Raw genomic sequence first — 128,130 nt, forward strand, 5'->3', positions numbered from 1 at the left:
CCCCCCCCCATCGCGAGGAGAAGTGCGGATTGGTGGGTTGTGATAAGCCCATGGCGGCTAGAAAGGCGCCTATGTACTGTGAAGGAGGGGGGGCACTACAACCCGTCACACGCCAACCAGGCGGCCCGCACAACGAATCCTGGTCCATTCCTGAGCATGAGGGAATGATCAAAGCCACGAAGAACAGTGCGTTGTTGACGATGAATTTTCGCAAATCGAGTGCATCGACGTGGTCACTGCTGCTGCGCCTGTGCTGATCCTGCGACGTGAGAAGCGTACAGTTGGGTGAGGATGCAAGTCATTAGCAACTGTGCCGCATTCTTGCATCGACAAGCCAACTCCATGCCGCGGCCCCGAGATCCCTGTCCCGAGTTCATTCTGATTACTGTCTTCCTGGTGGAGCCTCAATACTTGTCAGCCACGATAACTAAAAGAGATTGACGTCCGATATTGGAATGGTTAAGCGAAGAGTGTGAAGAAATTGCGCCCCGGCCCGTTACCTAGGCAAACAATGGCTGGATAAAGATCGTGCGTTCAGCCTCCTCGGAACGGACACAGACAACCTTTGGGTGCCAACAACTTTATGGGGCGCGCGGTTTGAGCGCAACGATGTTTCGTCGGTGTAAGCCACAATGCGCCAAAGGCTTTATGCAACAGAGGAGGTCGGGTGGAATCCTAAGACTCCTACGCCTTACCGATGATCGCAACGGTCCGCTGTGCTGCGCAGTAGAGCGTTTGGGTAGTATCCGTATTTGGTCGATGGTAGATTCTGAGCATGTTGGTGGTGATCTCACGAGATTGGCTTTTGAAGAACGTCAAGGTAGAACGTGGTGACGCCAACCGGCAATACACGGTCCGCAGCCTCTACCATACTTAGGCATTACCTACGCGCCAATTCGCAGCGGCGCCGTACACGCGCAAGACCTGGAGCAAAACGTGGGTCGTAGGCCCCTTCTCCGAATCAAGGTGACGGCATTTGCTTACCCCACATTCCGGAATACCGTATGCAGGATGGCGCCAATGTCATCCGAGGTCGAGCTGCGATGCAGGTATGGCATCGTGAAATGCCATGCTGTCTACATCTTCTTCCCGAAGAGTAACCGGAAAGCCCAGACAGCCATCGTTGGATGTTTGGTAGTGATAAAGAACTTGACAGTCATATCAGTTGACGGGTACAATTGGTCTTCTCGCGAACCTCGCGCGTATCCCCGCGCTTCTCCAGACAACCGATCAGCGAAACAGTAGCCCACTCACACCATGGTGATTTCAACAGCAATTCGCATAGCGCCTTCGAGGGCAGCACGCGCACTCAATCTCCTTCGTACTGTACAATATACGCATCCTCCGTCATGTCCCTGCCATTCGAATCCCAACTACCACCAATCGCCAGCTACCGTTCAGCAAGCACGGCGACATCTCGCAACGCCCCTCGATCAATTCCAGCAGAAAGAATATGCTTTCGAGATGGCAGCATCCAGCATACGATTTGGGCCCGGATGTACAAAGGAAGTGGGTATGGACTTCAAGAATATGGGAAGCAAGCGTGTCATGGTCGTCACAGACCCCAACGTACGGAAACTAGATGCCATGAAGCAGGTCATCGAAGGTCTGGAGAGGGAGGGTGTAACATATGAGATCTTCGACAAGGTCAGGGTTGAGCCAAAGGACCATAGCATAAAAGAGGCGATCGACTTTGCGAAGCCGTGGAAACCAGATGCATACTTGGCTGTTGGTGGTGGCAGTGTTATTGACACTGCCAAGTTGATGAACCTGTACACCACATTCCCCGAGGCAGACTTCCTGGACTTTGTCAACGCCCCACTCGGCAAGGGAATGCCTATTCCATCGAAGCTTTTCCCACTCATTGCTGTGCCAACAACAGCAGGAACTGGATCTGAGACTACCGGTACAGCCATCTTCGATCTGGTCTCCAAGCGCGCGAAGACGGGTATCGCTCACCGCAACTTGAAGCCTACGCTGGGCATAGTTGATCCATTGAACACACGTACCATGCCCTCTGCGGTCCACGCCTCTTCAGGTCTTGACGTACTTTGCCACTCTCTTGAATCATGGACTGCGATACCGTACTATGAGCGTACTCCGCGACCTACCAACCCCATCAATCGTCCGGCCTACCAAGGCGCGAATCCAATTTCCGACATCTTCTCTCTCAAGGCTTTGAAGGACACAGTCAAGTACCTACCTCGCGCAGTCAAAGACCCTGATGATCATGAGGCGCAATCCCAGATGTTGCTAGCTGCAACACTCGCTGGTGTTGGTTTCGGCAATGCAGGTGTGCATCTCTGCCACGGCATGTCCTACCCTATCTCAGGGCAAAATCCGGGATACAAGCATGCTGGCTATGATGTTGATCACACCATCATCCCGCATGGTGTTAGTGTTGCAGTAACTGCACCAGCAGTATTCAAGTTCACTGGCGCATCGAACCCGGAGAGACATCTGGCCGCTGCCGAGGCATTCGGTGTGGATATCTCGAATGTCAAGGCAGAGAGTGCGGGAGAGGTGTTGGGCGAGGCGCTAGCAGAATTCTTGATCAAACTCGGTGATCAACCACGCGGTCTAAAGGCGCTTGGCTTCGGAAAAGAGCATTTGGACCAGTTGGTTGAGGGCACAATTCCCCAGGCGAGAGTACTGATGTTAGCACCCAGCTTAGAGATGCAGAACGTTGATGCCGAGAGGGAGCAGTTACGGGGTTTGTTCGAGGATGCTATGGAGTACTGATCGTAGCCACGGTGACTCTGTGTCGCATACAGGGGACGTTGGCGATGTTTGAATCTGGATGCCGAGGTTTGGACGAAGACGTGAATGCATATGCAGTTGCATGACTGTAGAAAGTTTTACAGAATTCAAAATATGACGTGTCTCTGTTACATCACAGTGTTGTTCGCCATGTTGAGCTGAAACTATCTTTGAACATCCTGTACTTGAAGGCATGACAAATATTTGCTCCACAAGCCACGGGAAAGTCGACAGGGGTTCCTGTTAACCTTGGAAGTTCCATAGCTTGGGATCCAAACACCAGGCTACTTGTCTATTGCAAGTTAATCGGTATCAGGTGGCATGTTGATGGGGCTCCTCGGTGCTACTGTGGGGTTACCCATGCGCTGTGGAGGCCATGACAATCTTCTCGCTTTGGCGCAATACGATGGAGCCACGATACGTCAACGACGCTGAATGAAACCTCCTGAAGGGAGCATCTCCCGCGATCTCCCCTGGGATCGTGGCGCAGCCCGTCAAATGTCATTTCCTAGTGCAGATCGCGCTCACAACTGGAAGAGGCGCTCCCAATGTTGACGTCATGGGTCCAGCCAGACCTCTACGATGCCCTGCTTCTCTAGGATGGATGCATGTCGATCTAGATTCACACTCGGAGCTTAAATCAAACTTAAACCCCCTCCCTGGACCCTGATTTTACCCTGCAAAATAGTTTCTACCTACTACTCTAGTAGTCATCTTTGTCCCTCTCTTGCATTACAACTGGACGGGCTCATTTCCGAAATAACGCGAACCCCGCCTTCAACCAACCAAATATCGCTAGCCGCGTCGGTCGAGCTCCATAACAACACCGTTCCTCTATATACGTGCGAAGACACGTTCCACAACCTCACCTTAATTACTGAGTATCGTTACACACCTACAATATGTCTGCGCCTACCTCTGCTACGAGTGAGATGCCCACGCGCAGTCTCACAAACCGATCTGCCGACGAAGATGCCATTCCAGGAGAGGATACCTCAGAGGTGAGCAGTCTAAAGCCCGATAGAAGGAATTGAACCTGACATGTCCCAGGTCACGAAGCTCTTTGCAGAGCGATTGCAAGCTTGGAAACACGCCGTTGCGTACCTCGAAGACTACGTTACCGCAACAGAGAAGACGAACCACGCACACGGCAAGGAGTATGAGCGAGTCTTGAAGGTTGGTGTAATTCACGCGATGGTGATTCTATTGCTGACGTTCGAAAGACGGTCAAGGATCCCCTGAAAGAGGGCCACCACTTCGACCAGTCGCTCGGCGGTGTTGCGGGCATGTTCGAGAACATCAGGTCCAACACCCAGGTATGCCATCTTTCCACTCAAGAACCCGATGACTCTTCTAACCATGTCAGGGTATCTCCAACCAACACTACGAGACTGCGAAGCAGCTGAAAGGCGCCGTTCTCCCCATCTTCGACCGCCTGCACACCGAGATCAAGAACAAGAGCAAGGAGCTCACAAAGGGAGCCGGCAAGGGCAGTAAGGCTGTCGACAAGGCTCGCCAGCACACCCAGAAGCACATTGAGCTTCTTGGTCAGCACACCGCAGTCTTCGACTCCCACAGCGGCAACATGAAGGCTACCGACGACCCCTACATTCTCCAACGCGGAGTTAACCACCGTCTGCACAAGCAAGTGCAGGAGGAGAACAACAACCGCCAGGACCTGATTAGTGTGCAGAACTCGTTCGCGCAATTCGAAGCCCACATCATCCAAACAATCCAGCATGGAATGGGCCAGTTCCTGCAGGTCGTCAACACCCAAGCCGAGCACACCAAGGCTGCATACTCCGACATGGTCGGCACATCCCAGCGCATCCCTCTCGACTTCGAGTGGAACGGCTTTATCCAGCGCAACAACACCGTCCTGATCGACCCTTCAGCTCCGGCCCGCAATGTCTCTGACATTAGCTTCCCCAACCAAAACCACCGCTCCACCCAGCCACTCATATCTGGCTCTCTCGAAAAGAAGGGCAAGATCATGCGCTCCTACGACACAAACTACTATGTCGTTACTCCCTCCAAGTTCCTTCACGAGTTCAAGACAGACGACGACTTCGCTAAGGACCCAGTCCCCGAACTGTCTCTCTACATCCCCGACTGCGTCATCGGTGCTGTCAACGGTCAGAAGTTCAACGTCAAGGGCAAGGACGTGTCCAAGGGCAAGATTGGTGGTGCTTTCTCCATGACACACGAGTTCGCATTCAAGGCACACACTCCACAAGCTGCAGAACAATGGTGGGACGTTATCCGCCAGGCAGCCGGTAAGGTGACCAACGAGGCACCGTCCAGCGTACCTACCAGCCCCGTCTCCGGAGATACCAGCCCTCAGAATATGTTCCCTGAAGAGAAGACGCAACCCGCTCCTATCCAAACCCAGGGTCTAGAGAAGACTGGTACTAACGTCACCGACCACGCTAGTGCGCCAGGCTCCGCTGTGCCAGGAAGTGCGACTACGGCGCCCTCTAGTGCTGTCCCAGGCGAGCCAGGAAAATACTAGTGGAACAGTCTCATGATTGCTACTTGTACATCTGAGGAAGAGGAGGTCGAAATGGAGGAAGTTGCATATTGAGTATCGCGGCTTGTTGAACATATACACATACCCCTTTGCTGTTGAATAGTACTAATACATTCTAATGCTTTTGAAGCTCTTTTCGTGCCGTCGTGCCTTTCTGCCTGAGGTTATAAGCTTTTACTTGTTGAGACTGTACTTCTCATTGTGTTTCTCTTGTGGTCATGCTAGATGATCAATCCCACATCTGCCGTACATTCAAGTTGACCCGTTTATTCCGCATCCACCCTCTCCACTCCTCATACAGCGAGGTTTGTCCATCTGTCCTTGCAGGCCAATCTATTAAGTACTCAGGACACGTGCCCCCCACTATCTGCGGAACACCATGCCATGCAAACCTCGACTCTCCACTCATATATACTGCGCTTCCTGATCTCAACCTCAGCGTAACGATCTTTTCCTCGCTGCCTTCTTCTTTCTCCTTCCCCTCCTCTCCCTTTTTCGGTACTGAAGTTCCAAGAACGAAGATGGCATCACATCCCAAACTCACGCTAACCAAACCCGTCCCACTGCTTTCAGCAACATCTCTATGCACACTCAGCGTATCGCCTGGTGAGTAGAGATTTACAATCGCGGCTTCAGCTTTCGTAGACGTAAATAGAGACTCTAAAAGCTTCTTTGTATCTGAAGGGAAAGCTGGAGGTGCGGTGGTGGGGTAGCGTTTCGCAGTCCAATCATACTGGCCGCCCAGAGTCGTCCATCGTAGTTTCTTGTTGAGAAGTTGTGGGATAGATAGAGGCTTGTGAACTGTGGGGTCAAGGGGATGGGCGATGGGTGTGGGGCAAGTAGGAGGGATAGAGAAGAAGGATGACTGGGAGGATGGATACGCCAACTTGTAGTGGGTATGGATGTTTGTGAGATGAGAGGGATTAGAGAGATCGCGGTGGAGAAGGTGGGATAGCAGTGTGGATTGGACGGATGGGGGTAGGAGTGAGGGGATGATGTGGAGGCCTACTTACCTGTTACTACGAAACATGGATGGGAAACCAAAACAGAACAAGACCAAAGTAACATTTACGAAAGTGAATCTCAAAGTCTCCTACCTGGCATGTCTTCGTGTTCGTATACCGGTATCGATCTTGGTATATCCGTGTCTTGAAGTTCTACCCCATCTTCACCGGCGAACGCCTGGAAAATAGCGGTCAAGTCTTCTGCGGTGTATTCTCTGACAACGCGCACTCGGCCACTTGATGACGCGGAGGCGTCGCTCGATAGATCAATGATGTCCCCATCTAGATCCAAGTCGTTCAATTTCATCTTTTGATACTTCTTGTAGACATTGCGTATGCTGTCTGGAGGGCGTTCATGAGGATCCAAGTGATGCATTTTGGGTGAAGCCTTTCCAGTAGCAGTCTCAGGAAACCGATTGCATATGCCAAGATGATTGCCGGGCAGCGCAAGCGTTCGGTAGTAGAGGTGTAGGGATGTTTGAGAATTGTGCCAGCAGGCGTTGACTAAGCTCGCGTTTTGTGGCTGACGGGTGCGCGTTGCCCGATGCGTCAAGGGTGTTTACATCTCGAATTTCCTAACATCGACACCCTCGTTCCCTGATCCCCGCCGCACCTTCGTCCTTACCCGCACTTACTAACCACAGGTACACTTGAGCTTGCTAGAGAGGCATCCGACCATCTTCGCCTCCACTCGCTATCTTTTGATCTCGCTGCGAAACAGCGCCCCTGCGATCTAGCTAAACACGCTTGACCGCCTGTCTCTCGTCTGAAGCATTCGCAGTCCATAACCGCTTACAATGGAGAACTACCAGAAGCTGGAAAAGGTCGGAGAGGGTATGACATTCCCCATGAAATCTTCTTTCATCACGCGCCCTTACTCACGTCAAACCAGGAACTTACGGAGTTGTCTACAAGGCGCGCGACCTCACCACCAAAGACCAACGCATCGTCGCTCTCAAGAAGATCCGTCTCGAAGCCGAAGATGAAGGCGTCCCGTCAACCGCCATCCGTGAGATCTCCCTTCTCAAGGAGATGAACGACCCGAACATTGTCCGCCTCCTCAACATCGTACACGCCGACGGACACAAGCTATACCTCGTCTTTGAGTTCCTTGATCTGGATCTGAAGAAGTACATGGAAGCGCTACCAGTGAGCCAGGGTGGACGAGGCAAGGCGCTGCCAGAGGGCTCTGGTCTGGCGGGTCAGGCTCTGAGCATGGACGACAAGATGGTGAAGAAGTTCATGATGCAGCTGTGTCAGGGTGTGCGGTATTGCCATGCTCATCGCGTGCTGCATCGCGATCTTAAGCCCCAGAACTTGCTCATCGACAAGGACTGTAATCTCAAATTGGCTGATTTCGGTCTGGCTCGCGCATTCGGTGTCCCGCTGCGAACATACACACACGAGGTATGGATATGAAATTTTTGAACGTTTTGAGATGCTTTCTAACACAAAATAGGTCGTCACGCTATGGTACCGCTCTCCAGAGATTCTGCTCGGTGGTCGTCAATACTCTACTGGTGTTGACATGTGGTCTGTGGGATGCATCTTCGCTGAGATGTGCACGCGCAAGCCCTTGTTCCCTGGTGATTCGGAGATCGACGAGATCTTCAAGATCTTCCGGTATGCAAACTCAACTCACACATTCTATTTCAGATGCTAATCGTGTCTAGTATCCTCGGCACCCCCAACGAACAAGACTGGCCCGGCGTTACCTCGTTCCCCGATTTCAAGCCCTCGTTCCCCAAGTGGGGTCGGACGGACGTCGCGAACATTGTCACCAACCTCGACGAAGTTGGTCTTGACCTCCTCGATGCACTGCTCGTATACGACCCCGCTGGTCGCATTTCAGCAAAGCAGACGGTCATCCACCCGTACTTTGGCGGTATGAATGGTGATACACGACACGAATACAGCAATGGCTACCACTAGGCTGTCCCAAGGGGACGCTACGACTGTTACGCATTTGGTGGCTGCATGATTGGTGAGCAACACGAGACGTTAGTGTCTACATGAGATTTCCCGCTTTGTTCTGGATACAAGGATTAGGGCTGTACCCCATCGGACAGCAAGCGGCGTTCCGGTCAGGATATGTTACAAAGTGCATACATGCAATACTACATACAACCACACCAAGCTGCTTCAATTTTTGCATAGTGTTGTGCTCAACACCTGACTCGCGATCATGTCTTTGGTGTTGCGAAATGACGTAGCGCGACATGCCCCACCTCAGCCCTACGGGACCCGTGTTGAATGCAGGGACGCGTCCACGTACCACATGTGCAGGTCCCTGACTTTACGGTCTCCTCACCACACTTGCTTTCTAGTTACTCAGCATAATGACTTCTGCCACCCCGAAATTGCTTCCCGTATCTACAGGCCCACGGCTTATCGTTTACCACCAGACTTACCACGACTCCAACGACAACTACCACTCGCTGCTTCCGCTGCTCACCAACAACACCGGTATTACGCATGTGATTATTGCGGCTATCCACCTCAACGACGGCGTGGGAAACATAACGCTGAACGACCACCGCCCTGATGACAAGAGGTACGACCAGCTATGGGGCGAAGTGAATTGGCTACAAGGTAGCGGGGTCAAGGTGCTGGGTATGCTGGGAGGAGCAGCAAAGGGCAGCTTCGAGAAGCTTAGTGGAGAGGAAGAGAATGTACGACACAACACCTGCGAACCCATATCATGCTACAGTACATGGATGCTAACGAAGGTATCAGTTCGAAGCATACTACTCGCCCCTCCGCGACCTGATACGCCGTTACTCCCTCTCAGGCCTTGACCTCGACGTCGAAGAAGAAACCACCTTATCCACCATCACGCGCCTTATATCCCGCCTGCGCACCGACTTCGGTCCCGAGTTCGTCATAACTCTAGCTCCCGTGGCCACGGCCCTTATTCCCGACCCCAACGTCCCCGCGCACCTTCGCCCTCCCCGCCCCATGCTCGCATCGGGACCGAGCCCCAATCCTCTACACCCCACTTTACCGCACCTTAGCGGGTTCAGCTATCCAGAGCTGGAGTGCAGTGTTTTTGGTAAAGAGATCAGTTGGTATAACACACAGTTTTATTGTGGCTGGGGCGATGCAGGAAGGACAGAGTGGTACGATGCAATCGTAGCGGCGGGCTGGAAGCCAGAAAAGGTGGTTCTGGGTGTTGTCACAAATCCTGGGAATGGGGCTGGACACGTGAATATACAGAAACTAGCAGATAATTGCAAGAAGTTACGGCAAAAGTACGGGAATACTGGCAAAGGCTTTGGGGGTGTAATGGGATGGGAGTACTTTAATGCTGGAGATTGCGAGGAAGATCTTGTTCACGTTTCGAGTCTGGAACTGGATAACGATACCGTGCAGGCTGGATGGGTCAAGGCGCTGGGCAGGGTGTTGCGCACAGAAGAAGAAAACAACACAGGGCAAAGACCATTGCAAGGTGTCACAGCTGATCAGATCCGCAGCATGGTGAGTAACCTTCCTACTGCCAGAGCAGCTTGGCCAGACGAAGAGATAGGCAAATTGGTGGTGTTGGGGTTCTCGCGTCAAGAGGCTATTGCAGCATTGAATGCTACAGATGGAAACACAGAGATGGCAGCGGGGTTCTTGTTTGAACATTACCCGAGTTAGTTGGTGAAGGGAACATAGGATTCGTGTTGGGGGTATAGTGCATAGATACATGGAGATGTTGTAATGAATGATGGTTTTGGTGGTGCGATGTGTGATAGAGTAAATGTTCTTGTGATGCTAGGCAACCAACCCCCACGCCCTGGCGTCCTACTCAGACGGGATAAGTTACCATGTCAATCCGCAGGACCTTACGCCGATCGCAAGTGGCAGTTTATTCCATCGTTCGCAGGGCGAGACTATGTGGTTAGTTAGGCCTCAGTACGGTACAAAGCCCCTGCATAAACCACGCATAGTCGATACATCTGGTACCCTAATACGGGATACGGACAAAACGAACCGAAAGATCTGTATCAAACCCGACTCAGGTCAGACTACGCGTTCTAGAAGGACTTATTGGCGGGGTCATTGGGTGAAGATGCGGATGCTCTGCCAAATCAAGGTTAGTCTACAGACATGGATATCTTCCGGCCATCTGCCCGATTATCCCGGTGTTTTACCGATATCCGCCGTTTACGGAGGCTTGTAGCTTAGGACCTAAGAGGTGGAGAAACTACAGTAGTCTGCGCGTGATCATCATGTTATTCATTCAATTGAGGTATACAGAAGACACGATGGATGTCGCACGGAGATTCCCTGCATGTAAGGCATGAGTCAGGCTCAGTCAAGGTCACTTGCAAAACAAATTCTAGGTGACACATGCAGATGCAGATGCAGCAAGGGTAGTTTGAACACAATGACGATAGTTTGGTATTAAGCTACCAGTAATGACAACTATGCGCGTGGGGTATTGCTTCCTCTATCCTGATATCCGCCTAACCTAATCCAACCATGAGTGGTGAAGCCAAAGAAATGTCTATATCTATATCTATACAATGTCGAAAGAAAGAAAATGCACCAATGCTATCGTGATAACCATGATCGTGACCATGAGTCTAGAAAATAAAAAGAGTAGAGCAGAAGGACAACCCCCTCAACGAGCTTCAGAGATGTTCGTCGCTGACAACGTCTCTGTTCTTAGTGGAGAACGCTCCCGTATCTTCACTGGCTTTGGAACTTGCAAAAGCCCGTTTTTGCTGTTCCTCTTACAGCGACTTCGTGATGCCGAAGTTGGAGACAGGAATCTCGACGGACTTGTCGCTGATGGCGAGGTACGGGGTATATGTAGCGAACCGTTTGACGACGATGACGACGAAGCGGGGGTTGTTGGTGTGAGTGGAGTAGTGGATCGACTGCTACACAGCGAACCGGGTATTAAATCATGTTCCTCAAACTGAACCATGAAGACAACATAGAAATGGTGAAGAAGTCTGCAACAAGATGGAAGAGTATGTTACCTTCCATCATCGCTAGTCCTGATGGGGCTCCCATCCCTGGGACTCTGCCTCCTGCTGTTCATCTGTGTATTGCGATAGGTCTCCTCGTTCAGCGTATCCAGACTTCTTGCCGGACTAGGCGTCGTACCTCTACTACCACGACTCCTGGACGGAGAGCTAGGCCTTGAGGTAGCAATCTCGTAGCTCGGCAGATCCATGTCCATGCCGCCAGGGGTCCTGGAACCAGCAGGCGTACGCACAGCCGTGTTGTAGCTGGGAGTGCGGGCCAGAGCGTCCATATCGTAGTTCGATGGCGGGAGGTCGAAGTAAGCCTGCTCGCTGTCGTGTGCTGGTGTACTATCGCCAGACGAGTGTTGACGAGTAGGCTGGAAGCGATTGGGGCGGTCGCTGTGATCCATGCTAAGGTTTGCGAGGCGGTGTTGCAGAGCTGCTGCTGATGCGCCGCCACCAGGTTGGTGGAGGGCTGCATCCAGAGATGTGAGATTCTCAGATGAGCCGCGGCGACTTTGCGCATAAAAGGGTGTGTTGGCGCCACTGTTCATCATGCTGTGCATCCCACCAGGGGTCATGAAGCCGGATGGATCAATGTCGTTGTATAGAGAATCCAGTTGATGCAGGCCATATGTAGGAGGCGCATTCTGGTTGACCTCGTCCTGTATCGCTTGCTGGTTCAGGAGAGCCTGGTCAACTATCACACTCTGGTCTTCGTTCGGAGGCAGATTCGGGGAAATGAAGAGGTGCACATGGTTCTTGACCAGCAGTTGACTAGTGTGACCTTCTGGGTTCTTGAGGTTCACGTATAACCGCAGCTTGTGCGTTAGCCGTATGTTCTCGGTGTCCACTGATTGCCGGCAGTTCTTGAGCGATTTTGGCAGATCGAGAGTCATGGAGAAGCGATGCGATTCGTCAAATAGCGCATCTGTGTCTTCTGTTCCGTCTGGGACCCTGCGCGCCGAGTTCTCTGGCATATCGCCTTCGGTCACCGCAACTTGCATGTCGTTCTGGTGACTTATCCGGCGACCAGCGTAGTCGGCAAATAATTGCCGTGACTCTATCAGCTCCATCTTGATTGTTGAGATCTCCACACCCTTGCGCAGGGGAATCAACACGAAATCAGCCGTTATGGACGTTCCGACAATGTAGTTCTTCTGTGGAACAGTAATCTTGTATGCCAATTTGTTGGCCCAGATATCCTCGTTGATTTGCTCCATGGGCATGGATTCGAGCATGTCGCGTCCGAGCGTGCGTATGACGCGGATGTGCGCCGTAGCATTGAGCTGCTTGCTCATGTACCCTCTATCCACGTGGGCCTTTAGGCTGTAAACCACCCAGTTTGTCGGTAGACCCTCAACGCTCTGGTCGAGGTTGGCAGGCATCTTGAACTTGAAATCCCACTCATGGTATCCAGCATTGAGTTTGTGCGCTTTGGTCTTGCTGCCGATGTCGACGGGAAATAGATGGAGTTCTTCGACGAGGAAGTTGGTCTTTTGGGTGATAGGCTGCGGGCTTACGGTGTTGGTCAAATGCCATCTGTTTGCAGAGAATTAGCATGCGATCGTGCAAAGGGCGTTCGTCTTCAGAAGTTGCACACAAAACCGAAGCCCACCCAAGGTACGCTATCATCAGTCTTAAGCCTTCGCAAGCAAAACACCTAACGAATACCTTCCGGGCGGTCTTTGGTATTTGGTGGTATAATTCATAAAAGCGATCCTGTTCGTAGAAAGGGGTGTTACCGTACGAGACTTTGCGGGTGCCTGTGAGTGTGATTCGCAAGCTCCTCACTGACATGGACTCTGGGTTGTTCAGAACCAGCTTTCCCCTCAACTCCGTCTCATGCGACTCGGAAGACTCTCCATAGAAGACAACGAAAGGCGACTCAGGCCTGAGAAATTGTTAATTTTCGCCATGGTGGGGTTGGACAGTAGGTAGAGCGTACTTGATCTCGAGGGTAGGCGCGGCGTTTCTGCCGAATACCCCGACACCTGGGCGAGGCATGATGTAACGAGGGTCAAGTTGGAAAATTACAAGAGAAACACAACCAGCATAACACTCTTCGAGTCGAAAAAGCGGAAGGCCAGCAGATAAGTATCAGCTGGGTCTAGTCGCAGGCTGACGTAAGGATGGGTAACAATTGGTAGGGGCAGCTCGTATGGTATGCGAATGTGAGCAAGCTGGATTGGGGCTGAGAAGAAGCGTGGGTGGGAAGTAGGGTTTAAAGTAGGTGTAGGACTTGTGTCATTCGACGGAAGGAACACCCGTCAAGGATATGCAGAGTAAGGTAAGGGCTTTGCTCAGCGCGGCCGCGTGTTGGAACCGCGTTAGATATACCAGAAAGCGTGGGATATGCGGGCAAGGGCGGCCTGCCTGCCCAAGCAGCTGCACCCTGATGAGCTCATGGGCATAAGTGGAGACGGCCTGTAGCTGCTCGCATCATTGTCTCTAGTTTAGCGCGCTTCTCTCACTTGTCTTAGAATTTTCTGGCGGCGATTAGGCGTCGCATTGGCACAGCAGGGGGCGTCAAAGAAGGTGTTCCGATAAGCCTCCCGCGAACGGCGGCGATAGCAACGCAAGCCTCTTTTCGATCGATGCGAGTAACCTTCAGAGGGGTTGCGCGCTCTCTGGGGATCATTCGGCGCAGAACTCGGACATGTTGTACAGCCCGCTCAGCAACCCAACGCCTACTGCATGTGCTACAAGGGAGGAGTCATGGAGACGTATCCAGTGTTTTGCTTGCGGCTCTCCCGAAGATCTGTGGTACCGCCAGGGCTTCTAGGGTTTCTATGTTAGCGATTGCGCCACACATGGAATGGCCGCCGCCATCTTGCATCGGCCAACCTGCAAGGGAAATTTCGAAACGATGGTGAGCTGCGATGCACCTCGCCGGTTGCACGTCAAAATGTCCATCGTCAACCAGTCCAAACTGCTCGAACCAACGTGGCCTGACACGGAAGCATTAGGGCTGTACATGTGAGAGCGTTGCGTGTCGTTGGTGAGGGGTTTCACTATCAAAGTTTGCTATGCTATCAACGCTTGCACAATCTTCCTGCAGCCTTCACATGTCACGCTGACTTCATCTCAACACAATGACTGTCCGGTCACGCCGTCACCGTTTTACCGCCACGATGAAACCGGCACCAGCCTCTCCAACGACTTCTAACAAGCCCGCGATATGCACTCACTCTATACCTTAATCTCGGTCCGAGCGGGCACGGTCAGGAAAATCTGCGGCTAGACCTGCATTGCCGCAACTGTGGGTATCAGCAGAGCCTCATCAGAGCTACGTACACTGTACAGGCCCACAGTTGAGAGAAGCGATGCGGCTACCGCTACAAATTCCCGCACGCGCGCCGTGAGTATCCACTGACCTAGGAAGTCGTGGTCGTAAGAGACATGTTAGTTACCGGCCGGAAACACTGTCGCACTGTCGTGATTTTCACACCATGTTGCATGGTGGAGATAAGGAAACTTGATTTTGCAACGTTGTAACAATGGAGTACTGCTGTACCCGTGGTTCTAGAACAAGAGGCTCCTTCGCGCGCATGCACGTAAACGTGCATATTCCATAGGGCTGAACGTCTTGCACATGTCAGACATCGGAACATATCGGAGGTCAATCGCTCTGCTCCTAAACCAAGAGCACCTACCAAGACCTCCGATCCAACCATCACCACCATTGTCCAACTCAATCGTGCGACGACGTCTTACGCTGATCCGAATACCTCGTCCTAAGCATGGTTTCCGTTTGCGCTCGCAGACGTACTGCTGTCGTCATTCCCAGCGCCTTCTTTCGGTCGGTCCCAAGTCCTGATGTGGCCTGCAATTCAAACTGTCAGCGGTCCACTTCCTTATCTCTCATTTTTTGCCCATCGAGAACTCAACAAATGCGTGGGCGGATCCCTGGGTGGCACTAGACAAGACGGGTGTTCCTGCGCACGGCCACAGCGGCGCAGTAAAAGCCGCCCTTATCGCAGATCACATCGTTCTAAGGTACAACGTGCGCGTAACGGGTGGATATGAGGTGATTTAGACGAAAACTTTGCTGATGCCACTCACCGTTTTTACATGATGTTAGGATGCAGTCCTCTTCGAAGCCTAGCCAGCACAGTGGGTGCTCATGGACGGATTTTGCCTACGGGTAATGGCGATTAGAATTTTGATGTTGAGGTTTCAGACAAGAGGTACTTACCAGCACTGGAGGTAGCATGGCCGTGCGTGCCCGAGGCTCCACGGGATGCACTACTTCTTCTTCATCCAACATGCTGCCCGATGTAAGGTTAGAATTCGATCTCAGTCTATTGACCGAGCTTCCTGTCTGGGTGCGCTGCATCTTGAGGTTCGACGACGCGATACTACCACGCTGTCGCACAGATGCCTAAGTCAACGTCAGCCGCGACTTCTTTCGCATTCAAGAATTTGGACTCACGGCGCGCGGCCTGTGCAGCATGCCGACACTGAAGTCCCACAGCAGCAAGCGACAGTCCTCTCCTACACTGCCAATTCGGTAGTTGCGCTCGTCGCATCGCCATGGATCGAATTGCACTGCAGTCACCCATGAGTTGTGACCTTGGCAGCGTGCTACCAACATGCTGTCCTCTAGAGACCATATGGAGACGAGGTCATCCTGCCCTCCTGTGACGACATAGCGGCCGTCGGGCGACCAGCAGACGCACATCATGCCACCATAATAGCTCATGTAGTGGTGGAGCAGCTTCTCGCGAAGGAAATCCATAATTCTGAAGGACCCATCCTCGGACACAACAGCCAGATGACGTCGGTCGGGCGAGAACTCGAAAGCATTGACCTTGGACCTTGAGACTTGCCAGTAGGACACAGGGTTTGTTCTTTGGTTCTTAGAGTTGACAGACTTCTTGATGGTCAAAAGAGCTTTCAGTTTCTTCTCCCCATCAGTCAGTCCGTTCTCACTAGGCGATGTGATTTCCTCAGGCACGAACACAGCGTCCTCTTTTTCCTTGTCGTACACTACCAGGCTTCCATCCATATGCGCTGCTAGGAACAGGTTCTCGCTATTGGGTAACCACCGTATGTCCGAAACAGCTGTCGCGTTGATGACGCCGTTCTTGTTGATGCGCGCGTATTTTTGCGACATTGGCTCGTACCATATTATGTCGCCTGTTGAGAAACCCATGATGATGTCAAGATGATTTGGCCCTTTTGTGATCTGGTTTATGTCATGACACAGTGCATGCGCCTTGGTGAAGAGGATTTTGGTCATGTGCTCTTCCTTTGTAGGCGATGTCAAGTCCAGCCACTGGAATGCGCGATTGATGTTTGCGAAAGCGTACAGACCGTTGGGGTTGTGCTCTTGTAATCGCTTTGTCAGAGCCTCGTGCGGGATAACTCTGGATACGAAGGATGAATTGCTCTTAACAATATTGCTCTTCGGTTTCCGCCTCTTGGTAGGATCCTTGGAGTCCTTGCCATTGATCACCGTCAGCGCCGTATTGCCCTCTCCGAATACTGGTGTGTTCAGACCATCCAGCGGCGAGGATGCGATGCCATTAGCGCCATATGAACCAACATCGCTTGTTTGGCTGTTCGTTTCGTGCGGCGACTCCTGTATGCTTGGAGGAACTTGCGATCGGGTGCTCGTGCGCGTGCCGAATCTATAGAGCTGGGATTGCGAGGGTTGGCGGGGCGCAAGGGCAACCAGCGAAAGCTTGGTACCACATGTCGGCGGAGATATCGTGGTCGCAAGGGGGTTTGGGTTGTGAATGGGGGCCTCTGAAGGATGCGGCGGGGGCGTGGCTAGGTGGAGGTCGTCGCGCAGCACATAGGTACCTTTCATAGCGTTAGTGAAGACAGTGAGGACAGGGCTAGGGGCTCATGAATTACCTTCTCCCACGACGAGCTGATATTCAGGCCCGGTGGGATGGGTGATGCTGTTGTTGGTCTCGATAAGCTGGCCCGGCTGCGCGCCCGGGTAGCCTCCGACGGGATAGCGTGGTGGAGGAGGGAGGACGCTGTACACTGATCAGTCAAGCTTCACATGCGGGTGGTGGAGCATGATAGGGCTGCGATTGGTGGGCGACTGGCGGTCAGCACGTAGATAGGACAGGTACTCACAACATAGCTGCTGCAGTGTAATCGGTCGCGAGCTAACGGCTGTGAATCGGTGAATCGGATTGATCCGGGCTGGTGGAGTCCCTGGAGTGGTGCCTGGCTAGAGACGACAGGGTAGATTAAGACATTAGTACTGGCCGGGAGAGGCAGGATACGTCAATTTGAGCGCGCGGAGAAGGAAGCTTGTGGCCGCGGCAGTAGCTGGGTGCTGGGATGGAAGCGCGGGCCATGGAACCAGCGGGAGGGAACTGGGGAAGTGGAAAGCGGAGACGGACGCCTTACGGCTCCGTGCACAGGTCAAGAATGTTCAAAGTGGCAGCTTTCATCCCGTTGTTCGTTGGTGGAGATGCTTCGACATGGGTTCGGTCCATCTGCAGGGCCGCCTTCCAACGGTCGAGCAGGCATCGCACCTTCCCAGCGACCAATCTTGCGGGGCCCGCTGGCGGGGAAGCTGCGATCGTCTCCCACGTGTGCCAAGCCTTTTGACAGCACTGGAACCACTGGTGCATTGCTCTGACCACCGGAGCAATTGGATTGAGATGCACAACGTTCCACAATTCTAGACGACAGCCAGAGCCGAGTCTAGAGAGTCTCCCCTGCATCACCTCCCTCACAGCCACCAGTCCGCCTCACGATGCAATAACACGCGGCAGGGAAATGGCGACCGGTATGTGGAGTTCCCCTCCCGATTACACGTCTACGCCCACTAACACGCACAGTACGGATATGTCTTTGCGGCGACGATGGCGTCGGCAAGAGCTCCATCATCACGTCTCTCGTCAAGGATGTCTTCGTCACAGCCAAGATCCAACCCGTCCTACCACAGGTCACCCTACCGCCCACGCTCGGAACGCCTGACAATGTCACCACCACCATCGTCGATACTTCCGCCCTCCCCCACGAACGACACACTCTCCGTACAGAACTCCGAAAATCCAACGTAATCCTCCTTGTATACTCGGACCATTACAGCTATGAGAGGGTTGCCTTGTTTTGGATGCCCTACTTCCGCTCGCTGGGCGTCAACGTGCCAGTGGTGCTATGCGCGAACAAATCCGATATCGCTTCAAACGGCACGACGTCGCAAGTAGTGTCGGAGGAGATGCTGCCAGTCATGAACGAATTCAAGGAAATCGACTCCTGCATACGGACGAGCGCCAAGGACCACCACAACATCAACGAGGTCTTCTTCCTCTGCCAAAAGGCCGTCACCCACCCGATAGCACCCCTGTACGACTCCAAAGAGAATATACTGAAGCCGGCGGCTATCTCTGCATTACAGCGCGTCTTCCATCTATGCGACACAGACAAGGACGGATATTGGAACGACCAGGAGATACACGATTTTCAGATCAAATGCTTCGAGAAGCCACTGGGCGACGATGACCTGGCAAACATAAAGAGGTCGATGGAGCGGTTTGCTCCTGGTCTGACCGGCGAATATGGCATGGACGAGAAAGGCTTCCTGCTGTTGAACAAAATCTTTGCGGAGAAGGGTCGGCACGAAACCATCTGGATTATACTGAGGAAGTTCCACTACACTGATAGTCTCAGTCTCCAGGACACGTTCCTCCACCCCAAGTTTGATGTTCCTCAATTCTCATCGGCCGAGTTGAGCCCCGCTGGCTACCGCTTCTTTGTGGACCTATTTTTGAAGTTCGATATGGATAATGACGGAGGACTCAATGATAGAGAGCTTGCCAATCTGTTCGCACCCACCCCAGGCATGCCAACATCATGGGTAGACTCTGCATTCCCGTCGTGTACAGTGCGCAACGAAGCAGGGTACATCACGCTACAAGGTTGGCTCGCGCAGTGGAGCATGACTACTTTTGAAGAACCCAAAACGACTCTCGCGTACCTAGCATATCTCGGATTTGAAAGCGGCGAACGTGGGGGGACGACCAGCGCACTTAAAGTGACCAAAGCGAGGAAACGAAGGAAGAAGCCTGGACGAGTCGAACGTAACGTCTTCTTGTGTTACGTGCTTGGGTCGAGTGGGAGTGGAAAGAGCTCATTGCTGTCTGCTTTCCTTCAACGACCGTTCAGCCACACGTACCATCCCACCATAAAACCGCGCTCAGCTGTCAATAGCGTTGAACTCAAAGGTGGTAAACAATGCTATTTGATTCTAGAGGAGCTCGGCGAACTCGAACCCGCGATTCTAGAAAACCAGGCCAAGCTAGATGCGTGTGATTTGTTGTGCTACACATACGATTCGAGCGATCCCACTAGCTTTGCGCATATCGTCGAGTTGCGGAAAAAGTATCCTCACCTTGATCAACTACCAGCGGTATATACAGCCCTGAAGGCAGATCGGGACAAGACGATGCAGCGGTGCGAGCAACAGCCCGACGAATACACCAGCGCTCTGAGGATGGCGCCGCCTCTACACGTCAGCACGACGTGGAACAGTATCTCGGAGCTGTTCGTCCACGTAAGTACTACTCCCGTAAGTTTACCTCGCTGAGCTAACGTCGTATAGCTAGCCGAAAGCGCTACCTATCCATCGACGGCTTTTCCCAAACAGGAAGAAGACGAATATGACTATCTCAACCTTTACTTAGCGCTCGGTGCCGTTACCTGTGCAGTAGGTTGCGCCATGTTCGTCTGGAGACGCAGCAGCGCGTCCTCCTGAGGCTAGGGGCCAAGGCATGAATTTGAATTGTTTGCTTCTTGTATATACCATGGCAGCACACCACTTCTACCCCTAACTAGACTTGTCGCAATTCAAAAACACACCCTTCTCGGAAATGATGGCAATGCGATATTCACGATAATGGCGGAGGGTCAGCGCTTAAGCATGACATCACCTTGGCGTGCGGCGGCTGCGTTGTACAGCAGACAAGTCTCAGTGGCACGAGCGAATGAATAGACGCAGGGACATTTACCCCTGGCGCTACGGCCTGGCGGGTTAGGCGGCCATATGTGGATAGATGATATCGGTGAATTAGCATAGGATCACGATGGTGGGTAAGTAGTGTCGGAGGCGATGTGTATAGTGACAGCTCGCTTGACAATGGTGTGGGCTAGGAGCTCTCTGCTACAAGTTACATAGGCTGGTAGCCTGACAATACCCCGGGGATCTGCGAGTAGTCTGAGACGGCTATTATTGTCTGTCGCCACGCATGGTATCGCGGGTAGTTGCAACCTGGGCATTTGCTTGCCTGCTTGCTTGCCTGCCTGCCTGCTTGCTTACTTGCTGCAAGAAGCCTGAGGAAGCTGGTGTAGGGATTGTTTTTGTCGTAGAACGTTGAAACGGTCCATTCTTCTTTTTTGACCAGACCCTGATGTACATGTTCCCAACTCAACAGGGCGGGTTAAAGTGGCATGGTGGTCCAAGCAGTTTGGATGAGGGCGGCTGCTGGGCTCAGAAACACATGTTCCAATGGTGATGCTCCCTTTTTGTGGCGGAGTGCTGGTCGCGCCCGACTCGTGCGTCCTCTCGGGCTGACTTGAGGCTAGTGAGGTTCCGCGTTAGTCCCTAGACACGGTGCTTGCAGTTGTCAAGCAGCACCTCTACGCATTCTCTCTTCCTGTTGTAATGGTCGCTTTCATTGTTAATCCTACGCTGCATGTCAAAGCCCTCTCGCCCGCCAGCCGCCCGCCCTTGGATGATCCACGAGCCTCGGCGCCCTAAGCAAGCCGTGGCAATTGTGCCAACCCGCACCTCCGCATTCCTCGCAAATGGTGAGTTGGCCTCGCGCATGTCCTGAAGCCCGCGTGCAGGCGCATACTGGGTGGGAATAGGAAGACTGCCAGGGAACCACCATTGTTTGGTTTCTCTGCGGCATTCTCCCGGCAAACGCCCGCGGCGCCAACCCAACCTCCAAGGAGCCCCCAAGCTGACCAAGTCTCGTACCCCACAGGCAACCGACCGAGCACGAGAGCTAGACCGGCTATATCAGATGCGAAACCCTCCCCGTCGGGGGCATGCGCCGCAGATATCCATCAGCGATGACAGCCACCACGTCACAGAGGCCATAGGCGACATGTACGGCGGAGATAGCGACACCGAGTCGAACCGACGCAGCCTGCGACCCCTAAGCTTCATTCCCAGCCCCAACGGCGACTCGATCCAGTCCTTTGGCGCCTTCGAGGCCTTTGACCCCTTCCCCAGCGCTCCGCCCGCAAGATCCCCGCTGCGTCCCCAGCTGTCCTTCGAGAAGCCAGCAACGCCGACGAGCCCAAATGGCAGCACCAACATGCCCCAGAAGCGGGCTTCTATCGGCCGAAACCCCTCAAACGGCGGCGAGATATCCCCTCCGCTGTCTCGCTCAAACTCCAACACGGCGTCGCACCAGTTCCCGCTCAACAACCTCGACTACGAAAACAGCCCTGCGGGTCTTGCCCAGGAATTGAGCAACCTGCAGGCCATACGGAGGATGTCAATGGGCGTTAACAATGCCGATCCCGATCTACCTTCGTTCCAATCCGCCAACTCACCGCCCTCTCCTCCCGCCGTGTCTGAGGAGGATGAATCAAAACTCTTCTGGGTGCCCGCACGCTTGCACCCCGAACTCGCCCCTATGGAATTCAAGACTTTTATCGAGGACAAGATTGACAGGACGAGACGACGTTCAGGAGACTCGGATTCACTATCGCCCGACGGTGCCATGGGACGTCAGGGCTCAGGTGGAGGTTTACGGCGCAAGAAGTCTATGCTTTCCAGGCAAATCGATACCGGTAGCGGCTACAAAGATGGTGCTGAGAGACTGGAACGGAAACGCTCCGGTACGCAGTCCAGCGGCGGCCTGTCCAATCTTCAAGAGCTCGAGCACATACAGGAGGACCCGGTGGCCTTGATAAGACGTATGAGTATCGACCACAAGGCTATTGCTGGAGAAGGGGAAGAGGGTGTAGATGGGATGCCAATCGTACCAGGCAGTAAAATGCGTGGTTTGGGGACGCTAAAGAGGTCAACACATACTACTTATAGGCGAGGCAGTCTACGCAAAGGTGGTCCGGCCCTCTCACGTCGGCTTGTCTCTGGCCGACAGGCAGAAACTGATACAGAAGACTCGCCGTCTACCTCCCCTGTACATTCTACCGAAAGCATACCTGAAGTCCCGCCTCTCCCAGGACTTGCGCGCGTTCAGTCTGAACCCGTCAATGGCGCATTCGAGGGATCGTCCAACAACTTCTCGCGGCCACAAGCAAATCGAGCATCTCCCAACTATGGTGGAGAAAGACCAGGCTCATCGGAGGAACATCCCAGGTCAGCTTCTACTGAGCCTATGACACAGGACCGAACTTCGCCTCAGCCTCGGCAGTTCCATTCGAGAATCGCCTCGAACGGTCGAACGACAGCACCTTTGCCCGGCTATACCCCTCCACCACAGCAAGTACCCCAAATCATCGAGACACCACCGCCACAGGAGCAGAACAGGACACCTCAGTTTACGCTACCGGAACGTCACTCTTCCCGCCAACCACCGCCTCAATCCCAGCAACAGCCTGCTGGTCCCCGTCATTATCCCCAGCCTCAGCAGCAGCCTCCGCAACAACAGCGCCAGCCTCAGCCTCAAGCAGGTCGCCCAAATCGCCATGCACAAGCCGCCCAGAACTCCCCGATCAAGCCCGCGCAATCTTTTGATGATTTAGTAGCCCAGCCTTCCGCGATGCCTGGCCAGAACAACAGAGTGGACTCGTTGTCCATTATTCCAAATGCGCCAGAAGACAAGAAGTCCGACGGGAAGTCCAAAGACAAGAAGGACGGTTCAGAAGGCGGCCCAAGGAAGACTAGTTGGGGTTGGTTTGGCGGTGATAAAGAAAAGGAAAAAGACAAAAAGGGTGGAAAAGACGCAGAGAAAGAAAAAGACAAGAAGGTCAAAAACAAGCTCAGCAAGCCTCAGGAAAAGGGTCACGATGATACAAGACTAGACCTCCTGCAAACGTCGATACAAGGTGGTGGTCGTGGTCGTGAAAGCGTTGTGTTGGATCGAGAAAGTATCAAGCTAGAAGAGGAGCGGAAGAAGGAGAGCGCCAGAAAGACGTCTAGCGAAGGCAAGAAAGAGAAGGAGCCTGGACTACTGTCCTCTATCTTCGGAGGAGGAAAGAAGAAGGGCGAGAAAGAGTCATCTCACAAGAAGAACGCCTCGCGCGGATTATCGCCTGAGCCCCCGCCACGCATCTTGAAGCCCGATATCGACTACAACTGGACCCGATTCTCAATCCTCGAAGAACGTGCGATCTACCGCATGGCTCACATCAAGCTCGCGAACCCTCGTCGTGAACTCTACTCTCAGGTCTTGTTGAGCAACTTCATGTACTCATACCTCGCCAAAGTCCAACAAATGCACCCGCAGATCTCCATTGGTAACTCCAAACAAGCGAAGCAAGCTCAACAGGCTCAGCAACAGCAACAAGCCGCGCAGCAGAAGAAGGAGCAGCAACAGCAGCAAGCCGCTCAACAAGCTCAACAACAGCAATCGCAGCCTGAGGAGTTTGCTCAGTATCAGCGATACCAGCAGGTAAATCCTTGTCGAAACCAAGTTTGTTTGGGAGAGATGCTAACAAAGATACCAGCAACAGCAGCAGCAGCAACATGAGCAACAATCAGAAAAATCCAATGAATGGCCAAGCGTACATCAACAACAAGCGAACGGGGCGCTACAACATCAGCAACAAAATGGACAGCACCAGCAACAACAGCACCAACAGCATCAAAGAGGCGCGTCGCAGGGTAATCAATATAACCAGAATCCTCGCGATTCTCATCATTCTAATTATAGTGCGAATGGAGGCAGCGGTGGATATAGCGTTGCAAACACACAGAATTATCTGGGTCAGTCGGGCAAAGGAGGAGGGGGCTATGCTAATCATTCGGATTCTGATCAGAGTCAGAGGGCTGATGATGATATGTGGTAGAATTGGTAGTGTCATCGAAAGCTGCAGGGCGAGCATGGTTATCAAGCCCCGGCTTTTCCACTATCCGAACTACGCTTCTTTCTATTCCATCTTCCCTGTTTAGCTCCTGGACCGTTTTTCTCTTATCTTCCAAATGTATATTTACTGCTGGTACGTTTTATTGTCTAATCTCGCTCCGGATTATTTGGGGCGTCTGGGGAATTTGGCTGAGAATAGATAGATGGCAGTGACGAGATGGGATGGGACAACGTCTGACGGTCGTAAGATGCCAAGATGTAGATAGGGAATCACATCTGATGTAGTTTGTTCAAAACTGAAGCCAACACTACCACTGCACGGGACTGACATACATGTGTATGTGTTGATCAGTTCATTATCCGATTCGAGCCAGAGGCTGAAGGTAGCTGGGAATGTCTACGGCGTTTCAGAGAATGGTGCAATTCAGAAGGAAACCCAAGGCGCGGACAACACAGCTTCGCAAGACGCGAGGCTTCGGCGTAGTTTGTGTCATATAGTAGATAAACAGTCATACCCATGGAGCTTCATAGACATGGCGATACCTAAGAAGACACAGGCTAGGTTTTGACTTGGGGTTTATGATAAGATAGGTAAACATCCCTCAGTATCGATAACAGCATTGATAGGACGTTGATCGTAGATGCCACAACTTGATTTGTACAAATCTTAAGTATACGAGCATCTTTGTAACTTGAAATCCGGACTTGGAAAGGAAAAGAGTATCCAGAATAGCCGCTCACCTGTGAAATTGCCAACATGTGGCTTCTGGAAAACTTGATTGTCCCCTAGCACCAACGGAAGATCATTCTGAAGGTCACCAGAATTGAACTTGAACTACAAAGAGCGTTGTTTGTACTTCGTGCAAATTGTCAAGGGAGTGGAGCTGTGGTTGAGCATATTTAAGTACTCAGCCCGCAGTTTTGGGTTTGTCCGTTCACTTCATCACTGAGCTCCCAGCAACACAGTGGAATAGCCAGGATATCAGTCTCAGAATGGCGAGAATCAAGGATGTTCAGCCCTCGCTACCAAAAGGGGTACGTCAAAAAGATGGTGACAACAAGCGTGATAGTCAGGGCGATGCGACGGTGGCACGAGGTATGAGCACGAGTAAGAATTCGCGCTCAAAACCCAGCCTGAACAACGATACATCTTCGGAAGCCGACGAAGAAATTCTAGAAGAGTACGATAACGACGAGGCAGATATAGAAAAGGGTGGTGCGGAAGAAATGTCCGATGAGGAATCGCTTGAAGAATCTCAAGAGGAACGCAAGAGAGCGAACCAGATTCGAGAGCAAGAGAAAGACCAAGCCGACCGCAATACGAGCATCGATGAAGAGGAGACTGCACCTACAGACATCGATGATGATTCTGCTGACCCCTCCGATGTATCCAAGAAAGGCCTGCTCGATGAGATCTACGCGAACTGGAAGATCCACAAGTTGGGGGAAATACTGCGGGACGGGACAAGACGGACTTGGCTTTCTGGTACCACAAACATCGACGACCATGAGTGGAACAAAGAGACCTTACACGGCTTTCGAAAGTTATCTAGTCTGACGAAGGACAATCGTGAAGGTGCAAAAGCGGATATTGCTAGGAGACTGCAATGGAGAAGGCATAGAGCAAACAGCGAAGGAACTGGTAAGGACCGGGACGTCAAGGAGCCCAGATTGTGCGCAGATTTAAAGGCGATTTGCGCGGACTTGAAGGAAAAGCGGAAAGCAGAAGATGATGATGAGGGCGATGAAGAGCTGGCAGGACCCAAGAAGAAGAAGCCAAAAACGAAGGGCTCTTCATCTAAAGATGATGAGAACGATGTTGACAGCAGTCTCGATGACTTCCTTATTGGCACTGAGATACAGAACAGAGAGGACAGAGATGTTGCACTCATACGCATCTGCGAGAATTTGGGAACCACTTCGATCCTTGAATTTCTTCCAGCAGGCTTACGTCCAATTGGTGTAAACAGCGATGGAGACCTAGATTGGAGAATTGTTGGCCAAATGCTTGACTTCTCCAACACTGTTAGAACAGAAGCGCAACGCAACATGTTGAGACAAGAATTGGTAGACCAAGTGGCAGAAAGAACAGGCCTCGATTCCGATATGGTTTGTGCGGATATTGCACTAGCTGGCGAGCAATTCTATCGTGAAGTAAGACATGCAGAGCCGCCGACTCCGAACAGGACATTGCGAAGTCACGCTCGACCAAACCCACCACTGGCTGCAAGTAGATCAGCTGAAACATTTCAGGAGCCTCCTATGACGCCCACATCTGGATCATATAGGTCTTCAAGTAGGCGATCCCAGTCCAGATTTCTGGGCCCAATTCAGAAGCAAGGTGCCACTGATCAAACACGACCCGTCACAAAAGCCAACAGCAAAAGCGGAAGTACATCTCATCAACAGCCAACCCAAAGGACTCAACAACAGGGGCGCACCTCCTTCACTTCAGATCTTCCAGAGCAACAAAGCTACCAAACAGGACGGCAAGCCTTCTCACAAGCCCCAGTACGGCCCGCAAATGAATCGCTCCCTCAGGCTCTTGATCTTATCTACAGGAATTGGAACATCGCTTCACTTCGCGACATCATACCATTACGCTTGATCCCGGCGGGTGTGAGGAGCGATGCTGATTTCGACAGCACGATCGTCGCGGGTCTTGTTGTTCTATCCAACCTTACAAACACACAAGAGCGCCGTACTGCAGCTAGGCAAGAGTTTGAAAACGCGATCGGCTGGTCGTCAAGGCCCAGTGTAGATAATGTGCTCTCTCTCATTGCAAGAATTATTGCGCGATTCCATCCAACAGAACAACCAGAGAGCAACATCCATGGAAGAACACTAGTTCAGAGTCCAATCAATCAGACACTGGGAGAGGTAGCCGCACCGAATCTCGGAGCGCAGGCAAGGGTAGAAGCTGCTCAAGAGACGCATCGACAACGACCACTTCTTCCAGCTCACCCACGTCCCAACACCGTCGCTGAGCCTCTTGCCACCGAATCGGGGCTGCGAAGAGCCCTGGACGAGCTAGACACTAGTGATGCTGAAATTTTGGTCCGACAGTGCAGACGCAGGCTCGCGTATTTCCGTAGTATTGGTGCATCTACAGAAGAAGACGAGGTGCAGCTGGAAGTCGCGATAAGTCTGCGGGATCACGCTACATACTCGGCAAGGACTGACTACTTGCTAAGACGTTTACAAGAACAACGAAGAGGAGCGCGGAATGGCGAGCTGGCTACTACTGGGCAGTGTGAACAGGATATGCGAGGAAGGGGTGCAGAACAAGAGGGAAGAGACAGTGATGGTAAAGAGAACGGAGAGGATGATGGGGGTGACGTGGATGGCAATGCTGAAGGTAATGGAGACAAATAGGTTTGTGGAAAGTAGAATAGCAGAAGCACATACGCTTGTTGCAACGCCGAAGAGATATCTTAGCTGCAAAACAGCTAGAGTTGGCAAAATAGCAAAAGTTTCACAACTAGAATGCACGTCAGGAGTTAGCAAATCAGGATGACGTGAAAATTAAGTTGACATTCATATCATTTCTCTTAGGAAGCAGTAAGCTTTACAGCTAATTCATGACCGACATTTGCATACTCAAGTGCAGCTGTCGTAATAGCGCTATGCAACTACGCTTCGCTTGTAACAATTCCTGCGTATAGTCATAAAACGAACAACTCTTTCCACATGCTATACCCGGTCCTCACCAGCCTCGCAAGAAGCGCGTTTCGTATTCTGATCAAAGCGTAGTCCCTCTATCAGCGGCGCGGAAACCCAGTCATATCGCAATCATCCATCTCTTCAGACAGCGGAGTATTCATGCCGCCGCCCAAGGAAGCACTCGAGTAGCAAGTGCTAGAGCCGGCGTTGGAAACGGAGGTGGTGGAGGAGGTGTTGTCGCCAGCGTACTTCTGTTGTAGGTCTCGGAGGATCTTTTGACCTTGTAGAAGCGAGTCTCGCTGACCGACTAGTTCCTTGCGTTGGTTGTAGCGCTGGGGTGACTCAGCAAGGAGGCGAACTGCGTTATTATAACCTGAATTGCGATGTTAGTAAGATGCTTAGTGGGACAGGGAGCAGGATCTTACCTTCGCTGCCGTCATTGAGACCCAGTCCGTTCTCAAGCTCATCACGGAGCTGCGTACGTAGTTGCTTGAAGAATTTGGACTCAATGCGCATGCAGACGGCATCGTGGAAACGGCGCGCTGCTAGCATATAGTAGGTTGTGACTTGCGCCACAACACTGAGCTCTACCACGTATGGCTCATGGTTTAATACCTCCATTACCCTAGCGTCCTTCTTCAACTTCTCTTCCTCTTGCGCAGTGACTGGTCTACCTATCTGCTGGTGCCTTTCACGCTTGTAGATGTTGAGGCGCGCCTTGAATCGATGTTGGCGGTAACAATCTAGAATAGCTTCCTTTTCCTGTTCGAAGATCTCGTCATGAAAGATGTAAGGTCCCTCCCTCTCGTCATTGAGACTCTCGTCGGCCATTGTAGTGCGCTGCTGGTTGAAGTTAAGGCTTACCATCTGGTCAACAATCTGCCAGGCAGTTCGGTAGAAAGTCGATCCCTCATATTTAGAGAAGTGCTTGTGGAACAATGCTTTGATCTGATTAGCAATCTGACCTTCAAGCATGTTGAAGAAGTTATTGAGCGGCTTCTCCCAATGTTTAAGTGTTTTGAGCATCATATTGTCAACAACACGAGGCTCAATCTGACCTGGTACCTTGCTTTGCGAGTTTTCTGCGAGGTGTTGTGTGACCTGGTCGAGAGGAAAGTTCTTTCTGAATTCACTGAGGTCTGAGCCTGGAGCCGCTGAATTTGGTAGACGTCGACGGCTGGGTGTCTTCGCTGGTAAGGGACCTGGACTCTCGAGCTTTCGCTTCTTCGTGGGCGTTTCGGGGTTACTGCTCATTGGTGTGATGAGATGAGCATCGTCTTCATCTTCCCCTTCTTCTTCATCGTCATCAACAGCAATGGCCTTGCTGGCAGAGCTTCCAGGTTGGGCTCCAAGCACGTCCATGTAGACGGTCGCATCTCGATCTCCGCGCGTGGACATGGTAGGCTTCAAACTTGCCAGAGCGTCGAAAAATGACTTCTGTAGCGCCTTCCAATTGTTGCGCCATGCCTTACAAGGAAACTCAGCCTCTAGCTCCCTACGTACATCTTGGGAGAAATCGAGCACGACGTCCGAGATCATCCGAGCAGCATTGTGAGTTGGTGGGTCTGGAAATTGCTGAAGATCAGCGAGTACCTGTTCAAGCCTGGCATTGATCTCTTGGTCGATTATAGGGAGTTTCTTAGTAATTTGCTCCGCGAGCTTTCCAGAAAGAAAGCGTTGTAGGTTCAAAGTACCAAAGCGATGGCCGTAGTCTACAAAGTCTGTCGCCCAAGGCTCTCCTTCGGCGAAGAACTCCTGCTCTCGAATACGAGCCTGCTGATGGGTGAGACCTTGGTTAATTTCGTCTTGGTCCAGGTTTTTGACGACGAAGTATCCATGTCCCAGTGCGAAGCGCTGTTGGTCAAACACTGCCTTCAGCTTTTCGTAGCGGGATCCTGCTGGTAAGCGGTCCGGTTTGGTAAGCACACCTAGAGATATTAGCGACGAACACAACAGAGGGCATTATACTTACCAATACACCGATCTGTGGCGTTGAGCTTCCGCGCAATTCCACCAGCAGTCGAGTTCGCGATGTCGTTCTCTAATGAGCAAGTCACTAGGATAAGGGCCTCTGGATCCTTGACATAGTCTGTCACTAGATCGTGAACAAAGTCAACTAGATACCCTGTCTCTGGAGACTCTGCCTGACCAATAATGCCTGGCAAGTCATAGAAGCTTAGTGCAGGAAGATCCGGATGTGAGATTGCGATGAAGACGACGTTTGGGCTAAATTCACAGCTGTGATAGTCTCCGAGCGCGCCGATGGGTGCTTTAAGGAACTCCTTATAGTCCATCATAGGATTTGTAATCGCCGTTTGAGCGCGTGCGATTAGCTCTTCGAGTTGGCGGGGGTCTTCTGTAGATGCGAAGTGTGTATCGGTAGGCTTGGGCATTTGCACCCATCCTGGAAATCGTCCTTCATGTCCTCGACCCTTTTTACTGTCATAGCCAAAGCTTCGGCGTAGACTGATTGTTGCGCTCCACCCGGCGCAAGTGTTCTCTGAAGGTTCTAGCTTGATGAAGAGTGGGCATCTAGTGCATGTATCGGTCGAGCGAGGGGTCTTGATGCCTGATATTGCTTCAATTACCGAAGATTTCCCGGTGGATTGCTCGCCTGGAAAGTTATGTTAGTTAGGTAAAGGTTGAAGTCGTGCGACACAACTTACCCAAAACAATGCACTTCGGCAAAGGGATCTCTAACATCTGCAGGCCCAGTCCCTCTAGCCGACTGATGGTTGATATGGCATCTTTCACGTGTATACCAAGCGGGTCAATTCCACCAGAGGCGGGTGCATTAGGAGTTTGCGGTGTATCTGATCTTTTGTTAGTTACTTAGCTACAATTCTTCAACACGAAGCTTACCGTCCTGACCAACTAAATGCAGCGGTTCCAGACCCTCACTCAGACGCGATACGTCGTCGCGGTCAGACAGACGCTCTGGTTCTCGCGAAGGTATGTGAGGGTTTCCTTCCATGAGCGCGGCTGCAAGTGTATCATCCTCGCTGGACGAGAGCGGCTGTTTGGTTGCACCATTGCGCGTACGACCCCGAGTGGCGCCTGCCATACTTTCGAGCTTGTGTGATTGATTCTGGTAGTACAGGTGGACGGGTGAGTAGAGGTACAATCAAAGTTGATGGCGACGACAACACGCGCGCCAAGACTCCGCGTGAGCTAAACAATTCGCGGTGACACAGATGCCTAAAGCGGGGTAGGAAATCAAAACGCAGAAACGATTAGGTGAGCGTAGAAGCTTGTGGACGAGAAATAAGACAGGTGAACGCAGGTCAGGTACCCCAATTGGGACGGTGAACGCGGATTGTGTGACACATTCCAGCGCAGCGGTGAGAGAAATGGCAGGAATGTAAAAGATAATGGCGACTTGTACACTGATGATATGATAAAGAAAACGGATGATAGAGATATAGTGAGAGTAAGGTTGCTTAGACTTGTTGGACAGGCTGATGGACGTATTGCACAAGAGAGAAGTAGAAAAGAGAGAGGCTCTTCAGCCGCATCTTATGCCGTGATTACCAGCACTGGACACTCATAAAATGGCCATCCAATATCCAGAACAACTTAAGTCAGTCTTGAGGCGTCTTGTAGTTGGGATCGTTATTCATTCCGGATATAACAGCCGCGTGCGATGCCCATCGCTCCAACGGGTAAGTTATAGCTGCATTATTCGACATTTCTGCTACAGATAGGTAGTAATATATAAGACAGTATACAGACACAAGTCGACAAAGACTGGGCGTTGCACGGTGATTCGGATGGTGAAGGATGAGGCATGCCAGGAGGTTTGATGGCAGACGATGGTTGCAGCGGCCCCGAAGATTCGCCGCTAGCGCCAAAGGAGCAAGGGTCCTCAAGAAATTCCATCGAAGCGCATCGTCACCGGTGGCTATCGTCCGACCACAAGCTCGCCCACACCCTCCCGTCGCCCTCGGAACCGCCCAAAATACGTCTCTCACCTTAATAATACATAATGGATCATTCGCGCGATCCTTGTCCCTGGGTCATTCTCAATGACTTTGGTGGTGCCTTTGCCATGGGCGTATGTCCCCTCAGGCGCAGTGTCTTCAACCCATTACTAACTGTGGGCTAGGCTGTTGGAGGAGCAGTATGGCACGGCGTAAAAGGCGTAAGTACGGTCTCGGTGTCTTGAAGAAGTGCGCTTACAAGCCTGCAGTTCCGTAACTCACCCTACGGCGAGCGACGCATCGGTGCCATCACAGCCATCAAGGCCCGCGCCCCCGTTCTCGGCGGCAACTTCGGTGTTTGGGGAGGACTTTTCAACACATACGACTGCGCAGTCAAGGGAATACGGAAGAAGGAAGACCCATGGAATGCCATCATCGCAGGATTCTTCACCGGCGGATCGCTCGCAGTACGAGGAGGCTACAGGTCGATGCGAAACGGAGCGATATCCTGTGCTATCTTGCTGGCTGTTATTGAGGGCGTATCAATTGGCTTCAACCGCATGATGGCCGACAACACAAGGCTCGATGCACCCCCACCACCACCGAGCGATGTCGGTGCAGGATCTGGCGGCGGCGGCATGGCTGTGGCCGCGTAAAACACTTTCGATTCACGACTTATACCTGTTCGGAGCGAACCGCTATAACGCCAGGGATGGGCAGCAACATGTCTGGGCAAGCGGTGTTTTTGGGATGTTTGGCATATACCGCAGGCAGGTTTCGGCAGCGGGCGGCGTTCACACTCTCCTCAGCTTTGTGCTATATCTGTATCATACACGCGACACGACTTGTACAACATCTGGAGGCGTCTCTAGAAGAAAACATGAGTGTGCGGAATTCAGAAGATACGACACATCTCAATGTTCATCAGCTATTGCGCATCTACTCTATTGAATCCGAGCTTACCGCAATAGTTCAAACTCAGATCCAGACTAAAATAACTCAATGACATCATCAGGCCCACCCATCAGCAAACAAAATCTCGAGTTTCCCCAGGCTGGCGGCATTCTGCGGCTCTTGAGACATTTCCAATGCCTCAAGCGCTAGGGCATACGCGTGGAGAAGCCGCTCAAGGTAGTCAGATATAGCTGCAGATTGAGCCTAGCCCATACTAGTCAGAGTGGCTGACGAGAACGCATTGACCGCCCTTCTACCTCGAATTACTGCAACTTGCCGTCCTTTCTGCTATTGTGACACAAGACCACGATGCTGCTTCTACGCGCCCTATCATCGCAAAACCCATCTCATTCATCTCACATTTCCCGGGCCCGCTACTCGTTAATTCGATAACACCGACCACATCTCCAAAGGCTTCCGCTTTTGAACGCAATAATGGCACCACGAAGAAGGAAGCAACTCTACGAGGACGTTCAAACCATCATGCTTAATTGGGAAATTACATCTTTCGATAAATGTTTACCGAAGACTCTATGTCCCAACCACAACCAGGAATGGAGGGAATGGAGTAATGAATTCATGGGACTCTTGAGTTCAATTGCATCAACGCCCAACACTACCCATCCGGACTTTAAGAAGAGATTAAGGAAAACCATACAGATACGCAAAGAGAAGGATAGCTCTGCTATTGGCAGCAATGAAGTGGATTTGAAAACCGTTTTGGAAGAATATAAAAGTGAGGCTGAGAAGACAAGCGCTGATACGGCGCACCCTGGACCGAGTTCACAAGAGAAGCCTGCCAACCGCACTACTCGCCAAGCAAGCATTCAGATTCCAAAAACACCAATGAATCAGGAAGATGACGACGAGGATGAAGAAGAAGGATCTTCCGAGCCCCTCGCCGGCGGAAAATACCAATACCTTAACGGCGTTAAACCCGTCAAAGTAGATTTGAATCCTGAAGCATCTGCTGCAAAAAAGCCTACGCGGCCAAAACCGGCAACGAGAGGTAAACGACGAAAAGCAGATGAGGAATCAGTGTCAGATCCTCTTGCAGCAGAACTCCCAAGTCAGATCCAACAAGATCCAGATCCCCGGGCACCAGATGACACTGGTTTTCTTTCGGATCTTGATGGTGATGAGATGGATTTGGGAGGAAGAAAAAGGAAGAAGCGGTTATCGAGACTCCAACAACAAAGAGTCAGGGAGCCGCATTGGCAGATGGAGATGGATAACACTGCTGTTGATATCCCGGACCTAGACGATGGTCTTGACACTCCAACCGTTCGTAGAGAGGTCAAAGCTCCTTCGAATCATGGTGGAGGAGACGTAGAGGATTCGTTTACGGGCAACAAGGAAGACGTGGCCATGAAGAACACAGAGGACATGCCTGTTTCGGGTGCGGAAGACTCACCTACTCATACCGGACAGGATGTCATTATGAACGACGGAGAGGACGTGGAATTGGAATTGGAGAATTTACCTGAAATACCGGAGAATGCGACGGTCGCGGAGAAAAGGGAAATGGAAGAGTTGAGATTGAAGATGGAGCAGCGGGTGTGGAGAATCAAGGTACTAAGGATCAAAGAAAGGGAGCGTGGTGGTAGCGAGATGACTGAGCAAGATGGAAATAGTACGAGTGCGGAGAATGATGTGGCGAGCAACGGTAGAGTGTTAAGAAAACGAAGGGGGAAGTAGAAGTTGAACACCTCGAAGACCTTAGTGAGCGAAATCATGTTGCATGTGAGTGTAACACACACAGCCTCCGAGCAACGTTCAGATGATCTGCTATCAAGACTATTATTCACGGTGAAAGGAGCTTTGAGCTCGCCAATGGTTTAGCTAAAAAAGCACAAGGACCAAGTCTGTAGTGGGACGAAGGAACGGCTCAACCGAACGATCCAACGACTGTTTTCGACATCTACATCTACTGACGAGTCTCATCATGGTCTGACAAAGACGATCATCATATATCTCATGATCATGCAAATTGCATGCTCAAGTCGTTTTCCCTTACAACATCGCGATCTCTCTCTTCAGGATAGGGTCAACCCACTTCTCCCACCCCTCCTGTACCCCACTATTCTGCCACGCCTTCTGATTGATAGGAAGCTGGTCGACCCAGCGCATGATGTTCTCGTACACGTTGCCGTCGTACATACCCAATGCGCTGCAAAGACTTGCGTCAGAGAAGTCCCATGCGTCGGTCAATGCAATTGCCTCAGGCAGTAGCTGACCGAGCAAGCCGTTGACCAGTGAGCGGATGAGATCGAGTTGCGTTGTTGTGAGATATGGAGAATCCGCATAGACTGTCTCTACGAAAGACAGGGCGTCGACTGTTCGTGGATTTATAATGGTGGAGAGGGCGAAGAGCGAGCGCGTTCGGTTCAGTACAGTGCGAAGGCTGGACGACGTGGTATCAGGAAGACTTGAGATAGTGTCAATGAAGGACCTAAGAATGAAGTATTCAATGTGAGTTCATGAGGCGGAGATCGGCAGCATCATATGCTCATTCCATGCATCCGTAGGCAACTTGCTGGAAGCTCGGATAGCTGAATGTGCTTTGACGACCAGACGATGTGCGCGGTCGCGGTAGATCGTAAGCTGTATTTCCGGATCGAGAAACTGCGTTCCGAATGCGCTGCATGCAATGTTGGAATCTTCAACATCAGCCAGGTACTGCACCTGCGGCTCGGTTGGCTCGCCATCTTGTAGACGGTCGAGTTGCTTCAGTAGGTGCCGTCCAACCTGCTGCCAGAGAACATAGTTCTCGCCCTCAAATGTCGCACCGCCTGTGAGAGCACCGACAATATCCGGGAGGCCGGATATAGACATATATCCATGGCCACCACATAGTTTGCGCGCGTCTTCAGCACCGCCAGCGGCCTCTGATGTGACGTATGCCTTCATACCCGCAGTCAGTGCATGAACAGATGGCAAGAGAGAATGGTCGTTTTTGCTCTGCATCTCACGGAGTTCGTTGTACTGGTCATCGCAGACCCGCGAACCGAAGAACATTGCATACGTCTTAGCTATCATGCTCATAAGACGGAAATGTTGGTGTTTATACTGGAAAATGCTCGCTTCAGTGTTCAGTGCATCGGCAGGACCAAGGCCCTGTTGTCGCACAACGGAATACCGTGTCGCAATTGTCAATGCTTGCGCTAGTTGTACGGTAAAGATACCAGGCATCCGGCCGCGAACAAGCAGCATGACCGAGTATGAGAGCTTGGCGCGGAGGGGATCTTTGGTAAATGTGCCGTCGCGTGCGAGCTGACTGTGCGCCATGAGCATCTGCGATTGAGGTATGCGAACTTGGTCGAAAGAGGCGAAGCCATTATCTGCTTCGTTATAGCTGGTATGTTGTTAGATTCGCAGCGCTTTTTATCTCATACGATCAGGTTACTTACCCGAGCTTCAAGCCAACGTCGCCCATCTTGATACCAGGCATTGGCTTGCCATCCTCCAGCGATCGAAGTTGCACAAGGAAGATATGCGGACCCTGGTCTTGACCACCGGCGATAAGTCTTGCCATGACTGCGCCGTGGGTGGTCGAGAAGCCCAATCCAGCAGGCCAAAAGTTCGTTGATGAGATTGTTGGTGAATGAATGACGAACTCATCGCTATCAGGGTCGAACGTCGCAGTGGTTTCGATGCCTCGCACGAAAGAACCATGGCCAAGTTCAGTTTGCGCATATGTACCGAGTATCTTGCCGGATCGAGCGAGCGGAAGCCACTGTGCCTTTTGTTCCTCTGTGCCGTTGTGTTCCATTGCAGGCTCAAACAGAACAGCTTTGTGACCGAAGGGGCTATCAGCCGTTAGTTCGACAACCTGTTACTTTTCCTGATTTGACCTACCTTGCGTTTACGAGGTTGTATCGAGGAGTGACCCATACAAAGTGTTCGTGGTTATGCTCGAGCATATCATCAAGACATGCTTTTCCCATCTCGAGACCTTGCTCAAACAGATCCTCGCGTGAGGTTTCTGAGTAGCATCGCGGAAGTTTCGTACTATCGTAAGTGCCGAGTGCTTTCTCAACACGCTTGAAAGCAGCTCGCCGCTCCTTAACAATACGTTCCCTGGCAAGAGGATTAGTAAAGAGACAGCAAAGACCTTGTGTACCGAACATACTTTCCCCAGAGTAAACATGTCAGCTCGAACGTATCAATGGAGCCTGACGCTCTTGCTTTCTGCATCAGCGTAGTCTGCGTGTTCTTCGCCATGTCGACTGTTATCACTTAGGAAGAATCTGTAGAACAACAAGAGAGTGATGTGATTGTTCTATGTGAGAGAGAGGAAACCCTAAGCTATATAGTAAGAGGGTTGACGGTATTGAATGATCGTGAAAGGAACATGTGATAGGTATCTAAACCAACAGAGTCTGGACCTTCAAAGGCAGATAGACGGGAGTCGATTGCTGGACTGGCCAAAGCAACACCTCCTATAATCAGAAGTACACGACGGGCTTTCCATATCCATGATGATCTGCTTTCCATGAATCTGCCGCGGATCCTTTGCTGTCCATCCGCCATCGAGTCAGATACTATCAAAGTGCTGGTTCGTTGTTTGACGAATGTGAATCACAACCGTGCCTCCGCGACACAGGCATCCCAAACAGAAATGGCTATTGGATGCATCTCCAGGATGTTATCTCCAGAATACGTATGCATGGTCCTTATGTTCGTTCGATGCGGCATACTGACTTCCGTTTAGCGTCAAGATGATACCGATCGTTTAGTAGATCAGAGGATCCCTTGAACACCTCTTTGACAGCTCAGACCTATTCAACCCAAAATGAACAAACCCCATAAGTTCGAGCATATTCGTTGGGCTTTTTGCATCAAAAATGTAGCTAAGCATGTGAGCGATACCATGGCTGTCCTAACAGATGTGCTCGGGGTCACTATCCGTCTAGGCAATGCCGCCAGAATTCGGGATTGAAGGACACGGGCCGTATCTATACCTAAGGGCCGCCCTTGGTGGCGTTGCCGCATGGAAAACGTCTTCATATCCGAGTGTTTTGTCGAATCAGATGTCTCCGGTGCTTGGAATAGACATTTCCTGCGACAGTTTCTTGGGAGTCAACGCGATATGCGATGGTATTCGACAAGTCTGCTTCTTGAGGACGAAGGTGTGACAATCAATGGCCCTCTCGTTCTGCAGTTCTATGCCATATTCAAGCGAAGTCGTGCGGCGAAGATTGACATAGCATGGGTGGCCCATCTCTTATTCAATTGTAGAAAGAAGGTGGCGTATTGTCTAGAGTTGAGGCGGCATTAACTCCTTATCCTGTATGGATGCACTCCACTTCAACGTCTACGTTACACGCACTATTATGCGAGCTGGTACATCTCGATACTAGGCGCTATGAGATCGGAACGCGGTATCGTGAACTTATGATATGCCATTTCGGCTGCAGAAGTATGGTGAACAATGGACGTCCACGTCCAATGCCACAGTCGTGGTGTGCTGCGACGCGGAGGACCTCGGGGGGTTTGGAAGCGCCAGGTCATACGCGGTTAGCTTGCCATGCAACTCGCCGAGGCGACACGTGCGGAAACAACTGCCGCGTATTTTCACCAAACTGGCCCCTCGCACGCTCTGCAACACCAACGGTCATCGCGTTGCTTCCCGGTTTTGTCTGTTATATGCCTCATCCCTGGTTCGTTGGAAATTTCCCTCAAAACCTCCGAGGATCATCGGCGACGCGTGTAAGCCAAGGCTGTTTAGACATCTCGCATACGGCCTGCATGTAATCAGCTACTCATCACGAACAACAGCTGGTTGAGCCACGAGCGCTGAGACTTGATGGGTGCCATTGAGTGCCAACAAGCAGTCTGCTCAAGCTTTTTTGGCATCCTTAATCATCAGTTTCATGCGGGGCGTGTCGTATTCATGACTTTCTCCGGCTTTTGCCCTTTCTCGGATTTCGGACTTAACGACTATTGGTTCTAGACGCGTTGTACCCTCCAGGGTTTTCTGACAGCTCTTTGATATCCATCATGATGACGTAGTAGTGTATCTCTGCTTGTCGCTTCTGCGGAGCTTGCGGCATTTCGATTCGTGGATCTGGGTAAATCACATGCGTACAGGGGTTACCTGCAGCACGCATCGTGGTAGGGTAGTATAGCCCATGATTAAGAATCAGTCACCTTGAGGTCATGACATGTCGCACAGGTACTGGCGCTATCAACCCACAGTGCGGGATTTACCTTCATTTGTAAAGGGTCGTATCCCAAACTTCATCCTAGATCGAAATCCTCCAACTCCATACTCAAATCATGGCGCCCGCCGAACCAAACGCAAAGCCTTTTGAGCTTTTGACCACTGAAGAGCCGGATTTCCCGGAAGAGCGAGAAGGATGGAAAGGATATATCGAGTGGGAGCGATACCCAGAAAAGAAGAAGAAGGCGGCAGAAATTCTAGCGAAATATGACTTTCCTGTACCTCCCGAATTCCAGATGAAGCCGTTACCCGACACCAATCCAGTCTTAGAGGGCGTGCGATGGAAATACTACCACTACGCTTTGGGTAAAACGACCAAGGATCTTCCAGCCATTTCATGGGAGTACGTCAAGAAAGAGAAGAGCGATGACATGATTCATGTCCTGCAATTCCCTTACAACGGAGAGCCGCAACGAAAGCGCCTGGTCGAGAATGAGATTACTCCCAACAAAGACCACTTTATTCGGAACCATGGAGGTGTTCCTGAGATTGATCCAGAAAAGTACTTCTTTGAGGTCGAAGGTCTCGTCAACACGCCAAGGAAGATCACCTTGAAAGAGCTTCAAGATGAGAGCAAGTTCCCGCGTATGGATACTTGCGTTACTCTGCAGTGCAGTGGTACCCGGCGTATCGAACAAATTCACGACTACCCAGGAGACGGAGATGAACTCATCAACGCGCCTTGGGGAGAAGGCGCCATCGGAACTGCCCGTTACGTAGGCGTCAGTCTCAAGAAGGTTCTCAAGTACTGTGGGCTGAAGCCGGAAGGAAAGCACGTGGAGTTCTTTGGCGCCGATACCTACTTCAAGAAGGGTCAGGTGTACAACTACGCTGTCTCCGTGCCAACTCGCAAGGTGAAGGTCAACGAGGTTATGCTCGCTTGGGAGATGAACGGAGAGCCACTACCTGCCATCCATGGTTTCCCACTTCGTGTTGTCGTGATGGGCTACATCGGTGCTAGGAGCTGCAAATGGCTAACCCGCATCAATGTCATTGATGCTCCTTCCATGGCTCCTGTGCAGATGAAAGAGTATCTATACTACACCCCACAGAATGGCAAGCAGAACGTCACGTACAGTAACGGTTTCAGCATCCAAACTATGCCTGTTGCCAGCGCAATCATGACGCCTGTCGACAAGGACGTCATTGTTCATGATGGAAAGATCCGTATGACCGGTTGGGCATACAGCGGCAGTGGTTGGCCCGAACGAGTCGAAGTCAGTAATGACGGAGGCGGCGTGTGGTATGAAGTACCGTACGAGAACTTGAGCAAGAAGTACTACCACGCCTGGCGCACATGGTGGATCGACATCCCAGTCGATGCGGAAGGATGGCTGTAAGTCTCGCACACCTAAATGTTTGCTGAACAACACTAATGATGATTAGCGAGTTCTGCGTTCGTTGCTGGGATGATGCTTTGAACACACAACCAACCTTTGTGCGGAGCGCATGGAACTGGGATCTTCACGTAACATCGTCTTGCCAGTAAGTGTTTTCCATCTGAGTGCCTTTGCATGTTTTCAGGCATACGACGCTAACGATTCTGGCAGCCGTGTAAAGCTTTACAGTGTCAACACGACCAAGCCGGCTACTCAGAAACGCCTCAAGCAACTTGAAGATCACGGAGCTTCACTATTGCCCATCACCAGACCTTTACCGTTTGACCTCCAGTCGGATGAAGAATACCTGGAGGAGATGAAGAAGATGGGAGGTCGTGATCCGGAAGAGTAAGCTGATGTAAGACGGTTGCTTGTCTTTGGCCGCTAAGCGGGATGGGTATCGAGCTAGACTTGATATGCGAACTGGACTACAATATATAGTATGGCTAACTAACTAGCCAAGTAAGACATATTAATATAATGAAGATATTCCTCGGTCCTCGAAAGACAACCATGATGAGTGGGGGACCAATTAAGTGGATGCAGGCTAAACAGCAACATTTCGCCACTCCATACTAACAGTCTATCTGGTCCTTGTCGGTCTCAGACTGCATGCAGTCAGTGAACGGGTGAGGCCTAATCCCGCGGATCGAGTCTAGTTAGTGATGGATTGCGGCGCGGTTAAGACATGGCCCCACCACGGCCACGAGCGAGAACACCATCTTGACAGCAACTCTCACGCCGTTCTGGATCTATGACAATCTGCACTGCGATCGTTGTATGTATGGTAAGCTTACAAGGCGGTTTCTTATAATGAAGATAACAGAGTTGATGGATTCGCAACCATATCCTAGCAATACCAATACCACTGTCGAATGTGCCTCGCCACATCAATACATGTTGCATGAGAAGCGCTGCTCCTGCATTGCAGTGCAGTAGGCCTGCAGAAATCATCGGAGTTCGCGAAGAAAAGGCAGGAGCGGGTGGATGGTTCAAATATCAGTGGATTATGTGGAGTATAAACGGAACTGTCTTTGCCCATGTCAACCGTGTGACAGCCGCAAGCGCCCGGGGCCGTGAATCTTGCTTCGAACGTGGTCGCTATTGGATAGATTTGAAGGATCTATAGCATATCGATTCTTCCACCGGTAGCACACTAGGTCGAAGATTTGATAGAGCCCAGAGTACCCAGGTGAGTCGTGACTGCTTGAGCCGCTATAAGTATCGTGTAGGTAATGCGATAGACCATGGGCCAACCCCAACACTTTCACCTTCCGTTTGTTACAGCTTCTCTTTGTTCTATATACGATGCAGTTGTTCACTCGTGTCTTCGCCCTTGCTGCTGCTGTAGTCCCGTTCGTTGCTCAGGCAGCACCACTTGCAGCTCGCTCCCCCGAAGATGTAACCGCAGAACGATACATCGTTCAACTCATGCCAGGCGTCGATGTCGAATCAGTTGCTGCTCACCATGAGAAGGTTCGCAGTATCAGGCGCAGAGATGATGTCAACATAACTGCAAGCATTGACCAAGAGTACGACTTCGGAGACTTCAAAGGTTACACAGGATCGTTTGACCCTGCTGTCATCGCTGAGTTAGAGGCTTTACCTGAAGTTCTCATCGTGGAGAAAGACTCAATGATGTTTCCCTCTGCTCTCGTAACACGTACGTATCTCATATACTCTGGCAGGCAGTGAGAATGCCTCAATCTTGAGGGAACAGTGCTGATAACTCCCAGAGAACAACGCACCATGGGGTCTTGGACGAATCTCATCCAAGAGTAAAGGAGCTACCAGCTACATATACGATTCGACTGCTGGTGCAGGTACCTACTCATACGTGCTCGATAGCGGAATTCGTACGACTCATGCCGAATTCGAAGGCCGTGCCTCCTGGGGATACAACGCGATCGACACCGTCAATTCTGACATTTACGGTCATGGCACCTTCGTGGCCGGTGTGATCGGTGCGAAGACTTACGGTGTTGCTAAAAAGACAAATCTCATTGGGGTTAAGGTCTTTTCTGATGGGGGCGCACCTACATCCACTATAATGAGTGGTCTGAATTGGGCAGCGAACGATATCATCACCAAAGGCCGACAGACTTCTGCCGTGATCAACATGTCGATCGGCGGGCCAGCATCCTCAGTGTTTGACAACGCTGTAACGTCACTATATAATCAAGGTATATTGTGTGTCATCTCTGCGGGCAACGAAAACCAGCCGGCGGAGAATGTTTCGCCATGCCGCGCTTCTGGGGCTCTCTGCGTCGGAAGCGTCGAGTCGAATGATTCCCGTTCATCTTGGTCGAACTACGGCTCTGTCATAGACATCTGGGCTCCTGGTGGCAGCATTTTGTCTACATGGCACACCTCAGATACAGCCACATCAACACAGGATGGTACCTCAGCCGCTGCGCCATTTGTGGCTGGATTAGCGTCTTATATCCGTGGTCTCGAAGGATTGTCCATTGGTCCAGCGACCAGTGCGAGAATTCTGGCGTTAGCTACATACATACCTCCATTGTGCAAGTTTGATCCAGCGAGTGGACAATACATCTGTCCCGACACAACAAAGGAACCCAACCTAGTGGCATACAATGGAAATGGACGCTAAAGGTTCAACAGGAGGATTTGTTGCAAAATGAGGGTGGGTTTGCAGTGTGTAGCGACATAGTTCTATTTCGAATGAAGCTAGCGTTATAGGACAACATGCACGATACTCGCAATGTGTGAAACATATCAGCTTTGTAGATAGGAATGCGCAACAGGCCTCGTAGACTTTGTTTGAAGATTGGTCTTCCCTTAATGGGAGAATAGTGGGACCGAGCGAACGTATTAGCCCGCCTTGGCAATCAAGTGGGGCTGGCAGGGATCCGCGTCTCCGATGACGTGCACCGGCCTCTCTTTCCCTTCCACCCGCCTGCAGGTGTCATAGTTTCTTTCCGCATCCCCTAGTCCACGTCAATGCATTTACTTCTCATTCCTGGGTACGCTATGGCTCTTCCGCTTCCGACATCAGCTTCCTAGACTGGCATGCCTCGATCAATCTGCTTCTAGTAGCACACGCCTTCAAGGTTAACAATCATCGAGCATGGAACAATGAGTTCGACATTTAGAAACGATCTAATGTTTACCTGTCTTGTTAGAACTACCGTTGTACGAGATCTCAGAGCCATATCAGTATGTTGAAGTACTGCGTGGGTGAGAGAGCAATGAAGATTTGGGTAAGATAGTGATGCAGTGAACCATTAAGATGTTCTCAGTATAGCAGATTCGGCGGCTACAACTCGTACGCACCGTACCTGCTCACGCAGTTCTCTTCGACAAAGCTTCGACAAAGACGCAGCAGCAACTGCGACCTGACTGTTGATTCGGTAGTCGTGACACAACAATGTGAGCCTACGTTCAAGCTCATGTTCACAATGAGCATCTCACCACTATTTCCATCGCTACTGCACCCTACAGTCATGCGTTATGGCTATGATCATTGACGCAACTGCAAAATATGGAATACGAGGAGCCATCAGATCTCTGCTATCGCCACAGAGCACGTCGAGCGATTGCAACGAAAGATCTACTCCGCAATACGTATGCGCACGCAAGAGATACGAAAGCGGAAGAAAGGGACGAATATGTGTTTATCGGATCGGCGATGAACGTACAGACAGTGGCGGACGCAGAGTCAGGCTATACACCAATGTAGAAGGTGCCAATCTCGACGAAGACGAGCGACAAAGTTTCATTGGCATTGAGCTTACTGGTAACTACAACATGAGCCGCAGCACGAGGCACAAAAAGGGCCGAACCCCGCCAACGCCAGATAGAGGGATAAAAAGCAAAATAGAGTTACAGAGGCTAGATGTCAAACCTTGCGATCTAAGCGACGACGGTTCTGACAGACGTTCCAAGAGCGACGGTACGGCTTCGTCTCAAGCTAAGGGATTAAGCTCAAGCTCGAACAAAGAGTCCATAGTACTTCGACCTGTTGACAAACGGAGGCGTTCACATCGGAAGCCACAAAATGATCCACATGAAGGAGTGGGCGTGGTGGATCGTTGTCGGTCTCCAAATCAGACCCTTAGACGGCATAAGGCTAGTCGATTCGGGGATCGATTATCACGAGAAGGGCCCGTAGATAATGAACTAGGAGCCTATTGCTCAGGCGCGCTTCCAATTCCACAACATCAACTGGATCGACTGAGCCTGGAAGCAGCACCAACTGAACCTCCAAGAAGAACTCCTAAAACCACTATCGGCAGTACCATCAAACTCGTCAATGACTTGAGAAGTGACACATCAGGGGCTACCAAACATCGTCAAGTCAGTGGGAAGCAGACTGATTCTGTCGTCTCAGAAGCGCCTGGGAGCCCGTTCAGGCAACCAGGGTTGACTCCACAGGAGTCATCGGACCTGATCTTCGGCACAAGCTTCGAGATGGCATCGCGGAGGAAGCTACGAGCGGGTAGCATGGACGATTGCATTGCGCCAGACATGCATGAGTTCGCATCACACCTTGTACGCGATCATCCGCTAGGCGAGGCCGAACAGAAGAAGGAAGCACGTAGCTCATCTCACAAGTCAAACACTTTGAATCTCAAACATCTCCCATCCGGCGTCAGCGGAGCGCAGAAGCCGCAATATGTTGCAAAGATTGCCTTGGAACAGGTTTCTATTGATATGCTTGGAATAGTCCATGCTCAGACCAGTGCGCCATCCTATCGCTCCATACCAACGGCCACACCTGGTACCCCTCCTTACACACCAGACAAGGGCGAATTGGACCAGAATTAGGCCATCAGCATCACGTGCTACGTCTATGTTAGTCAAGCAGCATATAGGCTCAAACAGGAAGCTTGTATGGAGAATAGAATTTAGGGGTATTACTCTAACGCCTTATACCAATGGCAAAATGATAGCCAGTCCAGACTAGTCCAGGTCCTCAAATCCAGGCCGTGATACCAGTTGTTCGTCATGGTGTTTTCTCAAGCTCTCCATCCAATCGTCCGTCTAGTGGATCAATTCCGCTATGCTGACTGGTATCGTCGTCTAGGTCCTGATATTCCTACATTGTGTTAGCTTGACATTGGTGCTGACGAGGTTCATGACTCCTGTGTGACCAGGGTTACAATAATTCTTGCCCCCTTGACGGCAGAATACTCCGCGTCCTCGATGTCAGGATATAGATTACTTACCAAGAATTGTCCCATTTGCCATGACTACAGTCGGTTAGCTGATTGATCCTCGTAGGGGTAGAAGCTTCCAACATACCAAGCGTCCGCCCTCAACGTAGTACCTCCATCCCTCTGAGGACCCTAGGTATACTAAAATCTCCCATGGCAGCTCCTCAGTGTTAAACTCCCAGAACGTCATGTACTGATATCTTGATGCTTTGTCCACTTGTTTGTGTTTCTGGTCTTGGATTCTGGATACGTGCTCGAGCTTGAAGATGCGTGTGCGGAGTAGTTCGGGATTCTTGAGCATGCCAGGCGCAAATTCATCTTTAAACCATGCTAAGAATTCGTCATGAATTTCCGAGTCGGGTTGCCATAGGACTATCATCCACATTTGGATATCGCGGGAGTCTGGTTCAGGGCGTAAGTCACCATGTTATATCCTTGTGTCATGGTCTTGTGGGACACGTACCGCCCCGCCATTCTTCCCCATACCAATTGGCATACTCATTGTAAACCCGCGTCTCTATTATCGCCTCTTTCGGAAGTCGGTCCAAGGCTGGGCATAGCTGCGCATCCAACTCTTGCGCACTTTGGTGTTTGGGTAGATCATAGATGGTCATGAGGCTGCCTTCGATTGCAGCTACCTCTGCGAATGTATTGTCTTCCACCTGCTCTGCAGTGCGGGCAGTGGAGTTGATCTTTGCAAGGGCAGCGGGTACATGCGTACCCTCGTACCACTGATTCGCGCCTGCGGCATCTTCGCCTAAGTCCGCCCAGGCACAAGCGATCCTTGACATGGTTTCCCTTTACGATTTGTTGTTAATTCGTTCCCGCGGAGGTGGCCAGAAGAGACGGGCGCAGATGGGTAATCAAAATCGAGTAAACAAGGCACGAGGTAAGGTAACGCAGCGGGCAGCGCAGCAAAGAGGAGCACGCCCAGACTCCGCCCCCAAAGTTTTGTCTTGGGCCCCTAATCCCAGTGCTCTCGAGCAAGGAACTACTTCGTAGGGGCATGTTGATACCCTGTCTGCTGTAGGTGTTTCCCCAAGTGGCATGGGGTCTAGCGGCCCGTCTAGGCCTGACTTCGGACCAAAAATGACGCCGTAGTATTGGTGAGGAATTTGGCATTGCCAAAAGTTAATTTCACAGCTATGGGAGCACAGTCAGTCCAAGACTATGTAGTTTGCGAGCAGATCGCATTGAAATCGGTAAAGAACGGGACCGTGAGATCATAATGCGCTGTTATCCGTTGAAACACAAAAGTTGCCCGAGTCATTGGTTCGACCAGAGTCGGAGTGCGGCCCGGATATGGGGATCGTGCGCGGGCAAACCAATGCGCAGTCACATGTCCGAAACAGGAAGTTAAGCAAAGAGAATCAGGTACCATGGACTGCTGATCAGCATGCATCGGTTCGCTGATAGCAGAGGCATCCCTCAATTTGATATACAAAGGATCGCTCAAACAACAGGAACGCCGACCAGAAAGCCCTACAAGACATGATCGCCCAACCTCGACAAGCCACCAAAGTTTCTCGCGTATAATACCGCCTAGCGCGCCACATCGTAAATCCAGCGAGTTGGGAAAGGTGAGGTCGTTTCCGACCCACCTGCCTTATCACGTTTCCGAGACTCACTGCCTCTTGCGCTCGTCTTGTCATCACTCCTTTCACAGAAGGATGCCATCTCCGATATCAACGTGCATCTTCTTTTCGTGAATATCTCTCTTATCCTTCCTTGGAAAGCCACGAACAGCGCGTTCGCATCCGAGAGCGCGGCATTTGAATTGATGGTCCTGCAGATGAAATCCCCGGCAATGGCGGCGCAGGTCCTGCAGACGAGAGTATCTCTTGTTGCAGTTGTCGCGTGTGCATATGTAGACAGTCTTGGTCTCCGTACAGAAGGAGATATCGGTGGAGACATCTGCTGTAGACGAGTGGTGCTGCCCCTTCCTACCAACCCCTCTTAACGTATTCTGTCCCTTCCTACCAGTCCATCGAAACGTATTCGGTCCAAAATTGGCAGTCGATTTCAACGGCTCAAGGAAGCCTGTCCCGTACTCTTTCTGAACCATCGGGTAGCATGAGCCGTGGTTGAGGCAATCCTGATTGGAGGCGTAGGAATGTTCCGTTCTGCATAGGCTAGATGGGGGCACGATCATGGCAAGATATACACACCATGGCATTGATAAAAGGAAAGAGATACATGTTGTGTTCAGTACATGCTTGACAGGCGGAAAGAAGTCAAGAGATTACCTATGAGAATATCACCTTGGACTGCTCCGGACCAACAGGTTTCTGCTGGGTCGATAATACGAAAGGGAGAAACAGAACTGGAAAGCAAAGAATAAACAAAGGGAACACAAAGGAAATCGTTGCACAAAGATACACGCTTTTAGGCAAACTCCGAAACGATGGTTTGTTGAATCCAACCACCTGACTCCTGTAGAAAGGGGGAGTTTGCCAAAAGATACGCGCATCCCCTTGCAACGGAGAGGCTGGAACATCGAAGATACATGCCCCCATCCGAACATGTCAGTGAGCTGTACTATAAAACATGCGACCGAAGACAACTTACGATACTCCGAGCTCGTTACCTATATAGTTGGCGGAGTTTAACATGAACACTGTATTTGGGTCGACTGTATCTTGACTCAGCCATTCGAAAGAGACCTGATGCTGGTTCGACAGTCGTTGCTGAGCATAACACTCGCCGCTGCGGAACGATGAGGGCAGGGATAAAGAAGACATGATGTCGGAAAACACCTCAGTCTGAGAATTGGAGTGTTCATAGTCGATACGATCATCGGGGTGCAATTCGAAAGCCATGCTCATATACTTTGTTCTATATGGTATAAGATTTGTAGGAATAGTGGATAGTGGAGAGATCGTGTTCAAGATACGGACACTGTTAAGTACGGCCGTCGCAGCGTCTCAGGCTATGGTGCCCCTCCATGCACACGCCCCTTGGGCTGAGGGGCACTTCGCCACGTGGCTCTCGTTACGTCCTGATCTTACAGCCATCTCACCATCTGGTGGCCTCGCGAGGTTTCACAGAGCTCGAGGAGCGTAAAATCAATCGCAATCAACACATTTATCGCGATCGTTTCGTTTCATGCGCTATACATAAGTCGTAAGCTTTGACAACGACAGGTTGCGATGATGTAGGTGCGGATGCATCTTGCGCGTGGTGAGGGCGTTGCCAGGCTGACTGGCGCGGAAGAAACACACCTGGGTAGCGATGGCGGAAAATTGGGGCCAGCGGAACGAAAGTTATCCCTTCCGCTTATGGCCAACCCAGGCAGTCTTACGTGTTGTTCAACACACTTCCAGATCTCGTCAAACTTCATCGGCAAATCGTATTCGTCTTCAACAATATATGTAGACGAAAGGTCGAGTTGCCTAGCTGGCCCCGAGCCCTTTCCATCAGCCATCGCTCATTCACGGCGTGTCGCCCACGCTACACCGAGATGTTGAAGATGAAACAGAATTCGATGTACCACTTTTTTGAGAACATTCAGTGTCAAAATGTCTGCCTATACATACACTAAATCTTGGCTACTTGTATGACCACACGAATCTACTGTTCCCTTCGATGGCGGTGTACGAGCAACCAATCAACCAATCAACCAATCTCGCGGCTGGCCAGCTCGCTGTGCCGCTACAGACAGGACGATCCTACGTTTGCAAATTCACTCAAATTCGACATCGTTCACCTTCATGACTTCACTGGTTGTATCTAATGAGGAAGGTTTGCTCCGAAGATCCAGTCCGACGACGAATCATCACACTGCCGTACCTGCATGAGATGAAGGATGGACTTCACTAATACCCCATCGAACACACCCTTCTCCAACATCCACGCCTCATCCGTTATGTTGGAATGATGGGTTCGAGCTAAGCATATTTTCTTTGTTCCGTTGTGTTGGAGTCGGTGGAGAGGCGCGGGAAACACCAAGGGCGGCCCTTCACCTACCCCTATGGGCAAGTCGATCAGGCGTGCGATCCGCAAACTTTCACATACACGTTATCGTCTATCAAGGCACTATAAAACCAGAGCTTAATAGTATGGATTCAACTACTGCGCTTCTACTCACTCGAGTCGCCATCCAGGATGTTACACAAAGTCCAATTGGCGGCGAGCGTCCTAATGGGCTGCTTCGCTACTGCATTACCTTCTTCAAACTCATCCAATGGAGCTCTCGAAATCTTCGAGTCTTCATTGAGTGACCTCGCGGAAGTCTACTACCAAGGTTCAGAAGAATTCGCTAATGCTACTATACGATGGGGCGCCGGGCAAACTCCCCATTACGATATGATCGTGAAAGTTGCAACAGAGGAAGATGTGCAAGCGGCTGTGAGTAAATGCATACTCCGGTACACTTGTATTCTAGCTAACCAGAGAATAGATACTATACGCCAATGCGAACGACAAGCCATTCCATGCTATTTCGGGCGCTCATGCGACGACGACATACCTCAATAACATTACCAATGCTGTTGGTATCTATCTACGGGGTATGAACGACATCGTTATCGCCGATGATGGCGACACTGCTCTCATCCAAGGTGGCATCCTTAATGGCGATGTCACTGACTTTCTCTGGGCCCATGACAAGCAAACCATGACAACGGCCTGTGCTTGCGTTGGTTACATCTCACCTATCCTCGGTGGCGGTCACGGCTGGAACCAAGGAAGGTACGGCCTGGCATCTGATCAGCTCGTATTCGCGCGTATGGTGCTCGCCAATGGTACCGCTATCACTGTCGACGAGAATAACCCGGATCTGTTCTGGGCGATACGTGGTGCTGGTCATAATTTCGGCATCGTGACTGAGGCTGAGATCAAGATCTATGACAAAAAGCCAGATGTGGACCAATGGGCAGTCAGCGGCTACTTCTATACACACGACAAGATGGAGGATGTTGTATCAGTCGCGAACAGCTGGATGGTGATGGCAAACAGGTCAGTGAGCCTTGAACACTACGTTGTGTTCTCTTTCGATCCTGAAGTGGATCCGGTAAATGTAAGTCTACATCCATTGCTATGCTCATACACCACAACTAACGTCACTAGCCCATTGTAATCATCTGGGTCATCTACCAAGGCGCCAGCACCGTTCCGACGCAGTACACCGACCCTCTCGTCGCACTCTCGCCCATTTCTACCGACTCCGGCGTGACCGACCTCGCTGGTGTGAGTAAGTACACAGGCGCCGACCGCAACGGCCCATCGTGCACCAAAGGCTTCACTCGTTCTCTAGTCCCCGTATCAGCAGACACATACGACAATCCCTCTCTCCGTAAAGTTCTCGACATTATGGCAACCTTCCCCCCAGAGTTCCGCAGCTCAGCCGTCCTACTTGAAAGCTACTCTACCAATCGCGTTGGCGAGATACCTAGTGATAGCACAGCATACCCGGACCGAGACGGCCAGCTGCTGTTCTCGCCGTTCATGACGTACGAGAAGGATGCTAGTCTGGATGCAGCAGCGTGGGGTTTTGCGGGCGAGATACGCGATACTTTGATTGAAGGGACAAACAAGACCTACGAGGCTTACATCAATTACGCGAGGGGAGACGAGACGACTGAGGAGCTCTATGGGTATGAAGCGTGGAGACTGGAGAAGTTGAGAAGGCTGAAAAAGGAGTACGACCCTTTTGGCAAGTTCAACTTCTTTGCTCCAATTCTGTGAGCAGTTTTGTTTGAGGACGAAAGGAAGAATGCTTGGGCGGATGGCAGGTGGTACAGTCGCCGGATTCAACCACCGGTGCCTGAGTTGGTCACAAACGTAGTATAGCCTGCTCCCAACAAGATGTTACACGTAGACAGTAAATTGCGCGTACCTAACCCGTAGTTCACGCTTATTCAGGCGCTTACTGATAGCTCGTTCCGCCACATCCGCACACTACAGCCTATCTAGTCACATCGCTTCCATGCTTCCGTATGACTCCGCACCCATCTAGTGCTCAACTATCGGTTCGTGCTGCACTTGTGAATCGATAGTGGCTGAATCAAATGGCTCGTGGTGGCTGATGCATCCGCAACGCGGGACGCGTACATACGTTGCGAGTAGATATAGAGAGGCATGTAATGGTATGCTGCGATAGCATGCCATCCTTTTGAATTAACTTATGCAATTGCAAAGATGTTCAGACAGTCGCTTGGATCTACACTATTGGGCGAAGACGACCGGATTCAACTTGTGGACCCTTCGTTCACTCTCAAGGCGTTTGCAGATGAACAGAACCCGTTCGACGCAATGACTGGAGCAATCACGAATAGTGAAGAGGCGTTTTCGGACGGAGCTACATCTCCCTCTAGCATGTGGTCAGAATTGAGTCGTCCAAGCAGCAGCCCATCCTCGACATCAAGGACGCAGCTGCCGAACACCAACATACTGGCTCGTCGCCCACTGGTATCTTCGCACACATTCCCGAAATATAAACGTGAACGGAGTTCGGTAGGCCAAGAGCCGCACGAAGCGAAGGAAGCAATACTTCAGCTTTCGCCGATAGAAGATCCAACGAAGGCGTTCAGACTGGAGGCGCCTTTGATATACGCCACCAAGACGCGCAATATTCCACGATACCAATTGCAGCGACAGTTCGATCGTAGCGAGTCTGTGCCCAAGTTGCACATTCGCGCAGTCCCTCTACGCGAGACTCGATCTCTCTCAGTACCGGCTGCCCACGTACTACGAGATCGGCAAATCTCTTATAATGAAGAAGAAACGCTTTACAGCATGGATCTCTTTGAGATGCGCGGTCGAAAAGCCGGAACGCTCCCTGGTAGTATCCAAATGACTTCTGGGAAGTCTCTCTGGGGCGGCGAGTGGACGCGATTCTGGCATGTTACAAAATGTAAGGCTAAACACCATATCTGTGATTACAGAGGGGTGTGTGAGCCAGAAAAACATGTTCTTTATTGTGTCAAGAAAGGTGTGTGGGAGGATGCTGAGGGTGTAGTCGTTGCGCGTGAAGAGACGGAGGGGCTGGGAGCATGGTGTGCCAATGGACTGCTTGTGGAAACAAGACGTCCATCAAATGAAGCAGGGCGTGTTTTGGAGATGACGGAGGAAACTGAGAGAGATGGAAAGAAACGCGATTTGGTGATGGCGTGCTGGGTAATGAAGCTGTGGATAGTGGAAGAACTCCGGTGGGAGGGAAATTGAGAGCTGTAGTGAGGCGCCAAAAATAACGCAAGATCTGTAGGTTCGGACGAAACAACCATTCTTAACCTCTGTAGACTATCTCTGCTGTTCGGCGCAACCTCGTAATCGCATCATAAGCGTGGAGTGTTGCCGATGAAGACGGAGGGAACATCTGCACTGTGCGGTACCTACCTAGGTAGGCATGGAATGCTGCGTGGACCCTGGCCACGTGTTTGAGCCTGTCGATGCCCTGCGTGTCGCGATTCTTGCAACGTGAAATCTCTTCGTCTTGTTTCTTCCAAAAGCAATCACCTGCGACAGCAATCAAGATGGAAAATGGAGTTGCGCAGATCAAGCGTGCAGATAGCGTCTACTTCGGCGCGCCTGCTAGACCGAGCGCCACAGGCCAAGGGGCGAAGAGCCACCGCCTCAGTCCGCCCATGATTCCTGGGATCATCGCTCAGAGGGGCATTTGCGACTTGGGCGATTCTGAGCACCATGACCCGATTATTCTTATCTTGATGCTACTGTCTATTTCAATGCTCTGAACCACCCTCCATCATCTTCCCAGCTGTACCTTGGGCGTTCGAAGCCCTGTCGCCGCTATGCCGCTCATCACTCCCTCACGCCTCGCCATCATCATCGTCTCCTTTTCGCTCATAACTTTCTTCTGGACTTTCGGCCTGCCGCACCAAACCCCCCAACCTTCGATACCTGCCATCGACCACTACGACCACAAGAATGTGCACACCGACCCGATAATACCGCCCCCCGTCATCGAGACACCGCTCGCGACAACACCAAGCCCGGTAGCACATGAAGACCGGCCTACTGAAACAGACGACCACAGATGGGATGACAAGGGAGCACAAGGTGGCAAGGGACAGGCGAAACCACCTGCGCCTACCAAGACGGGCATTGTAGATTACGAGAAGGATGGCGGACGATGGGAGGACAAGGAAAAGTCCAAGGGCGGTAACAAGTCCCAGGACAAGGCAGACGCAAGCGCAATCACGGTTCCTACAACACTAGCCACCGAGGCTATACCCGCTTCCAAGAGTGCGGATGCAGCCAGTGCGAGTGTTGCGCCTGCGAAGCCTGCCGAAGCAGTTCCTACACAAGTCGTCGAGAAGTTCTGCAGCGATGCCGACGGAGCCAAAGACGTCATGGTCGTTCTCAAGACGTCCAAAGCTGAGATCGAAAAGCTCAGCGGCCATCTCAGCAACCTCCTGTCCTGCGTCCCTACCTTCGCCATCTTCAGCGACCACGCCGGAGAGTTCCAAGGACACAAAGTATACGATGCGCTCGATTCTATCAGCCACGACGTCAAGTTCAAGAACAACGAGTTCCAGGAATACCAGCTTATGCATGCTGACGCAGAGCACAAGCCGGACGCGAAGAAGACGGCAGACTTGGATAAGTGGAAGTTCTTGCCCATGGTCTACAAGGCATACCACATGAACCCCAGCGCCAAGTTCTTCGTCTTCCTCGAAGCCGACACGAGCTTGAGCTGGACGAACGTACTGCAGTGGTTTAACAGGCTGGACTACCGGATACCCTACTACAGCGGAGCTCCTTACTTTATTGCCGGCACACAAGTAGCGCAACGCGGAGCAGGCATCTTCTTGTCACAGGGCGCTATACGACGATACGCCAAATCCTACGACGAAATTTACCAGACCAAATGGGAAAAGGACACAGGCACAGAATGCTGCGGCGACCTGATGCTGGCGAAGGCCCTTGGAGACGCACACGTCGAGTTCTACGCTTCTTGGCCTCTCCTCCAGAGCGAGCAGCCAAGTACACTGGACTACACCAGGAAGCACTGGTGTGCTCCTGCAGTCTCGTGGCATCATATCGATGGTAATGACCTTACCAGGCAATGGGATATTGAGAAGAAATGGACCACCGCCAATGGCTGGAAGAAGCCATATCTGTACCGTGACGCTTACCACGACTCTGTCGAACCGCACATCGAAACGCAGAAAGTGGGTTGGGACAACTTGAGCCAGGACACGAAGATCGTTGCGCCAGAAGGACGGCAGAAACAGATGAAAGAGGATGCCGAGAAGAAGAAAAAGGAGGGCCAAGAGCACGATCTAGGAGAACCAGAGGACAAACCCAAGGAAGAAGCTAAACCTCAAGGAGAGGAAAAGAAAGAACCCAAACCTCAAGGAGAAGAGAAGAAAGAACCCAAACCTCAAGCAGAGGAGAAGAAGGAGCCCGAGAAAATCAAGGTCGACAACACACCACCACCAGACTCCCGGATCTACCAAGAAGCTGGCCCCGGCTCCAAATCTAAACGCGAAGAGAAGAAGGGCGGCAAGAAGGGTGACAAGAAAGAAGATAAAGATAAGAAACCAGAACCGCCTAACTGGGATAAGCTCGCCGAGAAACACCCTGATGCGGCGGACAGCTCTGAGCGCTGCCAGAATGTCTGCCAGCAAGTTGAGGACTGTTTACAATGGCGGTACACGACCAAAGGAGATGGAGAGTGTCATCTCAGCAAGGTGGTTAGGTTGGGTGGGAAGGTTGGTGATGACCAGTGGACGAGTGGGTGGTTAGTCGACAGGATCCAGGGACTCACCAAGGAGTGGGCATGTAAGGAGGTCAAGTGGAGGTTCTATCAGTGAGTAGAACTGAGTGTTGAGGTGGTTAGATATGGGTAAAAGGATGGTGTTCTGGTGTTTGTATGTTCGTGTTGTGGCATTGAGAAGAAGGCTTTCTGTATAGTGTTAAGCTGACCAGGCTTCTATAAGTGGTGGAAATTGTTGTATATACCCTTTTTTATTGTAATGTACATGTTGATGGTACAGGACATGTAATATTGATGTGCTGGTCCTGTTTCATCATACCTTCCTATATTATCTATGGTGCTCGTCGTTAGAGATGCGCTTGCGAATCGGTCGAGAAGAGCCATACGCGAGAAGTCGGTTCGGTCTTCTAGAGCTACGGCTCTGGTCTCTCACTACCATCTTACTCACGAGTGGGTCTTCTCTAAACAGTTGATTCACTACGTATCACTCGTAGCATACAAAAGCTTCTCCTTCCGTCCTGTCACTAGAACGCGAGTCACAACGCTTGTTTTCACTCTTGTCAAAAGACTTCTACCCATTCACGATACTATTTGTAATATCTACACTGCACTCATGGTCTTGAATTATCTGAAAAGGTACAACTCACCCACTTTAATACCTTATTGTCTACTCATTCAAATTTAGTCTGATTAGAACTCGTGGGAAAATGCCACTGGTTCGTCTCTTCAATCGATCGCTCAGGCGATGCTTCCAAGGACGGCTTCCTCCTCCTAAAGGCCCAATACTCCTTGCGATGGCATGTTGCTGGGGGCAATTCAACTTGGATATTAACCGTGTAAAGAAGAAAATAGGCAAGGGCGAGGTTTTATTGAAGAGAGTATAGGTGGACTGTTAGGCAGGAGTCCGCATAGAGTCACATTTCCAAGCCCAAGCCAAATCGGTACGGCGTTCGACCCATCACAACTTCGTAGTTGTGTTTATGGCGTATCTACACCGATTCATGCACCCCATTATTGGCACCTTCCCACGCTTGACCTGGAATGGTAGGCGCTATACGCCTTCTTGGCTACTTCCCATTTGCCGGTGGCTCGTACGACAACAAGTCCTTCTATGTACGCCTGGCATTGCCTCCAACAGCAGAAGAAGTTAGAAATTCATAGCCATAATCTACGTCTCGTCTACATTCTGAACGCCCATCTCCCACAAATCATGGAGGCTGACGCTATCTCCCAACTCAAAGCGCTACTAAGCGCAGCCCCAAATCTTCGCTCTCAACTCAGCAATGCCGAACGTCTCCAGCTCAGCGGGTTAGCTGAAGCGCTCAGAAATGAATTGGAGAGACCAGATGAAGCCGTATTCAGGGTTACCTTCAATGACGTAAGTCGATGCGTCGTGCCGCTCCTTCCAGGTTCGCGGGGTTGTATCGTCCATGACTCGTGACTAGCACTAACAGTCAAGGTAACCAGCCTGGACATTATCTGGCTATACGATTAGGCATACAATGGGGAATCTTTGAAGCACTGGGCTGCCATGGTGATGAGGGCAAGTCGAGTGTGCAGCTTGCGGAGGGTACTGGGGCGGATGTGCGATTAGTTGGTAAGTAAGCCTTCATCGCGAACATGTTGGGAAGTTCTCCAATTTAGCCTTATCATTACTCTGAGGTGATACTGATCATGTCATTCCAGCTCGCTTTCTGCGTCACCTAGCAGCGAATGGCACAATCCGTGAAGTCGGTCTCGATACCTACGCAAGCACTCGACTCTCAGCTTCTTTGAGGCAAAAGTCTTTCAAAGATGCTATACATTTCATGTAAGTCCTTGAATAGGATCCAGATATGCAAAACTAGTATTGATGAGCCTAAATACTGATACCGCACCTGCAAAAGGTATGACGACTTCTACGACGTGGGCTGGAAAGTACCCTCATTCCTTGACTCGATATCTCATCGCAATCCCGCCGATGTCAACAACGGCCCCTTCCAACATGCACATGGTTTCTCTGATAAATCACTGTACACATACTTTGATGAAGACCCAGCGATGGGAGCGCGGTTCGGCGGTATGATCCAGATGTACAATGCTGGTAAGCCGTTCTTTTGGGAGAACGGTTATTACCCTTTCGATGAACGCTTGGTTACCGGAGGTCCTCAATCTGATGACGATGTGCTACTTGTGGACATTGGAGGCGGGGATGCCGGAGATTTAGGCCTGTTGCGGAAAGCACTGGGAAAAGAAGTAAAGGGTCGGCTTGTTCTGCAAGAGTTGAAACATATCGTTGATCGGACCGTGGAAGACGGGTTTGAAGCGGAGGTAGGCGATTGGAACCAAGTTCAGCCGATTAAAGGTACACTACCAGAATTATATCGTGCTGTTACCAATACTAAGATGTGACTTGTAGGAGCGAGAGCGTATATGCTTCAACACATCCTCCACGACTTTAGCAGCGACGATGCATGCCGTCGCATACTTCGCAACATCATTCCCGCTATGGAGCCCGGTTACTCTAAGCTCCTCATCAAAGACCTTCTCATACCCGATCGAAATGCACCATGGGCATTCACGGCTTTGGATGTCAATGTTATGCAATCACTTTCTGGTCAAGAGCGGACTGAGTCACAATTTCGCGAGCTACTTGATTCTGTGGGACTGAAAATTGAGGGCATCTGGGGTCACAAGAATGCGCTGGATGTTGTCATCGAAGCCTGCCTGCCCTAGGAGGAGAGTCTTACGCTGTTTACAGGACTTCCCATTCGTGATGACATGATTCCTCACTTGGTATAACATACTTCTCCCACCCCTCCTTCGTATCTGCCTCCTTCCACGTTTCCATATCACCCACTACACCATTCTCATCTACCTTCCAAATACCCCCTTCCACCATGCCCAGCCAGTTCTCAAGTACACACGCTAGACTCTGCGATTGGAAATCTTCAAGAGACTGTCTCCCACGCGAGTACAATTGTGTGAAGCTGTCGTTCCCATGCTGTCTGCAGTCCATAAATTTCTGCCCATCACTCCTCCTCGCATACTCGTTTCCCCCGATAGCAAAAGGCAAAACGAATGAGATCTGGTCTTCTAGATTTTGGTGGTCGTATTCAGTAGGCAACAGATACAAACCAGAAGGGTAGATTCTAACATCGCGATAGTCGTAAAAGTGTGGCATTCGAGCGTCAAGACCCGGGCTCCAGGTTGGATCTTCGAAGAAGTTGAGTTCAGATCGAAAGAGTAGGATGGGTGGTATTTCATCTTTGTCTTTAGACGTGTGCGAGCGAAAAGGTTGGTCGGGAAAGTCTGATGAGGTGATGACGCGGAGACCTGGGGCTATTTTCTTGAAACGCGGGCGGCGGGCACGAAAGAGGAAGTTGTATGCAAATCGTTGCGGTAGGCTTATAGTTTCGCGCACGTTGTTTTCGAGGAGGCCGCATATGGGCTGCGCGAAGATGCTTTCCATAGGCATGCGACTTTCTATCGCCTCAACGAGCTTGTCCCAAATCTCCAGGTTTCTTTTCATCATAACCTCGTTGTACGGAACGAAGATCCAATTCGAGGGATCCCGGCTTTCCCTTAGGGCAGGCCATTCTTCCCTGAGCTTGCCTCCTCTTTCTGGTGTGGCCTGAATACTTCCTTGGCGAATCTGGGAGAGCCAGAAGCTAAGGACGGTCTCTAGCGGATACCATTTCTGTTCATCCATACCGTCCATGTCATACAGGGTTAGAGCCAAGATGCACAAATTTGTTTTCTGGTCGTATCTAAATCTCGTAAGCTCGGCGTTCTGATATACTATCGACAGCATCAAGTTCACTTACATCAGTCCACAAGTATGTCCTGTCCCAAAGTGCCCCGCCTGGTACAAAACCAAACGCCTTCTTCTAATGTCCTTTCGCTTCTCACCTGTACGGGCTTCGTAGTCCCATGGCCATAGCAAGTCCTCGAATTCGAACATATAACCTGGTCCAGAGAGACCAGATACCCAGTGAAAGAATGATAGACATGTTTCACTCTCTTGTGCATATGGATCTTGGGCTTGCTCGAGGAATTGGATGAGCTCGACTGAGAGATCAGACCGTGCGGCTTCGGCTTTTTCCCCGTGTAATTGAAACCAGCTTTTGGATTGTGAGGTTAGTGTTTCTGGAGAGCGGCCTGAGCCGACCCAGCCATGCTGCACGATTTCGTTGTGGAGCTCGATGCAACGTTCGACGTTCATGACCTGATGAGTATTTACTGTCATAAAGAGCAAGAATAAGGTACCAAGGATGAATAGCACCGGATTTCTGGGTAAGCAAGAGACTATACGACTTGAGTTAAGTACGGCACTGCGCCGCAAGGCTACAGTGCATGGACGCAAACCTAGTCTGAAAGGGAACTAGTGGCCAAGACGGTCGACTTGGAAGCAAGGCCCAGAGGAAAGTAGCAATGATACGGAAAGACTCGAAGAAACGCACTGTGTACCACCAAACCAGTAAGTGGAAATGATATCCATGCCCTCTCGTTATGTTCCAGTACTCAAATAATTTGAGAAGGTACTTTTGCTTTGGGTCTCTCTCGAAGGGAGCATAGTTCGATAGTAAGACCAGTCCAGGAGTTACTCATCTCTTTTGCTCTCTAAGCACCCATATCTGCAGACTCTCTCTTACATGAATTCATCATGTTCAGTTGCTCCGCGATCACCACCGTGTAGCTGACGTCTCTCGTGCTCTAGGGTAGTCCGCCGTAGAAATAATCTTTCGCCACCAAAGCCTTTTCACGTCGTTGATCAAGTGACAGTAAAGATTCCTTGAAGAACCTGTCCCGAAAAGTGTCCAATCTGGTAATCCTAGAGATCCAGAGTTGCAGGTCTTCCTGATCGACTACAGACGCGTCACCCCAGTTCCGAACGACCAAGTGCTCCATTGCGGTGTCCAGCTTGCTGGTCATATTTGAGATTGCGAAGACGTAATCATACAAGGCCGGCGTAAGCTGTGGCTTCTCGGACGGCCGGGTGAAAGCGGCGAAGAGGCGCGCCATAGCATAGTTCTGGAATTCGGCCACTCTCAGCTCGTCTCCTAGAAGCCAAGCCAGTATTGCAGCCTTGACTGCCCAGTCCATAGTTTTGGGTTTTTGGCGATTGACATCCATCTTCAGATCCGGGACATCGTTGGCGAGGCCTAGCGAGACAACCGAGCCAGATAGTTCGGTGTACTCTCCCGTGTAAACCCACTGTACGAACAAGTCAAGCACATCAAGACAGTGCATCTTAGAAAGCCAGATCTCTGGTACAGGTTTGCCTTCGCCCGGGCATGTCGGCAAACTCCGATTGGAGATTGATCGCAGTAACTCATAGGGTATATAGCGAAAACCGGGACTGCTGTCACGAGGAGCCAGACGCACCTTAATCGCTCGAAGATCGCCAGCGCTGTCATAAGTGGTCAGTAAGTGCTTAGAGAGGATCCACGGCGCCACTCACAAAGCAACCAGATGCTCTCTCTGTGGACAAAGACTAAGCGCAGGCGATTCATCTGCTGGAGTCGACATCTCACAGTGAGTTTTCTTGTGTATTAAGCGCGTGTTCAACCCGGAATCTTGATCGACTGTAGATATGCAGAGAATGTATGAAGTGATTCAAGGATGGGAGGCTTTAAAACTATAGAGCATGCAGAGTCTTCTCACTCACTCGTTAGTCGGGATGTGCTTTGGCTCACTTTGTGAGCGCGATAAGTTCACCTCTTACCTCCTACCTTCACCTACACGAACGCCGAAGAGTGTCTGCTCAGATCTTAACCTGCAAGCAAAATCCGCATTCTACGTTCGGCGCACTTGTCGTCATTGCAACTAACGTTCGACGCCTGGCAGCTAAAGCGCACTTGATACGTGAAGAAGCCTTTGTTCGAGCGTCCAAAGTCAGTCGAAGGTGGGATTAGATACCTAATGTAATCTCTTCACTCGTCGTTAGAGACTGCTATGCCATCTCTCCTAAGAAATAGTTCCAGATATTGTGCGAGATTTACGCCATTGTGATAGCGGTTCTTGGTTTGCGCACGTGCAAAAAGGCAACAGAAAAATTCCTGATGAATGTACGCTGATAGCATTGTAGAGGCGTCGCGAGGCAGAACGGTCAGGACGCGCATCCGCCCCAAAACGCGCCAAGACCCCAGCACATGACCGCGCGCACCCTCCTACCCCATCCAAACTCACACGAATACAAACCTCATTTCCTCATCCCGAAATCAAATCTTACAAAAACAAGCTTCTCTCAACAGTCGCATCACCGTCGTAATCAATCAATCCAGCTATCGTTTCAAGCCCAGCCTCACCACCGAAAGAGTCGGTATCCCAGCCACGCCAGCCTGTCCAGCCCCTCCCACCATGGACGCGACCCAACCACCTTGCTGGCGCACGCACCCCGCCACGTCTGTACAAAAGTTGCTGCATGCCACTTGCAGTAGACCCTACTACTTGGCCTGCAGATTTCTTCGCTGATATTATTAAACCAACTATCTCTCATCTCACATCTCAAACTCAACGCTTTACCATACGATTCTTCGTTGTTGTCGTTGTTGTTGTTCCAGTCTACCACCACCATCCTTGACATTGGCTCGCTTCCGGGATATCACTTACGACACCACTACTAAAGGGTTGCTTGGACGATAGCTAAGCTTGGACCGACCGACACCACTGCGTTATACAACATTCACCTGTTTGCGCTGAAGATACAGTGCGCATACAATTGTTCATCCTCAACTCTTGACATTTGACTGACTTTTGAAACAGAAACATCTTGAGCACTATCGCATCGCATCACACCGCCGCAACTACTCTTCACCAACCACTACTCCGACTACCATCTACGAGACCCCCTCGTAGCCACCACAACAAACCGCAATCATGCAGCGCAACATTGTCATCTTCCTCATCATCCTTATCCTTTTCATCCTCATCGCTGCTATCGCCTACCTGATCTACTACCTGCAAACCCGCATGGCCGTCGGCGGAACCGCATCGTCTGTCTCTGACATGACAGAGAACGCGTAGACGACGCCACTACAACAAAACACCATGATACAACAAGAAGGATAAGAAAAGAGACATTTAACGACGATACGAAGATAGTATAACATATGGGACGATCTCGGATTTAGAGATTGAACACTGCATGGCATTGGCGTTCTTGGGGTTGCATGGATATGCAACCTTCAACAGGAGTTTGGGATTCATTGGGCAAGAAAAGTGATAAAACACTTGAGAAGTTGAAACGAGGATAATGCAATTGAAGCAGCCATGTTGGTTGGGACTGGGCTTTTGGATACCCGCAACGTTATTACGTTACTTATATATGTATATATGTTCGCGCATGCATGGAATTGAACGACATAACTATTGAACACACTTTCAACTATGTTCCGCAATGTGACTTTGATTATAGGCCTGTTGTTTAGTCTGTGGACCTGGGAACAGAATCGTATTTCGTCTTAGCTAAGGAGAAGTATACTCGAATGTCCTGTATTATTTCAGAAGTGTTGTTAACATTCTAATCTTATTTGGAGACAAGCATATCAAGTATCCACAAATGGCACGATGCGCCCGCAACAACATTCTCACGAACAGGGATATATCGTCTGTCACACACTAAGTGGTCACACTTAGTGTCTTATGTATAGTTTTGTGACCTCTGATGGTAATGGATAGAAAGCAAAAAGTTCGAATCGCTTCGAAGAACCATTGGAACTCCTTGTTGTCCTTTCCAAAAGAACTCGAACCTAACCAAAGAAGTCCCTTATGGTACAGTTAACGCCTATACACCATACTCGCTTAAATGGAATCAAAGTCTTTGTGAGAGACTCTAGACGCACTGGTGAAACTTTGTGGGGCGGAGGTGTAACGGACAAAGATGAGGATCCTCCGCTTGTGGTATCAACGGAGACGCGGTGGGCAATTTGAGCAACGTCGGCTTTACGACGGGTGAGTCTTCAGGTAATTGAAGACGAGAAATGCTCCGGAGGCGTCAACGGAGACACCGTGGGTGATTTAAAACACAGCGGAGACAGCGAAAAGGGAGGCGTTACTGGAGAGAATAGTCGTAGCGGGAGCATGTTCTCGATTGACATGGCGGGCGCGAAGTCCGTTCGAACTTTACTGGTAAGCACCATTTTTGATGGCGAATTCGGTTGCGTATACTATTCGACTTGAAGTGAATTAGTGGCCTGTCATTACGGCGTCGTTATTGTCATCACCATTTTCGCATTTTAGAGGCTGGTCGCTGGTTTCGGAAAAGACTAGGTGACTCTCATAGTATGCCAGCATCTGCAACGCATTAATAGCAGTACAATTTCGATAGTCATGGCAACGCACCTTTTGCGGACACTTTTGGTAGACGTGTTTGAGAGGATGTTGTGTCTTTTGATTATTGTTCCACACGAGGTATGCGAACTTTTCGAGTTCGCCTGTCTTGGGGTTCTTCGTCTGCTCCACTGTGTCGATCTCGTGGACGTCGTGTTCCCACGAGCCTGGTGGTGGACTCCATTGTGCCACTTTCTTCTCCTCCTTGTCTGCCTTCGCGCGCTTGGTGCTAGACGCAAGAGTCTCCGACTCTGATTTCCTTCCCGCAAGCGACGGTCGGCCCTTGCGCTTTTGGCCCTTGGGCTCTGGACGGCCTCCGATACTCTTGAAGTACTCGTTCAGTACGTCGATAGCTCCCTCCATGTTTTCCTCTGACTCCCATGTCCGGTCTTTGGGGTCGTCGTAGCCTTCCCATTTGACGTCGAATTGGAGAACGCCCTACCACTGTGAGTGTTTGCGTGTGGTGAGGTAGGTGTCTGTACACACTCTTTGGAATCTGTGGTTGAAGATGGCTTCAACGACATATCTGGCGCATTGTTAATGCGGTGTGATCCCTGGGTATATGAATATGCGCATACTCGTCTTCTCCCACCTCACTGTCGTCCTCCTCATCTTCTACAGGATCGACTTGTACTGGTTGTCTTCCTTTTCCCTTTGTGGTCGCTTGCGCGGGGACTTCTTCGCTGTCCGAGGACTCGTGATCGCTGAGAGCAGCTATGCAAGTTAGCTACCGTATACTAAGTACATTACGCGTAGGGTGAAAGCGCGAGAAGGCGGGCGCGACTCACGAGGCATCTTGAATCGCGGTCGCTAATGATGGCGCACAGAGATGTGGGATGGGCTGAACTTTTTATAGCATGAGGCGATTCGGATAAGCGCAATTGTTTGTGCGCGATACGTGACCAGTGATTGTGGTGGCAGCTTGGGGCAGCAAGCGTCAGGGCAATTCGCAGGGTTGGAGCTGGCGACGGAAGGCGCGTTCGCGACTCGCGGCCGTGCACAGGAATGCCAAGCCCCTCTGGGGAAATTTCGAGACTGACATGGCAGCTGTTTAGATATACCCCACCACCCCTCACTACTAAACATACCCAGGATTCCCTCCTAGTGTGTATCTGTAGTTTGAAGAGTCTCCGGAATCGTGTGTTTGCTTCTTCAGCGGGCATTTCTCCAACCATGGCGATGCGTAAGTTATACAGGCTGCAACAGCTTCATTATCTCCGAAACTTCACAAAGATGAAGAGAATGCTAACTTGTTAAATTGCAGAGGTCGACCTTTCCAACGGTATGCTTCCGAATCTACCACGAAATTATTACGAATCATCCACGAATGACGACTGACAAATCGGCTTGTAGCGCAGGTGATGAAGGATGAAGCGGGCAGGCCGTTTATCATTGTCAGAGAGTATGTGGGCTGCTGGGAATAGGCTTTGAGATTCCGTCCGAGAAATCAGCAGCTAATTCCGGGACAGTCAAGGCAAGAAGTCGAGGCAACACGGCAACGATGCGGTCAAGTCCCACATTCTGGCGGCCAAGACCGTCGCGAACCTTGTCAAGAGCTCTCTGGTATGCAGAATTGTTGGACTCGAGAAATTTAGAGCACTGGCTCACAACATCTAGGGACCGCGAGGACTGGACAAGATCTTGATTTCGCCCGATGGAGATATTACGGTCACAAACGACGGCGCTACCATTCTATCCCAGATGGAAATTTCCAACCACGTCGCGAAGCTGCTAGTCGAACTATCCAAATCACAAGACGACGAGATTGGCGACGGAACCACTGGTGTCGTAGTTTTGGCGGGCGCACTCCTCGAACAGGCAGCGGACCTCATCGACAAGGGTATCCACCCCATCAGGATAGCAGACGGTTACGACCAGGCTTGCGAGGTTGCTGTGGCCAAGCTGGACGAGGTCAGCGACGAGATCAACTTCTCCAAGGACAACACGGAAGAGCTGTTCAGGGTTGCAAAGACAAGTTTGGGCAGTAAGATCGTCTCCAAGGCGCACGACCAGTTTGCCAACATCGCCGTAGATGCTGTGCTTTCGGTCGCCGATCTGGAGCGGAAAGATGTCGATTTCGAACTCATCAAGGTTGATGGCAAGGTCGGTGGATCGCTCGAGGACACATTACTTGTAAAGGGTGTCATAATAGACAAGGACTTTTCGCATCCGCAGATGCCGTCAGAGGTCAAGGACGCCAAACTCGCCATCCTCACATGCGCATTCGAGCCACCGAAGCCCAAGACCAAGCACAAGTTGGACATTACCAGCGTGGAGGAGTTCAAGAAGCTACAAAACTACGAGTCAAACAAGTTCACTGAGATGATTGAGCAGATCAAGGAGACTGGCGCCAATGTAGTAATATGCCAATGGGGTTTTGACGACGAGGCCAACCACCTTCTTCTCACAAACAAGCTGCCCGCTGTACGGTGGGTAGGAGGCCCAGAGATTGAGCTGATCGCCATTGCGACCAACGGACGCATCGTACCGCGTTTCGAAGACCTCAGCGCGGAGAAACTGGGAAGCGCAGGCATCGTTCGGGAACTGACGTTCGGAACTACACGAGACAAGATGCTGGTCATCGAGGAGTGTGCGAATACACGAGCTGTCACAGTCTTTGTTCGAGGCAGCAACAAGATGATCATCGACGAGGCCAAGCGATCGCTACACGATGCCCTCTGTGTCGTCCGAAACTTGGTAAGAGACAACCGTATCGTATACGGCGGAGGTGCCGCGGAAGTAGCTTGCTCGCTCGCAGTCGAAGATGCGGCAGTCAAGGTAAGCACTATCGAACGCGAATGCGGGACGGCGACTTACATTTTACAGAGCCCCGGTATTGAGCAATACGCGATGCGCGCCTTTGCTGATGCCCTTGACGCAGTACCCATGGCCCTGGCTGAGAACTCCGGTCTCAGCCCCATCGAAACCCTCGCTAACATCAAGTCCCGACAAGCCAAGGAGAAGAACTTCAGGTTGGGCGTCGACTGCATGCAGACGGGAAGTAACGGTAAGTGCCCTTCTCGTTCGTTGTTATCCAACAATCTTCCCCACGTCTCTTTGTATCATTCCCACTTGCCTCACCGCTATCAAGCATAGCTGCATTACGGACTATTCCCGGGAGACCCGAGACCCATGTTGCATACAACTTGCCGCATCCAACGCCCCCGTGGGGTGGGGTGTGTCCCCCCACGCGGCGCTACTTGCTGCGCTGGCACGAACGCAACTACAAGTGGAGATGAGCAGGAGTCATCTGAGACCTTCGCTATGCTGTCATTGTTATGCACAACGTCATGGGCCACATTGGTGGCTGATTTATCGAAGATCGTGCTAACGTGGCGTTATTCGCAGACATGAAGGAACACTTTGTGATCGATCCCTTGATCTCGAAGAGGCAACAACTGTTGCTCGCTACACAGCTGTGCCGTATGGTCCTCAAGGTATGTACCGTAACTTTCCCCCTTGTTTCGTAACATATCGTCGCTTGTTGCACCGCACGCTACTTGGTGTTACTCCCTTTCCCGCCATCCCTTCCGCATTTCCCTCCCGTTTGTGCTACCTCGCTCGACTTCCTCCCTTGCATTCTTTCTCTGGATCGAAGGCACGGACGGGGAAGCGAGGAGGCGAGACCAAAGAAACACGGGTCTTTGTGTGCGGGTTTGCATTGTTCGTTACACACCATCACTTTGTGTTACGCCGATTATCTTGACCGCCTGTATTGCTTGCGAGTAAAGCTAATAACGCCGCACAGATCAACAATGTGATCATCGCTGGAAACGACGACCAGGATTTCTAGACGCCATCACGCCGTACCTGTCATACCGATTGGTATGTGCCTGAGCGATGGGCGCAAGTAGCAAACGAAGCGCAAGGGCATGTTGGATGGCAACGTAAAGAAACCATGTCTAAGGCGTTAATACCCATAGACTATCCAAAGTAAAATCAATACAAGCATCCCGATGCCATGATGTGCCTTGAATAGCATAGAGTCCTGTTGAGAACATGTCACCGCGGCATAAGAAAGCCATCACCACATGTTTGCAGCGGAATGCTCCTTCGTGACATGAAATGAATCCTTCGTTCCTACGATCAGAAGGGTTTCCGTAGGCAAATCGCAGATTCTTCTTCCCACGATGCGAACACATTCCACATGTATGCATCTGCATATCCGTTTGTATGTTAAACATACCCTCCAATCGCCATTTAACAATGCGTCGTTCAGTACTCGACGGAATTGCTCAAATCAGCGTCCACTCCTGCACTCTTTTGCATCAGAATGCTGTCATTTGTCAACTCTGCGTTCAACTTCCAGATTGCCTGCCACAGTGTGGCCATTCACAAACTCAGCTAAATATTGAAGTCGATTTTGGACTCAGCGAGCAATGGGAAGACGAATTGTAGTAGCCCATCCATGATTGTCATGACCTAGCCTTCAGCTTATCCAAGACTTGAGAATATTCTACTCCACAGCAACAACAATGCAGACTGGCGAACCTTCCTCTCAGATCCAAGAAATTGTTTTTGTCAAACACATGAAATCTACGAACAGAAACGAGACATCGGACACAGTGTGTTGACTTCCCCAACAACTGACAGCGTTTTTCTTTTGCAGATACATCTAGACACCGTCACGTTCATGCTTTATCAGACAGGATTACGCCAAGAACAGTGGTTGACTTCAACGAAGTTACCGCTAAACTTGAGGCAGGTTTTCCATTGAGATTTTTGTACGTTTCAAACTTTCTCTTTACTTCAAAAAACAGTCATGTTGTCTCAAGAGGTCGGTTACGACTATACCGCACTATCTCATCGCTCATGCTCGCTTCGAATCTTAGCGACCCGGTAAATCTCCTCAGTAGCGCAAACTCTCTCACAGTGAGGAGCAAGCGGTGGTTGTTTCTTGCGGTAATATCCGTCATGCATGTAAGAACACGAGAGGAGGGCTGAGCTAGCTGCTGCAGGGGGCGTTGACTAATAGGTTGTGTTGGTGTTGTTGAGACGATAGAAGGCTCGGGATGTGGAGGGAGATCTTGGCCTCAGCTGAAGGACGGGTGAGAGTGTTGTTGGCAATATTGGCGGGTAGGTAGTGGATGATACTGTGCCATGTTCTGCTTCCGCGTAGGAAGAATGTAGATCCCGTGTCCATCACATGTTGTCTCGTCGTAGGTTGCGAAGTTAGCTTCACCACCCACCACTTATGCTCGAAGACCAGGTGATGTCTCAAGCACTTGAAACAAACCACAATTTCAAACTTTTCTGTTTTCAGAACGATTGCTTCTCTCTTTCTCTGAAACCACGTCATTTTTCTTGATTCAGCCTATAACAAACCGCGACTATGCCTGTGCTTAGCTGCATGGAGAATATGCTGTACGTATATTTACGCGATCGCCCTGGGATTCAGGCACGCGCCCAAGTCCCATAAACACCCAGGATCTGGGTCTAATCTACCCCTACACGAAGGATCGAGGATCGATGTTAACGCAAAGCCGCGTACCGGAAGCGCGTGACGAGAATATCCCTGGACAAGGGGTATTGTATCGATATTGAAAACGCGCATGAACATAACAATAGCAACATAGGTGATATAGCTATGCGCACCAACGTTAAGGCAAACGTAACATACAAGGGCCGAATATGCGCAACCACGGCACAGAAACGAAGCAAGAATAATGGTGGTTATGATGGTGTTCCACGTGAGAATATTTGGAAACGTGGCCACGGACATATGGAGAGTCAACTGTGGCAGGTGACAGATTTTACCTGACTGCGCCCGAGATGTCAGCCTGTTCGAGAGGCTGTGGCGAAGATCTGGGGCTGATATGCGGGGAGTGGAGATGGGGTCTCCGGCTTGGCTGAAGGATGATAGTGACGACGATGCTGACTCGAGCGGAAGAACGTTTCGCTCGTCTGACTTTTGTCTCCGTGCTGTACGACGCGACAGAGTCATCTGCCGCAGTAAGCGTAGCCTGAGCTCTCGCTCGCTAAATGCAAGGCGATAATATCATCTTCCGCTCCGTCCCTTCCCTTCCCTTCCCTCACCGTTAGCCAACCAGCCGATTGCCGTCTACCGTCTGACATCAGCATCATATCTCGCTGTGAGTCCCATATTCCGAGACTCGTCACGAGATAAGCGGCAGCGTGGGAGGAAGCCTAGCATGTGATATTTCAAGGGCTATAACGTCGAATCAACATAACAAACGCACATCAAGATATGATACCGCGATACGAAACGAAGGCATGCAAGCACCGGTGAAAGCAGGGCATGCAGGACCACGCGACGACGTTTGTCTGGGGTAAATCGCGGGACGCATATACGGAGTTTACGGAACAGAACAGAAAAGGAAGGCATCGACCGAGGGAGTGCTCAATGATGACAAGAACTACTTGTCTTGAGCTTTTCATAGGCATAGGCATAAAACTGATGACAAGTAGTGGGACAACGCTGACGGATCTTTCCAGGACGTGGGATTCAACATCGCGTTTGATTAAGGTTGCGTTGTTGGTGGTGCTACAGCAGGCAAACTGCGTGATCGAAATCGCACTTCTGGTGCGACAGACCGCCAAAGGCACGCACGGGGGAGTTGATCGAAAGCTTGGAGCCGAAAGTCTCGCTTGCGTCTATTACCTAGTTGGAAAGTGATGGTGGCTGGAAACGTTGTAAGAAAAGCGGGCGACTTGATAGGCTGGGTAATTGGAATTTATCCATAAATTATAACCCAGCAGCAACCACGGGAGAGGAAACCATGCCACTCGGACCGAGAACGACCGTTGCATTTAGGTTCCTGCCGATGGTCTTGGTCGGACTCGGGCCGTGTGATAAAGTACTTTGGATGTACATGTGATTGTGTGATGAGTTGTCGGGCGTAATCCATGGGTTGTGCTGAGATGATACGGCAGTTGCGTTGTTAGGCTTGAATTGGTTACTTGTATATCCAAGTGTTACACGAAGATATTCGTGTGTGCGATGGTATCATGATCTTCATAAGCTACGTGCTTGAAGGTTGGTATCATAATCCAGAACCTGTTCCATTTCTGGCGGTGAGCGGCAGGCCGTAATTCCGTTGTGACGCTGCAGTGCTCCAGATATACTCGTACAACCATAAAGTGAGACCTTGAGATCGAGATTGGAACCTGGGATCAGCCTTTGTGTCCCGACAATACGGTCAAAGGCCCTAGCTGGCTGGGTGGAATAATATTTAATCTGGGAGCGGGTACATCAGCGCAGGCTGACCACACCTCGAGCTCAAAGTAGATCCTGCACTGTAAGCGCGGTCGGTAGGACGAGATAAATGAAGACGTGCAGATGACGGTCAGCACGCAGTGCTACCGAACCAGACTTGGAACTGGGAACCACAAGCCCGGGACGGGTGAAAGAGCCTCGACAACAGCCTCTTTCTGCCGAAGATTGCAACTGCCATGTTCGGGACGTTATTTTGGAAATTTTCAAGACGCTCTGTAAGCTAACACTCAAGGTATAAACCGGTTGTACAAGAGTAAGGAAGGGTTACCACAGAGGGTAAGCTGCGGGCTGAAGGAGTTGCAACCTGGATTGCAATCCCTATGGCGTCTCCAGACTTTGTTCACGGCTCGACCGATACGCTAACTTAGGTGGGAGTCGGAAAGAGGACTCATGCAGGGTGTAGCCCCAATGCAGAAGGTCGAACAAGATAGCCGTTAGCGAAAGAAGCTGTCACAATCCTACGGGAAAACATCGCAAATCGACGACTATCCATTCGCCCGTTACAAAAAAGATTGCTAAGATATCAGACGTGCATTTGCTTTTGCAGAGTATCACCCCCATCATTGGTTTCAGGTACGGTCTCATGAGCAATAAGCCGGCCCGTTTGTCGCTCCAGAATCTTGCGACGGGAAAAGGGCATTCGATTTGGATAAGCTATGATAAGCATGCACACGTGGGAGGTGTATACACCACACGGCGTTCGCCAAGCAGGGGGCGTGGCCATGTGAACTTGATGTCGACCGGGGTAATGAGCCTGGAAGACTGTCGTTGGTCTCTCTGAATCTTCGCTCCGAAGTGCGGGATACTAGGTCGACTTTGCACCGAAGTCTAACAGATGAATGACTTTGCTTGTGATCTTCGGCGGGAATACCGGAGCCTGAGTCCGTTTGATGTTGCGTTGCCATCGGTGACCGGCGAGACGTCCGGATATCCTCTGGTTGGTTATCAGTGCGGAGGTGGACGATGCGACGTCCTCGTGCTTGCACGCGTGGGATGCCTGCGCGTCGGGCCCCACCGCCAGGCACTGGGGAACGTGTTGCTGCTTTGGGCACCCACGACACCTCGTTCAGGCAATCGACGATACTGAAAACGCGCCAGAATGAAGACCCGACTCACTGGAAATGAGGATTAATTTCTCCAATGTTATTTGTTGGGCGCAACGTCCGCTCCGCAGGGCCGCACAAGGCCCATACGATTCGTGCAAAATCCCTCATGTCGATTCGTGCAAGAGAGCGGAAACCAGCATTAAGTTCCCCCCGTACGCTAGAGATGTGATAGAAGCGACAGGACAGGCAAATCTTCCTATCCCTTCTGACAGTGAGGTTTCAGTAAGATTCCGTGGCATCGCACTGGCCGCCGACGCCTCGGCTAATCATTGCAACGAGCAGCACATGTGAGCGTGAGCACGTTGTTGCGGTTGATTGGACAAAAAGACCTAGAGAACCGCCGCCCACTACTGTGGGACGTGAGTAGGAGGATGCGCGATCCAGGGGGTATCAAGAAAGTGCGGAGACAGTGAGTGCGCGACACGGAGCATGATCACAACATAGGACGGAACACTGAGCGCAATGCTATTAAGGCCAACCGACGCAACAGCCGGTGGTTGCAAGCCAGACGATTGGTGCTCCGTGGTGACAGCCACGCGACGCCAGCGGGCAGCGGGTGCACGCCCCGGACCCGATATGGCTAGTCTAGGCGTGGTATCCAGGCTGTCGGGCTTCCATCTCCAGTGTCCGGTAGAGTGGCACTGTCAAGCCTCCATGATGACTGCAGTAATGTTCTTTGTATACTCAGTGTAGGTAGTGTGGGTTGTATGCGAGATCGATATGTGCAGCGCGTGTCGGCTATTTCTGGGGCTTTTTGCAGTGCGGAAGAGCCGTATGTCGAAGAGACAGACAGAATGTACCGAGATCGTTTGCCGTTCAGCATGTGACGAGTAATCAAACAGCGATCGATTGTCCGGCACTTGTCAAAATCACGGATGGCAGACTGGTGGCTCCTCCAGGCACAGATACGAGGGCTCATCTCAGCAGGTGGCTGACGGAGACGATCGTTTCTATTTTGCTCGTAAATGTAAAAGAGTAATAGATGGGTAGACGTGTCGGAACGGGCAGTGTTAAAGCCCAACAGCATGTGTTTTGCGCTCCGACCTTTGCTCGCATACCGATTAATTGTGTGCCACAGTTGCCATATGCGCTTCCGTGCTTGCTGTAGGGAGAAAAGCAAGGGGTGAAATCGATACCCAGGCTGCTTGGCAGGCGTCACTGCTTGCACTGTCGTGATCTGGGGTACAGTTGTCGTCTGCTCATGACCAAGGTAGTTGGACTTTAGGTCATGATACTGCATGCATGCAGTCTCGGAGCAACGAAAGGTGGTTGCGACTAATGCGAACATCGATTACACATTTGGTCGATCGCATAGTCGTACCAGATTTGAGCGCGGTGAATCCCATCGCGATGAGCGGATGGAGGTAGAGCCTAATGGTAGTTGACGATTGTATGGAGATCATGAGAAAAAGCACGCGACGATGGTGAAGGGCCCACGGTCCGGGGAACTAGCGTTCAGCTCTACGCCATATCACGAGCGAACGACTTGGAGGGAGCGTGGCCCCGTACTTCCCCCCACTGACGTTTGTTCTTTGGACCAAAAAGCGCTGTGCATATGTAATGTGCAATCGATGCATCGTGAACCTAGTGTGGCTTACAGGAGCGGCAACCGGTTGGCTAAGGCAGAGCGACAGGCACTCGACGGTCCAGTGCCACGTAGAGTTGTAGCTGCCGGTGTACAACTCATGAAACAGACATCACGCCGCATTCAGCGATAACGTGCGGTCGCACATGATGCTTTTGCGGCTTGGTGATTCGGCAGCCGCCCCAGATGACCTCGAGAGATTGCCGTGTACTGGACTGACGTAGCAGAGCAGCCAACTTGGTAGTTACTGGAGGACAAGTGGGCGCACAGTGCACCTTAGCACAGGGTACCTGTCGCTACCCCAAACTCTAGAGCGGATTATCTGGGGTAGTTGGCATGTCTCAAAGGTGTCGAGGACAGCACTTTAACCAGGTGGCCACCGGGCTTGTACCGCGTGGTCTGGCATCCTTGCGAATAACCAACGCATCTAGGAACCTAGCGAACAATGGCTTGCGGATTCACATAACCAGTGCAGCGTTGGTGGTAGGCGGTAAAATTCGCAACCGCAGAGACAAAGGCGGAGTTGTCCACACCGAAAGCAGCCATGTCACCAGAACTTGCAGAGGCTGTTCTTGACCGCCACGGAAGAATTGAAAGGATCCCGTGTTGCCGAACCCCAGTGCGGGGGATTTGCGCAGACAGTACGTATGACAAAATGACGGAAGCAGAAAGCGGAAAACAAGGCTGTCGCGGAGGGAAAGTACTTTCTGTTCTCGACGGTGCTAAACTGCTCGTGAGGCTGTCTAGCTGGTGTGGACAGTCGGATTGACTCAGGGTCCAAGAGGCACAGCCATGGCGACGAGGGCAGGCACATGCGCAGCTGGAGGGCCAGAATCGTGCAGGGGTAGGGTGTCGGAAGAGGCGAGTTAGGGAAAAGAAGCGCCAGCGGAAGTTTTCAGCTGCTTCCGCGAACGCTAGAGGGGATTGGGCAAGCATCGTCACATGGCGTGCATAGCTTTTCGAAACGGCTGAGTTAGCGGTATTGTATTACGGCGGCGTAACTTTCTGTCTGCAGTGCTTCCAAGGTTCGCAGGCAGGTGACTGTTAATCAAGTCTGGTGCACCGGATCCGCCAGCAGCAACAATGCAGCGCAACCAGTCAGCCAGAGGGGGGCAGACCAAGGAAGGCATCAACTGCGGCGCCGAAGCGTGGTCGTCAGGTCAGCATAGCATTGCCCCGATGGCCTCGATGTCAGTGGCATGAATCTTGAGACAGGCGGAACAGAGACAGCGAGTCAGGGCAGCAGTGTTCTGGAAGTACCAGGAGGATTGCAGGGGGGCACGGCCGTGCTGTTGGATCATGTGCGTCCCCACGCCCAGGCCATTCACCACGCGGGCGGCGACGTAGGGGAGGCTGCGGTGGCAACGAGGCGCTCGATGCGACAAGTTGTAGCCGGCGGTGGTGGAGTGGACAGCAAAAGGTGGGCTTGATATGGGGGAATGACGAGGGGGACTCAGGCCACGAGCGTCGCAGAGACTGACTGCTCGGATCCATGGTAGACTCTGGACTTACTGTTAAGATCGGGCAAAGAGCGGTAGAATGGCCGCAACATGGATCATGGCTCGACGAAATTCAAATGAGCCGGAACTGCCCCGGGGGTTGTGTCTAGGGCTAGGAGGTAGCAGGGATCAGGAAGGTGCAGGGGGTGAGCCCTAGTGTGGGTGCCCATCGCGCCTTCCATGTCGGCCCAGAGCCCACCCCTGTCATGCTGGCGCACACCAGTAGAGCGGGCTTTGGCTTTATACATACCAGACTCCACTCCCACCTACATGCTCTCTGTATCCTACCCTACCCGCTTGACGACCACGTCCACAACCGCCGCTCTCTTGGAACCACACATAGCCCCATATCCACATACACGTATACACACTGTCTATCCATGTATCTGTCAGTGCTGTAGCATCGCCGGCATTCCCTCTGCTCGGCAACTGTCTCTCCATTGACGCAATCGGAACCTCACTGTCTCTGACGCAAGCGGAGCCACCGTTATCGATATCACCCCCCAGCCCTCGACACACAAGATCCAAAATGCCTCTCCGCGCAGAACGGCCCATAGTGCGCGTCGAGCACAGCTCCATGCGCACCATCGAAACCCGCAGCACCGAGAACCTGTTCGGCCTCTGGTCTGGTGAGTGATATGCACGAGCATGTGCAGTGCACATGCAGCGGCATGTGAATGGCCACTAACTCGGCCTGACAGTCTTTGCACGATGCTCGCCCGCCATGGAAGACGGCAAACGCTACGAGAACATGGCCTGGCGGCTGTGGTCCCGTGAGACCTTCTGCTGCCAGCCCGACCCTGTGGCTGCTCCCCAGTGGGCCTTCCAGCGACAATTGTCCGCTAGTGCTACGGACATGCCCGAGCTGTCTACCAGCGTCGCCTCCGACGACTCCAACCTGGAGAGCGCCATCACCACGACTTCCCGAAGTGATCTCTCGGCCGACCGCCCCGACCTGCGCCGCCACGACTCCGCTACCAGCCAGGCCCGCGGCAAGCACATGACCCCCATTGGCCTCGAGAAGGTCGTCAACTCGATACAAGAGAAGAAGTTCATCGAGCCGCTGTCGCCCCTACCAGCCCAGCTCGCCCCACCTGTAGCCGAGCAGAAGCCCGTTCAGGACAACACCACGCTACCATCCACCGCCCGCCCCATCCCCGAAGCCTCCACTTCCACCGTAGCCACCTCGGTCAGCTGCGACATCATGAGCCCTGCAGTCGGCTCCGAAGCCAGCACATCCACCGACGTGAGCGAGCACAGCGTCGTCCGCGGCTTCGAGCCCGGCCACATCTCCACCTCAGTGCGATCCAGCACCAACCTGAACCCTACCCCCATCCTCAAGAAGACCTCCAGCTTCGTTACCAAGCCGCTTCCCGCAAAGGCCGACGCCAGCAAGAAGAGGCAGCCCATGTTCACTCTCGGCGGATCCTCCGAGGAGGAGAACGGCAGCTCCTTCGAGGCTTACTCGCTCCAACGCAGCTCTCTCTCACAGCAGCTGCGCAACGCTGCTCCCATGCGCAAGACTACCTCCTTCAAGAACGAGGTCAGCACGCGCACTTTCCACGACGTCTCCGAGAGCAGTGAGGCGGCCATTGAGAGCGACAGCGAAGACGACGATGTCGACGAGAGCGCCATTGAAGAGGAAGACTCCGATGAGGAGTGGGAAGACGACGACAACGAGGAGAGCGGTCCCCCCAGCGTTGCTGAGCACCGTCCTCAGTTCCCGCGTGTTGACTCGCAGGCCAACCTCACCTCCCGCCGCTCGCTTCTCACTACTGCCCTCCACCAAGGTGACCGCGCATCAGCTCTGCAAAATGCTGCATCGCGATCATCACCTGCCATCCGAAGGTCACGCACCCATACACCAAACGGACCTTCCGCTGGCAGCTCACCTCACGAAGACAGTGGCTTGATGATGCGCGAGCAAGCCTCCCGCCCAAAGCCTATCATCATGACTACCTCAAACGTCCACCCACCTGCCATGTCCCCCAAGACTACGCGCAGGAACATGCTGACCAGTGAGCTCACTGGATCACTAAGGCAAAACCTGCTGTGGGAGAGGCAGCAAAAGAATGCCACCACTAACGCGGTAGCAAAGCGCCAACAGAGCGCAGTCAACCTTCCAGCCCTCCGTCGGGCCATGACCACCGGCGACGTCAAGGGTCTAAACACCAACGAGCAACAAGCTCAAATTAGATCCACCACTTTCCGGGACGACAACAAGCCCGACAGCTCATACAACCAATTCTTTGATGGCGGAGACGCCCAAGAATACCACCGCTCCGGTTGGTAGCACAACAACATCCTTTTTTTTTACATTTGCACTTCTAGCGGCATCTATGGTTTGGCATTTGACCAACGGCGTTTTGTCTTTCTTCACTTTAGCGGCCATCCAGTCTCCAAATGCACTGGTCAGCCGATTCATGGGTTATGTTCCTCCCAAAATCTTCTGATACCACCAGGGCCATTGAGTAGGCCCGATGAGGCTACGAATTTCTTTCATGCAGTCATACCGGACAAAGGGTGCTTCTTGTTTTGAAGATGGGTTACGGCTCACGCCTACTTTGGTCTGTACTATCACCTGCACATGTACTTGTATCGGGCTCTTTGTCCGACCCATTATACCCCGGCATGGGAACGGCTCCGCGGAGCTGTTTGGACCATGGCATCACCTTTGCTTGGAAGATAGCAGGTGTTGGCCTAGATACCTTAATGATAAAAAGCGGATACTTCATCATCTGAGACTTCTACAAACTGCTTGTTGTGATTGTGCGCTAGGCCGAGGTAGTTTCAAGGCCTCATCGACTGACTCTAGCTGTCAGCTGTTCCGGGGTTCGAAGGTCCCAACAAGACGCATGTTCTTACCGCTCTTCTGAACCATCCCACCGAAGCTAGTTACAAAGGAGGCGCTTATGCACGCTTTGCTGTGGCCTTCATGCAGTGCCGGATCGCACCACCACCATAATAACATCTGCCGCGCCTACAGGGCACGTTGTCCGTGTCACGATGGCGATCAGCCTGCGACATGTTTATTGATGATACAGCGAAACCTGGATCTGCTCGTCGCTCGTCACAGCCCAAAGTCAAATTGACAATGTCGCGGCTATTGCCTGCGCCGCGTTCCTCTTCCCTCGGCCCGGCTTCCTGTCTACCGTCCTGAATGATGCGTGCCTGACATGTGCTGCTGTGCCGCTGCTCATCACAAGGAGATCACCAAGGGCATGCGGTACCCGAGGGAGCTCCCTCGTGAGAGACGACCCTTGCACAATATACTCCTGGATGTGGGCAACGTGCATCGTGGCGAGCACACCCAAAGTTCCGTCGTGCGTCGTGCGTCGTGGGATCTGCTGGCGAGACTCGACGGCTGCACTGCTGCAGACGCCGCTCAGCCTTATGACTCGAGCTGCGAACTCAACACCACACACACTCTACCACGCCATGCAGTCTCGACGCTCGATGTTTCAGCATTAGAGTCTACGACTCAAGAAGTGAAGCTTTACTTAGACACTGATAACACTGACGACCATGGGACGCCACTACGTCATGCTGGCGGATAGCTGAAGTTACAGCAGTTCCCCGCCCACCGTTCTGCTCAAGGCATCCTCGCCCCTCGCTGCTCATTTGCATCTGCATCAGCATCACTCAACCAGCAACCACCATGCAAGCCTCGCCAGTTGACTATGGGGCAGTGGTCTCGCCAATCGTCCTCCATTCGTCGCGCAGGAATCATTACACCGGATTGCGCGGGCTCAACCCAGCGCGGCCCCAGTCGCCTCTCGCATTGTTGACGCTCACTATTACCACCGTTTTTCAAAGTCCTCTGATCATCCGGATGCTCTAAAAACAACATCATCCCTGGAACGGCGGAAGGCGACGCTCTATCAGGCACCCGCAGCGCTACCCCGCGACCAAGTCGGTCTGGAGGTCGATGCGTTGGCAAGTTAGCGCCTGCGAGTGGTCATCTGAAGCCAGCCTTGACGAGTTATCTTGGAGATGCTTCAGCCTCATGTACAAGGAACTCCGCCACGGCTATGGCTCCCTGGCAATATCTCGCTCGACTGGCTCAAACGTCTAGTAATGCGCTTACACCCCCTCGTCCTGTGACTGTGACTATCGCGTTCGTTGGGGGCTTCGGTTCAGTATCACTCCAAGCCTCCTTTCTCCGCAGTTTCATTTGCTGCTACCGTGGGGGTCCCCGTCACATGAACACCTATCGTCACACTTCGGTGACGTTCCTTCTCGCCAATGCTGCTGAGAGTGCAGATCTGATGTCTGCCTACGCGTCGAACGGATACCGGAATGCTTGTTTTGATATGGTGAAGCAGAGATAATCAATTGCCGCTGTGCAGGACGCCATACTTCGCAGATCAAGCCGGCGAGACCGCCGTCAGAATGTCGTGCTTGAAGTCGTGGCCGCGGAAACCTATCCCATTGCCTGAATGCAGAGTCCCACACGCAGCGCCATTGCTCCGTCAATACTTCCCGCATTACACATACTTCTATCACCATACTCAGCTGGCGCATCCGATATGCGAAACACCACAGTCATACCAAAGCTTATTGGCTTTGAATACGGGCCATTGGCACTGCGCACAAAGCAGCAGGACGCGCGGAAGTAAGCAACACCATAGTCAAGACACTAAGACTTTCTTGTCTCCTTGTTTACATTTTTGTTGCCTCTCCTCAATTTTGGTCTCTATTATTCAGGCGTCCTTGGCCTGTTCATCATATTAGCGCTATACTGCCGTGCTTCATCCGGTGGCTTCTCTCCATCGGCACTCTACATCTACCCTATATCCACTCACTCCGTCATATCACGAAGTCGGAATAGTGGAAGTGGATAATGTAAACATCTGCAGGTTAACTTGTAACAGATGTATCAGGTGTCTCGAGTGTGCTTAAACGCCTGCCATTCTTAGCTAAACCTCAAGATTTTGCCAGCGCATCATACCGTCTCTTGACCTTCACCATAGTCGCTTCTCACTCGGCAAGATCTTCCATAATGCCTACAAGTATGGGATAATGACCTAGCCTAGCATGGTTTACCCCAAGCTTCGCTGGCATGTCTCAGTCAATACCATCGCGAATTACAAGGATCGATTGACAAAAATCTAGAAGACTACATCTGCGAAAGATCGCGATCTCGTACCCATTGATCAACTAGTTTGTTCATCGGGGGCGATCACGATCAGCCTCGTAGATTGCGAGTGACTCTTGACGCCAGAGTTGAATCGCGATCAAGCATGCACCATCTTTTTTCCGAAGTCTCGGTAGATGGACACGAGCTCCACATCACAAACGCGCCAAGATCGCATGCAGCCCTAAATCACCCACATGCCCATGGCATCCAAAGACGTACGTCATTCTTCACCAGCTCCCATGAGTCTCTTCGCGATTTCTTCAATGTTACAAACAACAACGGCAATCTTGCGGCATTTACCGTGCTGGCATGGGCTCTAGCCTTTGGGCTATCGAGACCGGAAGCCGAGGCATTTTCATGACATACGCTATCGAAGCTCAACCAACTCTGGGGTCAGAGAGGCGGGGAAAGACATTTCGCTGGACAAACGGAACTACCCCCGGCCACGTTTCGTCCACACCGGGGCCTTTTCGTATACGAACACATGGACAACGTGGTGCTCCTAGCACCTTCAATGAACACGGACGGCCATCACGCCATTCGCAGACCCGGCGAGAAGTACTTGGATGCTGCCCAGCGAAGATGATGCCGAAAGTATCCCGAATGTCTGCTCCGAAAGGTAAGTCACGATTACCAAACACCAAGAAAAGCAAGAAGATCACCCGCCATCACCACGCAACGGTTATCACGAACCAAACAATTGCACGACGATCCTGAGATTTGAGGCAAGCATGATGCAAGCCGTTTCTCAGGAACAGCGTCCACTTGGGCCGGTACTATGCGGTATATCTACGATTCGATCATGAGGCGAGTCAACACCTTGGTACGCTACCATTAGAGCCAAACTTTGGATGCGTTCCCCGGACCCCGGATTTACGTAGCATCGGATGGCGCTCCCGGAAGCAGGATAACGCCGCTGTGTATACCATGCCTTTTATTTCTTTTCTTGCATCGTTTCATTACGGTCCCTGAATTGCTTCGAATCTGCCAGAGAGTTCGGGAGTTTGTCGTGGTCAGCTGTCTCCAATCTTGCAGCGGCTGCGTCTTCCCCGCCATCATTGCAAGCATGAGCTTGCTGCTTTCAGCTTTCACCACGCGACACATCCTTGTATAGTGCGCGCCTTGACAAACTCTTGCATGCGGTACCGCTCTTGCCCACTCTTCGGCTTACGATTATTTTCAAGAATCTGGTGACTCATTATTGCTAAAGAGTAAGGATGGACCTACTAACCAACAGTCAGCACAACTACCGACGTAGGCAGTGTCGGGAAGATTCGGGTATTTCAGGTCTTCGGCTTGATACAAGTCCGATGAAGCACATTTCAGGACCAATTTGCGTCATGCCTCGCTGCCTTGCCTCATGATCTCCTGGTTTGCAGCTCGCCGGCCCGCACGTGTCAATCCAAACTAACGAAGATACGCCGAGACGAAACCCTGGAAATCTCACAACAGCAGCAATAGTCGGCGACGGCGCCGCTCGATGATTCTATTACCCACCAATCCCCTTTCTTGTTATGACTACGACAGACTAACTGGAGCGGAACGTTGTTTAGCTTCCCCACAAACGCCGCTTACCCCGCAAGGACAATCACGACACGACGACGAGCGGTTAGCTAAACAAAATAGGAAATTGCCGCCTAAGCACTGACTGGCCTCAATCTGATGCAACCATACAGAGTTTGGAGCGGAAGGTTTTGGCACGTCAGGTGTGCTGATGAAACTTGTGGAACTGGTGGTTACACTTCCCCAGACTGGCAACCCCGGACGTCGCAGGTTGCCATTTTGACCGTGTCAGGGTACACACCAGACCTTTCGCTGCACCCTCGACGCGAGGACCCCCTTTTTCGCATCAGTTGCTTTTCATGGTTCTTCGCTGTAGTCAAGTATGCTGTCATTAATGCGCCTCACTTGCTTCAGATCTGCGATACCCCTGGGTCTGAACTTGTTACCTACATGGAATCCGCGAGTAGATGCGACGCATCATGGGGCTTTCTCCGCAGAATATGTCTATTTTCCTGGGGTTTACTTGCTCGTGCTTTTGGGGAGCGATGACGTACATACTGGATCTATGCAGGTACCCAAGCCCCAAGACCGTCGATCATCGTCATTACTTGATTTGGTAATCCGGGTCAGAGAGATCCCAGGCGAACGAAACGACGTTGTAAAATACATTCTTTGTCAGCTTCCGAGTTTTCAAACTTGTTAACACAATAAACGAGTTTCGGAAGGAACAGCAGTCTGCAATCAAGGGAAATTCTAGGTGCGCGTCATCTGTAAATCTGACAAGATAGCGCTAAAGCAGACAGCCATGTTGGTTGGCGTTGTTTACCATCATCGCTGCTAATATCGATGTTTCTCTCAACAAAAGCATCTGGCGCCCGCAGGTGGTGTGGAGTCGCTATCGCCAACACCAGATCCACCCGATCGATTGGCCACGAGCTCATCAGCCTTTTCGCCATCGTTGCAGAAGATTTTCTAGAAGCCCCAGAGAATGATACAGCGCTTACGTTTTACATGGGCTTTTGCCGCACTTGTAAGTGTTTGCGCTCTATTGATAGCCAGTGTTGTTGGAGGCGACGCGCATCGTCCGTATCCGGCGCTCGCGAGGCTGTTTACGAGTTGACGCGCATTCGTGCAGGGTCCTATTGCTATTGATTGAGTTGACGAGTACGTCATGCTTGATCGCATTGGGCGTGCCGTACACCGCTCACGGAACCTATCGATTCAGCAGTTGTTGAGGCTGCAGTATCCTGTCGGTAATCCATTCTGGCTTGCGAATGCATGCATGAACCGAGTTTCACGTGCCATAGCTGCGCGAGCGCGCATGTGTCTGCTTGCCGAGCTCCACCGACACGCAACATCTATCACAGCGAAGACAAGGTGTTGTTTCGAGATAGGTTCGTACCTGCATTGCTACCCAAACGCCTGCTACATCGGATATGAAGTCTCGCCATTTTCTAAAAAGGATTTTTCTTTTTTTCCTTCATTTTCAAGTCACATTGACATGGCTTTCCCCAACCGAGACATAGCTGCATGCGAAATCTCGGTTTCTCCCACGCTCGGCAAGGATTAAATCTCCACTTGGGCGTAAATCTACAATCCATAGTTCCCGCTGCGACGTTGTCACATGCCTGAGCATACACAGATGCGCGGACGAGAAGGGTGCTTTTCTTTACCTCGAAATCTCTAACCCGTAGACACCCGATGAAAAGGTCCACTGTAAAACGAAGTAGTTCCCGCAAGTTCCTGCTCCAGACTTCCTCGGTTATGTGTATGTGGGTGTTTATCTCCAGGTGTCCATGTCAAGCTGAAGCGACCCACCACGGCGAATGCCCGGCTCTCTCCAGTATCTGAGCCACAGCTCTTTCACCGCCACGCAAGCGGTGGTTTGGTATCGTTACACCGGTGTCAGAAGTGGTTAGCCTCCTTCCTTCTCCTCTCCATGCGCCGACTGCTAGTGTACTACTATTTCCGGCCAAGTTTGCGGCCGGAACAGTCGATAGTCGAGACTTCGGAGGCTCGCTTCTCTAGGAGGGATAATTCTGTAGCCCCCTCCTCGTGTCAGCGCAATCACCGATGTTACCAACCTCCGATGTAAGACTGCGCTCAGACATCCAGTTCGGCGTATCGAAAAAACGGCAGCTATACAATTCTACAGATTAGGCAACCAATGCAAAACCTTCCGAGAATGATCGCGTGCGCTATTCGCCTTCTAGACCTTACATTAGCGCTGCTTCGAGAAGAAGAACTATTCTGTACACCTCTACGTGCTAGGTCCACCGGCCGGGAATCGCAAAAGTGGCAACCTAATACAGATACTTGCTCATGACGAACCGTCGTTCTATTCGGGCGTGGCTGGCTGGCTGGCTGGCTGGACTGTGGACATGACAAGCTCTAGCTAGGTTTCTTCAAATCTTCAAACTTCGGCGACGCTATCGAACACTCACGGCGTATGGCCTCTGCCGCATGTGAGACGATGTGACACAATATCCGGGCGGCTGCGATCGGGGGTCGGAGGAGGTGTTGAGGCTCTGCGGGTACGCGCATGGGCTCCGTTGTGGGTCCCCTTGTTGGCCTCGCTGCTGTCTTGAATAGAATCAGATCGCATCGGTGGCAGGGCTGCCTTTGGGGATAGTGCTGATTCTTGAAATGTTGAGGTATTGTTACGACGTGGATATTTTTCTTTACATACAGGGGAAGAGTGGACGTGCATGCCAATGCGTGGTGTTAGTGAAGGCAGGATGCGTTAGGGCTTAGGTGTACTGTGCCTGGAACTAGGTACTTTTTCGGGCAGAACACATGTGCATGGGCTTCTAGGTACAACCTAATTCGAATTACATACGCACGTATTGGTTGTCTGGAGAATTGCCATGTGCATGGGTATTGTGGTTCGCGTAGGGACATAGTCGTTGCTAAAGGAGAATATCATTGGTGGAGTGAAATTTTCATGTTAGCGAAAAATACTTCGTTAGACCTTCCAAATTTTTCGAGTCTTGAACATAGAGACGAACGATGGTCTCATTCTCATCAGCATGATGTATTGAATCTGAGAATTTTTGTCTTTATTAAATATCTAAATTCTGAAATACACATCAAAACAGCATCTGCCCGGCTAGCTCAATCGGTAGAGCGTGAGACTCTTAGCTTTCACGTCCTAATCAGACTCGATTGGTTATCTCAAGGTTGTGGGTTCGACCCCCACGTCGGGCTCTCCTTTTGCTCCCGTTTGGTACTGTCCTGGAAAGGGGGTGTTGATGGTGGTGGCGGTGAAGGATATTTTTTGCCCCCACATCTGGGCCGGCTATCTTCCATCACGACCACCACAACATCGAACGGTGTTATACGATGCTCTCTCTGAGGTATTCAGGCCCAGCTTGAGAACTCTAGTTCTCCTGGACATGAGAATAGCCATTGTTTTGGGTGGCTTCATGAAGCTTTTCGACAGTTGAACTTTTTTTAATCCTCCGGAGCAGTATATCTGCCTTTCGCCGTCAATTGCATTTAGTTTTGTGCTGTTATAAGACATCGATGAGTTCCCTTTATTCTCTTAGACTACATTGGCAGAAGCACTTTTAACGTGTATCTGGTTGCATATTTATGAAGACTACCATGACGATGAGAAGAGATAATCTCCTTGTCACTGAATCAATGTAAACTGTGTTTCTTTACTGTGTGAAGAACCTAGTCCCTTCAGCGCAGGAAAATCAAGCATCAAGTCTTGTTAGACATACTTTTACCAGCAGGGAAGACTTTCACTGCTCTCGCACGGGCAACTTTGTAGGTTGTGATATTGAGCTCTACCTTCCTTGCGCCATCCCTAGTTGTACAAAAAGCACGATGAGCCTAGAGACGCTTAGTCTAGTAGCTGGCGGCTGTAAATTGTAAAAAGATAAAGCTATTGCTGGACAGCACGAACGAGAGCAAAAGGAAAGCCCAACGTGGGGGTCGAACTGCATTCCCCTAAAAGAAGATCCAATTGTACGCTCATCGCACACAAGACATTGTCTTCTTCTGACTTCCTCCCCACGCAGTTATCATTCAAACAATGAGAGCTATTGTCTCCAAGCTTGCTCACTTGCAGCTATCTTGAACGCCTCTATTGTCGTGTATCCTTCCAGCACTTTACTTACTGCATTAGCTTGCTTTGTTCTCAACTCCTCATTCTGTTGGTACAAGGGCATTTTAGCTGGCCGTTGAGAACAGTGGGTCAAAAGAAGATCCCGTCTTCAGCTAGTGAACAGATTGTAGGCAAAAGGGGACCAGGAGACGACGAACTTCTACCATATGGACCAAGACTAGGAAATGCGCATGCCTGCAGACAGTCAGAACCGGCTAGGCCTGGAAGCCAAGAAAGTAGGCTCCCCTGATAGCGTTTTCTACCCTAATCGTACTCTTGGTGTTCATTGACAATCTACCGAAGGTTCTGCTCCTACATGTGCTTCATGTGCTTCATACGCTCCTCAAAGTCGTGCCACATGCCCTTGCTCTATCGAGCCTGGATCTATGTACCAAGCGAACAGATCAATACTATCACAACGATCTAGTACGGTGGTCTTTCCTTTATTTTGCCTTTCTCTTGATTATGTCTTGATCTTCCCTTCTCAAGATCGCTGTTCATCTCGGTGACCTTTCGTTGTTCGATCGCAAGCGGATGGTATAGATCAGTTGCATGCTTCTCGCACTGTCTGGGTATTGACTATATTTTCGGCTCGGTCGAGGTGGTCGCCTGGGTTGCAGAAACCTGCTTCTTGTGATACGATCAGGCTGTGTGTTACACGGAACTGCACTGTTGGTGATAGTAATACTGATCATCGCAATGTGTATATCTGGGCGGGTCTCCAGGTTTTCCAACTCTATCATGTCTCCCTGGGTTGGTTCTGGTTCTGCCATTTTGTCTGCTTCCGCTGTGCCTACACGACGTTATTGACCAGAAATTGAACAACTCTTGTATAAAAAGCTAAGGAGCGAATGTAGTCTGAGCAACGCAACCGTCCAATGCACGTCACATGTGAAAGCAGATAAGTAAGAAATGAAGATGTAATAACTCCAAACGCCATCTCCTAGCCTGTGTTGAGGCAGTGGGTATCTATGCAAGACCGCTGTTATACAAGGAGTAAAATGCCCCTCAGACCACGTAGAACGCCGACCGTTAGAGCCACAAAACGCCACACCCATTTTCACCAGGCCCGTTACTGTTACCATTACCATTACCGACCGCATGAGTCCCCTCGATGCCTCTCGCTGTTCCTGGGGCGTGTGGTAGGCGGAAAGGAGGGCTCGCAGATCTATAGGGGAACAGCTCTGCGACATTCCCCGGCACAGCCTTTCCGTCAACGACTTCCTCGACAATGTCAACAAGACTCTCAAAGTCAGATAGGACACGCTTCGCATATAGCAGACTATATGCGAGATCGCGTAGCAAGGCCAAAGCATCGCGAAAAGCTTCAACGTGGGATTGATTCCTCCCAGCGACGTTTCGTACAAGGAGAGAGCAAAGAACGAGTAGAGCATTCGAGAGAGATGATACCATGCGGTTTCGAAGGCTGAAAGGCTGTCGGATGTCTTGAGCAAACGTGGCCATTCGGCTGACAGTAAAGACTGCAAGATTGCTGAAGTGAGAAGCATGATTGTCGTCGTATTGGAGAGAGGTTATGACGGAGCGTAAGCCCCAGAGCACGAAGTCGGTCTTCTTCTGGGTAATGAAAACTTTTAGAGGCGGAACGGTCGCACCGACTGGCTGGGCATGAGGAATTTCTAGTGTTTGCAAATCCTGCTCGAGGAAGTATGAGATCTGCCTGTCAATGACCTCCTGCGTTGCGCCATCGAGGCTACGACCGTCAATATTGTTGTCAGCATAGCGTGCCCAGAGTATCATGTAGTGAATATAGTGATCAATGAAACGTCTTGGATCGATCTCATCAGCCTTGTATAGCATCGCCTAAAGATGGTGAGAAACAATAACCGCAAGGTTAGGTAGGAGCTTTACTCACCCTTTCGGACAGATCCGCGGGTGCCTCGACTTGGATGTCGGTCTCATGGATTGTATACGGGCGTCCGAAGGTCAACGAGATGAAGCGGTCTTGTACAAATACGTTCCAGAATGTGCAGATACGCTCGTATGCTTGTGCGGTTGTGATGTTTGTCCATGTAGACTGCTGATGCAAAGACGACTGGAACGCGAGTCTGGCAGCGGCACCGATAGTGTTGTAAGCCGGACCGGGCATATCTGCGTAAGAATAGTATATAGCCTGCGACAGTCAACTCTCATGTAACAAGCTTTGGATGTCCACAAACTTACCTGAAATAGTACGCATTGTATCAGTGTCAGATCGCCACTTCCGTTCAGTAGTGACCTCTTATCGACGAGGTCGTCGGCCAGCTCAAGCCATCGCCAGCCTTTCGGTTTGCCAGTATCGATTGGCGCGACATTGAGCAGTATGTCGCAGCAAGCAAAGATGCTGTAGTTCAGCGCGAGGAACTGGTGGTCTTGTAGGGGTATGGTGGTGCTCGCTAGCATGTGTTCGCTGCGACCGCGGAACTCGGATTCATCTATGCACGGATGAGACAGGTGGATGTCGGTGAAGAATGAGGCTAGGTACTGTTGGTAATCCGCCGGGCTGGGGTAGGGCAACTTCTTGTTGCCCACTTGTATGAGATGCGGTGGCTCGCCATTGAATGCAGGGCCAGGGCCTGGCAGAGCCGAGTTTCCTGAGTCTGACGGCTCGTGTGAGAAGAGGGAAGGCTGTCCCATGAAGGCGAGGGCTGGGTTGATGGGGTCCAGCGGCGGGACAGACAAGGCGGCGTCGCCCCGAAAGCCATCACTACCGTTGTCTTCGCGCTCTATGCTGCCCATTGGTGTCATGGCCAGGCCTCGGTCGCGCATAAGAGCCTCCATCATAGCCTCGATGCGGGCCATGCGTGCTTCCATACTCATGCCGCGTGTACTGGCATCGCTCGCCCTCCGCTCCGTGCCATTGTCGGATGGCATCAGAGTTCTTCGTGGTATGCTGTTGCCGTTGCCGCTGGTGTTGGAGGCTTGCGACTGAAGGACGGGCGTCGGTCGACTGAGGTTTTGCAGGGCTTCGGCCGCTGTCTGGTCTTCAGAGAAGAAACATCGCTTGCCGTTGTCCATGCATCGTTGGCATGGATTTTCACCGGAGCACTGCTTTAGTTAGTGCTGATGCCTCCGAGTGTTGTTGCCGTGTGAATTGCGTCTATCTTAGCTGCGGAAGGACCGCTGTCGCACAGAGAAGGAAGGAGCGACACATTGGAAAACGAGTCGGGCAGTATACCGAGACAACGTACCTTGAGCTTCGACCGCCTGCATGATACACCTAGACCCGTCTGTCAGCCGGCTGATGGCATGTCACCGTTGTCTTGTCGCGCGAAGCTGCGTCGAACCACTACGGAACCATCGGAATGCTGCATAGGAAGCTCCAGAGATGCCGAGCGGAAGTTGCAAGAGCGGAAGGCGCGACTTACATGCCTTGGGCGCGTACTTTTGGCGGACCTTCTTGCGCTTGGGCGACGACGACCTCCTTTCGACGTCCATATGCTCTATGGGCGAAGGATGGCTGTTCATGGCGCGACGGAGTTGTTGGAAGAAGGATGGCGCTCCCCCAAGCTACTTCGGAACGCGACCGGGATCCGGGGCCACTAGCGCGTTTTCAGCATGTTCCCATGCAGCCACCAATTTCACTGTTTCTCCTTGATCTCATCACATTCATATCTTCTTGTACGCATCAAAATATCGTGTAGCTAATATGAAACTGAATGATCATTACAGAAGATTAAATTCGTGCGATGCAGAGGTCGGAGTGAGTTATATTGCAGAGTATCGCAGGGTATCGCAAACCTCTGACATGTGATACAGCCACCACCGTAAGACCTTCATCTACGCGGCGTTTTTTCTCAAGCACACAAAGATTCGTTCATCCATTATGAAGTTTTCATTACTATGAAAGGTTTGACTCTAGAAACATACATCCTTGTCGTATGTAGTAGGAGTCTTGACTATTGGATGACGATAGACATTAGCGGAAATCATCAACGCTGAAGAGGACATTATACAAAGCCGAGCAAATGTGCTCGACGAAAGGGTATCATTGGAATCAACAAAGAGAAGGACTCGCTAGCTGGTAGTACGTACTGCAAACGCATCACGAGAAACTTTGATATCTCGTGATGAGAGAGCAGGGTCGAGCATTTGTGCTCAACAAGTAAAACCACGAAATGACAAAAACGGCAAAACTCGCTCGCTTGCTCGCTGAAAACACCGTAAGATTGATCGTATTTCTCCTGTGTGATGGAAAGGAAGAGGTGGTCGTGGTCGTAGTATCGTGAGCCATGGTGTCGTAACGGCGTGAATTTGTGAAGGAAGCTTGAGTCCACGTCAAAGATGGCCTCCGTTTACAGTGAGTGTCGTGGTGTCGTGGTGTCGTGGTGCGGGGGTGTTGTGTTGTAGGCTCGCGAGAAAAGCGACTTTCGTGTCTGATATGTCGCCGTCCTTGGAGTTCTGTCCTTGTCTCTTCATGTTGCGTGTGTTATGATGCATGATGAGACGTGAGTCAGTCTCAAAAGATGTCCAAACTCTCATTCTAATCATGAATCGCCCAGATCTTCAGCGCACGGCCACAAAGCTTCTTGAGAGCTTGAGTATCCTTGTTCTGACGAATCTTCAGGGGAAGAGCGTCAATCCTTGTGACACACTTCTCGATCTGTGAGCGGTAGTGTCCGGCATCCATAGAGCCGAGAATACTCTCTTCACCGTTCGCGGCATTCAACAGACCATCAATACACTCCTTGACTGCACGGCGATGATTGCTCTTGATCTCGTTGCTGCGGAACATGTCCTGGATCTCTGTTTCGAGGACCATATTGTCGGTCGAAATGTAATGGATGACGTTTTGCCGCGCGACACTGTCTACTGGCTCAACGGTAATGGACGGGATTTCGGAACCAGCGGGATAACAGGCCAGCTGATTGTCAGCAGCTTTTGCGAGGGTTGCAGCAGTCAGCTTAGATATGCCAGAGCCTGCGGGTGCGGAAGTGGCAGCGCCGGGGACGTAGGCATCCGGATCAACACCGGATGTAGACGCTCTGCCACGGATCGAAAATCCTCCTTCAGGAGCAGCAGGAGCCGCACCTAATATAGAAGCTCCATTGTCAGAAATAGGGTTAGAGCTTGCCGCTGTATTGGTGTTCGTATAGCTGTGATTGGCGCAAAAGTTGTTGGTAGGTTGCTGCTCTTGCTCAAGAGGGTTCACAAGCGGTGTCGGATTCTTGATCCGATGGGCGATGGCCTCAATAAGCTGAGCCATGAAGACAACCTGGGGCTCGAGACCATCAGCCTTGCTCACCAGATACCCGTAGACCTCCTCGAGACGCGCCAGAGGCCAAATAGCCTTGAGCTTCTGGGCATCGTCTACAGCCAGTGGAATCTCGTTGTCGCACTCTTGTAGCAGGCCGAGGACGGGATCAAAGATCTGCTGGGTCAAGAATTGAATGGTGTTGGCCACCTCCCACACATCGTTGTTTGCGATGGCGTTGTCTAAGAGATCGATGTTGTCGCCCATCTCGCCAGTGTACATGGCAAGTCTGTTAATGCGCCCCTGGTAGATGTTGTGGTAGTGATTCCAGAGAACCTCTGTCCTCACATAAGCCTTGTGTGCTTGATGAGCCATCCACATCTGCTCATCAACGCGGCGTTGAATCTCAGCACGTCGAGACTCGAACGCATCGATGATACTTTCAGTGGCTACACGCTTGTTATGCTCAGCAATGACGGGTTCTATAGGGTTGTGACCAGAAGGAAGGATCGGAGCCTTCATCTTCTCCTCGCCAAGGATATTGGTCAATCTCTCGTGGATGAACTTGCGACGCTCCTCAGGGGTCTGATTCGCGTAGAATTCGTCGCTGTAGGGTGACTTTTCGGGCACATATGGCGGCGGTGGTGGCGGCGTCAACTGGGAGCGGGATGCCTTGATACTCATATGACGATCCACCGCCCACTGATCAGATGAAGCGCGAAGCTCTTTCTGTCGTTTCTTCTCTTCCGCCATCTTCAACTGCTCCTCTCGGAGGCGGATCTCTTTCTCGCGCGCCATCTCGGAAGCCTCCCTCTTCATCTTCATATCATACCACCGGAAATCTCGCTCTGCGGGAGAGCCATGACGCTTGGGCTTCTCGATACGTCCTGTGGTTGAGGTGCGAGAAGTCTGCTGCTTCTGCTAGGGGTTAGTCGCTGTACGTCCATTCGTGAGAGTCAAGTCACGAACCTTGCTTGGCGGTGGTAGTGGAGTACGACTGGAGCTAGCACAGACGTTGCTCAGGCCAGTCAGAACCAGATAAGGGGCAGTGCTCTCAATGGATTTCTTTGCGAACGGTTAGATGCTGTCTGAGTGATAGCTGGAGGGAAAGACAAACCTTGAGGACGCGAGCATCAGTCTCGAGCTTCAGGCATCCGTGTTGATAATGGACGTAAGCCTTCTGCTTCAGTACATCCACTACACGGTTCGCCGTGTTGCGAAAAGTCTCGCGGATGGGCGCCATGATGCGATTTTGACTTGTCAGTGGGTGTGGTTAGTTTGAATAAAGTGTAGGCAAATATTGGTCTTGAGAACGACTTGAAGACTGAAAAGTCGTAGTGTAACTGTTAATCAATCTGGATCGTGAGCCGGTGAATCAGGATTGCGAGTTGATTGCAGTTGAGGAAGTTCGCGTGGAAGAGATTTGGTTAGAAGTGTGGGAAGGATTGGGTTATAACAGAAGAGAGAAGGAAGGCAGCACTTGGCAGAACGTAATGGTCGGGATCTTGGAGTCGTCAATGAAAGCGAATATTAGCGAATGGGGAAGAATATGACGAAATTTTGGTATATAGTGCAGTGAAACGCCAGAAGCAGCAGCGGAAAAGCCCGTGTGCGCGAACAGGTGGGTCATAAGACGAGGCAGAAGCCCAAGAAGGCTGGGAGATGGGTCTCCTGACTATGTATCGTCGTGCTTGCGCGATCTTTCACTATGGTGGAATTAACGCTTTGTCCCAGACTTTCCAATAAAGAATAACCTCCTACCCAGTACAGTGACTCACTATCGTCACGTTTTCTCGAAAGAGCTGTATGTATACTATACCTATATACAGCATGCTCAATGCTCTGTATAGTCAATGATGGATGGTAGTCTCCTCGACAGCCCTTCGCACCATGTTCGTCTGACGTTAGCTGTATGCACAGTGCAACACACTCTGGGTGATTAGACTGAGCACCGCGAAATGACTGAATTTACATGAGGAAATGCGTGACATTAATCGAAACGAGGTGAAAGTGAAGATGAAACTGTGAGATCTTACGTAAAGAGGAGATGGTGAAAGAGAAGATATGCTGTGTCACAGATTCACACACCAGTGATGTTAGTGACGAGAGCATTTCGGATGCCACAGCAAGACGCGGGGAAGATGGGAAGAGACGGCATGGAGCAGATTGACAGAGCAGAAGTTGAAATACGGGGATGTCAGGGGACGCACTTGCTGCCTCAGTCAAGCCGGGTAGGCGGGTATCGCCATCGGGATCCGCCACGTTCCTGCCTTGGGCACCACCAGTCTCGCCTAATTTCCTCATATATTCTCCTAACTATCTGTGAGGACGTATGCGTCTGGAATGCACGTTCGATGTCAGTAAAATGGCAACGCAAGGGAGAAATGAAGAGCCAGAGGTAGGTGGCAGTCTCGCTCATCATACGCGCGTCTCCGCCAACAAGTCTGGCAAATACGGAACCGTCGGCACTCGAGCACTTGGACACATCCAGGGGCTCTTGAAATCAACACGCCAATGTATGGGGTGAAGATGCTGCGTCGGAAAACGGAAGGTTGTTAGAGGGATGCATGTGGAGTCTCCAGAAGAAAAAAAGTGGGCATGGGCCAGCCAGAACAACGTCGACTCAGGCACCACAGGTCTCGAACATCCAAACAAATTTACTCCGTGGGCATCGTAAGGCGCCCAGCATTTGCGTCGTTCGTGTTGCGGTACGGATCGATCGCACGTTCCAGTCAAGCTTCCCTCGTAAACTCGGTGCCACACAACAGGTGTGGCGTTCAGAATAGATAGGAAAGATGTCGCGTGTTAGCTATGGCAGCCCTGCTTGCACTGCGGCATCATCGGCGGTATAGTAATCAAGGCACAAAGCCTCCAGAACGATGCCTGAAGCCGCCCCCTTTTTCGACGCCAACGCCGCAGCGATGACGGGAACGCGCAAGCCCCAAGGAATGAGTCGAGATTTGTTCCTGCAGACAGGCCGCTTCCTGTGGCTTTCTGTGGCACAGGCGGCTTGGCTCAGTGCCGGAATCCGCGTTGGCGCCGTTGGTCTTACCGGCTTAGGCTAGCCGACGGGGCGGAATCGACCTTTCTCGTCGAAACTGGAAACGCTGCCCTCTATATCGAATCACCCCCATTCAAAGGATGCGAAATCAAGCTTGCGGCGCATGCATGATGTCTGTGGGGGCCGTGCTTTTACATCATGGGGGTCGATCGCCTATGAGCTTCGTGATCCTGGTGGCAGTCAGCGTTTTCCAGGGCTGACCTTTCGTTATCTTGTATATCTCTTTGTGCCCTGCGTCTCTTCTGCTGCGGCTCTGAGGTTCCTACTTACTACTAATTGCGCGTTCTGGTACCAGACGCCTACTACCTTTCTTTTCACGCAGGGCAACTTACATTAGTCACTCGTTATACCCAAACTTTATAATTACGCTAATATGAGGGTCTCGCAAATCCCCCTCCTCTTCACTACACTGGGTGCCAGCCTTGTGCTCGCTCAAGAACGCTGCGACGCACCCTCGCCAGGCATATACTGCAACTCCACGGAAATTCTCGCATACCACTCGGACGACTGCAAGCCTTTCCACGTCTTCATCTCCCGTGGCTCCGATGAGCCCTACCCGGGCCGTCTAGGCAACCTCACCTCGGAGATTTGCGCAGCAATTGGAGGATCAGAAGAGTGTGGTTACGAGGATGTCGAGTACCCAGCGAAGAGCACAGCGTGGGGACAAGGCGTTTGGTGTGATTCTGCGGGCAAGGGTGCGAAGAGCGGACAGGCGCAGATGAAGGCGTACAGCGAAAAATGCCCTGATAGCAAGTTGATTGTGTTGGGTTACTCGCAGGGAGGATCTGTGGCACAGGACATGCTTGGTGGAGGAGGAGGTTCTGTCTTCGCATGTGAGCAAGACATGAACCCGGCTCTAGACGCTACGTCGGCTCCCGGCTCTAATGGTACGTATCCTTGTCAATAACAAGCCACGCTCTACACCGGTTTACTAACCCTCCAACTACAGTCGTCGCAGCCGTAACCTTTGGCGCTGTTGTTCGTTCCAAAGACCAGAATTTCACTGTCGGTCGCGGCGTAGACTACGACGGCACCAGCGCGCGCAGCCCCGAACACCTTGAAGGCCTTCAGCAATACTCCGACGTCTTCCTGGACTACTGCCACTACGGCGACCCAATCTGCGCCGTCGGTTCCGAGCCCCAGGATGTAAACGAGCACCTGAACTATTTCGTCCAACACAACCCGGAAGTGATCAAGTGGGTAGTTGGCATGGCCAAGGCAAGCGGTGATGTGAGTGCGAAACCCAGCAAGCCCGTAATCAGCGCTTCTTCTTCCTCGACAAGTGTGGCGGCGAGACCCCAAGCCACGCCATCCGGATCCGCCACCCCCTCGCCTATTGCAACGACAACTGACGGAAACGAGAAGAGCGCACAAGCAACCACTACCGCTACAGGTGCTGCTAGTTCGCTGACTGCTACTCTCGGGTACCTGACTGCGCTGGCTTTGACCGTAGCTGTGTTCTTGTAGATATGATTATTCCATTGCAATACTCTTCTTCACGAGTGCTTGTACCATACAGCCTCGTTGCCTAGCATTTTGGATACCCCAAGCAAGGAGTAGGGAGCATACAACGAAGCATTGATATACATCGCGTATTGAATTCATCACAAGATAGACATGTAAATTTGAAAACTGAACATTGAACATTGAACATTGATTTCTCATGGTTATCAGGCCGTCATCGTCATTATATACAAAGGTTACCTGCTCGTGATAGGCTTTTGACCGAGAGGATCAAGAAATAGCAATATAACAAAGCGCCGCCAATGCAATGCATGTAACTCGTGTGAAACACAAACAAAAACTACAAAAGACCAATGGTCCTCTGCTTCATGGTCCTGACATCGACATTCTGCCAGCAGGCAGTGCTGAAAAGAGTGATGCAGTAGACGCACACAGCGGCGATAAGCATGTACTTTTGTGTCTGACCGTAGCTGAGGTTGATGGCATCACGAGTCGGGCTTCCAACAGGGTAGCTGTCCTGAACCTTGAAGCTGCCGTAGATACTGGCAAGGTCTGGCAAGGCGCTCGCGGGCAGGTTAGCTGCAAGGCGAGCTGGGAAGACACCGGTCCAGATGGCACCTGCAACGGTAGAGCCGATAGCGCTTCCGATGGAAATGATCATAGATTCCACGGCGAGGAGAGCAGGGAAGTCTTGCTGCTTGGATACGGCCATGAGAGTGGTTTGCTCGGAGGTAACCAGGACACCACCGCCAAAAGCGATGAAGATCATGCACATGACAATGTAGCCAATATTCTGGTCGGGTTGACGGAACTTGATCATGAGACCAACGCCGAGCATGGTAAGAGGTACACCGAAGAAGAACGAAAAGACCTTGAGCTTTCCGTAGTAACGTAGCACGATTCCGTAGATGATGCAAATGAAGCAGCTGCCCATGGTGTAGATGTTGGCGATCCATGTGGCGTGTACCTCACTCTGATCGAACAAGACGACGAGAAGAGAGTAGAAGTATGAGTCCCAGCAGTACCAGCCAACGTACAACGAACCAGCCATGGTGTACGTAAAGATGACGGTTCGGTTCTTTAGTAGTGGCCATGGAATGAAGGTGACCGGGGCACCCCACTTCTCCCACAGACCGAATGCAACAACTAGGAGTGCGCCGAATACGATGAAGCAGATGATGAGAGGCGACTTCCACTGCTCGGCCTGGTATGAGTAGATGTTGAAGGCTAGGAGGAAGAGCGAGAGTCCAGCGGCCAAGAGCAGAAGACCGACGGCATCGAATTCGCGAAGGTAGTAGGTAAGGGTTTGGATAAAGTTACCGCGGCTGGGGCGTGGTGCGATGAGACCCTGCTTGCGCGCCTTGCCTTCGTAGACAACAAACAGAATGATAAGAGGCGAGGTGACGATGGGGGCGATGATGGCAAAGATACCAAAAGCCCATCGCCAGCCGATGCCGCCATTAGCCGTAATGCCCTTGATGCCGTATCCGTAGATCCAGGTGGTAATGAGCCACGGAGAGGACGCATAGGAGATGAACAGGGCTCGGTTCTTCAACTTGGAAGTATCGGCGATGAAGACGGTGATGAAGAAGTCGATGCTGTTGGAACCAACGTAGAAGAAGGTCTGTGCCGCACAGTAGGCCTTGACGTTGTTACAGCTCGCCATCAGGATGAGACCGACGACGTAGATGGCTACACCCAGAGCGAGACCGAAAGGTCGGCCCCAGATGTTAAGGATCTTGGCATACGGGAGCTTCCAGATACCACCAACAATGGAGGAGATGACGGTAGTCAAAGCGGTCAGAGAGTGTTGCTGGAAGTCGCTGGTGACGTAGGGAGAGAGGGTGCTCGAAGTGCTGGATGCGTAGGCAGTGAAGAACTGAATGAACCACATCCTGGAGATTGTTAGTCCTATCTTGAGTATCGAGAGATCGTCCACTTACGCAATGTACGCTAGAATCAAGTCACGCTTCTTCCAGATCATTGAAGCCGCCTGAACTTGTTGCACACCAATCTCAGCAGTGGTATCAACCTTGTTCAGCTCTTCATCGGACTCTCTGCTCAACGCAGACTCCCTCGGGCTGCCGACCTTCTCATCGGGGCGAGCAACGTCCATGCTGGTGTGACCTTGGTAGGAAGCGGGCACGTCGGCAATGTCTTTGTTGTCAGCATTGGCAGAAGCAGCGCTGCCAGAGACCAATGCACTGCTGGTCAATCCCTTGAAGTTGAAACCCATCTTGGCAATCGTAGGCGTTGTTGCACACCAAAAGCGAGGGTTGTGATGGTTGGAGATGAAGAGATTGATAAGACAAGATGCCGCACGAGGTACAGGTTCATATACAGAAAACGCCGATCCACGCGGCTCCACTGCAGGGCATTGTCAAGACGCACCCGGTTGTCGGCTCCCTCGCAGCTGGGTGGGTAAATTGTTCGTGTGGACCGTCAAAACGGAAATGGTGGTGAATATCACGGTGCACCTGCCCGGCTAGTACCATGCACCAAAGCTTGTTCTTTTCCAGATGCAGTTAAACCCCCGGGATTAAGCATTTTCAAGCATGATCCAGACGGCCTCCAAATCTTATCTCGATAATCAGCCGGCATCAGCGGCCATCTAGAGCCAATGACAGTCTGCGGTGGCGTGACGCGTGGGTTATCAGATGAAAATTTTCGATCTAATCATTATCTGATCAAAACCCGCAAGCCACGACGCCTACTCGCACCATCACGCTCTGCTCCGTCATGCCTTCGTAAGGCGGGGGTACCGAGGGCAATAATGGCCTGTTAGCTTGCGACCACGGAACTGCCGATGGTGCTCCCAACACTCGATAGCCGCCGAATACTTGGTGGAGCTCTTCGGGGTTTCTGCAGAATTTGCTCCATACTCGTACCGTGGTGGCGGGACGACAGATACAGAAACAGCGAAGTGGGTTGAAGGAGCGGAAGAAAAGGTACAAAGGGGATAAAATGTCTTCGAGAAGCTGGGCTTTGCAGGCATTTTGTTCCTACCTTCATCTGCATCCAATCGCATCTAATCGACACTGCTGCTGCGATGAACGGATTCAAGGGTCTGGCATCTTGGCACAAGTGGGGTTGTGATTCGGGGTTGCTCGTCCGAGACTGCTAACGGCGGCTGATACTTCTTCCTTGGGTCCCGACAATATGAAAAGGCCTCTTTGGACCCACGCATCCATCGCCCTCGGGACTGAATTAGATGTGATGCGTCGCCGCGCGGTACCGCGAAGCACAAGAGGATGAATGTACCGCAAGTCGATGTCCAGGTACAGTGCAACCCCATCCTACATGAGTCATGCCAGTGGCGGTCCGTCGGACTGATCCAGACATGCGCGCGTAGCTTTCTTGTCACCTGTAATTGAATGCGTACGTCTGCATTGACGTGTACACAGTGCTAAGAGTAGTGTGTGCTTCTTGTGTTCCTCTGGCAGTTCATTTGTTGCTTCCCCTGCATCGTGTAGCTTCCGCATGCAATTACCACGACATCTGTACTCCAGAGTACACCAACGTTATGTATCGGGCCGCAAGTACCAAGGCGTACACCTTGGGATCACCGCTGATGTCAAGCGCCATGCAGTATGAGGTGTAAGCTTCTTGAGTGGGTGAGTCTTGACGATCAGGTGGAACTGTGGAGCTTCCAAGAAACCGCTTAGGCAAGTTTGCAAACTGGAGAGCCGGTTTGCGCTTCATACCTCACTTGTCGTTCTTGAGATCTCCTTGATAGTTTACATTCAGCAATGTGCTTGGCTTGTAGAGACAGCTCCTGTCTAGCGTCTCAAATCTGCCTATGAGCCCCATACGCTCACTTGACCTTTCTCAATCCACCTCTCCGTCTCCTTCTCTGGTATCCTAGTGAATAAGATACTTCGCAAAGTCCAGCTTCTCCCTCTGCCTCTTCTCCGGCGAGTGCTTCGTTGCGGAGACGAAGTCCTCGCGAAAGCTAGGGCACAAGCCGAGGAAGAATGACCATCGTTCTCGATCCGTGTGGTCGATGATGGTGGCATCCCCCCAGTTGCGAACGAAAACATCCTGGAGAAGTTGTTGCAGCTGCGATGAGCCTTCCGCAAAGCTCTCCTTGTGGAGCTGGAAGATATAGGCTAGCAGTGCTGGCGTCAGCGGTTGCGAGAGAGGTCTAGAGAAAGCTTTAAAGAGACGCTTGATGGCATAGTTCTGGAAGTTCTTCGCACGTAGGGTGGCGCCAAGTTCCCAGCTGGCAACGGCTGCCTTGATGGGCCAGTCTACTGGAAGTTCAGGCGGAAGGTCGATCACCAGAGGAGCGGATAGCAAAGTCAGGCTCCTGTCGAACGACCACGTGAGACCTTCCTTTTCCTGGTATTTTCGAGTATACAACCACTGAATGAGCAAGTCGAAGATCTCGAGGGGATGTTCAGGCCCAAGATCGTATGTGCGAGAATTTTGCCACTTGAATTCATCGCACTCACTTTCCATCAGCGCTATGTGGACTGACCGGAGTGACTCTTTCTTGTGGGTAGGGTCGTCTGAATGCCCGATTCTGATGATACAGACTCCTCTATCCGCCGGACTGTAAATAGGTGCAATTAGTGATAGCCTTTTGATATCTTCTGCGACAGCTCTTACCTTCCAACCAGCTTCTCACCATGAGCGCATTCTTCTAGCGCAGCGGGACTCTTAAACCCAGTCGCCATACCCATCTTGGAATGTACGAAGTTGGTAGAGATTGGGGATACGAGGAAAGAGAGTTAGGGTAGTAGGCAGCTGGTAAGTGTTGACAAGGCAACATCGTAAGGTGAGCGAAAGTCTGGAGCTCACCTCCTCGACAAGTACAAGACTCATCGATCACCAGTTTCGCACACTAATCTCAGATGTTAAGAGCGCTTTACGCCTTAACCTGCATATTCGTTTGTCTGTCGAGCCATCTATAGAAATATCGAGGTAACATCCAAGAGCACTGCGATGGTGCTCATCCTTCCGGAGATGTCGAATTCAGTGCGTTCTGGTTAGTAAAGACTATCGTGTTGATGGCCGTCTATAACACGTACACGACGGATGAAGCAATGTAAGGAAGCTTCGAAAACGGTGTCACGGAGATACAGCGGATTGATTGTCTGCTCGGGTGAAGTGAAAGCATCAGTACATCTCCAGATCCCAACGGATGACAACGTATAGCATTCTGTTCAGCCACAGATACATACCACGGTAGAGCGTAGCGAGAAGGGTTCTGAGGTCACCTGAAGAAACATAAGCCCGTTACTGTAATGCGCAACATGACCAACTCATGCTGACATTGCTCTCCAACATTACTCGCCCACTGGCATCATGAGAGAACGTATCGTAGCGGGAAGAAGGGCGCCTCATAACTCAATGTTTGCCACCGTTATCGACTCCAGTTCGCGGCTTCCAAGGTTCTTCTTAGCTTGTAGCCACAATCTGCGCAAATGCTCTGCACCAAGGACGGATCCTAGCTGTAAAATGACCACTAGTCACTCTTCGCCCCATGTGTGGTTCTTTCACACAGGACTTCTGGTCCAGACTCCATGGCCATGCTTGGCTTGTAGCCATAACTTGCGCAAAAGAACGCTCAACGGTATCACTGTGGAGAGAGGTTGGGCCGCTAAACCCCACTCTCGCAATATACGGGGTCACGTTTACTTTATGCGCGCGCAAAGCGCTTGGAAAACAAGACCACCGGTAGAAATATGAAGGTGCAAGATATTGCTTTTGTGACAATAGGACCGAGAATGACGTGGGGTCAATATGCCGTCAACATGTTGGCATTGGTTGGTAACACCATCGTTGTCATGAGACATGGATGTCACTTCCCACGGAGTTACTCTGCATGTGAGTTACTTATACGGAGCGTCTCCGATTGGTCGAGTTGACATTGTAGCGGTGCTGTTACCTGGCTGTTGGCATACCATCAAGAGCGATCTATGTTCTTCCCGCAGGAATAGTTATCTGCTTGCTGTTGCGTACAAGCACATGCTGGCTTGTCACAACATTTTGCAATTCAAGGTTTCTGGTGTTGCCATCATTTGTAAAATGGAAATATCGCCTTCTTAGTCAGATGCCACAGTACAAGGTTAATACTAAATTCATTCGCAATATCGCAGTCATAATAGGGTATCTAATCGTTCAAAATCCAGCGCAGTCGTTCCATCCAGCACCATCTACGCACAACAACCGGTCGGCCCTGCCGCCTCGATCGAAGAACGTCTGTCATCTTTCTCGCTGACCTGGCCGTATGGTATCCTAACCACCATCCAGTCGCACAAGAACTTGCCCAAAACAGCTCCTAGTATGATCGAGATGAAGATGTATCCGTTGAAGTGCATAACCAACAACATGATGATGTACGCGAGACCGAGAATCAAGCCATGTAACGAGGCGCGAACAAGTTGTTGTAGTGCCGAGGCACGGAAGGTGGCGTGTTGTGTTCCGAGAGTCGAGGTGGGGCCGTCGCAGCAGTTGGCGGGCGTGGCAGCGGCGAGCGCAGCTTGCTGTGCGTTGAGTTGTCGTTGGAATTGGCGAAGGAGAAAGGCATCGTATTCGGTGCTGACTCGTCGCAGGAATTCAAGAGTAACGACTAGGAGAGCAGCGCCGATGCAGCTTGCGGCCATCATGGCGTTGTTCGTCACGTGCCATGATTCGGAAAGGAAGCATGCGTCTACTACACGCCAGTTCCATAGCATCTAAGAAACGTCAGTGATGATGTTATATCGCGGCGATGTGAATTGCAGACCTCTGTGACGCAGGTGCTGTTACTCGAGGACATTCCGGACATTCCTGACATTCCGTGCATGATGGGCGGCGTTGTTCGTGTTCCGAGGTTGGTTCGTAAAGTTTGGAGCGACGTCTGTCAGGAACTGAACCGTGGAAGAGGGTATGTCAAAAAATGATATAACAACCGTCAAACTGGACCCTGCGGCTATAGATACCGCGACATAGATATGTAGGATCGAGTTACCGTCTCACTGCAGTCTGGCCCGCGCAGGCATGCCGGCAAACTCGCCGGAAATTATGGGGGAACTTGCTCAAACACTCTCGCACTAGCCTCTTCAATCGATCCAAGAGTGCGGGAGCCGCTTAAAGACCCGCCTAAGCTTCGCAGCCCACTTCTCGAATCCTTGGCCCATCTTTTTACGAAACGTGCTCACCATGTTTCCGGTGTGTTACAGTTCGCCTGCGGTAGTTCATATAGATATGCGGTCCGCGCACCGATTCGAGACATGTAGCACGCATCGTCCATTAAATCTTTTGCCCAGTCGTTTTGTCTGCTAACCAGCGACTTATCGGCCATGGACTCCAAAATGCTCGTCCCGCGTGTCCACATCCAGAATTACTCTGAGGCGAGCGCTGTCGAGCCGCATTGGGGTTACGCAGATCGCCTTGTACCTTGCACCAGCGACCCTGGTTCTTGCGAATACCTCGACGTTGTCTATCGCAGCCATGACATTGGCATGTATTACACCGGAATCATATGGGCGACCATTGGCGCGATCCTCTTGGTGTGGGGCGTCGGCCGACATTTCGCGCGCTCGCAGCCATCAGGCGTGCAATTACCAGCAGAAGCAGGAGAAGGGATACCACAAAGACGCAGCGCATTCGAGCGACTCCAACGAGCGATTCCATCATACGCACGACAATATCTCCTGCCCGACGCAGCCCGACCGATCTTTGGACGTGTGACACGCACACAGGTCCTCACTCTGGTAGTCTTGACTGGTTACCTGACTCTTTTCTCGTTCATTGGCATCGTTTACAAGAAATGGATTACGCCTGTCAAGAAGATGCCCGGCGTCTACAACACACGTAGCAGTCTCGGACCGTGGTCAGACCGTGTTGGTGTCATCGCATATGCTCTTACACCTCTCTCCGTCATGCTTTCGACGCGCGAGTCTATTCTGTCGCTGGTAACTGGTCTGCCATATCAGAGTTTCAACTTTCTCCACCGTTGGCTTGGATACATCATTTTCGCCCAATCAGCTCTTCATACTATTGGCTGGTGTGTCATTGAGCTTCGCCTGTACCAGCCCCAACCAACTGTCGGTGCGGAATGGATCGTCCAAGAGTACATGATCTGGGGACTAGTCGCGATGATCCTCTTGACTATTCTTGTCCTGCTTTCTACCCCATGGGCCATCCGAATCACGGGCTACGAATTCTTCCGCAAGGCTCACTACGTTCTCGCCATGGTGTACATAGGCGCCTGCTGGGGCCACTGGGAGCAACTGAAGGTCTTCCTTCTACCAGGACTTCTCGTTTGGGGCATCGATCGCGCCATCAGGCTTGCTAGGACAGCTCTGCTCCACTACAACTTTTTGCCATCCGGACACATGGGTTTCCGTGCTGCTTCCGCGAACATTGCGCTTTTCAAGGACGATGTCAATGGCGATGTAGTTCGTTTGGATTTTGACCACCCTCAGGATGCCTGGGCTGTCGGTCAGCACTTCTACCTCACGTTCCCCGAAAGCTCCATCTGGCAATCTCATCCATTCACCCCAATCAGCCGTCCGGTTTTCGGTGCTGACGCTCAGAGGCATTCTTATATCTTCCGCGCCCGCGGTGGTGAAACAAAAAAAATCGCAGACCTTTCTATGAAGCGCATTGCCAATATGGCGAGCCACCAAGAGTCTCATGAGAGCTTGATGGCTGATGCTCGTCTCAACGTAGTCATGACTGGACCCTACGGCGAGCGTACCATGCGTGGCCTCGCTTCCAGCTCCAACATTCTGTGCATCGCTGGTGGTACTGGTATCGCATACGTTCTTCCCGTGCTACTCGACCTCGCTTCAAGCTCACAGTCGCCTGATCGCCACATGACGCTCATCTGGAGTATACGCCGAAGAAGCGATATTGACTGGGTTGGCCCTGAACTCTCTACCCTCAAGCGAAAATGCCGAAACCTGCGAACTGGTATTCACATTTACGTTACCCGCGCCGCGGAAGAAGCCAACCTTGATCTTACTGTTTCAGAGAAGGCAGCGCCCAACGAATGCTCCAAGGAGATCAACCCTGCCTCAAGCTCCGACTCTTCGTCTGCTGATGCATCTTCAGCCTTGTCTGTTCACGGCGTGTCAAAGTCGGAATTGGGTCTTAACCACATCCAGGCCAGACCTGACCTTGACGCTCTCGTGACAGACTTTGTTGCTGGCACCGTACGAGGAGGCACTGAAGTATTTGCTTCAGGACCTGGTGGAATGATTAGCGATCTTAGGCGGATAGTTGCAAAGACCAACAAGGGTGGCGAAGTATGGAAGGGAGATGACCGGTGGGACGTAAGATTGACGTGCGACGACCGTTTAGAGTGGTAGTTTCTTTTAGCTCGATACCCCAAATGCATTGTTTTCAAGTTCAATCAAGTCTTCTCTGCATCGTGCCTTTCTACCATTACGATCGTTGAGCTTGCAAGCAGAGCAGGTGAGGTGGAGATAGGGCAACTTGTGTTGAAGGCCTGTGCGCTGGTTGGCTTGCTAATCACAATCCCGGGCGGGTTCGCGTCTTAGCGCGCATTTCGACATCGAGCCAACGCGAGAAGGCTCCAGTTATTCGTATGAGCAGCAACGAGAGCTGGCCGAGCGCCCGTAATGAATCTTTTGGCGGCGCAAATAGCTATGGATATCGCTCGAATCAACGTTGGTGCAATGCGCGGTCGTGATGCGTAACACGATGGTAAAAAAGTCGTAGAAGCTGGTGGACTTCGGCACAATTGCCCTGCTGACTAAAAGACGCGCTAATGGCCGATGTGACGTTTGCTCAGTTTGTCGTCCAGGGCGGCGACTTCTTACGCGATACACAAACATCTTTCCTATTGTACATGCATTTATCTAGGAGTTGTTAGAAGCGTAGAGTACCGGTGGGCCAAAGACCGTTAAAGTCGTGCCAGCCAGGCACTCGGATTTAGGCCTCTATCTCCGAACCCCACATCGTCACCACTTGGACCCTTATTTGTCTCCGCTCAGCAGCTTGATATACAACTGCTTCCGACGGTCTATACCTCGCAAGGGCAGCTATGACTGAATTGTTGGACCTGTGTTACGACGTGCTGATCAGGATCTTGGAGGAACTACATCCTGCTGATCTTGCTGCATGTGCGCAAACCAGCAAAGGTTTCAATGAGTTCCTCAAGAAGAACAAACCGCTCTACAAGACCCTATACCTCAAGCATTTTGTATGGTTGGCTATCTGCTGGTGTGGCGAGTCATGGATTTTGACGTTGTGACAGGACGACCCTCGAAGGCGAAGACCGACCGATCCCGAGCCGGAATGGGTAGGAGCATTGCAGAGAGTGGTGAGGTGTCAAAAGGTGCTGGAGTCAGCCAACAATGATCTCAAGGTATACCCACACTGGTGTTATCGTCGAAAACTGCTAAGAATCATTAGAAAGACGAGTTTACATTCGTTGCAACCACTGTCAGTGAACTTATAGCCACTATGGCGCGGGATGAGTACGGCATCACTCGCAACCAACGATTCGTGACAGACCTGTTTCAACATATCGAACAGAACCATAACGCCTTTCTGTGCCGTTCTTCGATCTTTGGTCGCACTAGGTCAGCAAAACGGAAATCAGCCGAGGACGAAGAAAGTCGACAGTTGAGCGCAAGATTACACAGTCTGTTCGGCTTCCCTCCATCCAACGCCGGAAAGATTGATCTATCGATGAATACATTAGCCAGATCGCGAGTGTACGACCTACGGAACTATACCGATAAAAACGAGTGGGGTCCTTTCCGCAATGATGGAACCTGGCGAGTAGACTGGGAGATGATCGAAAGCATCATGATAGTCATCGGACACAACTCCTGCTTCTGTGCTCATGCTGTCTCAAATCGTCTGCGACCGCCATGGTTCGGTCCCCTTGATGGCGTTATTCCAGTAGCGAATGGTCGTATAGGCCATGAAGTATCGAACTATACGGAAATCATACAGCAACCAGACATTCCGCTCAGGATGAAGGACCCGTACGGAGCAGAAGGCATTTGGGCGCGTGTAGGTTCTCGCCCAACTAGGAGTTCAACCATTTCTCTAATTACATCTAGATCGTCTGCTTTCTCGACTACAATGACTTGTACAATTACAACTTCAGCTCTGATGCGATGAAAGTGCCCTCCGACGAGCCGCGCGGCGCACTCGATACCGATGAAGCTATTAGACATATCGTCATGGATCTGCGTGTCACAGACGTCACAGCACCAGGGCCCTTCGATAACCCTACCTTGCCAGTTGTGCACTTCAAGGGTGTAGCCAAGTCCGTAGATGCTCTCTGGGATCCTAATGCCAACTCTGGTATCCGCGGTACTGTTCGGTTGACACAGGAGGGTGAAGTGCGCTGGGAGACCATCTCGGTATTCCAAGGGTAAGTACAAAGTACACTGCTTGTGACCTGGACAGAGTATTACTGACGTTGCGACAGCGGTGAGGAGAGGTGGCGCAGTGATGGTATTCAGGTTGGCGGGCTGCGCTGTCCACGCGGTGTTGTGGGAACTTGGTTCGACAAGGACTTCGACTTACATGGTCCTGCTGGGCCGACAGCTTTCTGGAAAGTTGGAGAAAGACCCGCGGATTCAGAAGATGAAGAAAGCGACTCTGAGGATGGAATTTGGGGTACAGCGTAACTAACTACTTAAGACAACACGCGAAGAAGCAGGTATGCCTTGCTACATTTCAATATATCTCCATGTCAAAGCAGTTGCTGGGAAACCTTCCACCTGGACATCTCTCGTTTCCCCAGGCACTAGGTCGAACCCGTTATCACTTAGATGCGAACGTGGATTCTCGGCGAAGACGAAGCCCTTGACTGGCTTCGCAGCAGAGACAGAAATAGTCTTCTTGTCTTCCGAGTAGCGCAACTGCACACCTGGATCGCTAAAAGACAAATACTTGATGGGTTCTGGCCAGGCTATATCGCTGGCAGCATACTCGCCATTGATACTCAACGTCGCATGGATGACGAACGGATCGGCTTTCGATGAATCAAAAGGCTCATTTGGATGTTGTACGTGGTTGATTTGGGCGACATGGTCAACCAAGACGTTAGTTATTCCGTTGGCCGCGACCTGTACTGTAGCAGAAGCCCTCGTGCCAATTTCCTCGCCTGTCTTGATGGAGATATAGCGTACGGTCACAACACCGTCAACCTCTTGCAGGGTACTATTGGCAATCCAGACATCGTGTTCGACATCCTGCCATAACTTTCGCATGTCGATATGTCCTGTGTCGCGCTGCCACAGTTCATCAGCTGGTCGCATAGTCCAGCTTTGGTACTTGCGCTGCACACCGATAGTGATAGGGCGCATCGTACGCTTGATAGCGTAGAAGGCTGGTTTAGGGACGCCATGAATGTCTGTAACAGACCAGGACATAGTCTGCCAGCAATCGTTTAATTGCCATACCAATACACCTCCGCACTTGCGATCGCCAGGCGTATTCCATTGACGGCGCCAGGACTTGTAAGCCCACGTCAATGCATCTGATTGCATAACCTGGGTGAGATGAGCGAAGTTCTCCAAATCGTACCTGATACGGAAATTCTCAGCGAGGTAGCTGATGAGCCGTCGCTCATGACCGATGGCTTTGTTGTGAAAGTCCATCACCATCGAGCCTGGGTAGAGGTCTTCTTTACGGGTGATGCATGATTCGAGAGTAGATACGTGGGGATATGCCTCCATTCCGAACTCAGAGACAAATCGTCCGCCCAGATCAGGCAATCGCTGATAGGGCTCCATAGTACCGTGCCAAACGTTCCACTGATGAATATCGCCAATTGTAGGGTCAACTCTCAAGACGGTGGACTTGCCGTTTCCGAATGGTGAACTGGGGTGATACAGTACATTTGAACATTCTTGTTTCACCACGTTTGGGAGAAGATATTCGTAGATGTACCGTGCTGGAAAGTCGGTCTTGAGCCAAGAGTCTGGATCCTTATCGTCAGGGTCATACTGCAGCCCGTATCGCTCCACGATCTGGTAATCTTCGTTGTTGCCCGCCCATATCACTACACTTGGATGGTTTCTCAAACGTCTGACATTTTGTGTCGCTTCCAGTTCCACACTCTTCAAGTACTCCGGGTAGGCTGGATAGTTTGCACACGCGAACATGAAATCCTGCCATATCAATACACCATATTCGTCAGCGGCATTGTATAGTTCATCGTCTTCGTATATGCCACCTCCCCAGATCCTGAGCATGGTTTGGTTGCCATCAGCACAGAGCTTGGCCCAAGCACGGGAATCCCTTGGGGAGGGGCGCGTGAGAAACGCGTCGCCGGGTATCCAGCATGAACCTCCACAAAAGATATCGATGTCGTTGATACGGAAATAAAACGACGTACCGTACGAATCTGGCTCTGTGATTAGTTCGGCGCGGCGAAAGCCAAACTGTTGAGAGATGTCATGAATCGGAGACGGATGGTCCGGTGCAAAGGCCTGAATCTTGATGGTGTAGAGAGATTGTTGACCATAGCCTCGCGGCCACCACAGCTCAATGTCATTGATGGCCATGGTAGCTTCTGCGAGGCCCGACTGATCATCGGTGCTGACGTCAATCTTTTGTTCTGCCACAGCTTCGAGACTGTCCTTTTTGAGGATTGTGAAACCTATAGCAGCGACAACACCTTCCCAACCGACCTTAACTTTGACCTCCGCCGATTTCAAATTTTGCGACAGCTCATACTGCACCCCTGGGCTTGAAAGCTGGCAGGACCATGTCTCAATCGAAACCGGCTTCCAAGGACCGCATGCCATGAGGACAGGACCCCAGTCCCATCCCCAATGGAACTGCGCTTTGCGAACAGGCCCTCTTGAGATTTCCGTTTGATGTACGATGAAGCGGTGCTCTTTGTGCTGTTCCACTAGCTCGCGACCCTTTTTGCGCGCTGACTCGAAAACGATTTCCAAGACATTCTCGTCCAACTCAAGTCTGCCTGAGACGTCGACCTCATGCTCGACAAACATGTTGTCAGACTCTAGGACCTTATGCCCATTCAAATAGACAGAAGCAAAGGTATCCAGACCTTGGAAACGAAGTCTGGTGACTGTGTTTGCAGTCCCGTATTCGGAAGGCGCAGCGAAGATGGTGCGGTACGTCCATGTCTCGTCGCCAACCCATTGTACTGCAAGCTCGTTGAGATCGTTGAAAGGGTCTGCGATCTTTTCGTTCTTGAGAAGGTCACGGTAGATTTCAGTCGGTACATCGCGGGCCGGTAAATACGCGTGAGTAGAAGAGCGATCGCCTTGCTTGAAGGTCCAGCCCGTCTTTAGCAGAGTTGAGGTATGCGGGACTAGCGTCATGATTGTCTTTTGTGAGCTAGGAGTAGGGTTGTGCGTTGCAAGAGTTGAATGACGAAGGTTCGGCGACTTTTAACCCGCGATCGCAGTTGCTAATCGGGTAGACGCGTGCGGGGTGGTCCCCACGCTTTCGCCCTGTAGACGCATGGGTAAGCACAGTCATACGATCGGCACGCCATAGAGCAGTTGCGAGTGAGACAAACATGGTGTTATTGTGCGAATGGCATACTGGTACTACCAACAGACTGCATTGAAGCTGATTGTCCACGAATTGTAGTCTATGTGCTGCTCAGAATTTCAAAACCTACAAGATCTGGTGCAAATGAGTCTCCATAGCCTCTGAACTCAACCATATTCTCTGTGCCTTCAACGAACCCATCAACCTCGATGTGAAGTCGCAAACTTTCCTGCCAGTCGCCGCCAGAGAGTGGGAAGGCCCATCTCTTTGCCTCAGCGCCATTGACCGCGATCGTCATGTTTCGTGTATTGTCGCCCCATTCCCAAGCAGTAGTAAAGGCGTATTCATAGTTGACGAAGTCGACCCCTACGAGGTTCTTACCGGCGGAAGGAGCGCTGACATTGGAGAAGATGACGCTACTGCTACGATCGATGTACTCTATCTTTGAGCCCGTGGGAAGGCATGTTCCGCTCGCACACGAGAACACGTGCGCTGGTCCAGAGAGCGAAGCGTTGGTGGCAGAGTTATAAGAGCCTGATTGGAGCGGAGCAGCTTCGACAATGTTAGATAGAATCCATAGTCGCAGTTCATGCCCAGCCAGATCTACCGTCTGAGTGCCAGACAAAGCACCAGCGTCCTTCGCAGCCCAAACATCGCGCGCATCGACCGAAGCTATACCTAGTGATGCGAGGTCGAAGTTTACGCTTTGGGAGTCATTCTTCCAGTTCGCGACTCCTAGTACCATTCTTGATCCCGAGAGCTTCCCCATCCATATATCCCACTCTTCTTCAGTGTCGCGACGGACCAACATTGCCTGCTGAGCAAGAGCATCTTGATTGATGGCAATAACTTCTTTGTTTTCCATGATGGCCAAAGAGCTCTGACTAATGCGCTCTGGGTCGAGTGCGGCGCCGATGATAAGAGGCGACTTATTGATTGCCCACATCCCGAAGTGAAAACGCTCTTCCTCTTCTGATAGAGCATTGAGACCGACGCTTGGATTGTCAGCGAGAAACTATGAGTGCACGGAGCTTTACTCACATCAACATGTCCATGTCTGCAAACGCACCAACAGTCGTGTGCCGAAAGTACGGCACGACTTGATTCGTGATGCGCCAGATGCTGCGCCACGCGTTGTAGATGTCGTTGCTGATTCGCCATGTGTTGCCAATTTCAGCAGCCCAGTCTCCAACATCGGTACCGATCCCCCACTGGCAAACGTAGTAGTGAATGTCACGATCTACTGCTTCCAACTCGGCCGCCATATGTTGGAAGCGTGCCGGAGACTGCGACTCAGCAGAGCTGGAGTCGACCATGGTGGTATTGGAGGTAGAATAGCAGTTATCATACCTTCGCGTTGTTAGCAAGGTGCGCAATTCCAACTGGAATCGTTCTACTGGATCATACTTCAAGCTATCTCCTCCCCACTCAGCAAAGCTTTCAGCATCTAGCTGCTCAAATCCCAGACTCGCAGGCAGCGCTTCTGATCCACATTGCAGGTACCCAGCGCCAGAGTAAAGACCGAAATCCAACCCCAGACCATGGATGAAGTCGCCAAGTGCTTTACCACCCGATGGAAAGAGGGTTTCATTCCATTGGAGTTTACCCTCAGCATCGCGGTCTTCAGAGGGCCAGCCACAGTCGACTGTTACGAAGTTGTAGCCAGCCTTGTCAAGTCCGAGGTCGATGAGTCCTTGTGCACTTGTTCTAATCTTATCTTCAGAGGGCAAACAGTTCCAGGTGTTGTACGAGTTCCATCCCATAGGAGGTGTGGGTGATCTGACCGTTCTGGCTGCAGCTTGCAGGGCGAGGCATGCCGAAAGGATAAGTGTAGTAGCCATCGTGACGAGACTTTACCGCAGAGAACAGTCAACGCGCATACTCATATTCATGGTACCATGACGAGCTTAATATCCGGTGGTCACTTTGCTGCACGCTCGATGACCTCACGGCAAACAGCGCTCCCTTGCCATGAACCGGGCGACGGAGAAATTGGTCGCGATGCATCAAGTCCCACCTCTTGGCCTGCATCGTCTGATATAGCGCTAAAATACGAAGTAGCGATCGACAGACATACGAGATGTCCAGGGATGGTGGGATTGTACTTCGGGCTTGGGTGAGGAGAAGGTCGGGCGTTTGCCCGTGAAGAAGCTCTGGGCGTCCTGAGCCGGGGACGGAAGCCATACCCCGCTGAACTCCGCGCCGCCAGCCTTGTCCGCACTTGTACCAGCGCGATCCACTAGCCTCGGCGTTATATCAAAACAGGCCGCGAGAACACTTCCTGCGCAAGCGGACGATATCGAATTGAGCAAGCATGCAGACGCATCCAAGAGTGAAACCGTTGGGACGTCGCCTCCCCTCGAATACACGTCGTTCATGCGCTTGTAGCGACACCAGCTACAGCTGCTACTGGGTCTGGTAGCCATCACGTAGCCCTTGACTGCAACAACTTATTTCCCCGTCGCATTGCTAAATTGAAGAAGTCGACGCTGGAGAAGAGCGCGGCATGATACAAGTCCTGAACAGGGCTCTTCGACGAGTGGATATGACGCATCAGTGGGCACGAAGACTGGAAAGTAGATAATGCTTGACGTGCTTTCGAAATAGGGCTGTTGTGAGGTTTCAGTGGCACTTGTACGATCTGCAAAGCTTCCTTACACAAAGTCCCTTGTTAAGCCCTTACTTTTACATGTCCACATCCGCAGGATTACTGTCCTAGAGGTGTAATTGTAATAACAGACATATTCATTCGTTTCAATCGAAATCGTTCATTCCATCTCAGGCTCACAAAGAGCGATCAAGAGCTACATGATGATCACGAAAGAAAGGCTGTCGTATAAGCTTCTGCTATCGAGAGCTGCCCAGAGTGATTTAACTAGCCGATGGCGGCTGCGGCCACTTGTCCAGCACTGTCTCCTCACCCGTAATCGTCAGTTTGATCTCTGCCTGCGTGGGCTCATCAAGCAGCAACGTATACTCTCCCGGATACACAACTGTGTTACCCATCTGGTCGACTCGCGCCAACGTTCCGAGCGTGAGGGCGAGTGACGCCATCTTCGTCTGACCACCAGAGATGTCTCTCATTCGTGCGTAAGAAACCAGAGTCTTGAGTGGGTAGGGCTTCGGCCCAGCTTCACCCTTGATGAACGTTAGAGCGACGAAGTCAGAGGTTCGGTTACCCTTGTTTGTAACCGTAACTTCTAGTGGAGGAACGTCGCATAGATCTGAGTATTTTTGCGTGCAGTTACTCATCAGTTCCTGGATGTTGTAGGTAAGGCCTTGGCTACTGCTGAAGTTCGCTGCAAAAGTGGTGTAGTGCAAGCCAAAGCCAAACGGCTGTACGGACTCGTTGTACCAGCGGTAGGTTCGACCGGGGCTGTCGGCGTCTGGGCGCAGGTTCATGTCCAACATGGAGAGTTCCGTGTAGCTCGCAGGATATTGCGTGATTGGTAGACGGCCCGCGACTGCATGCGCACCAGAGATGACTTGCATGACTGCTGAACCACCGTCTTGACCCGGCCAGTTGGCCCAGATTACTGAGTTGACACCTTCCATGGACAGGAGGGGCGAGTTGTCGACCATGTCTCCCAGCACAACGACGACAAGAGGCTTGCCGATCTTAGCCAACTTGGTGATGAGTTCGACTTGTGCGCTGGGCCAGCTGATGCTCGTACGGTCGAAGCCCTCTGCCGCTGCTGAAGTATCTAGCCCACCGAAGTAGATGATGTAATCGGAGCCTTGCGCTGCGTTGAGCGCATTCGTCGTCCAGTTATCCCGAGCGCTGGAGTTTTGCAAGACAGGACCTGTGGCAATGGACATTTTCAGGCCAAGCTGCGTACCAGCCCATACTGGCGTACGCAGGTAAGGAGCAGGGCCGCTGTAGATACCAGACAGCTTCGAAGAGTCGTTAGCCCAGAACCCGATCATAGCGACATTGGTTCCATTGGAAAGCGGGAGTGGAAGCGTATCATCGTTCTTGAGCATAACCAGGCCTTCGGATGCAACCTGCAAAGAGAGTCGCTGTGCTTCCGGCGTGTTGACATCGTTGATGCCTAGGTCTGCGTATACAGCTCCAGCACCATCAAAGTACCCGGCGCGGACGAGCCCTTCATATTGACGCGTAAGAGCTCTGTCTACAGTGGAGATATTCATGAGTCCTTGACTCCAAGCTCCAGGAATATCGGAAGATCCTGAGTACTCGCAGCTGTTATCCATGCCAGCGTTGAATGCCACTGCAGTGCCCTCAGCAAGCGTTTTGGTGTAGTTGTGGTTCTCAGAGATATCGGCGACGGCCTCGCAGTCGCTGGTGATGTAGTTGTTGCTCTCCGTCCAATTCCAGTGGTCGCGCAAAATGGTCTGGAGAACGTATGTATCGGCACATGTGGGGACGCCGTTGACAGCATTGTAAGAACACATGAATGATCCGACTTTTGAGTCCCGTGCACATTGCTGGAACGGAGGCATATAGTATTCTGCTAGATCTTGCATCGAGATCTTGGCGTCGAAGTGGTGGCGATCGGTGCCGCCCCAGGCCTCCATATCGTAGCCAACGTAGTGCTTGCATGTCGCAATGATCTTTCGTTGTGCCTGGTCACCTTCTAGTCCTGCCAGTAGGCTCTTTGTATAGCCCTTGATTCTCAGTATGTCTTCTCCGGGTGTTTCTGAACCACGGCCCCAACGAGGATCGCGGAATGGGTTGATGTCGGGAGTCCAAAAGTCCACAGGAGCCACACCACCGTTGCCGAACGCACGTGCTTCATTTCCGATGATATTGGCGACCTGATGAATAAGGTCATCGTCAAAGGCAGCCGACATGAGCAATGGCATGGGGAAAGAGGTGGCATTTGTGAAGGGTTTGGTGAAGTTGATACCCGGAGCCCCAGCTACACCGTGCAATGCTTCTCCCCACCAGTTGTAAGCTGGAAGACCGAGTCGAGCAGCGCCCTTGGATTTGCTGCCTCTATTAGCTTGGTATTCTTCGAGACTCGCAGTGAGCGTCTACCTCATCAAGTTATCGAGCTTCTCCGCCGTCTCCATAGCTGCGACGAGAGCGGCTGCCCTCTCGGTTGGTGGAGCATTGACATCGCAAATCTTATTGTCTTTCAGCGGACCATTAACGCAGTCAGGACCTATCGCGTAGGTGGTCGACAATAACGCAGCACCGAACAGAAGGATGGATGAGGCTGAATGCACCATGGCTACGACGGGTGAACTTCTGTTGCTAGACGATATAGGTACAACTTTTTGAGATTCCCGACCCTTTATGGCTTCCCTGCCGTACCATTTCCAAGAATCATCATGTTGCCAAGGTACTGAATTAAGCCGGAATAGAACCCGGCCATGCTCTACTCTACCTTTACATGAGAACGTAATAATAATTGACCAAGCTACCCCGCGTGTACGAGCCCCAGATCTGCATGGTGTTGCTCCACGATCGACCCGTGAGAATAGGCGATATTCAGCCACCGGGTCCAACAAAACACGATGCGCATGTCATATTGCATCACCCGTAGTGCCTCGGTTGACTTTAAGCGACTGTTTTATTGTAACCACAACGCCTAAGTAGCGTAACAGCGGGTAGCTAACAGCGGCACAGCTCGTTCCCGCATGGATACCAACGGTTGAAAGCATTGCGACCGGTGCTTAGCTGCTTTAGCCTTCCTGGGGCTTATTATTTGGGAAGACTTTGCTGCTCAAGTCGAACACAGGAAGTGGGCATGGAATTCCCACGGCTTCGCAAGCGGTAAGAATTGCAAGGTACCAGCCAGATATTAAGCCCAGAAAGCCAAAACCTCCTGCGCATTTCAGCAACGTGTTGATGTGTTCAACATCGGCTTCTGTTGTGGCTGATGCGACGGAAAAATCGGCGGCGGCGATAAAAGCGAAGAGCATGACGAGACCAAAGAATGTGGCGGTAAAGAAGAGGTTGACACGAAGCGTTCCTATCAAGAAGACAAAGCTAGCGAGTACCCTGCATGACGATTAGATATCGGACATCATGCGCATATGGACTGGATGGCCTCGCTTACATTGAGACGTTGTGGAAGCCCTGGGATGCGTTATAGGCTGCACCATTCGCGCCTCCCAATTCTCCGAATGCAGAAGTGGTTTGATGTATGGGATCCTGCTGGTACGCCAGACTACCCCAATGACTTCCGTATATGAGAAAAACTGCCATAGGAAACGCTGATACAGATTAGCATCAGATAAGCAGCAGAATACGATTCACATACTGTTGCCGAGAATAAACTCAGCGATGCCAGCGACATTCATGGCTAAGGCACCGAAGAAATAGTAGTCGGCGCTGAGACCGACCAAGCTTTGTGGAGCAACTGCTCCTTGGAAGCCGCAGAGAATCAAGATGGTTGAAGTATATGGAACCAAAAAGCCAATGAGACCGAGCAATGTTGGGTTGGCGAACCGTTTCGCGAGATCTCCACGGCGTGGAGCAGATGGCTGGAAAAAGAGGCGCTCATACTGTTCGGGAGACAGAGCTACAGTGACCTGACGGCTCAATGGCGAACCGTTGCCTGCGATTGGCATGCCATTGTGCTCGGTCATTTCGTGATCAATCTTGACAGTATCAGACATGGTTAGAGGTGGCGCTTTCAAGGTCGATGATGGTGGAGTTGCGGGTGCGACGATAGATAGTCGAAGGGGGTTCTGGAGGAGGAACAGGAGCGCGTAATCGTGTCTTCACAGAAGGCGGCATGATGGCTATAATGCAGTACCAAGATAGCCTTCGTAGAGGCGTGAAACGGCACACGGCTCAGGCATCCACATCTGGTCGTCGTCATCTCTCGACCGAACCGAGGCATGTTGCCGGTCTCTGGCGACTTAACCCCAGATTTCTCCGCATCCATCTCCACATTTGCTGCGACGTCCAGGCCAGACACGGGTTGTAGAATTATGTCCGATTGAACCCGAGAGCTTGGGATGCGCTAATTGGTGGACGGTAGGAAAGACGGCAGATCAAGCGTTGACAAGCGGTGCGAAGCATTACGTTCCGCGGACTAGGCAACGTGACGCTAGGCAGAGAAGAGGCAATAGGCCGCGAATGACATCAATAACGAGCGCCTCTTGTTTCTACTCTCAAAGCCGTTAGTTCTTTTTCCACATTTACACCGATGTGTAGAACGTATTTCAAATTACGGCTAGAGTCATCTGTCTTGACGAAGTAGTGCACGCGCTTGAACGTGTTATAGTTCAAGCCCGTTCATCGTAGCGTTGAAGGCACTCTCGTCGACGGGACCTGCACTCCGCTTCCATGCTTCAATCTTCCGTTTTTCGTCCAGAATTTCGGGGTCGCTCGGGCATAATTCAACCAGTTGATCGATCGTGTCGACTGCGACCGGAATCAGGGTCAGCACTCCCGATAACCTACTGAACTTTGCATAATAAAATATGCTGTGCAAATGTTGTGCCGGGGATGGTTTCCATGAGTGCTCAATTCCCCAGTATTCTGCCTCCATACCACGTTTCACGTTCTCGTATGCATATTGGATGCTAGGTATGGCATTGCGATTTCCTTCTTCGAGCCACAGGAGGAAATAAGCCACGATGTGGAGGTTGGCAGTGTAGTGAAGCTCTGCGACCTTTCCTACGAACGGAGAGCCGCCCTTTTCAACGACGCGGGTCCACATGGGCCCATCGACCGCTTTCATAATTTCCTTAATAACTTTGAACCAATGCGCTGAACCATTACGGTTTCCTCGCTCGCACAATTTTGTACCTTGTGCCACGCGCGCTCTCCATGACTCGATCAAGTCGTCGAGGTCGTCAAATTTGTCTCGTGCGAGGTCCTTTAGGGCTGATCGAACCAGGGATTCGTCGACTATGCCACTAATGTCGACGTTTGGTACGTCACTGATTGTTCGGCGGAAGGGTTCCAGTAGCTCCTTTTGTACTTTAGTGGAGGAGAAGTATGTCGTTGGGGCCTCTGTTTGATACGGTGGAACTATAGCGGCCAGTCCAAGCTCAATGCTTATCAGCACAACGTCCATATGGTCCTCCAGGAGATCATCTCCTCGCATGATAGCTTGGCATAGGAGTTCAAGGTCTCGAAAAAGCATGATAATGTTGCATGGCCACAGGGACTCTGAAGGTGGTAGATCTCACTGACAATCATACTTGCTGTTCCCTATGGTGACATGTATGGCATGACCCCGGAAATCCCTGGTCGCAGGATCACTGGAGGAGGCTCCAAATCCATGGTCGACGGCTAGAAAAGGTACGTCGTTCTGCATGAGCATATGCGAAAAATACAGACCGCCATTGCAAGTCACGAGCACAAAGCGGTTAACCTTGATCATGACGTTGTAGCCTTCGGAGTACACTTGCTTGTTGACGCGTAAAATGCTCGGGCTGAAGTGCTCTAGGGTGTTCATATCGTCCGTGACAGTATCAGGCTGTGGAAAGTACATAGCAAAATCCCGTAGATTTTGTCGCGGACTTCGCGGGGAAGGTCGAGGAAGCGAAAGGCGGCCATTTCTGCTGATGTGTCTGAGACTAATGAAGGTGATGTTGATGTTGTAGCCAACTTGCGGTACGCGTTGGGCGAGGATCACTTTATAAATAGTGGGTACCCTGGCCGTCTAGTACATTGTTAGTTAGTCACAATACCGCAGGTCGGCAAGCCCCACACTAAGTGGAATATCAAGGAAACTTTGTCGAACGAAAGTAGCTACAGACTTCCAATGGGTCTCTTGTACACTGGGATCGCAACATCTGGATCGTATTCGGACTGCACGACTTTACTGCCTGGCGGGAAGGTCAAATTGGTTTTATTAGGCAGTTCGCATTCATTTGGTGCGTCGCTCGCCACCATCCATTTGCTCTCCAAGCCCGCTTGTCTTGCGATGTCTTTCTTCACCCGATACACAATTTCTGGTCGTGGTATAATGCTGCCTACAGCTTCCAGTGTCCTGCTATCTTCCGGCTCATCAGGCGTAGCTATAACCCACGTAGGATCGTTGTACCGCTCTCTGATATGGTTGGCGCCTGAACAAAAAAGTGTTTTCTGCTCAAAGTCGTCAGGGATTGGGATATGCACATTGACATGCTACAAGTCGTTTGAGATGTGTGTATTGGCAACACTGTAGCTGGCGAACTGCATGACAACATCACAGATATCCATGCGTATCTTGTAAAGAGTGTTTAGGCTTTCAGCTAGCCTATTTGCAACATCGTCTGCAGTGGCGAAGCCCTCAATGTACCAGATTCCCCCATCGTGCGGCGTATGGGAGTCGGTGACGAGCAAGGGGTCTTGTTCGGGATATGCTCGCATTGAGTCCGCATGAGAAAGATGCGACCACTCACGCTTGTCCTTGATGAAAAGCTCTTCCGCAGGGTATGGAGAGCGCAAAGTAACGCCGATGCCGAACAGTTCCTGAATTCTGTTCAGTTGAGCTGATGTAAGGTCGGCGGTAAGGAGAGCGAGAAGACGCTGCTTGTCGTAGTGAAGGTTAGGAATGTAGACCATGATTGTACGAACTGGATTGAGAGTGAGCATTACACAGCCTAAGGAGAATAGGCTTATATCTTTGTGTGTTCACGGTGGTCTCGTATCTAGCATTAAAGCACAACTTTAATGACCGGCGCGAAGCCAGCCAGGCAACAGGCAGAGCTAAGTGTGCTCGCTCTTCTTGGTCGTATCTAGATTGTCAGTCACTAAGCTATGTAGTGAGTAATGTTGAGACAAAGGCAGTTCTATCTACGCGTCCTAGGTAGCCAATGACGTAAATGCGGGCTTGAAGCATGGATGGGGTGCGTCGCGTGTTGATGCCTTAAGATGTTCCTGGCTATAGGATGCGTAGTGGGGGAGCTGCAAGCCACTACGATGGAGCCTGAAGATGGGGTGCATTGGTTCCATCAGGTTCGGCCCACGTTGATTCCGGAGGTTGATATTGATCATGCAGGGTGACAAGTTCGACGTGTGCTCTCTTCAGTGGTCAGGTGTGTGATGAAGGGCGGTGGTTGGTGTGTGGTGCTGGCTGTGTAGGTCGGTGTGGAAGCTATTAGACCCTGCTTTTGCCATCCCCACATGCTTTTGCCAGTCCAGCGCAGGAGCATGTCGCGACTATAACGCGACAGCTGCTACTGCTCCCATCTATATTACAACTACCAGGCCGTTAATCGTCGCACACCCCACCTGCGGTAGTGCGTAATTTGGAGTGCATTGATCAGCATAGGCCCCTGAATCGCAGCGCCGAATGGCCACGACTCCCCCGGCTCGCGACAGAGCTTCTTCGGAAAGCCTGCCAGTCGGGAGTCCGCTGCCCAAGAAACTGCCCGCCCCCTCAACACCCACGAGCTCCATCCGCCGCATGATGGCTGCCAATGCGCCTTCTCCAGCCTCGAAAGAGGGTGCTCCACCCCGTCGCTCGACTGCAACCAGCGGCACTGCTGCGAGTGCCCGTCGACCTACTGCCGCATCAGCAAGCACGGCGCGAACGCCCACGAGCGCGTCAAAAGCCCCCACCACAGCGACATCACGCACAAGCACAGTTGGATCCAGCTTGAACAAGCCGCCTACGCGTCCAGCGGCAGGCACTACAGCCCGCAGAACCATCTCGTCTTCCAAGACCGCATCCGATGCCGAGCCAGACCTGTCTTCTGTGACGTCGGGGGACGAGAAGAAGAGAACACCAGCAGTGCGCCGGACGCCCGTCACATCATCCACTGCCTCGCGACCATCGCCGGCTAAGCCAACGTCGCGCCAATCCCTTGCCTCCTCGACCACCACGCCCACGAGTGCAGCCAAGCGTCCCGCGACAACACGCCCATCCGCAGAGGCAGCCACGACCCGCGCAACCCCGCGTGCTTCTCTGGCTTCATCGACACGCCCGACCCCTACCCGACTAGCGGCAGGAGCGAGAGCTGCAGGCGCAACACCAAAGGTGCCGTCGGGACACGCGAAGAAGCTGTCCGTCTCTGCCCCTCCACCCCCAGCACCGGAGACCGAGGATACAGCAGAGGGAGCGTGAGTGGGGCCACGAGCATCTGAATTGCCATGAGCTAATTTGTCCGCAGTGAGAGCCCCGTTATCGTATCCCCGCGCCGCATTGCGCCCCTCAAAGACAAGGCCGCGTCTGACAATGAAGCCGGAAACCGCAGGAGCGCTCTCGAGCCCATCAGGGCATCGCTGGCGAAACTCGGCGAAGAGCCGCCGCGACCGGATACTGCGCCGACGGGACGTGCCGAAATGGATGTGGAGATGAAAAGGCGGAGCGCTCAGATCATGCAGGACTTCTTCAAGGAGACCAACCTACGCGACAAGCTGCAGGAGCAATGCGAAGACCTCACCCGTGAAGTCGACAACCTCCATTCCGAAAAGGACAAGCTGCGCAAACAGCTGGCCGATGCCCAGGCCGCCATTGTCGAAAAGGACAAGGCCATCTCAGGCGGCTCAGATGCCTCGCCATCAGAGCAACGCGCCCACACAATCCTCGTCGAGGACATGGAAAAGAAGTTTGCGAGAGAGACCAAGCAGCTGGAAGAGCAGAGCCAACAGCTCGAGGAGGAGAAGAAGGCTGCGCAGGAGAGAGAAGCTACCGAAGCTGCCAAGGCCAGCGAGCTGCAGCAGGTCCTCGACGATCTGAATGCCGAGCTGGAACAACAGGGACGTCAATGGGACGAGGAGAAGAAGAGGCTTGTCGAGCAAGCCACACAAATCGAGGAGCTCACCCAAGAGGTCACCACACTCCGACAAGAGCGCGACAGCCTCTCCCAAGAGCTGGATATCGCCAAGAAGACATTGGAAAATCTCGAGACAAAATTCACAGAGCTCGAGCAGAGCCAGTCGGACAATCTCCGTGCGCGCGATGCTAAGATCACCGAGCTGACCAAGACTGTCGGCGAGTACGTGGAACAGGTTGCTTCTCGGGAGGAAATACACAACAACGCCCTGCAAGAAGCGCAGCGATCCCTCGAATCAAAGTCAACAGAGTCTTCGGCAGCGGTTGAGCAACTCCAATCCGAGATCGAATCGATACACCAGAAGCACACGGATGAACTACGCATCAAGGAAGACACCATTGCGTCCCACCTCCAGACCCAGAAAGAACTACAGGACGATATTGCCAAACTGCAAGAGCGGGCCGACCAAGTCTCTGCGGACCTAGAGAAAGAACGCAATGCGCACGCAGAACAGATGCAAGCCAAAATCGAGGAGCTCCAGAAAAGCTCAGAGAGTGAGCTACGCGCGAGAGAGGATGAGCTTTCCGGCCATCTCAAGTCCATTGACGGTCTTCAGGAGCAGATTGTGGCGCTTCAACAAGGCTCGACCGATGGTGCCAAAGTAGCTGAAGAGCTCCACAAGCAAATTCAGGATCTGAAGGAGTCACACGAAGCTGCAATCAAGGTCAAGACTGATGAGTGTGACGAGCTTGTCCGACAACTGGATGCCATTAACGATCAGCTTACCACTGATGCTGCCGAACTCGAGCAGCTTAGGGAAGAGACCGCTAGTTTGCGCAGCACTATCGAAACACTTGAGAAAGCCTCGCAGCAGCAAGAGTCTCAACACGCTTCCGACATGGCCAAGGTTCAAGCTGAGCTGAATGAGGCAAACAAGAAGATGGAAGCCCAAAAAGCAGAGCTTGATACCATGCATGATAAACACAAACAAGATCTCCGCGTCATCGGCGAGGACTACGAGCGTGAAATCGAGTCTCTGAGAGCGGATCTGGAAGGAGACGCCACAAAGCGACTCAATACCCTGCAAGCCGACTACGATTCACTCGTCGCTGAAAAGAACGATACTTTAAGAGAGCACGAGGGTGTACTTGCCGAGCGGTCCACGGAACTGGAAGCTCTGAAGAAAGACCTGACGGATGCCAAGGAGAACTCCGCCCGTGCAACGCAAAATCGCGACGATGCTCTTGCCAAACTCAAGGATGTCGAAGAAGAGAAGGCTACTCTCGCAGAAGCTCATGGCACTTCCCAGTCACTTGTTGCTGATCTTCAAGCTCGCGTTGACAACCTTACTCAGGAAGTTGCTGCTGTCGAAGGTCTTCAGTCTAAACTAGACCGATTAGAAGAGGAGAAATCGGCCACCATGGAGGCACATGCCATGTCTCAGTCAATCATTGCTGATCTGCAAGCTCGTCATGACTCTTTGTTGGAAGACAAGACTTCGGCTGAAGATGCACACAGTCGCGCAATTGAAGCCTTGAAACAGGATTCTGAGAGCCAGACAAAGCAGCTACTCAGTGAGCTGGAGTCCAAATATGATGCTTTACTGGCAGAGAAGAAAGCTACTGAAGAGGAACACCTCAACGCCCTCAAATCTCTAAAGCAGGATGCCGATGCCTCATCCAGGCGAACGATCGAAGAGCTCCAATCCAAGTACGACGCTCTACTAATCGAGAAGAGCACAGCCGAGCAAGCACACGAACAAGCCATGGAGTCCTTGAAGCAAGACTCTGAAAGTCAGTCGAGGCAACTAACCAGTGAGCTCCAATCGAAATACGATGCTTTGCTAGAGGAGAAGAAAGCCACTGAAGAGGAATACCACAATACCATCGAATTCTTGAAGCAGAGTGCCGATACTACTTCCAAGCAGACGGTCGACGAGCTTCAGTCCAAGTACGACGCTTTACTAGACGAGAAGACTGCAGCTGAGGAAGCGCACAAACACGCCATGGAAGCTTTGAAGGAAGAATCAAAGACCACATTGAAACAACACCTCGACGAGCTTCAAACAAAGTACGATACACTGCTAGAGGAGAAGACTGCGACTGAAGCAACCCACTCTCAGACGATAGAAGCCTTGAAGGCGGAGTCGGAGAGCAAGACCAAATCGATTTTAGGCGAACTTCAATCCAAGTACGACGCGCTATTGGAAGAGAAGTCTTCTGCAGACGACGAACATAGCCGCATTGTCGTGCAGCTGAAGGAAGAAGCAGACAGCACATCGAAGCAACTGTTGGGCGAGCTCCAAGCCAAGTATGATCGAGTAGAGGAGGATATGAAGAGCACATCTGAAGCTTTGAACGCTTTGCAGCTCAAGTACGATGCTGTCACTGGAGACATGAGCAGCAGTGAAGGAAGCCACAAGGCTGAGATTGAGAATTTGCAGAGTCAACGGGACGACCTCTCCAAGCGACTTTCAGACCTTGAAAAGAGCCACGCAGATTCGCTCACAGAGCAGCTGATGGCCCAAGAAACGCACACCAAGGCACTCGAAACGCAACAAGCCGAGATCGAACAGAAGTATGCCAGCCTACTAGAGATTATGCAAAGCGATGCAGATCGTTTAGAACAAGAGAAGTCAGCGGCACTTTCAGGAAAGCAATCCGCACTTAATGAGCTTGCTACTCTTAAAAAAGAACTGCACGCTGAAATTGATGAACTCAAGAAAGGACAGTCAACGAGAAATCAAGGTAGTCCAACTGGAGCTGATGAAATAGCTCAAAGGTACGAGATGCTTCTCGCCGAAAAGGCTGCCGCCGACAAGGAGCATCAGGAAGCCGTAGCAAAGCTCAAGGAGTCGCTTACGCAGGACCACGAACGAGCATTCTCAAAGCTACAATCCGAGTACAATGCGTTGCAGGAAAGAGCTGCCAAGACAGATCAAGAACAAAGTGATGCTATCGAGCTACTGAAGGAGGAGTTCAAGACAGGCCATTCGAACGATATGGCGGCTCTAAGGCAGCAGCTTGGAGACGTACAGAAACGGCACTCTGATCTCACAGAGCAGAAAGCATCCATGGACCAGGCACATGAGGAAGCTATCAGTGAGCTCATGGCCGGTATGGAAGCTAGTACCAACGACGCCTTGCAGCAACTGCGTGAGAAGTACGATGCCCTCACTGCCGAATTGGAGGCGGAACGTCTCAATCACATTAGCGAGCTCGAGACTGCAAGACGAGAGGCAGCTGAACAGCAAAGCTTACATCAAGCCGCGTCGCAACAGAGCCAAAGTCCAAAGATTGCCGACACCTCCGCATCGGATGTGGCAGTGTACGAAGAAAAACTTCGCGTACTTGAACAAGAGCGGAACAAAGCCATCAGGGCTGCCGAAGACGCAGAAGACCGTATCGAAACCATGAAAGGCGAGGTCGTGCGCAAGCATCTAGCCCGCGTAGAGCCCCTAGAAAAGGAGAACGCTTTTCTCCTCGACAAGATCGACCGCCTCGAGGCCATGCTAGCAGCTGGTGACCGTATCGCTTGTGTCGCGGCCACCGTTGGCGAGAGACGCAATATCAACAGCTTGGCTGAGGAAGATGAAGACTCGGCTGAAGATGCGTGGCCTGGTGCCCAGCCCTCCAAAGTAAATGGAACGGGCGACCACAAAGACGTGGTCGGAACTGTAAGTTGAACCCAACCCTGTATGTGGTTTTTTTGCTTTTACTAGTTGCACATGAGATACAGTTAGCTAATCCGCCGCTAGCAGATAGCAGCCATGCAAGAGTCTTTGAAGCAGCTCGCTGAGCTCAACAACGAAGCAATCTCTGAGAGTACCAAGACGGCCCAGAAACTCACCATGGACCAAGACTAGTCCTTCTTTTGTCCGGCGATGATGAAGGTCTGCGGCAGCGTACGACGGCTCATGAAGCGCATGCTTAATTCTCTTCTTCGACACATACTTTTTAATTCTTCCTATTTCACTTTTGGCCATTCTCACAGCACGAGTTTGCTTTATTTAGATCATGGCACTATACCCATCTCAATGTACTATCGTCATTTATGAAGACTTTCATGTTAGTGAGCTCCCCCTCACACTTCCAGACGTCGAACAACTCCCTGCCACTTGTGCAGCTTTTTCATCCAATTCCGAACGCCAACTGCTGTATCGTGGAGGTCCACTCCCAAAGACGAGCATGTCATGCTTCTCAAGACTAGATACGACATTCATATCAATCCCTTCACAGAGATTTTTTACTTACTCGTCTCCTATTACCAAGACATCAGACAAATGAAGGCGAAAGGAACGCAGGAACAAACACAGCACATAGAGACAGCAGTGAACGTAGTCATGAATATTTGATAAACTATACAAAGGCGCAGCCAAACGAATCGAAGAAAGTATATATACAAGAAACTTTTCCTTCTCACTCATAACTCGAGGAATTTTCCTTCTGTCATGCTCTAGGACTGGTAAGAGTCCAAGAAGCTAGCCCTTCCGAGCTTTCGGGAGTGAATGTGCTCGTGGACAACGACGGGGCTGACTGGCTTGTGGCCAACCATAGCGCGCCTGGTCAAGGTGTCATGGCGGCGGGATACAGGCTCAGAGCGGCCGCGGTTGGAGTCAGTTGATTGAAGGCACTGGGAGTAGTAGTCGTTCTGGACCACGCACTTCCAGCCGCTGGCGCATGTAGTAGGGCCAGTGAAGCCAATGCCGCCGCAGCGCTCGTAGGCACCGGCGGTGCTAGGCTGGGCAGGCTGGGCAGGCTCAGCGGGAGATGGGGTCGTAGCAGGGGCAGACTCGGCTGGTGCCGAAGGGGTCGATGATCCGGCAGGGGAAGACGCAACGGGAGAGGCAGACTCAGCAGGCGCTGCTGACTCGATGGGTGCCGCAGATTCTACAGGCGCAGCAGATGGGGCCGCAGGCGAGCCGGTACCGATAGGTGCTGCAGAAGAAGCAGCAGGGACTACGGGAGTCGCAGCTGGTACACTGGAGCTAGCTGCCTCTGGTGTGGCCTCAGGGGTAGTGGAAGCAGTGGGAGCAGTGCCACTGGCGGGGCTGTCACCAAGAGCAAGGATACGGGCAGCAGCGGCCTCAGCAGCAACCATGACGATCGCCTGGGTGTTACCAGTAGGGAGATCGGGGTGAATGGAAGCATCGACGACGAACAGGTTGTCAGTACCATAGACCTTGGTGTCAGTGTCAACAACAACACCAGCATCACCCTCGGTTCCCATCTTAGCGGTACCGACGTAGTGGCTTCCGGTCTTGAAAGACTTGATAAGGTCCGCGCCAGTAACGTTGGAAACACCGGCAGGAGCAATCAAAGAGAGGGTGGAGTTGCCACCTTGTGTCATGGCAATCAAACGGTCCATCATCATCGTGACGGCCTCAGTGTCGACGTCAGAGGTCATGTGGGGGTCGGTGATGAAGGTGGTGGCGCCATCAGCTGTGATACCAAGGCTACCGACAGACTGCAGACCGTGGGTGATGTAAACCTTCATCTGGATGGTGTTGTCGGCAGGCGAGTTGCAAGTACCCTGGAAGAAAATCTCGCTGCCGTCAGTGGTGTTGACAGATGACCACCAGTTAAGACGTTGACCGGACTGTGCGAGCTCACCAGAGCCCTTAGCGAACAGGTCAATGGTGGTTTGGTTGGGGCTGGTGAGAGCCTTCTCGTCCGTTCCGGAGAGGGGAGTGCTGGTGTTGAACTTGACAGTGAAGATAGGGTGGTCCTTGATCTCAGCACCGACGGGGAGGTCGATCCAGTCAGCCTCATCGGGAAGTGTGACACCGCTGCTGCCGCTGGCAACAGTCTGAAGCTGGTCGGCGGGACCAATACCAGAGTTAAAGAGGATACGGGGAGTAGACATGGATCCGGCAGCCAGGATGACACTGCCTCCGGACTTGACGTTGTAGATAACGCGCTTGCCGTCTGCAGTCTCAACCTCGATACCAGAGACAGCCGATCCCTCACGAACAACGCGAACGACGTTGGTGTTCATCATCAGCTCGAAGTTGTTGAGCTTTTGGGCAAGGGGAAGGTAAGTCCTGACCACACCGGAGCGAAGACCGTTGGCGATGTTCCAGGTAGGGTGGCCGTAGACGTCGACCTTGGCGTTGGGGTTCTTTACAAAGTCGGTCTCGGTCCATCCCTGGCCAGCGAAGAACTGCGATAAGACATCGTAGGCACCGTTGTCGTAGCGGATACCGTCTTCTGAGCCGTAAGTTTGTCCAGGGTTGCGTTCGTACAGACGATCAGCCGCCTCAGCGACATCAGCCCACTTCCAGCCAGCAGGCCACTTGTCGTCGAAATCACGCTCTTGAGGCTTGACGTACATCATAGCGTTGATGGCAGTGCTACCACCTAGGAGGCAGCCAGACATGTCGGCGGTGTCGGCGCAGTAAGCGGGGCTGCCGACATCGCTGAGGTAGTAACCGTAGCCTGGAACATCGTACATCGAAACAGTGTCGTTCCATGGCATGACCTCAGTCTTACCAGTGAAAGCGTATGATGGGCCACCACGTTCGACCAAGAGGACGGACGCACCGCTCTCTGCAAGCCTCTCAGCTGCGATGATACCAGCAGCACCAC

The 128,130-nt window shown here is 51.6% G+C and overlaps 46 protein-coding genes and 1 non-coding gene across 47 annotated transcripts in view; 23 read left to right on the forward strand and 24 right to left on the reverse strand.

Annotated features, from left to right (window-relative positions):
* The first annotated feature begins 910 nt into the window (after positions 1 to 910).
* CC77DRAFT_598375 (Dehydroquinate synthase-like protein) lies at positions 911 to 2,922 on the forward strand. Its single transcript, XM_018532411.1, has one exon. It carries the CDS (start codon positions 1,258 to 1,260, stop codon positions 2,740 to 2,742), a length of 1,485 nt encoding a protein of 494 aa, XP_018379085.1. The 5' UTR covers positions 911 to 1,257; the 3' UTR covers positions 2,743 to 2,922.
* Positions 2,923 to 3,186: 264 nt separating this feature from the next.
* On the forward strand, positions 3,187 to 5,412 carry CC77DRAFT_1055385 (hypothetical protein). The gene is made up of 4 exons (XM_018527834.1): positions 3,187 to 3,761; positions 3,811 to 3,936; positions 3,984 to 4,076; positions 4,127 to 5,412. The coding sequence occupies exons 1-4, from the start codon at positions 3,663 to 3,665 to the stop codon at positions 5,270 to 5,272; spliced, it is 1,464 nt and encodes a 487-aa protein (XP_018379086.1). The 5' UTR covers positions 3,187 to 3,662; the 3' UTR covers positions 5,273 to 5,412.
* Positions 5,411 to 6,670, reverse strand: CC77DRAFT_1100523 (hypothetical protein; the record flags this gene model as incomplete). Its single annotated transcript, XM_018530075.1, has 2 exons — positions 5,411 to 6,295; positions 6,388 to 6,670. 2 exons carry the CDS (start codon positions 6,668 to 6,670, stop codon positions 5,520 to 5,522), a joined length of 1,059 nt encoding a protein of 352 aa, XP_018379087.1. The 3' UTR covers positions 5,411 to 5,519.
* Positions 6,671 to 6,881: 211 nt separating this feature from the next.
* Positions 6,882 to 10,025, forward strand: CC77DRAFT_1002686 (Pkinase-domain-containing protein). The gene is made up of 8 exons (XM_018523190.1): positions 6,882 to 7,128; positions 7,187 to 7,701; positions 7,754 to 7,917; positions 7,968 to 8,157; positions 8,227 to 8,278; positions 8,344 to 8,452; positions 8,630 to 8,966; positions 9,031 to 10,025. Exons 1-8 carry the CDS (start codon positions 7,092 to 7,094, stop codon positions 9,931 to 9,933), a joined length of 2,307 nt encoding a protein of 768 aa, XP_018379088.1. The 5' UTR covers positions 6,882 to 7,091; the 3' UTR covers positions 9,934 to 10,025.
* Positions 10,026 to 11,263: 1,238 nt separating this feature from the next.
* On the reverse strand, positions 11,264 to 13,262 carry CC77DRAFT_950377 (carbon catabolite repression protein cred; the record flags this gene model as incomplete). The annotated part of the gene is made up of 3 exons (XM_018535315.1): positions 11,264 to 12,797; positions 13,006 to 13,149; positions 13,204 to 13,262. The coding sequence occupies 3 exons, from the start codon at positions 13,260 to 13,262 to the stop codon at positions 11,264 to 11,266; spliced, it is 1,737 nt and encodes a 578-aa protein (XP_018379089.1).
* Positions 13,263 to 14,942: 1,680 nt separating this feature from the next.
* CC77DRAFT_1026402 (hypothetical protein) lies at positions 14,943 to 15,638 on the reverse strand. Its single transcript, XM_018526253.1, has one exon. It carries the CDS (start codon positions 15,592 to 15,594, stop codon positions 15,397 to 15,399), a length of 198 nt encoding a protein of 65 aa, XP_018379090.1. The 5' UTR covers positions 15,595 to 15,638; the 3' UTR covers positions 14,943 to 15,396.
* Positions 15,519 to 17,687, reverse strand: CC77DRAFT_1026404 (catabolite repression protein creC). Its single transcript, XM_018526254.1, has 3 exons — positions 17,352 to 17,687; positions 17,121 to 17,248; positions 15,519 to 17,066 (listed from the first exon to the last, which is right to left on the reverse strand). Exons 1-3 carry the CDS (start codon positions 17,354 to 17,356, stop codon positions 15,673 to 15,675), a joined length of 1,527 nt encoding a protein of 508 aa, XP_018379091.1. The 5' UTR covers positions 17,357 to 17,687; the 3' UTR covers positions 15,519 to 15,672.
* A 233-nt stretch (positions 17,688 to 17,920) lies between these two features.
* CC77DRAFT_598626 (mitochondrial Rho GTPase 1) lies at positions 17,921 to 20,222 on the forward strand. Its single transcript, XM_018532413.1, has 3 exons — positions 17,921 to 18,015; positions 18,068 to 19,785; positions 19,834 to 20,222. The coding sequence occupies exons 1-3, from the start codon at positions 18,006 to 18,008 to the stop codon at positions 19,984 to 19,986; spliced, it is 1,881 nt and encodes a 626-aa protein (XP_018379092.1). The 5' UTR covers positions 17,921 to 18,005; the 3' UTR covers positions 19,987 to 20,222.
* Positions 20,223 to 20,955: 733 nt separating this feature from the next.
* On the forward strand, positions 20,956 to 24,689 carry CC77DRAFT_976681 (hypothetical protein). The gene is made up of 2 exons (XM_018535948.1): positions 20,956 to 23,821; positions 23,877 to 24,689. Exons 1-2 carry the CDS (start codon positions 21,257 to 21,259, stop codon positions 24,216 to 24,218), a joined length of 2,907 nt encoding a protein of 968 aa, XP_018379093.1. The 5' UTR covers positions 20,956 to 21,256; the 3' UTR covers positions 24,219 to 24,689.
* Positions 24,690 to 25,228: 539 nt separating this feature from the next.
* Positions 25,229 to 27,610, forward strand: CC77DRAFT_1067617 (hypothetical protein; the record flags this gene model as incomplete). Its single annotated transcript, XM_018529015.1, has 1 exon — positions 25,229 to 27,610. One exon carries the CDS (start codon positions 25,229 to 25,231, stop codon positions 27,608 to 27,610), a length of 2,382 nt encoding a protein of 793 aa, XP_018379094.1.
* Positions 27,611 to 27,996: 386 nt separating this feature from the next.
* Positions 27,997 to 30,872, reverse strand: CC77DRAFT_950369 (interferon-induced GTP-binding protein Mx; the record flags this gene model as incomplete). The annotated part of the gene is made up of 5 exons (XM_018535314.1): positions 27,997 to 28,271; positions 28,324 to 29,826; positions 29,871 to 30,512; positions 30,565 to 30,711; positions 30,761 to 30,872. The coding sequence occupies 5 exons, from the start codon at positions 30,870 to 30,872 to the stop codon at positions 27,997 to 27,999; spliced, it is 2,679 nt and encodes an 892-aa protein (XP_018379095.1).
* Positions 30,873 to 31,883: 1,011 nt separating this feature from the next.
* Positions 31,884 to 32,474, forward strand: CC77DRAFT_1067619 (mitochondrial import inner membrane translocase subunit tim-17; the record flags this gene model as incomplete). The annotated part of the gene is made up of 3 exons (XM_018529016.1): positions 31,884 to 31,952; positions 32,004 to 32,039; positions 32,088 to 32,474. The coding sequence occupies 3 exons, from the start codon at positions 31,884 to 31,886 to the stop codon at positions 32,472 to 32,474; spliced, it is 492 nt and encodes a 163-aa protein (XP_018379096.1).
* Positions 32,475 to 33,255: 781 nt separating this feature from the next.
* On the forward strand, positions 33,256 to 34,470 carry CC77DRAFT_1036126 (hypothetical protein; the record flags this gene model as incomplete). The annotated part of the gene is made up of 2 exons (XM_018526989.1): positions 33,256 to 34,056; positions 34,204 to 34,470. 2 exons carry the CDS (start codon positions 33,256 to 33,258, stop codon positions 34,468 to 34,470), a joined length of 1,068 nt encoding a protein of 355 aa, XP_018379097.1.
* Positions 34,471 to 34,785: 315 nt separating this feature from the next.
* Positions 34,786 to 36,996, reverse strand: CC77DRAFT_1067621 (acyl-CoA oxidase; the record flags this gene model as incomplete). Its single annotated transcript, XM_018529017.1, has 5 exons — positions 34,786 to 35,224; positions 35,306 to 36,127; positions 36,183 to 36,581; positions 36,631 to 36,852; positions 36,905 to 36,996. The coding sequence occupies 5 exons, from the start codon at positions 36,994 to 36,996 to the stop codon at positions 34,786 to 34,788; spliced, it is 1,974 nt and encodes a 657-aa protein (XP_018379098.1).
* Positions 36,997 to 39,054: 2,058 nt separating this feature from the next.
* CC77DRAFT_1067622 (molybdopterin binding oxidoreductase) lies at positions 39,055 to 40,729 on the forward strand (the record flags this gene model as incomplete). The annotated part of the gene is made up of 3 exons (XM_018529018.1): positions 39,055 to 40,334; positions 40,385 to 40,483; positions 40,549 to 40,729. The coding sequence occupies 3 exons, from the start codon at positions 39,055 to 39,057 to the stop codon at positions 40,727 to 40,729; spliced, it is 1,560 nt and encodes a 519-aa protein (XP_018379099.1).
* A 1,040-nt stretch (positions 40,730 to 41,769) lies between these two features.
* CC77DRAFT_976694 (subtilisin-like protease-like protein) lies at positions 41,770 to 43,167 on the forward strand. The gene is made up of 2 exons (XM_018535949.1): positions 41,770 to 42,040; positions 42,114 to 43,167. Exons 1-2 carry the CDS (start codon positions 41,809 to 41,811, stop codon positions 42,989 to 42,991), a joined length of 1,110 nt encoding a protein of 369 aa, XP_018379100.1. The 5' UTR covers positions 41,770 to 41,808; the 3' UTR covers positions 42,992 to 43,167.
* A 684-nt stretch (positions 43,168 to 43,851) lies between these two features.
* CC77DRAFT_919422 (hypothetical protein) lies at positions 43,852 to 44,127 on the forward strand (the record flags this gene model as incomplete). The annotated part of the gene is made up of 1 exon (XM_018533700.1): positions 43,852 to 44,127. A coding segment is annotated over one exon (276 nt), but the record flags the coding sequence as incomplete, so codon positions are not given.
* Positions 44,128 to 45,360: 1,233 nt separating this feature from the next.
* Positions 45,361 to 46,536, reverse strand: CC77DRAFT_599048 (hypothetical protein). Its single transcript, XM_018532416.1, has 3 exons — positions 46,021 to 46,536; positions 45,646 to 45,959; positions 45,361 to 45,593 (listed from the first exon to the last, which is right to left on the reverse strand). Exons 1-3 carry the CDS (start codon positions 46,346 to 46,348, stop codon positions 45,477 to 45,479), a joined length of 759 nt encoding a protein of 252 aa, XP_018379102.1. The 5' UTR covers positions 46,349 to 46,536; the 3' UTR covers positions 45,361 to 45,476.
* A 681-nt stretch (positions 46,537 to 47,217) lies between these two features.
* CC77DRAFT_1014595 (hypothetical protein) lies at positions 47,218 to 48,298 on the reverse strand (the record flags this gene model as incomplete). The annotated part of the gene is made up of 4 exons (XM_018523904.1): positions 47,218 to 47,652; positions 47,726 to 47,772; positions 47,804 to 47,880; positions 48,126 to 48,298. 4 exons carry the CDS (start codon positions 48,296 to 48,298, stop codon positions 47,218 to 47,220), a joined length of 732 nt encoding a protein of 243 aa, XP_018379103.1.
* Positions 48,299 to 49,697: 1,399 nt separating this feature from the next.
* Positions 49,698 to 51,242, forward strand: CC77DRAFT_1036131 (FAD-binding domain-containing protein; the record flags this gene model as incomplete). Its single annotated transcript, XM_018526990.1, has 3 exons — positions 49,698 to 49,904; positions 49,957 to 50,574; positions 50,625 to 51,242. The coding sequence occupies 3 exons, from the start codon at positions 49,698 to 49,700 to the stop codon at positions 51,240 to 51,242; spliced, it is 1,443 nt and encodes a 480-aa protein (XP_018379104.1).
* A 254-nt stretch (positions 51,243 to 51,496) lies between these two features.
* On the forward strand, positions 51,497 to 52,968 carry CC77DRAFT_599013 (hypothetical protein). The gene has a single exon (XM_018532415.1). The coding sequence runs from the start codon at positions 51,696 to 51,698 to the stop codon at positions 52,719 to 52,721; it is 1,026 nt and encodes a 341-aa protein (XP_018379105.1). The 5' UTR covers positions 51,497 to 51,695; the 3' UTR covers positions 52,722 to 52,968.
* Positions 52,969 to 52,988: 20 nt separating this feature from the next.
* CC77DRAFT_1026416 (hypothetical protein) lies at positions 52,989 to 55,407 on the forward strand. Its single transcript, XM_018526255.1, has one exon. It carries the CDS (start codon positions 53,306 to 53,308, stop codon positions 55,331 to 55,333), a length of 2,028 nt encoding a protein of 675 aa, XP_018379106.1. The 5' UTR covers positions 52,989 to 53,305; the 3' UTR covers positions 55,334 to 55,407.
* A 1,039-nt stretch (positions 55,408 to 56,446) lies between these two features.
* Positions 56,447 to 57,951, forward strand: CC77DRAFT_950442 (S-adenosyl-L-methionine-dependent methyltransferase; the record flags this gene model as incomplete). Its single annotated transcript, XM_018535319.1, has 5 exons — positions 56,447 to 56,614; positions 56,704 to 56,833; positions 56,923 to 57,046; positions 57,123 to 57,580; positions 57,635 to 57,951. 5 exons carry the CDS (start codon positions 56,447 to 56,449, stop codon positions 57,949 to 57,951), a joined length of 1,197 nt encoding a protein of 398 aa, XP_018379107.1.
* Positions 57,952 to 57,970: 19 nt separating this feature from the next.
* Positions 57,971 to 59,440, reverse strand: CC77DRAFT_950314 (hypothetical protein; the record flags this gene model as incomplete). The annotated part of the gene is made up of 2 exons (XM_018535310.1): positions 57,971 to 58,985; positions 59,043 to 59,440. 2 exons carry the CDS (start codon positions 59,438 to 59,440, stop codon positions 57,971 to 57,973), a joined length of 1,413 nt encoding a protein of 470 aa, XP_018379108.1.
* A 257-nt stretch (positions 59,441 to 59,697) lies between these two features.
* Positions 59,698 to 61,096, reverse strand: CC77DRAFT_599239 (hypothetical protein). The gene is made up of 3 exons (XM_018532417.1): positions 60,951 to 61,096; positions 60,680 to 60,874; positions 59,698 to 60,628 (listed from the first exon to the last, which is right to left on the reverse strand). The coding sequence occupies exons 2-3, from the start codon at positions 60,745 to 60,747 to the stop codon at positions 59,932 to 59,934; spliced, it is 765 nt and encodes a 254-aa protein (XP_018379109.1). The 5' UTR covers positions 60,748 to 60,874; positions 60,951 to 61,096; the 3' UTR covers positions 59,698 to 59,931.
* A 2,280-nt stretch (positions 61,097 to 63,376) lies between these two features.
* On the reverse strand, positions 63,377 to 64,502 carry CC77DRAFT_1026420 (hypothetical protein). Its single transcript, XM_018526256.1, has 5 exons — positions 64,338 to 64,502; positions 64,128 to 64,263; positions 64,036 to 64,075; positions 63,562 to 63,987; positions 63,377 to 63,513 (listed from the first exon to the last, which is right to left on the reverse strand). Exons 1-5 carry the CDS (start codon positions 64,342 to 64,344, stop codon positions 63,406 to 63,408), a joined length of 717 nt encoding a protein of 238 aa, XP_018379110.1. The 5' UTR covers positions 64,345 to 64,502; the 3' UTR covers positions 63,377 to 63,405.
* A 112-nt stretch (positions 64,503 to 64,614) lies between these two features.
* On the forward strand, positions 64,615 to 67,539 carry CC77DRAFT_1026421 (hypothetical protein). The gene is made up of 8 exons (XM_018526257.1): positions 64,615 to 64,732; positions 64,814 to 64,831; positions 64,903 to 64,951; positions 65,019 to 65,112; positions 65,167 to 66,327; positions 66,376 to 66,556; positions 66,898 to 66,986; positions 67,298 to 67,539. Exons 1-8 carry the CDS (start codon positions 64,723 to 64,725, stop codon positions 67,340 to 67,342), a joined length of 1,647 nt encoding a protein of 548 aa, XP_018379111.1. The 5' UTR covers positions 64,615 to 64,722; the 3' UTR covers positions 67,343 to 67,539.
* A 4,788-nt stretch (positions 67,540 to 72,327) lies between these two features.
* Positions 72,328 to 73,546, reverse strand: CC77DRAFT_599369 (hypothetical protein). Its single transcript, XM_018532418.1, has one exon. The coding sequence runs from the start codon at positions 73,178 to 73,180 to the stop codon at positions 72,473 to 72,475; it is 708 nt and encodes a 235-aa protein (XP_018379112.1). The 5' UTR covers positions 73,181 to 73,546; the 3' UTR covers positions 72,328 to 72,472.
* Positions 73,547 to 74,541, reverse strand: CC77DRAFT_599656 (hypothetical protein). Its single transcript, XM_018532420.1, has one exon. The coding sequence runs from the start codon at positions 74,411 to 74,413 to the stop codon at positions 73,913 to 73,915; it is 501 nt and encodes a 166-aa protein (XP_018379113.1). The 5' UTR covers positions 74,414 to 74,541; the 3' UTR covers positions 73,547 to 73,912.
* A 739-nt stretch (positions 74,542 to 75,280) lies between these two features.
* On the forward strand, positions 75,281 to 77,711 carry CC77DRAFT_976713 (DUF1752-domain-containing protein). The gene is made up of 2 exons (XM_018535950.1): positions 75,281 to 75,605; positions 75,678 to 77,711. The coding sequence occupies exons 1-2, from the start codon at positions 75,506 to 75,508 to the stop codon at positions 77,267 to 77,269; spliced, it is 1,692 nt and encodes a 563-aa protein (XP_018379114.1). The 5' UTR covers positions 75,281 to 75,505; the 3' UTR covers positions 77,270 to 77,711.
* Positions 77,364 to 78,002, forward strand: CC77DRAFT_599385 (hypothetical protein). Its single transcript, XM_018532419.1, has one exon. It carries the CDS (start codon positions 77,457 to 77,459, stop codon positions 77,850 to 77,852), a length of 396 nt encoding a protein of 131 aa, XP_018379115.1. The 5' UTR covers positions 77,364 to 77,456; the 3' UTR covers positions 77,853 to 78,002.
* A 6,720-nt stretch (positions 78,003 to 84,722) lies between these two features.
* Positions 84,723 to 84,826, forward strand: CC77DRAFT_t110. Its single transcript has one exon. It is a non-coding gene; the product is annotated as a tRNA-Lys (tRNA).
* Positions 84,827 to 86,452: 1,626 nt separating this feature from the next.
* On the reverse strand, positions 86,453 to 89,215 carry CC77DRAFT_1002736 (hypothetical protein). Its single transcript, XM_018523191.1, has 5 exons — positions 89,099 to 89,215; positions 88,922 to 88,950; positions 87,915 to 88,778; positions 87,607 to 87,864; positions 86,453 to 87,554 (listed from the first exon to the last, which is right to left on the reverse strand). Exons 1-5 carry the CDS (start codon positions 89,196 to 89,198, stop codon positions 86,766 to 86,768), a joined length of 2,040 nt encoding a protein of 679 aa, XP_018379116.1. The 5' UTR covers positions 89,199 to 89,215; the 3' UTR covers positions 86,453 to 86,765.
* A 998-nt stretch (positions 89,216 to 90,213) lies between these two features.
* On the reverse strand, positions 90,214 to 92,167 carry CC77DRAFT_1067635 (hypothetical protein; the record flags this gene model as incomplete). The annotated part of the gene is made up of 3 exons (XM_018529019.1): positions 90,214 to 91,842; positions 91,894 to 91,989; positions 92,042 to 92,167. 3 exons carry the CDS (start codon positions 92,165 to 92,167, stop codon positions 90,214 to 90,216), a joined length of 1,851 nt encoding a protein of 616 aa, XP_018379117.1.
* A 1,891-nt stretch (positions 92,168 to 94,058) lies between these two features.
* On the forward strand, positions 94,059 to 95,680 carry CC77DRAFT_1026430 (alpha/beta-hydrolase). Its single transcript, XM_018526258.1, has 2 exons — positions 94,059 to 94,872; positions 94,935 to 95,680. Exons 1-2 carry the CDS (start codon positions 94,359 to 94,361, stop codon positions 95,450 to 95,452), a joined length of 1,032 nt encoding a protein of 343 aa, XP_018379118.1. The 5' UTR covers positions 94,059 to 94,358; the 3' UTR covers positions 95,453 to 95,680.
* Positions 95,681 to 95,789: 109 nt separating this feature from the next.
* CC77DRAFT_950343 (siderophore iron transporter mirB) lies at positions 95,790 to 97,685 on the reverse strand (the record flags this gene model as incomplete). Its single annotated transcript, XM_018535313.1, has 2 exons — positions 95,790 to 97,344; positions 97,393 to 97,685. The coding sequence occupies 2 exons, from the start codon at positions 97,683 to 97,685 to the stop codon at positions 95,790 to 95,792; spliced, it is 1,848 nt and encodes a 615-aa protein (XP_018379119.1).
* A 1,625-nt stretch (positions 97,686 to 99,310) lies between these two features.
* Positions 99,311 to 100,134, reverse strand: CC77DRAFT_1014608 (hypothetical protein; the record flags this gene model as incomplete). Its single annotated transcript, XM_018523905.1, has 2 exons — positions 99,311 to 100,004; positions 100,061 to 100,134. 2 exons carry the CDS (start codon positions 100,132 to 100,134, stop codon positions 99,311 to 99,313), a joined length of 768 nt encoding a protein of 255 aa, XP_018379120.1.
* Positions 100,135 to 101,485: 1,351 nt separating this feature from the next.
* CC77DRAFT_1026434 (hypothetical protein) lies at positions 101,486 to 102,344 on the reverse strand. The gene is made up of 2 exons (XM_018526259.1): positions 102,183 to 102,344; positions 101,486 to 102,132 (listed from the first exon to the last, which is right to left on the reverse strand). The coding sequence occupies exons 1-2, from the start codon at positions 102,240 to 102,242 to the stop codon at positions 101,611 to 101,613; spliced, it is 582 nt and encodes a 193-aa protein (XP_018379121.1). The 5' UTR covers positions 102,243 to 102,344; the 3' UTR covers positions 101,486 to 101,610.
* Positions 102,345 to 102,738: 394 nt separating this feature from the next.
* Positions 102,739 to 104,754, forward strand: CC77DRAFT_950335 (ferric reductase; the record flags this gene model as incomplete). The annotated part of the gene is made up of 1 exon (XM_018535312.1): positions 102,739 to 104,754. The coding sequence occupies one exon, from the start codon at positions 102,739 to 102,741 to the stop codon at positions 104,752 to 104,754; it is 2,016 nt and encodes a 671-aa protein (XP_018379122.1).
* A 457-nt stretch (positions 104,755 to 105,211) lies between these two features.
* CC77DRAFT_604979 (hypothetical protein) lies at positions 105,212 to 107,079 on the forward strand. The gene is made up of 5 exons (XM_018532432.1): positions 105,212 to 105,611; positions 105,666 to 105,776; positions 105,824 to 106,432; positions 106,483 to 106,799; positions 106,857 to 107,079. Exons 1-5 carry the CDS (start codon positions 105,453 to 105,455, stop codon positions 107,056 to 107,058), a joined length of 1,398 nt encoding a protein of 465 aa, XP_018379123.1. The 5' UTR covers positions 105,212 to 105,452; the 3' UTR covers positions 107,059 to 107,079.
* On the reverse strand, positions 106,669 to 112,054 carry CC77DRAFT_976735 (glycoside hydrolase). Its single transcript, XM_018535951.1, has 5 exons — positions 111,314 to 112,054; positions 110,948 to 111,256; positions 110,033 to 110,901; positions 109,785 to 109,956; positions 106,669 to 109,747 (listed from the first exon to the last, which is right to left on the reverse strand). Exons 1-5 carry the CDS (start codon positions 111,745 to 111,747, stop codon positions 107,101 to 107,103), a joined length of 4,431 nt encoding a protein of 1,476 aa, XP_018379124.1. The 5' UTR covers positions 111,748 to 112,054; the 3' UTR covers positions 106,669 to 107,100.
* A 686-nt stretch (positions 112,055 to 112,740) lies between these two features.
* CC77DRAFT_1026437 (hypothetical protein) lies at positions 112,741 to 114,450 on the reverse strand (the record flags this gene model as incomplete). The annotated part of the gene is made up of 1 exon (XM_018526260.1): positions 112,741 to 114,450. A coding segment is annotated over exon 1 (1,664 nt), but the record flags the coding sequence as incomplete, so codon positions are not given.
* An 880-nt stretch (positions 114,451 to 115,330) lies between these two features.
* Positions 115,331 to 116,801, reverse strand: CC77DRAFT_599773 (hypothetical protein). The gene is made up of 3 exons (XM_018532424.1): positions 116,140 to 116,801; positions 115,936 to 116,092; positions 115,331 to 115,877 (listed from the first exon to the last, which is right to left on the reverse strand). The coding sequence occupies exons 1-3, from the start codon at positions 116,495 to 116,497 to the stop codon at positions 115,559 to 115,561; spliced, it is 834 nt and encodes a 277-aa protein (XP_018379126.1). The 5' UTR covers positions 116,498 to 116,801; the 3' UTR covers positions 115,331 to 115,558.
* A 304-nt stretch (positions 116,802 to 117,105) lies between these two features.
* On the reverse strand, positions 117,106 to 118,394 carry CC77DRAFT_1014616 (hypothetical protein; the record flags this gene model as incomplete). The annotated part of the gene is made up of 3 exons (XM_018523906.1): positions 117,106 to 117,863; positions 118,029 to 118,314; positions 118,359 to 118,394. The coding sequence occupies 3 exons, from the start codon at positions 118,392 to 118,394 to the stop codon at positions 117,106 to 117,108; spliced, it is 1,080 nt and encodes a 359-aa protein (XP_018379127.1).
* Positions 118,395 to 118,612: 218 nt separating this feature from the next.
* CC77DRAFT_1026440 (hypothetical protein) lies at positions 118,613 to 119,522 on the reverse strand. Its single transcript, XM_018526261.1, has one exon. It carries the CDS (start codon positions 119,385 to 119,387, stop codon positions 118,968 to 118,970), a length of 420 nt encoding a protein of 139 aa, XP_018379128.1. The 5' UTR covers positions 119,388 to 119,522; the 3' UTR covers positions 118,613 to 118,967.
* A 398-nt stretch (positions 119,523 to 119,920) lies between these two features.
* On the forward strand, positions 119,921 to 121,000 carry CC77DRAFT_602165 (hypothetical protein). The gene has a single exon (XM_018532426.1). The coding sequence runs from the start codon at positions 120,118 to 120,120 to the stop codon at positions 120,889 to 120,891; it is 774 nt and encodes a 257-aa protein (XP_018379129.1). The 5' UTR covers positions 119,921 to 120,117; the 3' UTR covers positions 120,892 to 121,000.
* A 4,998-nt stretch (positions 121,001 to 125,998) lies between these two features.
* The window catches only part of CC77DRAFT_950453 (FAD/NAD(P)-binding domain-containing protein), a gene marked incomplete at both ends in the record, with an annotated part of 2,933 nt that continues 801 nt past the window's right edge, over positions 125,999 to 128,130 (reverse strand). Inside the window, one exon of the mRNA XM_018535321.1 lies at positions 125,999 to 128,130. This exon is cut by the window's right edge and continues 526 nt beyond it. Coding sequence (XP_018379130.1) covers positions 125,999 to 128,130 — 2,132 coding nt within the window.

Source organism: Alternaria alternata (genome assembly GCF_001642055.1).
Source record: "Alternaria alternata strain SRC1lrK2f unplaced genomic scaffold CC77scaffold_39, whole genome shotgun sequence".
Classification (NCBI taxonomy): domain Eukaryota; kingdom Fungi; phylum Ascomycota; class Dothideomycetes; order Pleosporales; family Pleosporaceae; genus Alternaria; species Alternaria alternata.

Excerpts from the sequence above, each read along its gene's own strand:
- CC77DRAFT_598626 (XM_018532413.1), top strand. Across the intron at positions 19,786-19,833 it reads TCTCGGAGCTGTTCGTCCAC|CTAGCCGAAAGCGCTACCTA; the intron begins GTAAGTACTACT and ends AACGTCGTATAG.
- CC77DRAFT_1026402 (XM_018526253.1), bottom strand. The coding sequence starts at position 15,594 with ATGCAGCGCACCCAGACAGGAAGCTCGGTCAATAGACTGAGATCGAAT.
- CC77DRAFT_602165 (XM_018532426.1), top strand. The coding sequence starts at position 120,118 with ATGGCCACGACTCCCCCGGCTCGCGACAGAGCTTCTTCGGAAAGCCTG.
- CC77DRAFT_599385 (XM_018532419.1), top strand. The coding sequence starts at position 77,457 with ATGAGGCTACGAATTTCTTTCATGCAGTCATACCGGACAAAGGGTGCT.
- CC77DRAFT_599013 (XM_018532415.1), top strand. The coding sequence starts at position 51,696 with ATGTTCAGACAGTCGCTTGGATCTACACTATTGGGCGAAGACGACCGG.
- CC77DRAFT_1026404 (XM_018526254.1), bottom strand. Across the intron at positions 17,067-17,120 it reads TCAGCTCGTCGTGGGAGAAG|GTACCTATGTGCTGCGCGAC; the intron begins GTAATTCATGAG and ends ACGCTATGAAAG.
- CC77DRAFT_599239 (XM_018532417.1), bottom strand. The coding sequence starts at position 60,747 with ATGTCGACTCCAGCAGATGAATCGCCTGCGCTTAGTCTTTGTCCACAG. Across the intron at positions 60,629-60,679 it reads AGAGAGCATCTGGTTGCTTT|CGCTGGCGATCTTCGAGCGA; the intron begins GTGAGTGGCGCC and ends CACTTATGACAG.
- CC77DRAFT_976735 (XM_018535951.1), bottom strand. The coding sequence starts at position 111,747 with ATGGCTACTACACTTATCCTTTCGGCATGCCTCGCCCTGCAAGCTGCA. Across the intron at positions 110,902-110,947 it reads GCAGACATGGACATGTTGAT|CGTCGGTCTCAATGCTCTAT; the intron begins GTGAGTAAAGCT and ends TGACAATCCAAG. Across the intron at positions 109,957-110,032 it reads ATTTGCACCAGATCTTGTAG|TATGCCATTCGCACAATAAC; the intron begins GTTTTGAAATTC and ends TGGTAGTACCAG.
- CC77DRAFT_599048 (XM_018532416.1), bottom strand. The coding sequence starts at position 46,348 with ATGTCAAGGATCGCTTGTGCCTGGGCGGACTTAGGCGAAGATGCCGCA. Across the intron at positions 45,960-46,020 it reads TGGGGAAGAATGGCGGGGCG|ACTCCCGCGATATCCAAATG; the intron begins GTACGTGTCCCA and ends GCCCTGAACCAG. Across the intron at positions 45,594-45,645 it reads ACGTTGAGGGCGGACGCTTG|TCATGGCAAATGGGACAATT; the intron begins GTATGTTGGAAG and ends AACCGACTGTAG.
- CC77DRAFT_604979 (XM_018532432.1), top strand. The coding sequence starts at position 105,453 with ATGACTGAATTGTTGGACCTGTGTTACGACGTGCTGATCAGGATCTTG. Across the intron at positions 105,777-105,823 it reads CAGCCAACAATGATCTCAAG|AAAGACGAGTTTACATTCGT; the intron begins GTATACCCACAC and ends AAGAATCATTAG. Across the intron at positions 106,800-106,856 it reads ACCATCTCGGTATTCCAAGG|CGGTGAGGAGAGGTGGCGCA; the intron begins GTAAGTACAAAG and ends ACGTTGCGACAG.
- CC77DRAFT_1026421 (XM_018526257.1), top strand. Across the intron at positions 64,952-65,018 it reads CCGTTTATCATTGTCAGAGA|TCAAGGCAAGAAGTCGAGGC; the intron begins GTATGTGGGCTG and ends ATTCCGGGACAG. Across the intron at positions 66,987-67,297 it reads TGTGCCGTATGGTCCTCAAG|ATCAACAATGTGATCATCGC; the intron begins GTATGTACCGTA and ends AACGCCGCACAG.
- CC77DRAFT_1026434 (XM_018526259.1), bottom strand. The coding sequence starts at position 102,242 with ATGCACGGAATGTCAGGAATGTCCGGAATGTCCTCGAGTAACAGCACC. Across the intron at positions 102,133-102,182 it reads ACAGCACCTGCGTCACAGAG|ATGCTATGGAACTGGCGTGT; the intron begins GTCTGCAATTCA and ends GACGTTTCTTAG.
- CC77DRAFT_1055385 (XM_018527834.1), top strand. The coding sequence starts at position 3,663 with ATGTCTGCGCCTACCTCTGCTACGAGTGAGATGCCCACGCGCAGTCTC. Across the intron at positions 3,762-3,810 it reads CAGGAGAGGATACCTCAGAG|GTCACGAAGCTCTTTGCAGA; the intron begins GTGAGCAGTCTA and ends GACATGTCCCAG. Across the intron at positions 3,937-3,983 it reads AGTATGAGCGAGTCTTGAAG|ACGGTCAAGGATCCCCTGAA; the intron begins GTTGGTGTAATT and ends GACGTTCGAAAG.
- CC77DRAFT_976713 (XM_018535950.1), top strand. The coding sequence starts at position 75,506 with ATGCCTCTCCGCGCAGAACGGCCCATAGTGCGCGTCGAGCACAGCTCC. Across the intron at positions 75,606-75,677 it reads CCTGTTCGGCCTCTGGTCTG|TCTTTGCACGATGCTCGCCC; the intron begins GTGAGTGATATG and ends TCGGCCTGACAG.
- CC77DRAFT_1026430 (XM_018526258.1), top strand. The coding sequence starts at position 94,359 with ATGAGGGTCTCGCAAATCCCCCTCCTCTTCACTACACTGGGTGCCAGC. Across the intron at positions 94,873-94,934 it reads GTCGGCTCCCGGCTCTAATG|TCGTCGCAGCCGTAACCTTT; the intron begins GTACGTATCCTT and ends CTCCAACTACAG.
- CC77DRAFT_1026440 (XM_018526261.1), bottom strand. The coding sequence starts at position 119,387 with ATGGTCTACATTCCTAACCTTCACTACGACAAGCAGCGTCTTCTCGCT.
- CC77DRAFT_976681 (XM_018535948.1), top strand. The coding sequence starts at position 21,257 with ATGCGAAACCCTCCCCGTCGGGGGCATGCGCCGCAGATATCCATCAGC. Across the intron at positions 23,822-23,876 it reads AGTATCAGCGATACCAGCAG|CAACAGCAGCAGCAGCAACA; the intron begins GTAAATCCTTGT and ends CAAAGATACCAG.
- CC77DRAFT_1002736 (XM_018523191.1), bottom strand. The coding sequence starts at position 89,198 with ATGAACAGCCATCCTTCGCCCATAGAGCATATGGACGTCGAAAGGAGG. Across the intron at positions 88,951-89,098 it reads AAAGTACGCGCCCAAGGCAT|GTGTATCATGCAGGCGGTCG; the intron begins GTAAGTCGCGCC and ends AGACGGGTCTAG. Across the intron at positions 87,555-87,606 it reads CCGCGGATCTGTCCGAAAGG|GCGATGCTATACAAGGCTGA; the intron begins GTGAGTAAAGCT and ends CACCATCTTTAG.
- CC77DRAFT_599369 (XM_018532418.1), bottom strand. The coding sequence starts at position 73,180 with ATGTTCGCATTAGTCGCAACCACCTTTCGTTGCTCCGAGACTGCATGC.
- CC77DRAFT_976694 (XM_018535949.1), top strand. The coding sequence starts at position 41,809 with ATGCCAGGCGTCGATGTCGAATCAGTTGCTGCTCACCATGAGAAGGTT. Across the intron at positions 42,041-42,113 it reads TCCCTCTGCTCTCGTAACAC|AGAACAACGCACCATGGGGT; the intron begins GTACGTATCTCA and ends GATAACTCCCAG.
- CC77DRAFT_1002686 (XM_018523190.1), top strand. The coding sequence starts at position 7,092 with ATGGAGAACTACCAGAAGCTGGAAAAGGTCGGAGAGG. Across the intron at positions 8,158-8,226 it reads GCATTTCAGCAAAGCAGACG|GCTGTCCCAAGGGGACGCTA; the intron begins GTCATCCACCCG and ends GGCTACCACTAG. Across the intron at positions 8,279-8,343 it reads ATTTGGTGGCTGCATGATTG|GGCTGTACCCCATCGGACAG; the intron begins GTGAGCAACACG and ends TACAAGGATTAG.
- CC77DRAFT_1026420 (XM_018526256.1), bottom strand. Across the intron at positions 64,076-64,127 it reads AGTGAGGTGGGAGAAGACGA|ATATGTCGTTGAAGCCATCT; the intron begins GTATGCGCATAT and ends ACAATGCGCCAG. Across the intron at positions 63,988-64,035 it reads TCAACCACAGATTCCAAAGA|GGCGTTCTCCAATTCGACGT; the intron begins GTGTGTACAGAC and ends TCACAGTGGTAG.
- CC77DRAFT_599656 (XM_018532420.1), bottom strand. The coding sequence starts at position 74,413 with ATGCTTGCCCAATCCCCTCTAGCGTTCGCGGAAGCAGCTGAAAACTTC.
- CC77DRAFT_598375 (XM_018532411.1), top strand. The coding sequence starts at position 1,258 with ATGGTGATTTCAACAGCAATTCGCATAGCGCCTTCGAGGGCAGCACGC.
- CC77DRAFT_1026416 (XM_018526255.1), top strand. The coding sequence starts at position 53,306 with ATGCCGCTCATCACTCCCTCACGCCTCGCCATCATCATCGTCTCCTTT.
- CC77DRAFT_599773 (XM_018532424.1), bottom strand. The coding sequence starts at position 116,497 with ATGTCTGATACTGTCAAGATTGATCACGAAATGACCGAGCACAATGGC. Across the intron at positions 116,093-116,139 it reads TGAGTTTATTCTCGGCAACA|CGTTTCCTATGGCAGTTTTT; the intron begins GTATGTGAATCG and ends AATCTGTATCAG. Across the intron at positions 115,878-115,935 it reads GGCTTCCACAACGTCTCAAT|GGTACTCGCTAGCTTTGTCT; the intron begins GTAAGCGAGGCC and ends ATCGTCATGCAG.